Raw genomic sequence first — 126,683 nt, 5'->3', positions numbered from 1 at the left:
CAGGTTTATTCTAATAAAATTTATTATTTAAACCTATTTGATTTACCATTTCAAAGATGCACACGGTATGTGTTTTCCTTACTGTATTAGGCTTCTATGAGTATCATCCCCCCCAACACAAAGTCTGTTCATTATAGCCAGGGGGATACACATTCTGATGGCTGAGGCCCACCTGTCAGATACTGTTTCCCCTGTGTTTAAGGCAGGGGTGTCCAAAGTCGGTTCTCGGGGGCCGCTGTCCTGCAGGTTTTCAATGTTTCCTGCTTCAACATACCTGATTCAAATGAAATAGATCCAACAGCCTATTAGGTTTTGCACAATGACTCATTAATTTGAGTAAAGTGGTTTTGGAGCAGGGACACATCAAAAACCTGCAGGATTGTGGCCCTCGAGGACCGGAGCTGGACACCCCTGGTTTAAGGGGTAAAGAAGTTTCCACATCTATCAGAGTGTTTCTACTAACTTGTTTTCAGTCCAGCAATAGCTACTTTGGGTTTAATCCCTCTAACACAAAATATGTTTATTATAGGAGGGGGACATGCATTCTGACGGCTGAGGCTCACCTGTCAGATACCGTTCCCCCTGTGTTTAAAGGGTGAAGATGTTCCCACATCCATCCTGACTTGTTTTCAATCCACTGGTAGCTTCTCTGAGTTTCACCCCTCCAACACAAGTGTATGTGTGTTAAGTTATTCATAAACGCAAGGTCAAGTCACGCTTAATTGCCTCGTTAACTGTCAACTCACTCTGCTACACTGAAGCTGAGGAAGACAACGGATCATGTTGCTGCAGTTCACATCTCAACCACAAGGTGTCCTGACAGGCTTCCAGACACTTGTCATTGTTTGTTAATATTTTCTGTGCAAGTTAATTGTTTTCAGGCTTCTGTAATGTGAATCCTATGCTATGTTTTTGTATGTTTCAAGAATCACAATAAAACAAAAATCTCAGACTCACCCTTTTGAGCACACATTCGCTAAAAAGTTGAGCAAGCAAGTGAGAGAGGAGACAGAATTTTGTCAGTTTTGGGCCTCATACACAGGCTATTAGGACACATATGACGGTTAGAAAACCTTTAGAAAGTGAATTTTGTATAATATGGGACCTTTAAATGTTTTGTTTACTCAATGTGTTTTTCAAAAGGGTAATTAAGTAGCATAGACTGACAGAATCAAACATCTTTTGAATAAATGTAACATTTTGTCTGGGTGACATGCAGGAATGTTGATGAAAAAAATGTCTACATATTAAAATAGAGTAGAATATTAAGTTTTATCTTAAAATATTGTTGAGCATGGCTACAGTGTGTTGGAAAATGTCTACAAGTACATTTGGTATAGATTTGGTATACACTTGTTTAACTTCTGATACTAATATTACAACGGTACATCCCTAGTATAGATAGTCATATTTAACACTGTTGTAGCACACCTTTATTATGATAAACCAAATGGCCTCTTTATTAGGTAAACCTGTTCAAATTAATGTTAACACAAGTAGCTAATCAGCCAATCACATGACTGTACCTCAATGACTTTAAAAATTTTGACATGGTCAAAAAGACTTGCTGAAGTTTAACCTGTTAAGGCCCGACCCATGAAAAAATGGTAAGAAAGGTCCATAAAAAAAAAAAAAAAGAGGTCTTTATTTGGCCCTTTAACAAAATGTAACAAAAAAATTAACATTTTTGGGGGGGGTATCTACCATATTTGGGGTATCACATTGTGTTCAACAGGATTTTGAGCAAAGTTTATACTATAAATTGAAGCATAACGTCTCAGAAAATGTATGTAACAAATATGTCATGTCGGGCTCTTATGTGTTAAATTGAGCATCTGAATGGGTAAGAAAGAAGATTTGGGTGATGCTGATCGTGGGCATGGTTGTTGGTACCAAATGAGCAGATCTGAGTATTTTACAAATTGGTGACCTAGTGGTATTTTCATGCCAGTGATTTCCAAGATTTACAGAAAATGATCCAGAAAAGAGAATATCCAGTGAGCAGCAGTTTTGAATAGAAAAAGGTCAGAGAAGAAGGCAACAGAATACAGTGTGTGATGCTATCATGTCACCATGGAGCAAAATCTCTGAGGATAGTTTCCAACACCTTCTAGAGTCCATGCCAAAAAGTTCTGAAGATGATAGGGAGTCCAACCTAATACTAGTAAGGGGTACCCTAACAAAGTGGCAGGTGAGTGTATGTATGTATGTGTGATAGTGCCTCCTAGTGGTTCACAAGATTTTACACTTGATTCTTGTTGAACAAATATTACCAGCAGAGGGAAACAGATAGTTGTTTCATGTTGTGATTCACACTTCAGTCCTAAACAGTTCATGATGAAGCAGTGAAAAAACAATCAGCATCTCTCTCTGTGGTCTGACTTGTGAATGATTTACTTAATTTATCTAGTGGTAAAACTGTCAAATGAATAATATCACCCTCTCAAAACTAAATCCAGTAGCTATGCATCAACATTATCTTTGGTTTGTCTCACAGCAACAATGAATACACTTCTAAAAAGTGAACAGTAGAGTTTTATCACTGAACTTAAACTATGAGTCACTAAAAATATTAGCTAGTATAAACATATTATTTTATTTTTAAAAATAAATAATCAATTTCAAATCAATAGTAACATATTTTAATTAGTCTCTGTTGATTTGAATGTCCTTCCTATTGGGTAAAAAAAAAGTTTGATGTTTTAAATATCTCTTGCTATTTTTTCTTTTAACACTTCTGTCATGTGTTTATGCAAATGAACCCTGCTTATTCAAAAGCCATCGCATCACTGTCATGATGCTGTTGTTTCATTATGACCTGCTTCTCTTGTGCACTTGCAGGCATGATGATGCTCAATAGCGTCAGGGATCCAGATAAACACATGCAAATGCTCAACACTCACAAATCCCAGTAAATTCATGGGCTGTCTGCATCAGCTGATTCATTTGCATGTGTCCTTATTTCTGCATGAGGAGATAACTTCATGGGAATCAGTCAGTACCCCCCCCCCCCCCCCCCCCCCCCCCCCTCTCTCTCTGCCCTCCCCTGTCTGTCTACTGAGTTCCACAGCAGAGGCGTCACTATTAACATAATGATGCAGTAGATGTTTTTCCCCAGACTTCCAGTGAATGTGGACCATATGGTGATGATGTGAGGAGGTGAAAGTGGCTCATGTGAGTTCAGCCGTGTAAATAGTTCTGTTGTTTAATGATTAGCAGAGCGAGCATCTGTTCTTTTGGTTTGAAATGTGCAACAGATATTTTCCTCAATTACAGATTTGACTTGTTTTTGTTGTAGCCATGTAGCTCTTCACATATGCTGCACTGTTTACCTAAACAGCTTCAGACCGCAAATTGTCTTGTCTTGCACTGGGGCTTTCCCAAGTCTTTCTCCCTGCATTGCAGACACTACAGGAGGGTGGGAGGGCTTCTTCAGGATGTTCTCTGAATAACAAGCTCTCTCATGAGCAGACACCCCAGGGAGTAGGACAGCCCAGCACGCACATTCATGCTCCTATAGAGTGTTTGTTTTAGGGCAGAGGTCTGATTCCTCAAAAAGTCTGAACAACGACAATAAACCCAAGTTGAATGTAAAAGGCTGTGATGGATATGTGGTATTAGTGATGTCTAATTGTCCAGCTGGTGCTTATCAGCTGATCTCAGGGCCTTCTTGTTACTCAGATTTCTAATACACACTTTCTTTTAGTAAGCTAACAAAAACAGCAGTTTTCACCCTTTAATCTTCAAATGTAAACTATCTCCAGGTGATGCTGACCTCCAGTTTTGTTCCATCTCTGTTAAACACTCTCAACACTTCATCGTTGAACAGCGCTGCCATCCATCCATGTCTGTCTTCTGAGAGACACAAAGTCTTTTGAACTGTCTCATTTCACATTCCTCCAGCTTGCCAATATGTTTACCCAGTGTCATGGAGCATACTTGTGGTCGTACTTACTTGTGTATCCAGTGGCACGGATGTTAACTCAGAGGGTCAAGTCAGTGTGGGTAATGGCCGCTATCAAAACAGAGGCCTTCTGGTGGCCCAGCAGGTGGTTTTGGACATGAGGGAGGCTACATATGGTTCCTCGGGCTGGACCCTCGTTCTGGGTTGTTTGGAGGACAACAGCAGCATCCAAACAGTTTTTCCAGCAAAAACAGCAGCCGTAGATCAGAGCTGATGGACTGAACAGATGGAGGCTGTGTTATATGGAGCCTAGGCTGTAAATGATAAAGCCCTTAACCCTGTGCTCTGCTCTGTAAACAGGAAAACAGACCGTATGAAGCAAGGCCTTGACTCAAAGGTGTATAGTGAGGCTGAAAGTGTTGTGTCTGTTTATTTGTTTTATTATTTGCTGCACGTCTGTATTTATGACACTAAGAAAAGTGTAATTTAGTATGGATAAACTCTTATTTTTGTATTAAACCACTAGATTATTTAGCATTTTGCAGCTCTAATAGGTTGAGATCAGCTAATTAATTTGGTCACTGCAGAATATTTGACTAGACTGGCTTTAAAGAAAAACCCCTGGCTTTATTTCACAGCTTGTTAATTTGCATCTCTGTCAACTTGGTTGCTTTTGGTTGAATCTGTATCTGTTAGGCTTCATCTTCATTGTCAATAAACATTACAGTGCAATAATTATTCTGTAAGCCCATAGTCATGTAAACAAAACTAAATATGCTTTAGGTTAACTTTTTGAATAACAAGACATAAAATAATAATACACAATGTAATACTTGTCCTCTGTCCCCTAATAGATGCCCAGAAGCAGAAGACCATATTATAATATTTTTAATATATCACATGTAATAAATGGTAGATATCCCTCTAAAAAAATGTTAATTTTTTTGTTACATTTTGTTAAAGGGCCAAATAAAGACCTCATATTTAAAAATTGGACTTTTCTAACCATTTTTTCATGGGTTGGGCCTTAATGGGTTAAAAACTTTCTATAGTCTTTCATTCCCAGAGGTGAGTAAATCTAATTCTTTACTGTGTGACCTCCATATTTCAGTCTCATTTACCTTATGAAGAGTAAATGTACCCTGCTGTTACCCACACTAACATCTCACTGTTTGTTTTCTTACTGCAATATAATATGTAACCATTAAACTATCCACTATCCATCAGCTAACTGTTGGCGTGCACATCAGGGACACTGGGCTCCATCAAGGGGTCAATTGAGAGTCACCCTCCACATCTGGACATGTCATCAGCCCTCAGTATCTACACAAAGACCGGCCATGTTATTGACCTGAAGACAGACAAATGTGGAACATCATCTTATTGAAAATCTTATAAATAGATGAAAATAGTGGCATGATATCCGATTACAAACAAATGATCTCTTATATTTATAAAATACTGTTTGGGATGGTCGGCTGTGAGTTAAAGTCAGTGAAAGTAGATATTGCGAGTAATAAGCATGTCAAGATCTATTACTATAAGGTTAGAGGTTCTGGTCACAGCTATCAGTGGCTGATATCTGCAACAGTACCGTGAGCTTCTTAACTGATTTTAAGTGTTTGAACAGATGTGGTTGCTGCTACACACTTATATGCATCTATCTGTCCAAACTAATCTACTAGTTGTAGTACACCCTGCTTTTAATTTATGCAGTGTTTCTCATTAATATCACATATATCCATTACAAAACCTTGACTCATTGTTGCTCACCCTGCTGGTTGGAAAACTGAGAGCCATGACTCCTACATTTGCAAGCTACTAATTCAATATGCACGTGTTTCGCTGCGTTCATGCCTGTCTGTCAGCTAGACTGCATGTCTGGCATGTGTGAGTGTGGTGGCCATCTCCAGTTTTACACCATATTTTCAGATCAAAGCAGAGACTGGTGCTTCCAGATCACAAGACGGGGTGTTGTGTGCCGCAGTGCTCTTGGGTCATGTGTGAACCATCCAGTACGGCTGTCATCAGAGCATCCGTGGGGTGTGTGTCTGTTGAGTGATGGACTCACACTGGAGCCCTGAATCCTGGAGTTCAGAAAACTAGCAAAATCTGGTCTGCAAATCTCGCTTTAGATGCTACAAGTACTAAAAATTTGTGGGCTTTTTGGTACAAATGATTACTGCATATTCAACAGAGCGAGATATATAACCATGGTATTGTTTACAGATGTAAAATAAAAAAAAAATCCCACAATTGCTGCATGTTCCAGTCCTTTGTTTCTTGCATTCTTTGAACTTGTGTTGGAAACTGTAACAAAAGAACTGTAGGGCATAACACTTCTTTCTATAAAAAGGTAACAGGAGAAACTCATAGCAACGCCCCACAGCAACAGTTTGTGCTGCTATTGAGCGGTTTCTCTGCACCAAGAGGAATTCAACCTGGCAGATGGTGGGGCCGAGGCCCCAGAGGCCTCAGGCAATGCTACACCCTGGGACCAGGACACCTAATCATGCCCCGTTGAGCCTCTCACCTGCTGCTCCAATGCTCACAATGTTATCTCATCTTCCTGACCTATTGTGGCTCCCATCGGTGATAATGACAGTTAAGAGACCCACGCAGTGGCGGAGCAGGGGCTCACACTCCCCAGAGAGAAGCAGAATCATGGGAAACCTCAGAGTAATCGATCTCTCCATCCTGCCTCCTCTGGTGGATCTAATTTCTTATCTCCACCATCACTGAGCTACTGATCTGTTTGTCTTTACAGCACAGATTGCTTTGATTTTCAGGATGCTTGCTCTTAGATGCCATAAGCTGTGATTTCTTTTTTATACACATTTTATTGTGTGGCTACAGAGACTATGGGAAAATTTTTCTCACACAGCGCAATGTCAAATCTGCAATGACACTTAATTAGCTTTTTGATCCATTTTTGGTTTCACAGTCTAAAGTGCAATATCACAATAAAAAAAATCACCCCATGTCTCCATACAAGTTTCTAAACTGTCTAAAGACCATAAATATGATGCTTTAAGTAACCACAGTTAGTTCTGTTTTAAAGACAGTTAATGCAACCTACTTAACCAAACCACAGCGTTATTGTTTTTCTCTCTACTGTTTTCATTTTCTCTTAGTCATTTTCTATGAGAACTCACCAGCCACTCTGTGTGCGACCTCGGTTCCCACCATAGTTAGATATTGTGACAGTGGCCCAGTTTTCATTGAGCTCTGCTCAGCTTAATTAAACTTTCATTGCTTCATCTTAAATGTGTGCCTCTTCAGTATAACAGATCACACTGCGGATGGGAAAGTGACCTGGGTCAAGACCAACAAGAAAAAGATATTAGGATGATTCACCAGCTTTTGTTTGTCATGAGATTCTTCCTCTTTGTTCACATTACTGTAGATCTAGAAATGATTCACAATAAAATAACATCAAGGAGACAAATCTTTCCTTCTGCAAATAAATACACTTTCTAGTATCAATAATCCCATGCTTTGTTAACTTTGTACCCTATTTGCAGATCCCATGTTTCCTCCTGAAGAAGTACATTTTTAAAAGAGTTGTAAATACATAATTCTACTTTTAGCAAATGCTCCTGAAACAGCTAAGTACTGCAGTTTCAATGCATTTCTCAAGGTCTATGTTCACCCTATGCACCAATAAATATTTATGGCAGGTGGATAAAAAATAAAAAGTACAGGCCATGCTAATAATTAGAAGAAAATGACATTCAATGTAACAGGGTCATTAAAATATTTTAGACAAAAACTAGAGTCTGTGTCATAAAAGAATACACAGAGCAGACTTGGCAAGTTCATTGTTTCCTTGTAAATAGTTTTTCTTTTGTACTTATGTGCTGCAAACTCAAAGGGAAAGAAGTGACGGGTGATTTACACTTATCTGCTTCAGTACCAGTTTCTATATGAACAGTAAAACAAAAAAGCTTGTTATGGTAAAGTGATGTTTGAATGGGAACAACAGAGATCAAACGGAAAGAGCACACCCAATTTCTGTCACACTATCTTTTTTTTATTTCTTTATACAAAATAGAGAATACAAAGACAGTTCATAAACAGTATTTTTTCATGGGATCTCCTATAAATCTCGGCTATTACGCATTAAAACCTTTAATACTGATTTTCCATTTTAGTATACATTATCAACTCTATCTTTTTCTACCCTCACCTATGGTCACGAGCAGTGGGTATAGTGACCGAAAAGACAAGATCGCGAATACAAACAGCCAAAATGAGTTTGTTCCGCATTAGGTGAGAGCTCAGTCATTTGGGTTAGGGGTTCAGAGCAGCGTCACTTCTCCTCCACATCAAGAAGAGCCAGATGAAGTGGCTTGGGCATCTGGTAAAGATGCCTCCTGGACGCCTCCCTGGTATTTCAGTCTTGTCCCAATAGGAGGGGACCCTGTGCATGACCCAGGACATGCTGGAGGGACTACATCTCTCGGCTGGCCTAGGAACACCCCAGTTGAGCTGGTAAATGTGGCAGAGGAGAGGGAAGTCTGGGCTTCTCTGCTGACAGCTTCCCCTGTGACCCAACCCCGGATAAACCATAAAAAAATGGATGGATAGATGGACAGATAAGGACAACATGAGCTTTAATGCACTAAAATATTTTATTTATTTATTTATTTTATACAGACAAATTTGATTTACTTTTACGTGATAGCAGACTTTGATTCATAGTGTTCAGGAAATCCTGAAGATGTTTGCTGCTAACTTGGCAAAAAAACTTACTTTAAATAAAAATTTCTTTAAAGATGGGTAATGTAATCTCTAATAACCATTCAAATATTAAGAATGAGAAATTGCAGGGGTGACAAAATTTGCTAAACAAAGACAGTTTTAATGTTTTTAATAACTAAAAAAAAGGGAAATGACACACAGTACTTCTAAGACTGACATGTATGGTAGGATTTTCTTCCTCTTAAAAGAAACTTAATAATCAAAGAAAATGTCTCCATGATGACTTCTTTGTTAAGTTTTGTAGATAAACGAGAAAGCTGCTTGTTTAGGTTTACTCTAAAAGTGAACTTTAAATACAATAACTTGATAAAACACTTCTAAACACTGTTTTTGTGTGAACATTTCTATTCAAAACAATACAAGCATGACCTCAGTGCCTTCAACAGTATTTCTGACCCTGGCTGACATATAGGGACCTCCTCCCTGAGATACGGAGGGGGAGTTTCACTGCATGCAGTGACACAGCTGATAACCCTGTGCCATTGTGTGCCTGGCTACCACAGCATCTCTGTTTCACTGCAGTGTGTAAAACATGATAGAGATAACATCCAATCCCAAACAATCCGTCACAAGAAAAAACAAATCCTACATTTTTCCCCCCTCTAAAGCAAACAGCAAACCTTCTTATCTTAAGACAGATTGCGTCTCTAAGACCACCAAAATTCAAAGAAAGGAAGCTGATGTTTTGTTATGCCTTAGGGGACACGCTGGCATTTCATGGCTTGTATAAAAATATTCTTAAAAGAGTTAGCGGACTCTTGTATGTTTACAGATTTAATGGAGACCAAAACTTACATTAGCTCTAATAGTCCAAATTCCTGTTCCCTGTGTGTTTAATGTTTCATACTGGCTCATTTTGACATGTGAAACTTGTCACATGGGGTCTAATAATGCATCTGATAGCTGTATTCATTATAAGTCTGAGCTGTATCTTTGTTGATAATATAAAATGTAAATAGTTTAAATTATAATATAATAGAGTAATAGTTGAAAATATTATGTGTGTTCTCATTCAGCTGGTTTGGTAAAAACAGATCAAACACAACACCACGACCAAATAATAACACAAATGATAGTTAGCTAGCTAGCTAGCTTAGAAATATTCTTCAGCCATTTTAAGGAATAAGAACTTACAAAACAAAACAAAACAAAAAAACAAACAACAACAAAAAAACAAAAAACAAAAAACAAAAAAAAACAGCGAAAGCAAAGAAGAAACTAACAAAAAAAACCAGAAAATGTAAAAATAGGTCAACAGCAGAGCTCTTTGCTACATCTCCATTAGACACAAGCTCACATATTACTTATGAAAATCATGACAAAGTTTCCTCTAATTCATACTAGTGTGCTAACAACATAAAGACAAAGAAATGCAGACTTTCACAATAATCTATTTCAATGCCATTTTTGACCGGATGGTGTCTCTTTAGTAAAAAATGACCAAATAGTAAACCTAACAATCGAAGTACACATGATCCACAACTATCTCAATTCATCCAAATTTCTATCACCTGCTGGGTGATTTCATAGAACACTACAAGCTGTTATTTGTATTTTTATTGCTAATTTGCTGTTAAGGATGCAACATAAATTTACAGAGCATACTGGATTTAAACTATAGTTAAGCTCAACAGCTGTCCAGAAAATTAGTGTATCATTGCACCAGCCCCAACATAAACAGGGATCTGTTAAGCAACAGAGTAAACTTCCTCTGCTTGCACTGATGCACACACTTCCTGGGGGGATTGAGCGATGCAACAGTCTGAACCCCATTTTCCATACAAACTGGAAATGCTTGCGCCAGCCAGGAAAATTGAATCCACATGCAGGATAGTTTTCAGTGAAATTCGTGACTTATAATACACAATAAATGCATTGAATAAAACATCCATATGCACTGAATGCATATGGATGTTTTATTTTTGTTTTAAAGAAATATCTTTACATGTACTATTGGACTGAAACTTGTGGTTTCCAGACAATTATCTGTCATAACATCTCTTGAAAATCCTAAATACTAACAGGAAATCAAGGAAATCACATCTTAAAGCAAACTGTATCACTACTGTCTCCATCTTTTAATCTTTCATATCATGCTATTTTCTTAAATTAAAAACAGACACATTTCCCACATTGTCTTGTGTTAAAATCACTTTCCTCTCCTGAGATGATCTCCGATGTTTTCTGAGAAACAAGTCTGTTGCTTCAGTGTTATGGAGAAGTGTATTAACTAGCTGTTTCCACTAATTCAGCATGTCCCATGGTTTATTTTTGATTTCCTGCTCTGTGGCTGAAGATTAATATCTAAGGTGGCAGCAGCCCAACTCCAACAAAGCCCTGACTAAGTGGGTCCCTAACCTCAGCACCCTGAGAAACACTAAAGCCTGCGTGAGAAGTCATAGCACTGTACAACTGGAGACACGATAGTGGAATAGTGGGTATGTGTGAGTTTTAGCGGCCTGGGGGGAGTCTCACCCAGAGAGACTGGAGAGGAAGCTGTGCAGGTGGAGGTCAGACTTGGGTGGTTCAAATCTCACTCAGTATTTGTCTTGTTATTCCAATCTTCATCAACACATAGACAAGATCCTGATCAGGGATACTGTCTGGATCGTCTTATGAAGGCTTTATTTCTACACATGGAGAATTTTACATAGAACCAACCCATGAGGCATAAAAGCATGACAGTGGAGGCCACAGGATTTTAAGAAGTGCTGTAAAATGCAGTTAGTGGAGCAAACTTACCATAAAGTCTTGTAAAAGTCATATAAAATGATATAATTAGAAAGACTGTTTTGTTCTAAGTTGTCATGTCATTTACAAAGGACCCCAGGCGAAGCATTATAGCATTACTTTTGTGAGTGCAATGCTATTAAAAGCTTTAATGACCCTCCAACTCATGTTTGCTTCTTCCATATATCATAGCCCTCTGTGATTTTTTGCCTGGATTGTATCATGTTATTTCCAGGCTGTTGCTCAGTTTGGCATCCAAAGACTAAAAGCTTGCTGATATCAAGTTTTTCATGGCTGAGATAGATAGACCATCCTCAGATGATAAATATGTCTGTGAAGTGAGACGATCTCTTTAACAGTATGTGGGATAAGACATGATATCTGCTAATTGCTAACCATCAAATGACCCCTTGATTTGTCACCAGATCCATGAAGTATTTTGGCAAGATTAACAGGAAAAAATATCCAGGATAGTATTCATAGCACACAGACTACAAAGGCAAAATCACAATGTGGACTTTTCCTGAATATGTGACTATGCTCACGACTTCTCCACTGAGGTCATGGTACGTCAGGTCAGGCAAACTTTAGCTAAGACCATGGAAGCAGTGGTGGTGACCTGGGAAACCAGGATCTTTTCCGTCTATACTGCAGAGACAAAGAGATGTCAGAGGATGATGACCCTTTCCTGCTAATCAGAGGAGGATTTACAAAGAGGAAAACACTCCTCCCTCCACCTCTGCTCAGGCAGTGATGGGGTTTCCATGTTTGTGTTGGCTTGTGGAGGCCTGACGGTACCTGTATCCTTTTTGGCATAAAACAGTGATATACAGACTTATCTTCTGGCTTTGCATGGCGTAAAGGAAGTCCAGATTTCATCTGTCATGTATGTTAAAGTAAACAATGTTAATTTTTGACTAAATTTTGTGTAAGTTTCTTATTAGTTGGTGCTGCATAGTGCTCAAGGTGTTGTGGTGTAAAGATGGTCATTTGTTGCCTGTCAGATTTCTGATGTGTTTAAAAATGTGTGCAATTCTGAACAAATTTTATTTTTAATTCATATAATCTGTAGACTACATTATTGTTGGCAACAACTTTACATTAACAGCCATCCAAGCTCATTTCCTCACCTCCCTTCTTGTAATTTCAGTTTTAGTCACCCCAGCAGAAGGCTCTGGGGATCAGTCCACCAGTTTGGTCAGGATTGAACATGACAGCAATGCTGTTTCTTGTTTTCTTTTGAGCTTTCAGCAGTCAGACACCCTCGGTCAGGTGAACCAGCAATGTGTCAATGGCAGAGAATGTTCTGGCAGAACTGATCCATCAGAGTGGTATAAAAGCATGCTGGTTTTTTATATTTCAGTCTATTTCAATCTATTTCAATATTTGATGGTGCTAAGTTCAAGATGTTTCTGCTATGAAGGGGCGGACAAACATGCACCAGGATGACTGTTAGCAAGTGTTATAAACATATTCTGTCCTTATGAGAAGTCACAAGAAAAACTAAATAGATCTGCCTTATTCCATTTTCGAATCTTTTTCAAAATTAAGCATTTTCAGCGCTTAGTTAACATAATAATGAAAATCTTTAGATTGTGCAAATTAAGGAGAGTGAAGAAAACAAAAATAGCTGACTTCAAATTATACGTTGAGGTGAGAGCCACTCTGTTTCTAGCTCTCCTCTTCTGTAACACTAAAATACTTCTGGCATCCTGTTGGCAAACATGATGGCCCTTTGTCTATTGGTCATTATGTGTTTTCAGCATGCATAAACCCTGTAGTGGACTGGGTTTGGTCTGTTCCACCGTGATTGAAAACCCAGACGCTGAACTCAGCAGACAGGAGGCAAGCACAAGAGAGAAGGTGCTGCCAATGCAGGAAATCCAAAAAACTAAACCCAAAATAAAAAACATGCTATGCAGAGGTAGAAACACAAGAATGACTTTCATGTGGGAACTGCAACGAGGATTGAACAATGAGCAAAGGACATCAGGGAGCATCTAAATAGATAGAACAAGAAAAAAATCAAAGACAGGTGTAATAATCAGCTAATAAAAGCCAGGTGTGCAAGGAGAGCAGAAAATAAGATTTAAGACTCATTTATGCTCTATGCTAAATAACACACACATACAGATGGAACCTTCTACCTCTCTTCTGCATATTTTGGTCCATTTTCAGAAACTATGTCAGAAAACATGGATGCCATGTAAATCAGCACAGTTAAGTAACACAAACACGGAACCAAAAACATCACAGTATTGTCACTTAAGTTCGGAAAATCTCATTCTGACATCTGTCTATCATCTGTGTTATCATGGAGTCCTTTTAATCCAGTCCAACTTCCAGTCAGAATAAAATGTGTCATGTACCCCTCCAATTGGTCTTGATTAGAAAGAATTTTTATTCTGATCTAGAGGGGTGGTTCATATGAGGTATAAGGGCCAAATAAAAAAAAAACTTTTTTCACAAGCTTTGAGAATAAAGTTGTAATATCATGAGAATAAAGTAATAATTTTACACCGTGCTCATTTTAACAAAGTTCCTCTTCTGATTGTTGCTGTGCATGCTTGAACCACGTGGTGGTGAGGTGATGTAATGAGTATCAGGGAAGACTTGAGAAATGGTGGCAGTAAAACAGAATTGGACAAAGGTGGTTGCATTTTGTTGGAAACTGAAAAAGTTAAAAGTTATGGAGCATCTCAATTGTCAAAAGGCAAAAATAAATAAATAAATAAATAAATAAATATTGATCATGCTTTGTATGGTGTAGTAAAACAGCATTTATTTAAAATGTTATCTTAATAATTAGATAAATGAGTTTAGTTTTCTCTAAATAGATTTCTGCTGCATGAATATACTTGAGTTGTTTGAAGCCCACCATGTATTTTCGTGTTGTGTTTTGTTGTATGTTTTCATGTGCTCCATTAATAAACATGCAACACCATGCATACATTACAGATTAATATGTTTCAGGTTTGGTCAGATTTCCAATTGTTTCACAATTTTTAGTATTTATGGAAACTGCTAGAGTCAGTATATAAGAAAATTAAAAGAACTATGGCTAACATGTTGCCTTTTCACAATAGAATTATCATAACCCTTTATCCAAACATGTTGCAATGCAGCAATCGTACCATAACGAATAGTTAGTAAAATTCTTTAAAACTGTAGCAGGATTTCTTTGAGCACTTTAATGAAAAGTAAAATCTTTTGATTATTCTTTTTTTTTTTCTTTAAAACATACTCTTTGTGTTTTGAATTCTTTGATGGAAACACTGATATATGAAACTCTTGCTGTTCCCAAGGGCTGTTCCTTCAGTTTCTTAAACAATTGCACTTTAAATGAAGATCGAGGATCATGAGAGGTTCTTTTCAAATACTGTGGTCAAGCATTGGCTGAAGATGCATATCTAAGCATACTCTGACCTCTGCTTTCTTCATGCCGACTGAAGTTCAAGATTTGTCCGGAGCTTTGGCCCACTCTCTTTCATCCACTTGACTGTGGGCTGTGACCCCGGTAATGTTATACAAATGTCATGCGTCACAGAACTGACAGCTCCTGTATTACAGAGATGCATTTGGCCTATAAGGATTTTAGCAGAAAAGGCCCTTTGTAGCAAGACGGAGACTCTCAGTACAATGCTGTTTCACTGCCCAGGTCATGCAGGAGAAAAAAAGACTTTAAGGCAACGTTTTATTGACAAATTTATCTTGAAAGTGCATCTGCAAATGTTTTATAATATGTTGTTCCCTTAAATTATTTATCACTTGAGTTGACTTCTTTTCCATGCAATCCATGAACAAAGTTCTTTGTTCTGGCACCAAGTGCGGCTTGTTCATTTCAACACTGGAGGACTTTCACATGCATTTTATAGCCAGCGATGCTGGAAACTTTGATGTTCAAGATCAGCTGTTAAAGAGTTGTGTTATGTTTATTTATTTTTTTGTTAATCTTTGTGATAAATTTAACCAATTTAGAGATTTATTTTTTCCAAGATGGATTTGGAGGTAACACCAGAATCAGTGAGCATCCTTCCAGATAGTTTGAGTGAACGGTTTAATTGCCTGTTTAGAACCAACTGATAACCTGATGAAGCCAAGGTTTGATCATCAGCGGAAAGTCACATTCCTTTCCTGCTGTCACCCCAAAGGAAATGACTCACAGTAAACAGTCACTTTTAAAAAAAAAAAAAAATCTCTGTCTTATTTCAGCTGCACCCCACTGCTTTGAAGCTCAGCGGTTGAAGCCAAACAATAAAGTTTCTTATTGTAGTGACTTATTGCTCAGGATTTGTAATTGTGTTTGTCTGGTCTGCAGAAAGAAAAACAGTGAGCAGCACAAATATTACATGTAACACAGATTGTCATATAATAAATATCAGATTACAGCTTATTATACTGTATATCTATACACTTCTTGTCCTGTCTTGCTTATTCTTTTGATTTTTTTTGATCAACACTCAGAAGAAATCTGATTCTGCCTGAGATACCATAATAAATCTGCTACCAAAAGCAAGATAAACCCAGTTTTGTCCCTGAGAACAGACATTTGAATGATGCAGCAAGCTGCCATGGCAACCACAGTTGTGTTGTATGTGCCAGCGGTCCGCCCTTTTGCCCTGACCCTTTTTCTCAGTGCTGGCACACTTTCCCCCAGGGGATTTCTCCTTATACAACATCTGCCTTGTCACCCCCTCCCTCACTGACCCTCCCAGTCCAAAAGCCAGAGAGCCTCTGGATTGGCTTTTCTCCATAAAGGCCATCCGTACCCACCTGCTGTGAGGGTTAGAGGTCATCACCCACACACTAGGGTCACTATGGTGTCCTGTAGAGCTCCAGCTTGCATCCTCTCACACAACATAGCAAAGGAGAAAATCCTGATTCCTGAACGTATAAGGAAAGAGAATCCCTACTTATACTCTGCTTCAAGCTATTACTAAAATGGACCCAAAACAAAGACTTTATTGTACTGAAATGACTTCTAAGAACCAAAAGACAAGATTTTTATAACACATATGAGCTTCATAACAAAACTTTCTTCATTTTCCCCAGGTTGTAATATCTGACTACTGCATCATGTGACCACTGATTATAGAGACAGAAGGAGAGGGAGTTCCCTATGGTGTCTATTCAGGCTTGCTGCTTTGCCTGTTGCCCTGCTGGGGCCTAAAGGAAGCACCCGGCCCTCATCAATCTGCTTCTACATTCCACAATATCTGACAAAGAGACTCCATTCTCTCTGTGGCAGATGGCTTCGCCTCAGGCTGTCCACGCCAAGCTCCCATTGTTCAAAATCTGGGGTTTTGATGGAGGGACCTTTGCTCCTCCTCCTTCAGTATCACAAAGGGATTCTGGGGTGTAGACATTTGATTAAACCTCTCTGGATGCAGTGGCATTAGGAAAATATCTTACATATGTTTATGTTTAGATAAAACTGGCAATTTTACTTTGAGAAAGTTTTAGCTGATAAGAAATTTGGTCAGTAAATAAACTGAGACAGTGATGTTGTGATTAAAAAGCTGTGATCTCCCATGATTGTCTTGATTCCCACAGGAATACATGAGGCAAGCATAGCCCAGCAGGGGGACAAAAGCAAACTTTCACAGCTTGCTATCTATCATGGCTTGCTATTATACTGTTATCTCCAACCATGAAGCTCTGAGTCTAAATAAGGCAGTAATGCAAAGGCAAAAGTTTTTTTTTTTAGTCATACTAGATGCAAATTTCAACTGGGAAAATGTTCCAGGTATTTAACTCTATTAACTGTATTAAACGTTCTTTTTTTTTGGCAAGTTTGACTTGTTAACATAACTTTCTCAGCATTTATCCTTGTTCCTAAGTATTCTCTTAAACACAATAGCTAACTTCAGCTTAGAAATAGACTTTGCTAAAACTAACAAATAATGGCCTCCCCACCATGTGACCTCTGAGAAAAACTCTATTTAAGTGCATAAATAACAGCTGAAAACATTGTATCTAGTTGCTATGTCCCAATTCAGGGTCTACACACTTTGGCGCACAGGAGCTGCTTACTGTTCGTGAAATGAGACAGCCTACCTAGACAACGAGAATTTCCCTTCGCAGCAACGTAGGATGTTGACAGAAAACCAAATGCTAATGCTAATCATGTTATTATTAACAATGTTAAATTCATTTTTAACTTAACTAATAATAATAAATAATGATATAATAATAAATTTATAAAATGAAATGATTATTATATAATTAATTTATAATTTGAGTATTAAATTAACATGATAAATTATTGCTAAACAACATCTTAATCACCTAAACCTCTGAAATTCCTGTATTTTGCATATCATAGAACACTTCCTGAACGTTAACAACAACCTAGTTGGTTTCATCTTAACCCACATCTTTAAACTGAATAATGTTAAAAAAATTCTCTCTGTCAGCTGTCGTTTTCCAGCTGATGGGCTCTTTCATTAACCCCTTAATATCCACAAATATCAAATATGACAAAATTTTAATGTCACCGTTAAGATAAACGAAAAACGCTTTGTTGCCCATTCGCTGTCATCTTGTGCAAAACGAGTTCTGGGAGAAGGCAGTGAAGGATCCACCACCAGTAGCCTTCGCTACAGGTCAAATGGAGTGCGGGTTTGTAGGGTGGATTCTGAGGGCAAGTGGGACAGTGCTTGTTGCGCCACTTTGACGTATTTAGCCGACAACCCTGCATTTCGAAGGGTGTAGACCCTGAATTGGGACACAGTTTATGAGTATGATGCAGGTCAGTTGGGGAATTTAGTTTTTTGTATTTCATATCACTGTTCTGAATGTCTTTAAGCTTTAGCTCACCTGTTGGGAAAGCATCTGATCCTTCAAACCCTGACCGCTTTCTACTGCAGGTCAGATACTGACTACTCATAATGCAACACCACTTCTACAATACTGAAATATCCCTTTAATTTATAAAATGGAAATAGTTTTGCTTTTTTAGACAAGACATGAAGTAAAACCAAATACCCATTAAAATACTTCTTACTGATGTTTCATAACATGAAAAGGATTTAGTCAGTTTGCCTTTTTAAACTGAACACTTGTTTAGAGCCCTTCTGGTTAATACTGAAGGCTATGTCCATCTTTTTCATATAGTGAACCAGAGTCTTTATTAAATATTCTATCCACACCTGTGTACTATTTCCACTTTTGTGCCATTCAATAATAAATTAATACCATTTTAATCCAGCTTCCCTTTGATTACATCGAAATCCTGCTTAATGCATAAACTCTCGAAATGAATTTTAAAATAATCTGTGAGAAATTCCAAGGACTGTTTAATTTATAAATATTTTAGGACAACTAAATTACATTCTACTAATGCAAACATCTATTATAACCTTAATTACAGAAAATGTAATTCTAATTTAGTTTGTTGCACAAAAGAACCCTGACAACCAACTTTGATTTTAAGTCAGATTTGTCCAAATCTTTGAAAACAAAGTCGTGCTGTCGTTTTACGTCCATATAAAGTTACATGGTGGGTTTTTGTAGCTCTAACGGTGCAGTTTGTTAGACCCTAAAACAAATTTATAGCCTTGTCTTTGTTGCTCCTTCTTCCTGAAAGTGGAGGGAAATGAGGACCTCTTTATGATGTGGGATTCCTTCAACATGCTCCGTGAAATCTCCCAGCAGCTTGATTGATCCCATTCAGCTATTAACAACAAGCTGCCTCTCCGTTAGTGAGCATGTAGCCCCAGCACCCGGTGCTTTTTTTTTTTTTTTTTTTTTTGTGAGGGAGCTGCCTGTGTTTAACACATCTGTTGTTTCCCATGTCTGAGCAACCCACACACAGTTCTGTCCACACTGATCCTTTTATTTGGCTATGAAAAGACCTCTAGGGGCTCCTGATAGATGGCCTTCGTTCCAGTGAAAATGGAAAGCAGCATAATGGGAAGAATGGAGAGCCACCACTCCAGCACACCCCTGGCCCCGAGACCCTAGAAAGGACTCCTCTTAACCAGTCTGTTGCTGAGCCTAATCATATTAGCAGTTAGAGCATGTCTGGGCAAGTTTCATTTACTGCCTCCAAAGCAGGTGCTTATTCCTTTTAGCATGTCATCTGTTTTTAAGACAGAACTCAACAAAGTAAACAAACAAAGGAAAACTGGTCCTGAATAACTATGTTAATCAGAGTAGTAATCTTGATACTATTTATATGCAAAAGAAAAGCATTTATCCAAATTTAATAACAATTTAAACAATTACCAGGTCAGTTTTAAAGATAATACATCTTCTTGTTATTGCAGTGCTTTAATACTAAACTATTCCTTGAAGAATATATGATCTGATATTACATTTTTTTCTGCTACCATGTTTCTAATTCCCACTGAGTGATTTCCACGAATTTATCCTTGATTTGTGGTTGAGTGTCTATTGATGTCTGGTCTGAAGATCCTGTCTTTCTCGTTCAACCATCTGAAATGCAACTAAACTTTCAGTATCTCACATTACACAAATTACCTTTATGATTTTGACATTTTTTGTTGATTAAAAGTTAAAAAAGAGTCGATAAGAGATGTGTAGAGTTATTTCTCCACTTTCATATTGCAATAAGAAAAACTGAAGACATTGTATGCATTGATCTAGGATGAAAAATTATACTTAGACGTAACTTACATAGATTTCTAACTTGCAGATAACTGCTGCAAAGACAGTGAAATATCTTCCAATAACATTATAAGCTTTTGTGTAAATTACAAATGTTCCTTTTGATGAACAGTATGGATTATTAACATAGTTTCTTATTAAAAAAATCAGCACAATTACATGCACAGTGGAGTTATACCATCATCTTTGTCCCAGTACACATGTATAAGAGAGTAATAGAGAGATATTCACTAAATGGTATCAGATGATACAATGAAGAAGAATATGTGGAAAAAAAGTTCAAAATATTCTGCTATTTCTAAGGTGCTATAACCTACAAATGCAAGTATAACCAAATTTTCAAAAACAAACTTGAAAAGATGGAATTTTGGGGAATTTAGGGTACATCTCGACTCATTTGAGTCAAGTTGAGCGTTTACATAAGAGTTATTTGACCTCAAAGTGCTTTATCTGGGTATGTTAATCTGTGTTTAGAGGTTTGACTTTGATTTCAGTCAGACGAAGTCCAATTATTCACTTCAAATTGATAGTAAATGTTTTCAGTATTTCGAATGTCCCCTGTAGTTCTTTATCTTTTCAACATTAAATTTGGCATTAAATTTTGTTCACTGATGTTTAAAGAATTTGTAATATAGTTGCTAAATATTGTACTTACTGAGCTTGAAATAACTTTTTATAGAGACTTCATATTTATAGGGATACTTCTTCTTGTATATGACCATGGTTTTTCTTCTGAGACATGAAAGGTTGTAGCTCTGAACTGTTTGTTTTAAAGTCTCTACAAAATATTAAAACTGCTATATGTACTTCAATGTTTTATTGCTATTTAGCACTTGTAATGTTTCAGCATCAATTTTAATACTCATATTAAAATATGCAAATCTTTAAAGCTCAGTTTGTAGTTTTCACTGTGTCTTAAAGAGTATATTTAATATTTTGTTGACTAACTTTTACACTGTATTCACCAGGAAATCCTCCAGCTGTCTGTCTGCTGCTTGAAACTGAGCAGCTATGATGTACAGAGTGTTGTCAAAGCTCTATTACTAAAATAACTGCCTGCTTTTCTTTTTTTATTTCTTTTTTTATTAACATTTTTGACATGACAGAGTAACAAAACATTCTGTTAAACATCTTTTAACATTGGAGAGGTTGACATAAATTGACCTTGACATATGAGGGGCTATCGCGTATAAAGTAAAACACAAATATATAAAACATAAGTGAACATAAATAAATAAATAAACACGGGGTGTGACAGTAGCTACCAGATACAAAAACACGAGACAGTCATCAGTAAGGGAGCCTTCAGGAGTCATCCTGTTGGGTGGCTGTTATGGTAATGTAAGACCAAAATGGTCCCCAGACTGGTGCCATAGTGTTGTCCCTGCTATCTAATTTGTAGCGCATACACTCATATGAGGCCATTTTAACCATCAGGTTGACCCATTTCTTAACTTGTGGGGATTTTGGAGTTTTCCAGTGCTTAAGAATAACCCTGGCTGCTACAGAGATCCCAACTATAATAACGGAAAACTTCCCTTTTGATACATGAGACATCTGCCCTCTATCACCAAGCAAACAGAGTCTTGGACAGAGTGGCACTGTTTCACCCAACCAATCACTCAGGATTCGTGCAATAATCAACCACAGGGGTCTTATAACTGGACATTCCTACAGACAATGTATCAGTGTACCTACATCATTTTGACATTTCCAGCACATAGAGTCACTTTTAAGACCCTTTCTATTCAGTCTCACTGGTGTCCAGTAATGTCTTTGCATAGTTTTGTACTGTGTAAATTTACCTTTACGTACAGATATTACACCGTTGGTTACAACTGACACCCTAGGGCTGTTATATAGTATTTTAACCCATGTAATAAAGTGGTTATTAAACCCAAAATTTGACAGTGCCGCAAACAGAAAATCCCACTGAACATGGTCAAAAGCCTTCTCCGCGTCAAGGGAGAGAGCAACCACTGGACCATTTTTTCCCCTGTTAATGCTAATTAGGTGTAACAGTCTCCTCATGTTTAACTGCCTGCTTTTCTACAATAATCATTATCTAAAAATGTATTCACTTTACATTTTGTACAACAAGATGCAATACTGGCTACTGAATACATACAAAAAAAATGCATTTCCATTTTCTATTAAATTTTCAGTTTAATCAGGTAATAAATAATGGCAGCTTTTTTCATTTATATTCTTGAGACATTGTTACTGAGGATTAAAAGCATGGGGTTTATCAGTGGGAGTTAGGGGTTTGCAGGATGAGGTCAGAGGATGTTTACTGCAGTGCTTCAGCATCACTGACCAGGACACCAAGATGGAAAGACAACAGACAAAACAATGTTCTATTTAAAGATGGGTCACTGCTATTTATAAACCAGTGAAGATGCCAGAAGAGGTGGGGGGGAGTTGTAGATGACGTCTTGCTTCTTACGTTCAAATTTCATTCTCCCATTCTCACACAGTCTTTAAATGAAAGTTACACTAAGTAATAAAAGTCAATATGATTTCATGATTTTTATCAGGTCTGCATGATTATCTTCAGAGTTTCTCTCACTGATGATTCACAGTAAGCTCCTATTTTGGTATCAGTAAGAGGCCCACCACATCCTGTTGCACCAGTAACAGATAAGTTTAGCCTGTCAAAACAGTAGTGGAGAATATTTCTCTAAAGCTGATAATATCTTCTGTACAGTTGTTGGTTAATGTTGAATTAAAAGTTGCAGTGCTTTCAGCTGCATGATCACGCTGACAGGACTTGTTAATTTTCTGGTGGCGTGCTGTTCTGAACGTATCCCGAGTGTTGTTCCCGTTAGTCCTTCGTCATTGTCTATCTTCTTGTGAGACCCTTTATAAATCAGAATAGACACTTGTGGCCCGACACAATAGGCTGCATTGTTTCCCTGTGAAAGGAGAGCATGTGCTTTGCTAATGCCGCACTTGCAGCAGCCAACCTCCGGGACAACTTCTGCATTCAGCCTTTGATTAAGGAGCACAGTTCTGCATGGATGACTTCCTCCAAGGTGCCTGGAGGTTGTGGGAAAGAGCCAGTGAGTAAGTTTGTCCTCAAAGTGGGGCTGGCCCAGACTCAGTGAATGGGCTACACAAGCTTCAGTGATATTGGGTCCGGCTCAGTCCAGCTGAGCTGGGGGTGGCTCACTGTGGATTGCATGACCAGCGCTGACAGAAACCTGGAGAGACAGATGTAAGATTTAACTGCCAAACCCACCACTCCTCCCCCAAATAAAACACATCCAAACACATAAAGAAACCCAGTTGTATTGCTGAGTGTTTTACTCAGCTCTAATGCAGTTACAGGTAAACCAGTATTATACTGACACATTTAATCAATGATAACACGCTAAGTGGAAGACCTCAGTGTGTTTCTTTCTACATTTAAATCCCATAAAAACACATTTTAGAATAGCATTTTGGTTTAAATGTTGTTTAACCTTGTCTGATTTACAACCTTGATGCCAAAACAATTACAACACAAATGTGAAAGATTTACAAATCAGTTAAACCTAATATTAATTTTGTTCAAACCAAAGAGACAACATATCAAATGCTACCACTCATTTTGAATGTGTGTATATATTCATAAAACTCTCATAATGCCTCTAATGTTTTCCACTGGTGGCATGTCTGAACTGCCGGGAAGCTGGTTTAGTGCACAAAATGTCTCACTTCCTAATTAACTTGTGACGTCTGCAGACAGCACTTCCCTCAAAAAGACTTCATCTGGGTGACATATGCTGCTCCAAAGCCTTTATATAAAGTTCAGCATTGATAAGACCTTCACATGTGTGCAAGTTACCCTTATTGTGTGGACTAATACACCCCCATACATCACAGATGCTCATTTTTTAGCATAATGTGGCAGATGGTCTCCATTAGGTAACAGGATGTGGCACTGACATGAAGAATATAAAAATATTTTAGTCTATAGGCAATGAAATCTGCTGTTTTTCTTTTTATCTGTTTTATGGGTAACTTTACAAAATGGATTCCTAAAATGTTTTGCCCACAGAGTCTTTCACTGACTAATGACCCCTCATGTTTTCTTTTGAAATGTTTAGCCTCCCTAAGATGCGTCACATAAAACCAGTGATTATACTAACCTGTTGTCTAATGAGATACAAGGTGTTTTCCACTGAGTGTTTTCTGGAAACAAAGTTGTATTTATTGACTTTTTAATTATGTACCACATACGAAAAAAAGGCTGCTGTTCCCAACCCCAGTATAGTTGGTGTATTGGAAATTTTATATCCAGCAGCCTTTGCAAATTGTTGTTTATTGTACACAAACATCCAAAAAGTGTACAACGATTGGCTTGTTTGAAAGACAAATGCTGACCTGAAAAAGGACAAAGATGACAACTGTGCCCAATTCAGCAAAAAAAATAAATAAATAAAAATTAAAAATTAAATAAATAAATAAAAATAAATAAATAAATAAAAAAGTTAGAAAAACCCCCCAAAAACAAAACACATTTCTTAGAGAATAGATTTAATTAATGGGAGGGAAAATAAATTGCAACACTCATGCTTCCTGCTTGTTGTCAAATGAGAACAATTTACCAATTAAAGGAACATCATCATCATCTTTATGAAGGTCAGTGCCAAGTCCGCTGGGCAGAAACAAAATAGTTTAACAGGGAATCTGAGCTGATCTAGGGTCAGGGCTGTTTATGCCCACCCTGATTCCAGCACATCTGTAGTGGAGGGGGAGCTCAGCCACAGGCAGCCTCTTGTTTAACTGTGTGATTAGCTTGGCGCCTTTATGGAAGCTTGTGAGGGTGAATAGTTAGCTGCCTTCTGAAGGCGGTTGATGTGATGTTGATGTGAGAATGCAGGAAGGGAAGAACCCCCTCCATACGTCTGACTGACTAAGTGGGAGATCTGCCTTTAAAGTACCATTGTACAGAGGTTTAAATCACTTTTAATCACTTGATAAATTCTTACAGTGCAAAAAGAAAGAGCTGGTATTAATGTTCAGGGAGAACCACAGACCCCCTCATGTTATTTGTCCTGATATCCATACTGTCCCAGCCATGCCATGCAGGATTTAGGCCTTAAACTAACCTGCTGCTGTCATGGAAGTCTCCCATGGGAAATCAAAAGCCTTCTAATTATTTAATTAATCCCAGCATTACAGTTTCCCATGGTGGCCAAGCCTGATACTGCAGGAGGTGAAGAACCTTCATCTCACACTTATATGCAGTCAAAGAAAAATATTCATAGCTGATTTCCGAACTGGAAGATCCATAAATATTTATGATTACAACATGATTTGAGTTTACTATTATAAATTATGTTAAATCCCTACTCTTTTCATGAGCTCTTGACAGTAGACAGTAGGCCTTTGCTAATCCATTTAATAAGAGAGGATCAACCCAGTAGGACAACGATGAGAGATAAACCGCTGGCCTGTGAGCGGGAAGATGCTCTTGTTCCCTGGCTGGAGCTGAACCACAACTGGTGCCAGGAATTAATCCCACAGAGCAGATTCCCTCGACTGACCAGGGTGGAGAGCCTGGGGGTGTTCATGTATGTGTTTGTGGAGTCACTGACGAGCCAGGATTTCCTGACAGGTGGCATGTTCAATATATGCCATGTGGGAACCCCTCAGCCTTATTAAGCTTCATCCCCTGCCACTGAATCCCCCTTCTGTCATTTTACATCAAATCCATGATATTAATAGCAATTATCAGATCATGGAACTGTAAAAAGAGCTTACAGAGCTTGGGAAATCATGGGACAATTACAACTGTAGGATTTACCATAAAGACAAGATAGGTTAAAGGAGGAGATAAACATTTTGTTCTCGTTATGAAACTAATAAATAAAAAACTAATAAATTTGTAAATTTGTTCTTTTTAAGTGGGATTTGAAGTCAGATCCTCTTTGTGAAAAAGAAGCTGTTGGTATATAGATTTTTAGTTTCTGAACGCAGAAAGATATAAAAGACAAAACAAGTTATCCCTTTATCTCTTAAAGGTTAGGACACGTGGTTCCCAAACGGGGGGCGGGCCCCTTAGGGAGCTTGCAGAGATATGACAGCGGGGTCACAGCAAGGCTAAAAAAACTTATCATTTTTGCACTGCTAGCAAAACATGGACACAATGTGAAAGTACCAATGGGCAAATGTTCTGATGCTTTTTTGAGTCTTAAGAACAGCGTCTTCAATTTAGCGCCGTATCAGGAGTTGCATCCAGAGTTTCAACAAATTGCTAGTGTGTTCAACAATTAGTCATCATTCCTTGTGTGTGTCTCTTACTCTTTCTACATGGCAGTAAAGAAATTTAGCTACCCCACAGTTACATCTGCTTTTCATTGTCATGGTTCCTTAATTTGCGAGGCCTCTTTTGTTGCTGTATATCACCCAGCTCCCTGCGGAGTTCACAGTAAGCCCTGACTGAACTTTGCCGCTCCGCATTACAAAACATGAGCTGGGACCCACATGACTCATAAAAACAACAAGCAAAACATTGAACTCTTGTAGAGTGGGAGATTGAAAGAGAGGTAATTAGTTGCTAATAGACTTCTGGATGCAAAGCAAACATTCATTCAAATCCTAAACAGCAACAGATGTAGAATATTGTAGAGATGATTGATTAGCTGTCCGTCCTTGCCTCTGTGTGGGGTATCGCAGTATCAAAAGTGACAAATCTCAAGGGAATCCAAGCATCTCAGAGATTTGATAGCTTCCCCTTGTAGGGAGTGTAAGTGGTAAATACCACAAATCTCTGAGGCCCATAAAGAAAAGAAAAAGAGGTCCAGTTATCAGAACAGGAAAAAAATGCTAAGCAGTGTAAAAAGAAATAGAAAAAAGACTTTACTTGGTCACGTGGCCACCAGTAATATGGAGTAATTAATTTTCAAATGACCTTAACAGTCTCTCACATTGCTGTGGAGGAATGTTGGTCAACATAATCTCTATAGATTCCTGCCACAGCTTTTCACTCAGTTTGAGGTCTGAACTTTGACTGGGCCACTACAACTCCTTGATTCTTATGCTGCTAGATGACCCAATGTGGATCAAGATTTAGCTGTGTGATGGCTAAGTTGTCAAGACCTCACATTTTACTCTAGAATACTCAGTGACTTAGAGGTGTCCAGGTTCTGTATGCAAAACAAACCCAAATCATCAGCCCCCCATCACGGTAATTGACATGTGCTGTGTAGGGTTTTCACCAACTGTGATGTTGTGCACTATGACCAAATATCTGCTTTGATTGTCTGATCAAACCAGTGACCCTCTTGCTGTGAGGCAGCGATGCTAACCACCACACCACCATGCAGCCCGCAATATAAAACTAAACATCTAAAATGTAAAAACAAAGCAATGTTTACATTAATATCCATATACTGTATAAAAGATGACAAAATCGACAATCAACATGACATTTCTTTAAACTTTCCACATTAGGACACGTTGTTGGCTAAATGAGAAATATTATTTCATAACTTAGCCCCCCTGTATCTCATTGAAAATTGACTATGTCTGTTTGGACAGACAAAGATTTGCTGATTGTCGAGTTATATAAGAATAATATTCAAATAAATGTCATAATAGGGCGAATATGGCCCTGCGATAGACTGATGACCTGTTCAGGGTGAACCCTGCCTCATGCCTGTTAACTGAACTTTTGCAATTTTCTCTGTGATGCGCTCTCTATCATCAGCTAATTTGACATCCATCTTGCATCCTACCGCTAATGTCTTGTTGTGTTTCTTTGCTGAATTAGCCACAGTGAAAAACTGAGCTGAACATGGTGTCCTAGATGACAAAGTTGTATAGTGTGGTTTCTCAGCCTCGGGATGCTCCTGAGCAGTGACAGCTCCAGAAATTATCATAATACATGTCACTGTGCAAAGAAACAACGCACAGTTTTAAGTCGGAAAGTTACATAATGCATCTTAAACACTAACATAGCATCTTGTTGCTGAATAATCTGTGTACAAGTGTAAACATTAAATCAAATTAGGTTTAGAAGAAATTGCTCAGATGATGAGGGGGGAATCTGGAATTGAACCAGAGACCTTTTGAGCTGCAGTCAAATGCTCTATGACTAATCTATACCCCCACTTCTGCTTGATTTCTGATTATTTTACTAAGGTATCACAGCTCGCCATCACAGAATCCACAACTCTGCAGCCATTCAGACCTACTACTGGGAAAAGAGAGATGACACACTATGAGCAACACCCACATCACACTCTCGGAGTGAAACCTCATCAGTTTCCCACCAAAGTCTCCCTCCGCTCTGCCTGTCGTCTCGTGAGAGTCTGACATATTTAGGCTGCTTTGCCATTTTGACAGTATCAGATCCCACAGATCTATTCATCCACCAAAATGCACACACAGGTCATGTCCCTGAACCTCTACATGTTCCACAACATAATCCCCCCCTATAACACTGGTGAGACAACAAAAATGAAACCATGCCAAGTCTCCCTCATCATTCCTGATTCAGGCTGTTCCGCTAAATGTATTTTGGTGAGGGTGAGGACCAGACAAGGCTGGGCTCCCAATTTGTTGATGATTTGATGTTCCTAGAACAAGAGCCAGCACAAAGACAAAGTGCTGGGAAGCATTAGGCTGACAGAGTGGAAGTAGGGCAGGAGCAGGGGGTGATGAGCAGGTCTGAGCTGTTATGCAAATGGCTTGTCTTCGCCTGGTTATGAAGACGGGAGCGGACATCAGCCACCAGCCGTGAGTTTCCTGTTTTCTTTGGATCTGCATAGTCTCTTTTCTGCAACAAAAATCTCCCTAAGCTGAGCACTCAGCTTGTTTATTCATCCAAGAAATATGCTTCTGATGCATGTTCCCAAAAAAATCAAAAGTTTTACTTGTACATGGTGGCAAACAAATTTTTTGATTGAATCTCCTATGAATACAAAGTGTGTTGGACCTCCCCTTGCACACGTTTATAAAAACTTAATACATCCTGCCTTTTAAATCTGATTCGGAAATAACTTAGTCGTCAACAGCTTTTAGAGGTCCCTTGAGTTTCGTAGGCTCTGAATGGAAATATAAACCTGAAGAGTCTCCAGTGAATATCTTGTTTCCACGAACAAATAGTGGTTTTGTACAGTGTAAAAAGGTCTATGCTGTTATGAAACAAAGATCTTTTTTTTATGTTAAAATGTAATCTCAAATTTCATGATGTGAAAATTAACCCATTTTTCACGTATGTCACAAAGGATTGTTCACCTACAAACCAAATACAAAATATCATCATTTTTCCTTAAAAACCATCCTTTACTTCAATTAAGGAAAAAGAAAAATCCACATATTTGATAAGAAACATATTTAAATAAGAAAATCTACAATAACAGAAAATGATCATGTTTCTTTTAACTCATATTTCTAATTAAAACTCTTTAAAAGATTTCCATTAAATGCTGATGCTGCAGGTTTATTCTATTGTTTAGTGTAAATAATTTCTTAAGAAACAGATCTCCTTCATCCATTGTGTTTGGATGAAGGAGCTTCTTTCAGACTGATGGGAAATCTGCTGATCAATAAAAGCAGACTGTGTTTATTCGACTCAAGAGCCCCGGCTGAAGCGTTCTCAGCCGTGGCCCCTCCGAGACGTCCCTCTAATGTTGCAGGAGGAGGGAAACTGAAGCCGAGTTCTGAGAAGGACGCCCGGTCCCCTGGCTCTCACGTCTGGTGCGACCTGTAATCCCAGCAGAGATAATGTGTCCATGGTGGGAAAATAAACACAAGCGAAGACTGATCCCACCGTTCAGCTCTCATCATTGGTCCTCAGAGGCTTGTCACTGAGTCCCACTCTAGTTGAACGCAGCCTTTGTTGAGGTGCTCAAGATTAATCTTCATTGTGGTTAACATTAATTAGTATTAATAATGAGTTCATATCCTTAAGTTTTACTTTGAGGCCATCTATTCAACATTTATTTAACATTTATTAACAGTAATTAACACTTTGGTGACCCACAGCTCTTATGAATGCTAAACAGTTGAACTTTTAGTAAAGTGTGTGGTATAAATTCCAGTTCACTTACAGGGGGAAACTCAAAAACATTATGAAGACATGATGCGAAAAAATGTTCTTTCAAAACATGTTTTCTCAGTTTAGTGTCCAGGAGATCAAAGAATATAAAGTTAAAGGAAAGCATTGTGGTTCGTAATGTGAAAGATCGTTAAATTATTTGCTCATAAAGAGAAAAGCTTGAATTATAGAGACATTCAGGAATGTTAAACACACTGGAATGTAGGAGAAATGGTATCTGTATGAAGCAGAAAGAAAGATGTGGATTTGGGGTCTTTAATGCTTCCTTTTGTCAAGATGTTGGATCTTTACAGAGAATATTACATCATAACTGATGGAGCTTTGTGTCTTGAGGTTTCGTAGAAATCAGTAAAGAAAAAGAGTGCTGTAAAGATGTGTTCTGAATAGTTTGTGGCTCTCTGGTCCCGGTTTTTACCAGCAGTCTTACCTGCTCTATATGAATCAGATGAAGTCATCTTTGTTAAAACAGGAACTCTGAACAGCAGCCCTTTAATTTTACCATCCGACTTCAGATCCCCCAAGATGCTGAGATCATCAGGGAGAAAATCAAGCACATTGTGGTGCTTATTTGTGGGTTTGTGGGCACGTTGGTGAGGAAGTGGGCTTGTCTGAAGGGACTGGGTTTAATCTCAGTGGTATTTGGCAGTAGGGTCAAAGAGGAGGTTGCAATCTGAGGTGAAGTTAAAAGGGAGAAGAAAGCAGAGAAAGCTGAACAGAGGGGGAGGCTGAAGGTAATGCAACTCTCTTACCTTCCATCTTAACAAACTGATATAGTCAACCCAAATCCAACAGGCCACAAATGGCTTCCGTACCGGGACGAAAGCCTTGCAAGCTCAGTAAAAAGAGACGGCTGGACTGAAGAGGACTGAAGGTCGCAGAGACCACCCCTTCTTCCATGCTTTTAGATGCATTTCTATGCTCACTTTTCAAAAGGCAGACAAAAGGCCTTGTCAGGAGCAACAGAGCAGAGCGCTAACTTATGTTCTGCATGTCCAAGAACAGAGAAGAATGAAACACCTGCACTGGAAAATAAGTTTCTTTAGTGAGACACATTTTAAAGCTGATTCAGCTGTAGATTTTACATGATGGCAACTTAATTCTGTTTATGCTTCTCTAAGAACAATACTAATTTGGGTCTTGTTTGCAGTTATAATAATTTTGCCAAGCTGAATGCATCCTCAAAGATCTGAGATTGATGAGAGTGTTTATAGAGTCTGCTGGTTGCTGGGAGTCGGGGTTACTCAGGCTTCACCAGCTGCATGTTGCTCTGAATGGAGCTCATGTCGTTTGGTTGCCGTTCCAGCGCCAGACGGCACTCAGTGGTGAGAGCCAGAATTTGAATTACAAGTGTTCAAGAATGGCCAACTGTTAAAGAGTCCTCACAAGGTCAGTGAAGAACAATGAGGCTTGTTCGTCTGGTGATCACTCAGCTCACACTTGGGCAAGTTCAAACAGTTTTAGAAAAAGAGAGAAAAAACACATGAAAGGGAAAGGTGGGATTTGCTGTTTTACTTGATGAGTCAGAATTGTGCAAATGAGATGCAGGTCTCCTCCAGGTGACGCGCTTTTTTTTGGGGGGGGGGGGGGGTCAAATCTGTCAAAGCCAAACTGAGGCGCACACTCACAGAGACAACCACGCCCCGTGCTTCATTCACGGACCTCCCATCAGGCGTGGCCAGCGTGGAAGCTTATATATGGTCCCACTTTACAACTGAATCATTTCGTTGCCATACTTTCTTAAGGATTATATGTTTATCACTTTGTTTTATACTAAGAAACATCACCATATGGACTTTGCATCAGGAGCTCGTTGCGCCACTTAATAGTTTTTAGTTGTTTTTTTTAGGTTTAATCATGCTGACAAATAATGGAAAGAAGACAGCCATCTCTGTAACCTGCACAGCGTGTCTCTGCCTGCTGCTGCTCGGGGTTTTTGTGCAGCATCTCCAGATTCAGGTGACGGATCAGAGCACAGGGGAGGACACTGGTGCGAACTCTCTCCTCCAAGACGCAGCGTCGCTCGGGAGCGCTCGTGATAAGAAAGGATTCTCTGCGTATTTCACCAAACTGACCCGAGGACGTAGGGAGGTGGAGAGACCCGCAGGCTCATCTGCCACCTCCGCTGAGCCTCCTCCCGCTGAGGACATCAGCGCGGATGACATCTTCATCGCTGTGAAGACCACCAAGAAGTTCCACCAGTCCAGGCTGAACCTGCTTATGGAGACTTGGATCTCCAGAAACGTGCAACAGGTAAAATAAGTGCAGAATGAATACTGCATATGATTTATTTATGCATTTAAAATACTTAAAGTTATTATTATTATTTTATTTTATTTTTTTTATTTTTAATCTAACACTAAAAGCTAAAGTTAAGGTTTTCGGAGATGATTTGTTAGTTTGAGGGCTGGTGCTGGCTGTGCTTTGTGCTCATGCAGGTGATGGCTATTTACAGTGTTGCATTGTTCCCCTTGTCAACACATGACACACAGAAACAGGCACACAACCCCTGTAAACCTCTGCTTTGTCACTTTTTACTCCCCTCTGAGTGATGCCCCTGAGAACGGAGGGAGCAGTTTCAGGACTCCTTCATCTCCCTCTTTCAACCCCCCTCCCCTGTCTCCCCACTCCCTATTATCCCTCCTTTTGGGTGTCCCTGTGAATGCCCCTGGTGCAATGGATGCTTCACAGCACCGACTCCAACGCTGTCCCCCTTCCAGGACTAACAAAGCGTCTTTCTGAAGGGGGAAGAAAAGCTTTCCCAGCCCCTTGTCTCCCCTCTCTCCATGGGAACGTGGGAGCTGAGTCTGGGTCAGACATACTGGAGAGATGGGAAAACGGGGGCTTCGTTAAGGGGATGCCAGGGACAAAAGGGTGCATCTGTAGGCAAGTTTATGCTGAGGAAATGCATGCTGGGTATAAAATTGTGTCCTTGAGAATTAAGCTCTTTTAGAAGGTGCACAAAGACAAGGCTGCAGTGTGGAGAAACGTAGTCAAAGTGATTTTATCCTGTAACCAGAGACGTCACATCTGATTTTGCAGAAGTCTTTGTAACTGCCTCACTGCTGTCACACACTGGTTTCCACTCTTTCAAACCTTAACTTTGACAGGATGTTTCTTCACTTGAGACATGTTTATTGTCAGGGATTGTGGTGATAATGGGTTCCAGAACCAATGATTAGTGAAAATTGCCTGCACAGCTCACACTAATGACCAAACCATTCCTTAGAACCCCACCTCTTGTGTGCTAATTGGCTTGCAGCTAATGTAGTGGATGATGTTAGTCAACCTATCGCACAGTGGTAACAGCAGGGCTGATAGACAGACAGCTGGCAAGTGGCTGTGAGGACAAAAAGGACAGACTGAGGACCACAATGCAAGAGGGAGTTTCAGGAGGAAGGGTGCCAGGTGGTCAGAAGAGATGGAACAAAGGACAGCTTTTAATGCTGGCCATATGATGATCAGAATTCCCACCATGTACATATGGCCATCCTCTGAGCTCAGTTTTTGATTCTCACGCTCAGCTGATGAACATCTGTGGAGTTTGGTTTATTTTTGAAGCTGTTTAAGGAAGAAACAAAAGTGTTAGTTCTGTAAAAGTGTGTAGGCATGAGAAAACTTTCATTTCTCTGTGCTTTTTCCACCTAAAGTGAGATTTCTTTAGCTCAATGCAAATGCAGTTGCTGTTTGGCAGAGTAGATTATCTCTATGACAGACCTTCTTAGTGTCTGAGCCCATTCAAATCATGAAAAGCTCTTTTTTTTTCTAGCGTCTTTATGTAAATAGCTGTCCTCTTTAGCTAATAAATGCCAGATCCCTTGGCTTTAAGATCACGATTTTAAATATTAAATCTGAAATACACTGTCTTGTTTCATTAAATGCATAAATGTATTTCGGGTGCCTGAACTGCTCGCACTAACATCCCCATGATAGTGTGCCATGCATTCCTCTCTTAAGAGTATGATAATTAGCCAGCACTTCAACAATAAGTGCTTTTAGCCTTAATGAAAAGAAGAAGAAAAAAAAACACTTAGCGGTGTAGTAGAGTTAATGAAACTGCTTTAGTATGAAGCAATAAAGTACAAGTAGTTGGCTTACAAGCTTCATCTGTTGCTGCTCTGGCGATTCTCTGAGCTGTTTTTGGAATCATTTGTCCTGACAAAAAGTGCTGAAATGTGTTGAATGTCTGGGACAGAAGGGGGAAGGAGTCAGGGTGGAGGTGGCTGATGGAAAGAAGGGAGCCCGGTGCCCTTCCTTCCTGTGGAGCTGGAGACAGCCAGCCAGGCACCACGTTCAGCTCAGACAGGGCCGTGCCAGTCCTTCCTGTGGTCAGGAGTGCAGCATCCCACCCCCCCACCCAATTGTCTCTTTGCTCTCCTCTTCCTCTTCTCCTCACCTCATGCCCTCTTCCTTCTGCTTCACACACCATTATCTTTTTTCCTCCCCTCTTTTCTTTCCAGGGTTCACATTAGTATTCCATAACAGTAACTGTTCCTTTAAGTTTCAGTTTAGCAACAATGGCAGCTGAAAAAGTTTCCCCGGGAGCTTTTTCTTTAGTTAACTCCTGCAGCTGTATGCAAATGCCTGCAAACATGCTCAGGATTTACCCAGTGGAGGCTTTACCCAGCATGAAAACTCACAGCATTGTTCTATTCAAGAGCCTCTGGCAGTGTATGTGGCTCAGAAGGGGGGGAAGAAAAGGAGGAGGAGGGAGGCAGGACAGGGGGCGAAAAGGGGGTGAATGACCACACACGGTTTTCGATTTACTAATCAGCAGTGAGATTCCTCCCCCCCAATCCCACCCTCTTTTCTGTCAGTACCCTGGCAGCTCTGGCAGCTGCCTCGGTGATTAGGTCGTCTATTCAGCAAGCTTTAAAGCAAACAGCACCAGCCTCTGATCCCTTCACCAGCGAAACCGCCACCCTTCCTTAAACAAATACAGGCTCATGGAGAAACATCTGCTCGAAATTTGCTCCACAAACTGCCAGAGCAGCCTCGCTTTGTGCTGAAAAAGTAAACCGGAGGAATGAGATGTGTCTTGTAATTCCAAAAAAAATCATTCTCATATTTGAGGCAGATCTCAAACTTGTAGTTGGCAGAAAGTGCTCTGTCATATGGCACCATGACCCGGCATGCAGAGACACGTGGTGCAGATAAAGAGGCGTGATGTTCGGCAGGTGCTGCCTCACCTGAGGTGGAGAGTAAACAGACCCCTGGCAGTTACAAAGCCTGCGGCCTGCTGCCTTTTCATCATCACTATTGAGAATCTTGCACCTGCTCAGTGTGAGTAATCATAAAGAGAGTCGTAATCCCTTCCCTCTTCTTTAAAGTGTGTTCCTGCAAGATGCCCTTTGTTGTTCACTTCTTTTATGACTAATTGCTGCATTCAACAAGCGTCTGCAGTCTGGTGGTTTAACTCCTATGATTTTATGAATCTGTCAGTCATGCAGCAGTGGGGACAAAGGAAGGTTGAGAGGGTGGTTCATCACGACTGTGTTGACTATAACATTTTTATGCCACTGTTTTAGTAGAGTAAACACGTCAAGGCCCGGCAGCAGGTCCCTGCAGGGCGAGGGGCTCAGCCAGGGGACGTGATACATGAATGAAGTGTGTGTGGGAGGCGGACAGTCTGCCTCCTCCTTTGTTATTTGTCTGGGATGCTTTGGGGCGGCTGCATAGTTGCCATGGAGAGAGTAAAATGCAGGACAAAAGGGCTTTATTAGAGCAGGGGGGCTGTTTAACTCAGTGTGTTTTCCACTGCATAAAAGACACTTTGATTGATGCTAATCACAGCGGCTGGATGCAAGGAAGAGCGACTTTGTGTTGAGCTTGAGCGTGTGACCACTTCACATGATCAGGCAGACTTGTTTTGTTTTAGTGGGTTGGCAGACTAGCGCTCTTATCTGTGATCTCCTTTTTTTCCACAGACATACATCTTCACAGATGGAGAAGATGAGGAGCTAAAAAAGAAAATTGGTAAGTTTTATGAGGAAACTTTCATGCTCAGTACAGAGATGCGCTTTGTTTGATTAGAAAGGAGCCAGTCATTCAAAATGAAATTGTATTTTAAGTGTTAAAAAAAAAACCTTTGGGCTCTTCGCCACTGAAAGATAGTATTTAAATACACAGCGCTTTCTTTGATGATGCCTCTCATGCTGTAACTTTCTTTCGTTGCGGCCACAGGGAGTCATGCAATCAACACCAACTGCTCCGCAGCTCATAGCCGGCAAGCTCTGTCATGTAAGATGGCGGTGGAATATGACAAGTTCATCGAGTCTGGAAAAAAGTACGCTTTTCTTTTTAAATGCAAATTGATTCATTATTCACCAGATTGTGAGTGCATCTTATCATTCTTTTTTTCCTGCTTCATAGGTGGTTCTGTCATGTAGATGATGACAACTATGTGAATGTTCGGACTCTGGTGAAGCACCTGTCTCAGTACCTCCACACCCAGGACATGTACATCGGTAAACCCAGTCTGGACCGACCCATAGAGGCCACAGAGAGGCTGGGCGACAACAAGATGGTAATTTGAAGCACCTTATGTCCCTAACTGTAATAAAGTGTCTAATAATGCTGATTATAAACCCTATTTTGTACCTTTTTCTTTTAGAAACCAGTCAACTTCTGGTTTGCCACTGGAGGAGCAGGCTTCTGTGTGAGTCGGGGTCTGGCGCTGAAGATGAGCCCATGGGCCAGGTAAGAGTTGCAGTCATCTGCATGATTGTGTTCTTCTTTTTTTTCTTTTTGGCTTTTCACCCTCATGTTAAAGCACCACTAACCACTAACCACGTATGTGTATTTTCATCCTCTCAGTGGCGGTCACTTCATGAACACAGCAGAGAAGATCCGTCTGCCTGACGACTGCACCATCGGCTATATCATTGAGTCGGTTCTGGGGGTCCCTCTTACCCGCAGCAACCTGTTCCACTCTCACCTGGAAAACCTGCAACAGGTATCAAGATCTGAGATTCACAAACAGGTGAGAGCCTTACATTGCATCTTTTTTGTTTCATTCATGCACTGAAGTCACCTCTCAGCACGAAAGAGATGTTCTGTGTTAAATATTTTGCATTTTTTTTGCTGATATGTCTTCTAGATCACCCTCAGTTATGGGATGTTTGAAAACAAGAGCAACACCATCAGTTTGAAAGGGGCTTTTCCAGTGGAGGAGGATCCATCAAGGTGAGAGATTCTTCTGCTTCAGCACTGGCTGCAGATTTAGAAACTTCCAGTCACTCTAACTTTTTTTTTTTTTTATCTCTCTCCTCCAGGTTCAAGTCTGTGCATTGTCTCCTGTATCCAGACACTCCATGGTGTGTCCCCCAGGTTGCCTTCTGAGGCGACCGCTCCTTTCTCATCCTCGTCCCTGTCGCGCCTCGGTATCTGAAAGGCTCGCAGGGACCAGTGTTTGGTATCAGACCGTATAGCTGCTGTGTTCTCACTGCAGCGGTTCACGGTCTTTAATGGTTTTACTGGGCTGCTGTGCGGCCCGCCTCGGGACTTTTCCTTCCTGTCCGGAGCCAGAACCTCATCCTGTAATGCTCGGGGGAAGGACCTAGGCTCTTGGAAGGAAATGGCTTTCACCGTAAAGCTTTGCAGGCAATCAGTTGAGCTTTGTGATGTATATGTTGCTTGTAAATGTATCTGCAATTCTCATAGAATGTATCGTCATATATTCAAGCCTTTTGCCAGCTTTACATTAACTTTTCTTTTTTGCTTTTAAATATACAAAGCCACTCGTGTTTATGTTTGGCTTTGAGCCTTGTATTCCATATAATTTCCTTTGCCAGGCATTTGTTTAGTTGTTTTAACTCAGATGACTCCGGATAAATGCGCTAATATGAAGATGTTATTGTACTTTTAACTGAACAGTGTTAAGTATATCTTCTACAAAATGAACTGGCAGTAGGCAGATATCCAAGTGCATCCTATCTTGGGGCCTAATCTGAAGTATATCAGGACAAAGCACTTTTCCCTTTCTAATATTTTACAGTGAACAGACCCAGTTTACGTCCTTTAATGACATACTTCAGATTTATGTCTCAAAAAAAAAAAAAAGAAGAAATAACCCCTCAAAATCTTATTTTCTATTCATTTTTATGTATTTAATAAGACTCCTTGCATTAGTTACAATCAGGGAAAAGTGATGAGTAGAAGAGATTTTGTTTTGGGGGTTACAATCAGCTTTGAATTGCTTTGAAAAGTCTTGTTTTTTGTTGTTTGAAAGTTGCACAGCTGTGTTACAAATGAGCAGATGCCGCCCTCTCACCTCTCAAGACACAACAGTGGAAAATAACTGGCTTTTCACTTAAATGCCATTTTAAGAAGTGAGTCCAAAACAGCAAGAAGAAGAAAAAAGTCTACAATAGTTTGCACAAAAGACTGGGGAGCTTCTGTTATCATCAACATGATTGTTCCGTATTTACTCACATTACCTGCTGGTTACTGTTGAGCTTGTGAGATGAGAGCAGCATCTGTGTTTCCACATGGAGGTGTTTGTTCCCTCTGTGTCGTCTCTCACCCATGTTGGGTTACGCTACACATCCTGATTGCAGTATTGTATACTGCATCTTTGTTTAATACGTAGTGATTGTATATGCTTAGAATGTCATTTTCCTGTTGTGGCTGACACTTTTAATGACCTGGCCGTGGTCGTTTTGTATTGCTTTGAACTGTACTTAATGACTGTGCTGTATATTCTCCAGTATCTGGAGGGTTTGAACAGTTCAGTCCCAATACTGGCTTCTCAGGGATTATGAGCTGATCCTGGTATTAACTACCATGGGACCCACGGTGGGACCTAAAACTTTGAATAAAAGTGCATAACCACTGAGAAACTTTACACCCTTGGTCATGTTTTTATTGTGATGTTAAAAATTATCATGCATTTGATGATTTTAGACACACAAGCTTCAGTCAAATACCAAATCTGGTTGCACAAAAGCACATTAGCAGACAATGACACAGAGAAATAAATAAGATATTTACTGCAGCGCAAGTAGAAAACTCTTCTTTATTTAACTTAAAGTTGTAGTTTCTATCTACTTTACATTTACATTCATTCATTTTTTTAGAAGAAAATCTCACAGTAATCCTAAAAACATTACTGAAATAATCTTCAACTTTATGCTTTTAGGAGGTGAGGTAATCTTCTGTTTGGTATTCGCACTAACAGACATTTTGACTCTTCAGTGCCCAAACTTTTGCACACCGCTATGTGGCCATTTTGGACTACATTTGTAATATATTGCAATATCCTAAGGATCTGAGTACCTCAACCCCTTCAACAGAGTGCCTCAAATGTAAAGAGAGAAAAAAAAAATATCAAATATCAAATGACTGAATACCTTGTAAAGAAGAAAAATGAAATAAAATATGAACAGAGAATAAGGAGGGAGAAGGTGTTTTCACCAAAAGAAGCCCAAGTTGGCTAAACTGTAGCAGACGCAGAGCTGAACATCCATCATCAAAGCCTCGCATGGGAGACAAATTACTCGCAGCAAACATCCTCACCACAAACCATAATCACAGCTTTGTCCTCCAGAGATGTATAGTGGGAAAAGCTGCAGTCTTTCATGTGTCTGAAGCTCATGTTCAAACACAGTATCAGTCTTTTTCACCTTGTACTTTCCTTCTCTCAGTTGACTAAAAATGTTTCCTATTAATCTGAACAGAAGCTTCAAAAAATACATTTTATCAGACTAAACAAACAGGGCAGTTTGACTGACTGGTAGTTTTTAAGCAATTTTTCAGAAGTCCAATCAGTTTTTCCAGACAGGAAAGAGAGAAAGATCTGTTCCCTGTCACTGCACCCATGGGAAAAGAGGGCATGTGGCTTAAGCATGAAACTCTTGTATTATAAATCTGTCTCGCTGTGAAATTGCAAACAGTAATCAGATCAGTAGCAGTTTGATCTTTTCCTGGCAAAGAGAAAAGTTTTCATATAAACAACAAATCATTAGTGTCTTTGTCTAATCAGTCTCTAATCTTCATAAACTCAGACTTTAAAAGCTTCAAGTGGGTGTCACACCATTTTTTAAAATCAATGTTAAACCATTAAAACTCAATAATTCAGACACAGAACTGCATGTGCAGTTCTGCAAAAACAGAAGGAGTAAAATCTGATATTTGAATGAACCTCAAACCATTTTGTCAAGCTTATTTGTAATCCCTCTGCATCAGTAAATCATCACACACAAACATCTGTGAGCAACTTTAAATAACAGCAGCAGTTTATATTATTATGGTCCTTTGGTGGTTTTCCACAGTTTATCTTACCCTTCATGTTTGCTATTGCAATTGAGCTTGTTCCCATACCAGCAGCTGCACAATAATACAGTCCGACTAAGCTTATAAGCGTACTTTATTAGCATTTTAATTTACACAAAGCTGAGCCCAAGTTTCCCCCCTCATGCAGGGAGACAGCTTGGACAGAGCGCAGGGATTTCTCCCAAAGAAGAAGCAATTTGGACAAAATGTGCAGCCACGACTTGTTAACTCGGCTTGAAAAATGAGCTGAAATTTTGTGCTTTTTACAAGTGTTTGTTAACAATCGCATAAGTTGCTACCAGTTACTTTATAGTCAAACACATAAAAGAGGGGCTTCTTCTTATTTCCAAGAAAGCAAACTGTCACATTTTCCAACATGTGACAACATGAAAAGGGTATCATTCAGTTGATCTTCCACTTAAACTGGTAAATATGTTAATGGAAAGCACAAAATGACAAACAGAATGATCTCAGTTTTGCAGATAGCTGTTTTGCATGTGCTTGTGCATGATAAGCTGACAGGTGAGAGATTTCGGAACACAAACGTCTAACTGCACGCGTCCTTTCTGGGAGACTACCTGCCTGTCAGTGAACTGAGGGGGAACATGACCAGGGGCTGTTACTGTGGCTGATTTCCACTCTCTTTTTCCAGTATTTCCAGTATCCAAATTATCTATGAATTCTGTTTACAAAACACACAGAGCCCGCATGACTTGTGTCTGTCTCAGTTTGAGTCGTACTTTGAAAAATATGCATCTTTCTGAAAACCTCTCTGTTACTCGTCATAAACTGACAGTATGTGCAGAGAGTGTCTAAAATCTTTTTTTTTTTTTTGCATGCTGGGAAACTTTCCAGGAATCATTCTTTTTTGTTATCTGACTGTTCCCCGAAAGATTGTTTAGGCTGTTGTTTTTTTTTTTTTTTACTGGGAAAGGTTTTCTGAAGTAAATATAATTTTTCCTTTTAGTTTTTGTTCCACTGATGATCTCCTAATGCCTTTATAGCCTTTGAACAACTTGTTTGCTAAATATTTCCATTTGGTTGTATTAACATTTCTCTAGCTTTTACACTTCAACCAGCTTTTGGGACAATTTTCATGTTGTCATCACAGTCTTTACAAAAAGACAGTTTTTAGGCAAAGCAAGGCAGTTTATTTGTATAGCACATTTCATGTACAGGACAATTCAAAGTGCTTTACATAAAACAAAGACATTACAGATATTTAGAACAGTAAAAAGCATCAACACATAATCACAATAAAATAATAAATTATATTAAAATTATTAAAAGCAAGATAAGTTAAAAAAAAGTTACAGTGCAGATTTCATGCATGAGAAAAGAAATGTTTTTAACCTGGATTTAAAAGTGTCTACATTTGGGGAAGGTTTAATCTCCACTGGCAGTTTGTTCCACTTGTTTGCAGCATAACAGCTAAATGCTGCTTCTCCATGTTTAGTCTGGACTCTGGTCTGGACTAGTTGACCAGAGTCTTTGGATCTAAGAGCTCTGCTAGGTTTATATTCTCTGAACATTTCACAGATGTATTCTGGGCCTAAACCATTCTGGGATTTGTAAACAAGCAGAAGGGTTTTAAAATCTATTCTGTGACTGACTGGAAGCCAGTGTAAAGATTTCAAAACTGGTGTGATGTGTTCAGATCTCTTAGTCCTGGTTAAAACTGGCAGCAGTGTTTTGGATGAGCTGCAGATGTTTAATGCTCTTTTTAGGAAGTCCTGTTAAAAGACCATTACAGTAATCCAGCCTACTGGAGATGAATGCATGGATGAATTTCTCTTGGTCTTTCTGGGAGACTAGACTTTTAATTCTGTTGATTTTAATACAATTTTACTGAGAAACATAGCAGAAACTTTGTATTATGGTTGTAGATGACCCCTACTCTACTTTTAGAAGCTAATCAGATCAGAGGATGATCTGAAAACCCAAAGACATCATTTATGAAAAAAAATGAATGAAACAAAAAGCAGATGAAGAGCAGTTGTCTACCAATTGTAAGTTTCCACATATGAATGTGTATAGAAGTGCTTACACAGAATTGCCATGTAGTGTTAAAGTGCTTTGTCAGATAAATCTGATAAGAGCAGAAAAGTGCTACACAGATACAGTCCATTTACTGAGACGCTCAGTTAGCTGGGTGAAGCCTAACAGCAGACTTGGCAACTCAACTGCTAATGGTGTGTGAATGAAAAACATTGCAAAGCACTTTGTTTACACCTAAGACAGAGTCAGTAGTTGATAAGAAGTTGGATTGTTTGCACCACGATTCTACCACAGGTCTACCAGGAATAGAGCCATGGCCCTTGTGTGAGATGAAATCTAAACAGCAGCCGGGAAAATCAAACCAACAACCACAAAGAATGAAGAGGTAAAAACCATCCACAAAGAGATACAATACAAAGCCAAAGTAAAGCCAGATGTCAACATGGAAATACAAAACAAAATGTAAAACAAAAATATGATATTTTGTTCTTTTATTTGGGACAACTTGGAACTGTTGCTGGCTAACTGCTGTAAAATTCAAGAGGAATCTCTCAGTGTGTTACACAAAACAGAAATGATTAAAATATCATTAAGTGCCATAAGATGCACACACACACAAAAAAAAAACCAAAACCAACTAAAGTTTAAAAAAATGACCACAGAGACATGAAAGGCAATGAGATGAGACGTGACGGTGATGCAAAATGGTTACGAGAAAGTCTAAAAAAGATGCAGAAGAGGAACAGCACATTATTTCCAGCCTGTTTTACGTTGCAATGACAGGAAGTGCTCTTTAGTAAGTTGTTAACACCTTGCAGAGCAGTCTGTTTAAAACACAAACATCTCCGTGTGCATTTTTGCACCTCCTGCCAGTGCTCTGAGTGGAAAATGTGAAATTTCACAACTCTTTAAAGTCGCACACCTTGTGTTTGTTTGACTCACAGCAAAACAGCAGCTCTAACTGTCAGTATAATGGAAACCCCCATGTGGGAGGAGGTGATGGAATAGATTTAGTAAAGTATGGATGGATGCCACAGAGGGACATTCCTCAGGGTGCAGGGGATTACAGAGACGCTGGCCATTCACACATTGTCTTCATGACTTTCCTTTGCTATATCAGACCGTCTCCAATTAACAGCCTGCATTGTCTGCAGGATTAGAGGTGGCGGGACAAGCCTGGCTGGCCAGATCTCACAACAACTGGCACAGGCCTTAATCCCACTCAGAATGTGCTACAAAGGCCAACCAAGTGGGAGTTTACCATAATCCAGGTATCATATATCCACTCAGTGGAGAGACTTGAACTCTGTAAGCAGCACTTGAATGGAAAACAAGAGGAATGTGGAGGAGGATCAGCTAGACTGAAAGAATTTTTATTTTTTTTACTCAGCTGAAATATGTATTGGAGAAGTGTTTTTTCCCCTCTCTCTCTTTTATTTATGTTTTTTTTTAAACTGCAGAGTTCAGCACAGCACATCCTTTTTTCTTTTTTCAACCACACATTTGACCACTTGTCCGTGAAAAAACTACATTGTCAGACAAATCCCCCAAGTTCTTCATTTTTTACTTTTAAATTAAGTGTAAAAATGTTCAAAACACAATGATTTGCAATCAATGTGGTTTTAATCTTTTAGGATAGAATCATATTAACACATGTGTATTATCAATACTAAATTGATGTCATTCTTAATATCACAATACCCATGCGGTAAACAGTTTTATATAATCAAACACATTAAATACTAAAACACTGAACATATTTTTTCATTCTTCTATCATGTACTGACTTTATTCAATCAGAGCTCTGAAGGGGAACTGTGGAGCATGCACAGAGCATGTTTGACTACATATTTAGATTTTTCTCTCACTTCATGACACACGCATGAATACATTTACATATTTTTGAAGTGAACAAAACCCCCCATGAACCATTAAGTTCACAAATTAAGTATTTGAGATACATAATGGGATCGTTTTTGCTAAATAAATAAATAAATTATATATATATAAAAATTAGTTAATTAATTAATAAATTGGTTATGAGTAGAGTTGTGTTTCTCAGTCCAGGTCCTCAGGACCCACTGCCCTGCATGTTTTAGAGGTTGCCCTACTTTTACACACCTGAATGAAAATGAATGTTTCATTAACATGCTTGCAAAGAACTTGATGAGGAAGTTCATGAATCTGAATCAGGAGTGTTGGAGTAGGAACACATCTTACATGCAGGGCAGGATTGAGGAACACTGATGATTCACCACTTTGTAAAAGTCTACATGGACAAATAGTTCAGCAACTTATAATTGATGATAACATACATTTTTTACATGAATTTGGGGTTTTCAAACACATTTGAGAACATACTATAATGTGAACAAGTGGACTGACTGGGCTTTGGGACGCCACTGTTAGTGCACACAACATCATAAATGGAAAAAGCTTCTAAAAAGATACATCGACCAGATCCAGAGACTCAGCAGCCTTTTCTGAGGCTCACTTTGTTTAAGATGGACTCAGGTGAGGATTAAAACTATCCTGGACTGAGAAATTTAATTTTAAAATTCAAATTTCATCTTGAATGTTATGTACTGAATGACAGAGACCGATCAGCTTAAAGCAACACTATATACAGTTACTGCATTCATTGTGCACATTCCTGATGCCGTCATTGCCCTGCAGGATCCAGAGGCTGAGAAACCGCACTACTTTGTGTTCCAGCCTGGAACATCCCATGACTGCTGTGTGTTGCTTCTAATCACTGCATCACACGCCAGCAACTAGATTTCAACACACTGGCTGATTTGGACCAGAAAGAGAGAAAGTGACAGCAAGAGATAAGACAAAAGTCAACATCAGACTGGCTTTTACTCTCTGAACAGAGCTCAGAGAAGAGACAGGATGCAGTTTAGTAGTGCTGCTTTAAAGCTAGCATCCAACTGAGGGTGCATTAGCACACATGATATTTCTCCGCTATTGCTGAATGATAAATACCGGTTTGGAGCAATATTTTGCCATCAAGTTGATTACTTTTCCAGGGAAGGGCTTCACCATATTATGGGGCTATTATTGTAGCAATATTATCTACAAATCCGTGTTGAAAGTCACAAATGCATACAGAGAGTCGTGTATCCGTATCTTAATTTGTGTGTGCACAGTTGGATTCGCAAATGTGTAAATAAATCCACAAATGTGTGATGAGATTTCTGTGTCTGTACAAGAATCTGCAAATGTGTAAAACAACTTGTGTGTAACCCGGTTTGCAAATGTGTAAAAAAATTCCACAAATCTGTATTTAAAGTTGCAAATGTGTAGACCAATCTGTAAATGCGTGCTAAGATCTGCACATGTGCAGACCGATCTGTATCCACAGAGAGACATGAATGCCTGGAGTATTTCAGCTACAAGACCCAGAAATACAGACAAATCGCTGGTTACGAGTCAAGCAGCTTCTGGATTGGCTCTCTCTACACACGTGGATTTTGCTACACTTGTTCCGTGAGAAATCCACAAATGCGTGTCAGGATTCGTATCCGTAACGCTTGGGTTTGCGTGCCCTGACCGCTGGCTCACAGGCTGCCTCACTCCGGCTGCCGTTGGTTCGCTTGCTCTGCTGCTGGCGGTAATATAATTGTACGTGATACTGCTGAACTTGGCTTCCGATTCGCGCAGCCTCCGATTCGCTAGTTAAGGGAAATTTTAAGGGACCCTTAAGTCAGAACGCAAGTGACTGTATTTCTCTATTAACCCTGCGTTTTACTGATACTCAATGCCGTCAAACCTGTCTTAGATTATTCTACAGAACCTACTGAATCTGAAAAACATAGTTTCTGATTTGTGAAACCTTTCTCTGATTTGTGAAAACGCAATAAAGGCAGATTTCACTCATTTTTCTGCCGTTTTTACCCATAATAGCTGGTCCAGATGTTATAATATTACACTGAGTCAGGTCAAACCTGTCTTACATTATTCTACAGAGTCTACTGAATCTGAAAAATATAGTTTCTGATTTGTGAAACCTTTCTCTGATTTGTGAAAACGCAATAAAGGCAGATTTCACTCCTTTTTCTGCCGTTTTTACCCATAATAGCTGGTCCAGATGTTATAATATTACACTGAGTCAGGCCAAACCTGTCTTACATTATTCTACAGAGTCTACAGAATCTGAAAAATATAATTTGTGATTTGTGAAACCTTTCTCTGATTTGTGAAAATGCAATAAAGGCAGATTTCACTCATTTATTTGCTGTTTTTACACACTATACCTGGTCCAGATGTTATAATATCACACTGAGTCAGGTCAAACCTGTCTTACATTATTCTACAGAGTCTACTGAATCTGAAAAATATAGTTTCTGATTTGTGAAACCTTTCTCTGATTTGTGAAAACGCAATAAAGGCAGATTTCACTCATTTTTCTGCCGTTTTTACCCATAATAGCTGGTCCAGATGTTATAATATTACACTGAGTCAGGTCAAACCTGTCTTACATTATTCTACAGAGTCTACAGAATCTGAAAAATATAATTTGTGATTTGTGAAACCTTTCTCTGATTTGTGAAAACGCAATAAAGGCAGATTTCACTCATTTTTCTGCCGTTTTTACCCATAATAGCTGGTCCAGATGTTATAATATTACACTGAGTCAGGCCAAACCTGTCTTACATTATTCTACAGAGCCTACAGAATCTGAAAAATATAATTTGTGATTTGTGAAACCTTTCTCTGATTTGTGAAAATGCAATAAAGGCAGATTTCACTCATTTATTTGCTGTTTTTACACACTATACCTGGTCCAGATGTTATAATATCACACTGAGTCAGGTCAAACCTGTCTTACATTATCCTACAGAGTCTACAGAATCTGAAAAATATAGTTTCTGATTTGTGAAACCTTTTTCTGATTTGTGAAAATGCAATAAAGGGAGATTTCACTCATTTATTTGCTGTTTTTACACACTATACCTGGTCCAGATGTTATAATATCACACTGAGTCAGGTCAAACCTGTCCTAGATTATTCTACAGAGTCTACAGAATCTGAAAAACACAGGTGAATCTGATTCAAGAAACCTTTATTGGATCGTTTTTACACAAGCCCACGCCTCTCCATGTCATTCCTTATTGCCATCTCCATGGCCTCCATTTCACTAGAAAAAGAAATCATATTTTTTGACAGAGATTTTGGGCTATTTTTTAAAGGACATTTAAATGTTTCACTAACCTCTCATCCAGTGGTCCATGATCAACCTCTGCCACTGCGTCTTTTGTTGTCATGTTCCTTATTTCTTCCAAGGCCTTTACTGTCACCTTTGTTACAGGTATCATATCCCAATTATGCATCCATATTATTGTCAATGTTAGTATGCTCATGCCTCTACATTTAAAAAGACACATATTGACTTACCTCTGGCAACATCACAACAAGGATGTATTTAAGCTTGTCATAGGACAGCATGGTGGAGACTTCATCTGAGATTTTTTCACAGTTATGAAGGAAGCCTGTCAGGTACTTAACTATCCTGTCCAACTGTTGGTCATCAAACAATACTGGAACCCACTTTTGTGTAAATTCAAAGTGGGGCTGCTTCTCTCCAGACACGACGGCCTGAAAAATAAATGTACTCAAACTTAACCGTACTGTTTGCTTGCTGGAGGTGGCATGGTCATAGTGATCACATAATGATTAAGCGTTATGTGATGAACAAAAAGAAAAAGGCGTACCTGCAGTGTATCTTCTGCACCCTTTTGTTCCACAATGAACTTGACAAGCGCTTCATTTTTTTCTGAACGTTCAGCAGCAGCCTCCGCTGCCTTGTCCTACAACAAAAGATCAGTAAAATTATTTGTATAGAGCAATATATGAGAATATTGATATTATTATTATGCAAACACACTTGCTGATATATTCTCCATCTGCAACAACCTACATTTCAGAATTTTAGACCGGAGATTAAGTGTTGATGCTTACCCTGACCAAAAAGTCACACCATAACTATGTGCCCAACATGGGACGTTGGACGCAACTTTTTGGGGATATTTTTCTCAGTGATTATTGTGTCTCCACTCCCTGGGTGCTGGCATTCTTGTTGATGCTTACCCTGACCATAGTTATGGTCTACGGATTTGTAGATAATATTGCTACAATAATAGCCCCATACTTCTTATTATATTACTTCACAAAGGCAAACAGGAAGGCTCTATGATGACATAATCAGGCTGCCAAATTGACCCATAACACACATTAAAAACATTTGGAGCATTATTATAAAAAAATCAATAAATAACAGAGGAGACCCTGAAATGTTGAGCAGTTAAAGTAATATTTTCTTCTAAATCTAGAGAAATTAGTCTCCCAATTTCCCTGAGAGGTTGCGCAACATGTTTGTGTCTCAATGAAAAAATCTCAACTCTCTTGTTATTAAAAGTGTTTTTGAACATTTGTTGCACCCTTGTTGTATTCCCTGTTAGATGAGACAATGTGGTCAAACCTCTTCTGTGGTTCATTTTGGTGTCATGTTGAACCAGTGACTCATGACTAAGTCTTCACACAGAAGATGACTTTAAAAGAACAGGAAGGATAGGAGAGAGGTGCTTTGAGAAATTCACGAAGCATCTCAGTGAGCAGAAGTGAAAAGATGAAAACAAGCAGACAGCTCCATAAATCCTTCAGTGGGTACGTGTTCCCTCTGTTCAGTGTGAGTGAAGTGCACAAAGGAGGAGCTGAGGTGTGATTAACGGGAGCTCTGACTCCCAGGATGCAGCTGCCTCCCTCTGAGCTCTACATAAGAGACAAACCAGGCCTTGACTCCCTATGAAGCAGAAAAAAGGAGGTGCTCATGTACTCTGTTTGCAGCCTCCTGCCTAATCTATACTGTGTTGACAATAAACTGAGAAATGAGAGGAAAATGTTATGACCAGAAATTTGTCTCAGTTTTGACACAAATGGAAACAACATGCAATCTGAGAGACAAGGAGTCTAAATATTTATGGAGAATTCAGTTTTAGGAAACACAATCAGATATTTTTGATTAAAAGTCTTGCAAAACCACAAGTTTAAATGGTTTAAACTGATACAACATTTCCAATCTTTTGTTTAACTTCACAAATACATTTATATGAATGAACCTGAAACCAGAAATGTCACTGTTTGGGGTGATGGAGGATGTAAGCTGATAAAACTGCATTTCTAAACAAGACTGTTGCACTGACTTGTGGGATTTTATCTCTCTCGTGTGTCTTCCTTGCCGTCCTGCAGCTGCTTGGCACAGAGAAGGCTGAGAAGAAGGAGAGCCTTGGTCTGACCGCTTGGCAATAAGCCCAATCAGAGTCAGGAAGTGTCAGTTTTGGAGGGGAGGGTTAGAGGGTTCAGGCTCTCCATCCCCCCTCCCCTATCCTCCCCCTCTCCATTCAGCTCCTCACCTCAAAGCATTAGTAATGCATTCCTCCAGTCCAGCAACAAGCAGGGTAATTCAATTTCCTCGACAGTGAGACTGTGTGAATTACATTAGCATCTTTAGCTCTCAGTGTTGTGCAGGCAGTAAAACCCTCCCGGCTCCGTCATGCTTTGTGTGTTTCCTGCTTTGTTTAATTCAGCCATTCCACAAGAAAACACAGCAGGAGCTCATGAAATGACGTAACTGCAACAGTAAGGTTATGATCTTTTTATACATCTAAAAATATGACTCATAAAAAGCATTTAGGCACAAAAAATGGGTCTATTTGAAAATTCTATTTACTTCTTTGTTCAATGTTTAAAGGACAGTGAAAGCGGATGCACAGCTGGTTTTAAATTTGAAGATGAAGCTAAAAATAGGGCTGCTGCTTTGCAGAAGTTAACCTCTGTCTCTGTTCTCTCATAATTAGTTTGTACCCCCCAGACTTCCACATGAGAAGTTTCTGTTTTGGGGCGACAGCAGCTGGCTGGCGGCACAAAGGAAGCTGAGAAAACCAGACTGGTGGCCTGGCTTTGACACTGACCTCCCGCCTGCTGTCGACTCAGTGAGGTCACACACACAAGGCTGGCTTTTTCATCAGTATCAACTCCATCATTTATCCCTGCAGAAAAAGAATACGAACATACACCATTCTGTATGTACAAGGAGGTGTTTATATATATTGCTATCTTGATAACCTTGTGAGTAAATTTATAAAAATACTGTTTAATTTTTCTTAAAATAACTGAGCCAGGGCAAAGATGCATTTTTCCTGAAATGTTTTGGACATCTGGTCCACTGCAAAATCATATTTTCACCTAAAAAATAATTATTGTTTTATGGCCACTCACACTTTTTTAGAGTTATAAAGCTCTTTTTCATTCGATGAAACAGCTGCTTATGCATCCTGTAATTACAGAGCAGCATGATGAGTCATTCAGAGACAATTTTGTGTCCACCAGATGAACTTCAGTCCAGTTTTCACTATTTTTAAACTGCATCTGCTCTGAAAACAGCTGCCTTTAGTGGCTGAAAATGACTTTTCAAAGCAGATAAACAATATTCTAAATTTGGAAATTAGGCTTAAAGAGAAGCTACATTCTGCAATGGACTGCTGACCTGTCCAGAGTGGGATAGACTCCAGTCCCCCCTTGACCCTGCATTGGAGTAAGTGGGTATAAAAAATGAGTGGATGGATAATTATGTTTGGAAAATCTTAAATGTAGTTTTGTCTATGTTTTGAAAGCCATTTAGTTTTTAGTTTTGCTATAAACATAAGTTTTTTTTAGAATGTTATGAAGCATGATCAAAATATAGCTCATATAAAATCACTCATCTTCTCATCAAGTAGTTTGAGTGGGACAGTATAAGATGCCATCTATGTCAATCTTTTATTTCTAAGAGGAAGACCACAGACAGCACTTCTCCTGCATCTACAACAGCATCCTTTCAGATATCCCAAGGAAATTGACACCTATTCACACATGCTTGTTACATACTTCACAAGAAGCGAGAACTTTGTTGTAACAAACTTAGCCTCAAGTGAATCTGTGAACAAAGTGGTTTCACAGGCTATTCAAGGGAAATCTTCCAGTCCGTCCATCAGAACTGAAGCAGATCTTCTGGATGATGGCGATACATCTTCAAGAGACTAAACCCTTGACTCAACCTATGTTGGATACCATGACCGGGATGAATGGAAAATGCTGCATAAATAGAACAATGAGCATCACCTCTGTGGTAAAAGAGGAAAACAACAGTGAAGCTTTGCTGCTACCTAGTGTCTGTTGCTAGGATATGTTGAAATACATTAAATAAAGCCAAATACTTGCTGCACCTAGGTTAAGGATTCTTTTTATTTCAAAACAGCATTCAACTCAATATCACCACAGCTTTTACATGTACACATTACAAAATGATGTATAAAAAAAGATCACATCTACAATGATTTCTTTCAGAAAAAAAAAAAACAGGGAAACTTTGAAATCTATTTAAATTTCACATTAATTTAGCAACAACTTGTGTTTGCCAATTCTACACTTACGAAAAGAGAAAAAAATCTATAAGCAAAACAAATAGAAGCGTAAAATTGTATAAGCTTTTTAAGAAATTAAAAATGTCAATTTCTGAACATTTTAACTGCATTTAATTGTAATTATGATCTGTACATCGTCATCGCATTACAAAGAGAAAATGACTTCTACCCAAAAAACAAAGAGACTGCATCAGTGTAGTAATATTGAAGAAAGCATAAATGGAAAAAGTCACAGCCGCTTGGGAGCTGTCCACTCAAGTAAAGACATTTAAAAAGATACAGAGATAGTAAAAGAGTTGTGCTTAACTTTGTTGGCACAGTCTCCACATCGCCTCTTGTACAGAGCACATCAAAGAGAAGCAAGCTGAGGCTGCAGAGGTACAAACGTCTCACTCCACGTATGAAGGTTCGTCATGCTTGGACAGGAAAATTTAAGAGAAAATCTTCTTTTTTTTTACAAAGAGCAGAGTTGTTAACAGTCCCTTCACAGCACACACTCACCTGCTATCTATATATAAATGCTAAAACACATTTGGGAGACACTGCATTGCCAATGCATAACATTTCTTTTGGAAGTTCTCTAAGAGATGTTAATTTAATTGTAAATCTGGATTAAAACTCCTGTTGGGATAATCGCTGCCTGGCAGAGTAAAATGGTGAGTTTGTTCTCAGCTCTGTTAAATGATGTGAAGCTTTACAGGAAAAGGGAAAGCATTATGAGCAGTTAGGTGAAGACAGGGTCCTGCAAATTATTGTAAAAGTGTGCAGTGATCACACAATCCTGTCTCACCATCATCTGTAATTAAAAAAAAAAAGTTCCAGTTATATAAAAGGCTATCTTATATATCAAACTCACCACAGGTTCATTAAATCGCTCATCTCTGTCTAAATCAAACCATACGCCAGGTTCACAGCTTCACGATTTACAGTCACTGCTGTGGAAGTGGGGCTCGTTACACCATTAAAAAAATAAAGCCACAGGAAAAAATAGTGTCCCAAGAAAATTAGAGAAAGAAACTTCCATCGAATGTGCAAAACTATAATGAAACTGGTCCCAGACATCAGATTCAAAACAAAATGCACCAGGAGTGTGGTGTATGCGCCATATACAGTAATCAACATAAATCTGCTTTTCAAGCTCAACAAATGGGAAGGAGTCCTGAAGAGCCACAGTTTTCACTGTACATTAATCTATACTAAAACACAGCTGGATCCATGCTGGGTCTCAGGTGAGAAGAAAACGGAGTACTCCTCTGTTAAGTGTCAGGTATTTATCCCACTGTAAAGACAGAGTATGGTACAGTACTTTACAAAACAGCCAGTGTTATTCTTTAAGCACTTCCTTAACATGGCAACGCCTTGTCGGATGTGTGACACAGTACTGCTCATGATGCACTCATGTAAGGACAAAAAAAGTCCAGGCTCCTTCACATCAGTTCAGCCTCAGCACCAGTGACATTTATGCTGTAGTAAACAAAAGAGTAGTAGCATCTGCACTCCTGAATCACGAGATACTCAATGTTTCTGCTTTAACCAACCACCAAAAAGCACATTTGGTTTAAATAAAGTGAGACAGTAAATGGAAGCAAGACACAGAAGACTGAATGAAAGGACTGATGGACTGGAGGAGAGTTCAGAGACATCAGTGCTGCGGACTGGATGAGTTGGGCTGCGTCTGGTGGGTGGGAGGGGTGTTGGGATTTGCTCGGCTGTTGGCCAGGTACTTCGCTCTCATGCTGGAGGTGTACTGTAAAGAGAACCAAAGGAGGCAAATCATTATTATGCTCCTCATAGCTCTGAAAAATCAACTGCAAGTAGAACACACACACATACATACACAAAAAAATCACTAGACTCGTAGAAAATGCTTAACAATAAATCTCATGTAGGATTTTCTCATTTTCTGACCAAACTGAAAGGTGCAAGTTAAAAAAAAGAGAAAGATCAAGAGCAGATCTGCAGTGCTTTGTTGGATGAAGAATAAATCCGTTCTGCTAAATTAAACATCAAAAGCAACAGAGAACCGTAAAAGTTGGGCATGGACAACAAAGCACTACAGAGCACAATTTTTTCTAAGAGATCAGAGAAAATCCAACACAGATTACATTTCAGACGAGTTACTCCAGAGTGCTGGAATCTACAGGGATATTAAATGATTCAAACATAAAAACATCACAGAAACGCCTAAAGGAGACAAAGACATCAGAGTACAGGGAGCGGTATGAATGCAAAACTGCTGCAGCTTCAATGATGTCACTTCCTTGTGCACATCAGCAGGGCCAGACATTCATTTGAATTGAGGTTGCATCCATGCATTTTGGGAATACAAGTGACACAAGCACAACAGGGCTGCATTTCACTCCGCTGGAAACACCCAAATCTCTTGGCTGCAGTATATTTTAGGCTGTAATCATCCCTCAGTCTTTTTGACAGGCTGTGTGGACTCATAACACCATCACCTACCATGTTAGACAAAAATAAGCATCATTTATAAAGTGAATGGTTGCATAAAAGCTTGTGAATAGATCTGTCTATACCACCAAATCTGAGACAGAAGTACCAGAAAACAAAAGTTAGGCAGCTAGAAATAGACCTTACATAAATGTAACTGCAATATTTTACTTGCAACTCCCATGAGGTCATCCTCAAACCCAAGAATCAGGACAAAGCAGATCCACATAATCAGCTTCATAATTTGATGCTGAAGTGTCACAATGAGTCTTAGCTCAGCGTCAGAGCTGCACATGCTCCTCCCAATACATCCGGGGTGTAAAGGATGGGGGGGAGGGGGAGGCAAACATGCAGCCCAGGGCCACAGGAAACAAACATCAGGTGAGACACTAGGTGGGACATTAAGCAGGATCCAGGACAGAGTGGGGGGAGGTTGGGTGGGTGGGTGGGGGATGTTCTGTCAGCCCCAGTAGGAACTAAATAAAGGATCACTAGAGCCAGGAGTTTGGAATGTGGTACACAGGAGGATCAGGCCAGCAGGTAGAAGAGGCGGGCATGTTTTGTACCTGTTAGCATAGCAGATGAGGTTACCAAAACGATCTCGAACTCTCCGAGGGCTTTAACTGCCAGCAGTGACCGCTGTTACTGTCCGCGGCAGTCAAATACAACTGTATGGATTTGCAGAAAAAAAAAAAAAAAAAAAAGAACGACAAGAAGAGAGTATAGAGAAGATGCACAAAGCAGTGTCAAGATCCAAGCAGACACGCAGACACCAAGGAGAGCAGGATCTCTAGTGGAGGCTTAGGCTGGATGGATCAGGATAGGATAACTGAGGATGGCTCTTGATACAAACACCGATATTGTTGCAACATCATCTTTTAAAAACTGTTTACTTGGAAAGAAATGGAACAATCCTACACACTAAGTGGATGCTTCAGTCCTCACATGTCCATCTGATCATGTTCATACAGATAAAGTGCACCACATGCTTGTTTTCTGCCTAAGGTAATTCAGAGGACCAATAAAAAGATAAGTGACTGTGGCTCAGAAGAGGGGGAGGGTTTCACGCTGTCAATCACAGCCATTCATGCTCTCATTCAAACCAGTGCAATTTTTGATCGTCCCCATTTGTAAAAACTAAAAAAAAAAAAAACTGCTAGAGATTAAATGTGTCACTTCAACCATGACTAGGGCTGGGTATCGCCACTAATTTCTTGAACTGAAATTGATTTTCATAAAACACTGAGGCTGTGTACATGATAATCAAAATCAGATATCTGGGAGTAATCAGACAGTTGTAATAGTCTGATATGATGCGTCTACATGCACTTCTGAAATATGATATTTAAAAGATTGTTGTCCACATTCATCAGTCCATTATCAGATTTATTTTGGAGTACCTACGTGTGTTATGTAGTCACTTCCTGTTAACATTCGGTGTTTGCTGAACATAGAGTCTTGGCATTAGCTGCTAATGTGAGCGGTAATAACTAATTAAATAGTTTACAGGTGAATGTACTCTAATAGTGAGGGGAAAAAAAAAAGTAATTTGGCTTTATCACGCCAAGAAAAGCTTATGTTGGGTATAAAAGTGCCTTGTCACAGCTGTGAATATAATCCACCAAAACAACATTTATCCTCCTTATTCATGAAGATTTTGATGGTTTTCCAACCCATTTACATTTTAAGTTATTACAAGCGCATCCTTTCAGTTGTGTTTAAATGCTAAGATCTCTGTGAGCATCAGTAAGTAGGCTAGCAACGGGTCACTGTTGTCACCAGAAAAGAAAATAGAAAAAAATAAAGAGATCTGAGTTTTATGAATCGATATTGGAATAATTTAAATATGCATAGATTCAATTCGATTGATTCTGTTTTTTTTAACCTAGCTCTAACTATGACTAACACAGTGGAAGGTCAATTTTTCATTCCTGAGAGTCACAAGTTGATAGCCCACTTTTAACAGAGTTCTTTGTTTTTAAGGGACTTTCATACAAGGAACTCTTTCAGCGCAGAAAGAACTGGTCAAACATAAACTGCAGATGTTTCAACTTAACCACCAGTTTTTTTTGCAAGACAAAGTTTTAGCTGCCACAAGGATCTAATCAATACTAGAGTTGGAAAACGTAGATTAATTTATTTTTAAAAAGTTAAACTTTGCAAAGAGGAAACAATTTGTGACGGATATGAATCTTTGTATGGAGACACACCTGTCATGCTCTTACATACTGTGGAGACAGGTGCACTTCAGTTTTCTGCCTATTTTCATGTCTTCCAAATCAGACACAACTTAAAAGGTTGTATATCAGTAAACAAGGAGATAAAATAAAGACGCTCCTATTGTTTTGCCATTTCACTCTGTAACAGGAAATAGTGGCTTTAGAAAAGGCTGAAAGTCAAAAAAGCTTCCAAATGAAGAACAAAAGTTTCTACATGTTTAATTTTAACTGGGAATGCTACACTTACCGAGGGAGGAGGAGACTCTCGTCCAATCAGAGGTGTGTTTTCACACCGAGAGTTCTGGAAGTTGGAATTCTGAGCCCTGTTGAGTAAAAACACACAGACAGATGAAACACTAACACATTCTCACATTTACAGAGTCAGCTTTGCAGACATGAAATAATAGACAGCATGCATGAAACTCTCCAAATACCAAGCTCCCCTTCCCCCCAGCTTCCCTGCATTGAACTCCAGGGAGTTTTAGGTTTCACAGGCATCACAGCTGGAGAGCAACAGCTGCATCTGCTGCACACAACATGACTTTCTTATGGAGAACTAAGCTTCTCTCTGGGGGCAGATAAACTTACTCCTGAAAACACAGGAAATCCAATATCCACCTCATTTTGCAGAAGCTCTTGTGACAATAAATATCTACAACCTCTGCTTTTCACTTAAGTGTTAAATTAAAAAGTTGTATGAGTGGTGTCTTACATGTACTCTGTGACAGGTGCATTGCTGACGGTGTGGGCTGTAGCCGGGATGGAGGTCTCGCTGCCGTAGCTGCTGCCACAGCTGTACAGGCTGGGCATGTGGACCCGGTACAGGTTGTCATGGTTTTGCCTTCCACCGTGGCTCAGAGACTCTATTTCACTCTCGTCATCGCTCCTGCAAATACCACATAACACTGTAAAACCGCCACCAGAGGGAACCCCTATCCTATCTCACTGATAACAAAGGAGCAGAAAAATGCCACATGGTCACGTTTTTTCTACTTATTCTGTCACGTTTTTATTCAGTTTCATCACTACCTCAGAGACAGGGAACCATACGAGCTCTCAGCTGTTTGGAGAAAATGACATCTGCTAGAGCGGGAGATGTTATGTTGCTGTGTTATTTTCTTAAGTTTACACAAAATGCTCTAATTGTGTATCAGCATAAGAAACATTTTTACTATCAAAGACTTCTTTTGCAGACATAATGTGACGGCTTCTTTTCAAACAATGAAGCCTAGCAGTGGATGCTAGCTAACAACAATTCATCCAGCAGGGTCTGCCAAAACAGTCATGACACTGACATCATGGAGTCTGTCTCCCTCTAGTGTATGTGGTGCCTACAGGCTGATTTCCACTATGCCAAGTCCAAAAGACCAAAGAATCTTATTTTGTGCATGTTACAAATTTATGTACTCCATAGTTATAGTATATAGTAATATACTATTGCTATAGCAATATAGTAAAGTAATGCTAAACTTTTATACGAAGCATAAAGGTGTAAATTATAAATTCTAGAGAAAAAATGCATGCATCATTACGCGAGTAATGCGGAACAAGCTTAGCAGGGTCCACTGGAAGCACGGAAGCTCTCATGATGAGAATCTCAAGCTCAGATTAAACTAATGAACAAGCTGCCCCCCAGTGACAAACAAGAATTGGTTAATTATGTGAAGTTGCTCAGCTGACAGCTGTTCCTACAAAAATCCCTTTCCTACTAACCATCCTGCAGACCTTGTCTGCTTTTAAAAACACAAAGAAATCAGATTGATTTCACTCTTCTGCAGTACAACACACCTTCTCAGGCACAACATGGGACAATTAGGAGCGAAAACAAAGCGTAATCTGCTTGAGGGAACAGTTGGGACCTTCTGGACCTGTCCCGAGTGGTAAACACATGCAGGTTTTAATATTTACTTTATTCCTGTGCTAAATAAAAATCATAAAAGCTTAAAACTATATTGTAAAAGCATTAACAATTAATGGTCCCTCTCGTGAATTATTTCTCACTGTATATACGGTCCCGAGTATAAATCTGGCTTGAAAGCTTTTGGACTGACCTCATCTGTAGGGTGTGTACTGCATGAGGGTGATGAATATCTTACCGCTTTATTCGCCATGTGTGTGGCACACTACAAATAATAGAGCTGAACATGAGAGCAGTCACGAAGGAGAAAAGAACGAGGTAGATGAGGCCTTCCAGCCCGTCATAACACAATCCCGTCATGGCCTGGACATAGTCCTGCAAAAGAGAGATGCAAGAGGTACAAACAGGTCAGTCTACAAGCAAACATCCGAAGCAACAGATGAAAGAAAACAAAGTAGCGGCTGCTAGAATTTCTTTCTTTTTTTTTTAAAAATCCAGGTAAAAATGCAAAGTCTCCCCATTATTTTGAATCAGAATAATGAGAAGCACGTCATCATTATGACTGAGACTCTGCATTCTGCAGGGACTGCTTTAAAATATTTTCTACTCCTTTGAAGATGCCAATGTAGAGGAGGAAAATGTGCTGTAATAATGAAGTAGATGTTTGAAAAGGAAGCAACAGAAAAGCGCAACTCTTAGACATGTGCACATGGAATTTGGACTCCACTGGGTAACAACCCTGGCAAAGCCAAGCTACTGCAGGGTAGAAGTACTTCTCATTCTGCAAGCTTCCCAAGCACCAGAATCAGCTGGATGGACACGTGCACACACAAAGGAAGGAAAATGTTATCTATAGTGACAGGTGTGCAAGTTCTACAAGCATAAAAGATGGGCCGTTTTATACAACTTAGCTGCACTTAAAAGATGTCACATCAAATCAGTCTGCAGGTCCTTTTATTTAAAAGTCACACAATGAGCAACGGTGCAGTAGAAATGTCTCAGTTTGTAGGTTTTCTTATTCTTGCTCACCATGTGCAGGCTGCGGCAGTCCACCAGCGCAGTGAGCTGATGAAGGCTGATCTCTGTGGTGTTCAGAATACCCTGGATCTCTTCCAAACTTCCCTGGAAATAAATAAAGGAAAGGAAATCTTGGAAATCCCTCTTTGCTTGTTTTGTGTGCTTGGATTTTATGAACACACACACAGACAATTAAATAAAATGAGTAGAAATTAAACTATGGTAGGCGACATTTTTCTGCTCCCGACTTCCTCATGTTCAAACACAGGAATGAATAATGAGAACAGCTACATAAATGAACCAACAAAAAAGTGAAAGTCTTAGTAATTTCTTCATTCATTATCCATTCCAGGCACATTTATTAGGGATGAGTCTTCTATACACATGCAAACACACAGAGATGGAAAAAAACAAAACAAAAAAAAAAAACAAACGAGATTTGAATGTATGATTACTGTAATGGGCTGTCTCCATTTTTCACATAGTCAGCATTTCAGCTCAGGCTAAATATACATCTGATTCACTGATAAAATGAAGTTTATAAACCTCAGCAAATTCTCTGTGTGGGTATGTGAAAAGAAATATGCCCCTCTGTGTTCCCAGTGTCAGCTCTCATTTATGCCCCTGTCAACACAGTGTAAGGACCAGCACCGGACAATACGGCAGCGTTGTATGGGTGAGGGCCAGAGAAAGCCTAATGCGGCTAAATGGACATAATGGCGGTCCCAGGTGGGCTGTCAGCAGATCTGTATGTGCACAGGTGCAGGTCTCATTCAGTGGGATGTTCTGTTGCTACAAACAGTTACAGCTACAAAGTAATGTGACTTTTCTACCGAAAGGATGGACACATACCCTGGTTTGTTCATATTCTCTGGTGGCAGAGCGCAGCAACTCGGACACATCATCTTGCATCTCCACCAACGCTTTGTGGCTCCCAGAAAGCCTCTGAAAAAAGCATTAATACTGTAGCAAACCAGTACATTCCAAGTATCTCCATTCTTTAAATCCTTTCCAGAAGCCTACAATGGCTGCTTTTGTTTTAGTCGTATGAATGCTTTGTGAAATCATGCAGATAGTTTATAGATATAGTGAGTGGAGAGGTTTTTGTATTGTGTGTATATATAGCTTCCATTTCTTTACATTTTAACCATCAATAGATGCCTCGACTTCAGCAGCACTCAAAAGTTTTAATTTATTGATGTGGCTTGAAAGACAGTAGTCCATTAGACAAAAAACCAGCCTCATGGTTATAGTGGCATTTACTTTTACAGATCTCATGTCTAACACATGAGAGCAGTAGCCTCATGCTATCAGACAGACAGGAAAAGCCGCTCTGCATCAGTTTTCCTGTTTAGAATGGAAAGTATTGTACTATTTCATAGGAAAAAAATCTTTCAGGCAGTGGGAGTTACTCATAGTACCCAATTACATTCTTTTCAATTACAAGGTCATATACATCAAGATGAGAATATGTCTGTAATTGGTGCTGCTCAGATCGAGTTTTACAAGCAGAAAACTTGTTTGTATTTTGCAACAAACCTGTTGAAACGGGTTGGTTTGCTCCAAACTGCAACTAAGGTAGTACTGCAGGATATCTGAGGGTTGAGAGGAATTGAAAGAAATTGGTTAAGAAAGCTTAAGTTTGCGTTTCTTTAAAAATAAATATTATGACTCACTGTGCATGCAATGTAGTTCCTGAAAGCCAAAGTGCTTGTTTTATCATAACCTCAAGAGAGGGTAAAATTAATTATTCACTTGGAAAATAATTACTTAAAGTCATTGACAGGAAAAACAAGTTTAAAAAAGTAGAACACCAAAATCCACACTCAGAAAAAGCTATTTATTTATGTTAAGAAAAATTTGATGCCCACAAAAGACCTGAACCGGCCTGACTGCTGTATAGAGCAGAGTCAGAGATTGGTCAGATTACTACGTTAATGAACCAAAATAATAACTTGCATTTTCACAAAGTAACTGCAAAGTTCAGGGAAATTTAAGAAAAATTTTTATCTGTCTGAAAACACCCTAAAAACACCATGTGAGTAGAGAACTATAACTGAGGCTGAAAGCTCAAGGAAGAGAAGAAAGCCAGCATAAATTTATGTAAAGCAGAATGACATTCATGTGATATATATATATATAAGGAATTGCTCTTTTCACCTTTGACATATCATTAGAAAACAGTTTTTGTTACTGAGGTAAAATGTTGTAAAAGTTACTAAAAATGCATCTGAAGTAATCCTGAGCTCTGGTGTGACAACAGTACAAAGCACACACATCCGGCAACAGCATGAATGAATTATCTTAATGCATCTTTGAACCTGAACATCAACACACGTTACACTCAATGAGAGGTTAAGCCTTAACCCTTCTTACTTCACACAGTCTTCTGAAAAACAACACAAAGCTCAGTTACATCACCTCTGTGGTTATTGTTACAAGACTAAACTTGCATGGGGCTCACAGTACACCATTAGTCTAAGAAGATTGTAGTTCAGGCTTTGGACTTTCACTGTTACCACCCACTTTAGTTTGCTCGAACTCACAGCAGTGAGGAGGACTCAAGGAAAAATCCTTTATGCATGATTGCATGACTCAAAAATACAGCAATGTGCAAAAATACAAGCTGTGAGAACACCACCGCCAACCCGACACATGCTGCTAGTGACGTCCAAACCCACTGCTGAGTCAGGAGCTTTTTATTACCCTCACACAGATGAGCATGAGAAGAGAGTTTCCGGCTCAGAAGAGAACATATCATGCAAGCTGCCTTCAGTCTAGTTCCCACAAATACGCCCACAAACATTATTATCAGGAAAAGAAGATTTCCTGACGTCTGTTGACGGAGCTACTGATGCTTCGTCAAAGGGCCAGGACACAATGTTTGTGTCACTTGTACTGACACAGTACTAGAAAACTACTGCCCACTGCAGAAAAAAAAGATACTTTCATAGCTTAAATGGTTAAATAAAAAACATATGCTTGCCACATTCCATGTGGCAGAAAAAGTAAAACTGCTCTAGATCACAATTTAGATAAGAAACCTGAGATTAAAGAACAAGAGAAAGTTTGCTTCGATAAATGATCAGACAAATGACCAGTGAAAAGATCATCTCACCAGGTTGGATACTGTTGAGCTCCGGTCATATTTCTTTGGGAGAACATTTTTTTTTCCCTCCCCCCAATTTATAGACATTCCAGACACTGTAGCAAACAGATGCTAACTGAATGAGGCAAGCAAATGATCACAAGGGAGACTAATTTTTTCCAAAACCCTCTTACAACCAGATGCTTTAAGAATATTGGTTTTAAGTCTTATATGTGGTGATATTCTACAGTTCATCTTGGTCAGAATAGCAATCACTTGTATTGAAACTGATTTATTAGGGTGAAAAAAAACTATTCTGGCTGAAATAACACAAATTGCCCAGATAATAAGCTGCATATCTGGCAGAACTGTGCAATAAGAGTTGTTAAAATGATAGACAACAGCAATCCGAGAGCAGAAGGAATAAAACCAGTGTTGTAATAACACACTTGTGCTGTCTAAAGGTTTGTCTGGTGCCATTTCAGGAAGACAAAATTTAGAGAAGTGAAAATAAACACAGAGTTTTAAATGCTAACGGAAGTAAAAGTGGTAAAACAAAAGTCTTGTAGTCAGTTACAAGCTGCAAAAAAAAAAACAAAAACACACAAACCTTTTTTTTTTTCTTAAGAGTTCATATGTTTCAAGCAGACATGAAAATCACTCACACTGCATGAGCTGCATCAGCCTCAGGGGTGGAAAAAAAAAGCATTGAAGCTGAATCATAATACACATGAGTGCATACATTAAGTCAGAACTCATTGTTCAGAATAACCGGAAAGCTCAGCATTTACAGACGTCCTAATTTTTGCTCTCTTGTGTACAGATATTACCATATTTTAGAGAAGAAGAGATAAAAAGGATTGTTTGTTTATCTGATACTAAAAAGACATCATATAGGCAAAGTCTAGAGTACTGTTTTTAATTCCAAGCAACATTTTCTCTCCAAGGACTGAAGATGGATGCAGAAAATATACTCTGATCCTCTGCTCTTCTCTCCCTCATACACTTCACACAGACACAAACCCAAGGCACTTTTTTTTCCCTTTCCCCATCTTACATACATACCATCGTCAAAGAGAATGGGCAATTACTAAAATTAGATGCTTTAGAGGCTTCTGCATTGCTTAAAAAGGCAGCCCATTGCCCCCTGACCTTGCTGTAGATGTGGCATTAATTTTACAGGCTTTTTATGGGCCATGCACAAAAACAAGACCAACCCTTCAGCACTGCTGCACAACAATCAGAGCATTGAAACCATGAGTGGGAGCCAAGTCAGAGAAATTCATGTCCAGCTCAATTTGAAATGGTTTATATTTATATTCTGAATGAGTAGGCTGGTTTTTTGCTGTATGTGAATGAATTAAACTCATTGGGAGGGATCATACCTTCATTGATGACACCATACTGATTCACCACTTTGGTAACATATGTGTCAGGAGCAACACAAAGGTCACTGGAGCTCTAAAAAACAAAACAAGAAAATTAAGATTTTCTTAGAAAGAACCCACCTGGAGTGACATTTCTACTTTATTTTCAACCCATACACCTTCACAAGCACAACAGGAAATGCACAGTGTGAGCTGTTAAGTGACTGCAGTCACAAAAAAAAGTGAAATTCTGTCTCAATCTCTGCTGAGAGCAATTACTCATACGTACAAAAAAAAAAGGAAAAAGAGAAAAGTCACATTTAAGTGATCAGTCTGATTCATCTGCAGGGGAGGAAAGCAGCCACACAGATCTTTAATTTGCATAAATGGAGATTAGCATTTGTCAACATTTTTCATCCTTCTGGAAAACCTACTTAATGTTTGTTCAAATTAAATAATCCGATAAATATGGGAAAAAATGGATTCATTATGCTGTGTTCTGGATTTTAGTAGTTTTTGTTCTCCATGAAGCAACAAAATCGTGCCTTCCCCTTCTCTGCAATAGTGTGTCTGCAATCATAGTTATTATGCTTGACTTCATGTGCTTTAATTACAGCCATTTGTCTTGAGGACTTCTGGTAAAAAGGCAGTGATAAGGAAAATCAAACGGTGCTCTAGAATGCAAAATAACCCATAATAAACCTGTATGAGATATGACCACTGGGTTTTATCATAAGCAATTGTAGTTTCAAATCACAAACAGGTATTTTTTATCTTAAGATCACCTATATATCACTTCAGTTTATCTTGAATTTTGTATTTTCTTCTGTGCATGAAAAAAAAAAAACGGCATTATCTAAATTCCATGCAATGAACAGAGAAGCTCCACCTGGAAAACAGGCTCATGTTCTGATGCGAACGCTTACCACAGAGACAGCCAACTCCATCCCCAGGGAGACCCAGCTGATTATAAGAGCCACTACACCAAACAAGCACACCCTGTGAAGAGGAAGAGGGGGTCAGAAGTACCCTTAAACAGCAGTAACATTAATGTTTGAAACCATACTATAATACAACGACTACAAAAGATGCTCGAGAAAACCAAGGTGATGACGGTAGCTGATGATACTGGACGGCATTCTGGTTGCTCTAAGTTAGAGGTGCAATCAAGCAACAGAAGACTATTCTGCAAATAATCTGAAATGCAAAATGGCTTTAAAAAAAGAAAAAAAAAATCAAGCTACACAAAGAAAAAAAAAGACAGTAAATGACAAACATGTCTAATTAAACATGACACAATGTGCATTAGTAATCATCAAAATATTGACCTGATCATGATCTTAATGTGTGACTGGGCTAAAAATTTTATGGAGCGTGAATTTATACTGAAAAAGCTGCAATGATGACGCAGTCCTGATCAGGTGGGGCCTTGTGGTACATTAACTGCCATTTCTGTTTAATGATTTCTGAGCAGAGTGATTTTTCCCTCTGGTTTTGCCATCAACTCGTGATGAGACTCACCCTATAAGTGTTCCCTTGGAGTTGCGAATGAGGCCAAACAGCACCAGAAGGCAGATGAGGACATCGAACAGTAGCAGGACTATGTAGCCCAGCCACCTGTGAAGACAGATGACATTCACAACAAATCCCCAAGAGCAGTGCAGCAAATCATCTGTCAATTAAAAGCAGCAGTCAGTGATTTTAATTCTTACGAAGATACCTACCATAAGTATTTCACATTATTAACTCAAGTTGTTGACTTTTCTTGTTTTAAGAAAAAAAAAATCTATCTACATGACAGTGGATGGTCTGATTTGCATAATGATTTACACAACGTGGCCTAGAGGGGCGGCCATGAGAAAATTCATTCTGATAAAGTGGGAAATTCAATACACGTTTAAAATTATAAACAAGCTCTAATAATATGCTGATCTCTTTTGTGTGCTCATTCATTTCCTTCTCTCATCTCTCGTCATTCTTGTCCCTCCATAAATGTGTTCAACTCAGCCGACTCAGTCAAAAAAAACAAAAAAAAAAACTAAATGCAAGAACTATATAAAGTCCTGCTAAGTGGCAAAATAACAGAGACTAAAGGGGGCCTAGTGGTTAAGTGCAATATTATGCAAGTCAAAAAAAAAAGTTAAGCACAAGTTCTGCTGTTAAACATATTTACTGTGTTACTGTCTTTTACTTTTTTTTATTGTAAATGAAAACAATGACAAAACAACAGCAACACATTAAACATAAAAACAAATAAAGAAAAGAAATGCAATGAAGGGAGGTGTGGGAGTGTATTTACAATTACTAAATGTGTTGACGTGCGGGTCGGGTCACGGGTTATACATCCCCGGATCGGGTCAGGTCAAGATTGGACTGGTAGTAGGGCTGCACAATATATTGAAAATTTTACCTTCATCGCAATATTAGCCTTTGTGATATACATACAGCAACAACTGCCTAAAATGTGAAAAATAGTCATCCCTGTTTGCGTATTTTAAGAAAGTGATGTGAAGCAGTCCCAAACGCTGCTGAGCATTAATTTGTGCACATCAATGGGGAATCAAAGGGACTCTTACTGTCCTGGATGCCTGTTCTATGTAGATGCTAACAGCTGCAGCACTAGAGCGCATGGAATGAGTGTTTTGATGGTGGAGGGTAACAACAGGAGTGAGGAAATTATGGATGCAGAGGAACTTGTGGCTAAACAGAACAGCATGACAGCTATTTTGAACTATGCTGGTTACAAGAGAGATGACACTTTAAACACAGGTACTCTGCAAGACATGTCGAATACTTGTGCCAAACACCAGGGGACATGTTTAATCTCCACTGCCACCTACAGTACAACCACAAGGAGCTATAGACGAAGCTCCCCAATGTTTTATGTGTCGTGCCTCCGCCTTTATTGCGAGTCCTCATTACCTCATATCTGCCGAGAAGGCACACTGTGGATTTCTGGACTCATGAAGTTAGACAGTGGTCCATTGTAACTGATGAAGGCATCTTATTTGGCGTTATCAAAGTTATTCTATTTTTCATATCAGTCATCGATCCATTAACGTCTAAAATTCTGCTTCATCTGACAAACTGCTTTTGAAAATCCACACTGGAATATAAAACAAATCACCATATAATTTATCAAAATGCGGTAAAGAAATGTCTTTAAACTTTTGCAAAGGTGGTACATTTTCCATTTTATCTCTAGTCTTTAGGCTGAAGGACACCATAGCACATGATCTGTTTGTGTTTCTGACCAAATTATTTTTTAAGTTACTGAAATCTAGCGTTAGATAAAACACGCTACTAGCGTTACTATAGCACAAGCTATAAAGTTCAGCAAACGTCTGTGCAGGAGAGTTTTGCCAGTGGAGCTCTGTATGAGGAAACACAATAGCAGCAACTTTATTTATTTTATTTATAGCAGATCATATCATCATAGCAACTTTCAACAGTGTTACTGCATATCGCATGTTTTCCTGATATCATGCAACCCTAACTGAGAGATATCTGTGGATAAAGGGTTAGGCTTGGTAATCATCCTAACGGGTTTGGGTGGGTGTGGGTTGGGAAAATTGGACCTGTGCAGGATTCTGGTTAGCCCAGCTCATATACTTTTTAACACTGCTGCTTTGTGCATCATTGCCTTGACCAATGTTTACGATCTTACCTGTACCAGTCAAACAACTCAATCTTGATGGCCAAATCTTCTAGGGACATGTTGGTGTTGTCCCAGAAGGGAATCTCCACCATCTGTCTGACCAGCTCATCCAGCTGGCCCTGCAGCTTCTGGATGATAGACAGGTAGTCTTCATGTGCTGCATACTGGGCCTCAAGCTGTTGCAGATTGTCATCAACTGTCTGGTTCAGTGAAGACGTGCTGTCATTTACCTTGAGCCAAAACAGGAACAGACAAGGTCATAATGGAGCTGAGAGAAGAAAAATGGAGATCTACTACAGAGCTCTAATGAAAGCAGGGAGGCTCATGGCAGAAGGACGATGAATTATTGAACATTTTGGTATAATTTGCCCTCTTGGTCTTACCAGTTTCTGCACTCCAGTGATTGTGCGGTTAGCATGGCGGAGGGAATACGTCAGTCGATTCACTCCATCACAAGTCTCACCGTTTCCATAGAAACCGACAGCAATGCCAGCACTGAGGGAGAGACAAAAGGAAGGGAGGGGAGACAGGCTGGTGAGGAGGAGGGATTAGCTAAAAAAGACAGAGAAGAGACCAAGCGAGGGGGACAACTAGGCCGGGAGAGAGGTGTGTGAACTCCGTTTTAACCCTGTCGGCTCAGACCCCAGTCAACAGGCTTCTTTCAGCTTTAGCAGAAAGACCCCATACAGAACCATGGAAACACAGAGGAATGGACCAGCTATGCCCCCAAACCCCACACTACGGCTGACAAAGGCTGTACTGAGGCAGGAGATCAGCCTTCATTTGCTCTGACAGGCCTCTAGTTGCAGATAAACAGCTCAGGCAACTGCATGGGCACCACTTTTTAAAAAGGTACATATTATTTATTTGCAATTCATAGCAACTTAGTTTACAATAATGAGTACAATTTATTCTCTCCAAAATAACATTACTTTCTGCCTACTGTGTATATCAGTGACAAAAAACATAAACTGCCTTCCTGTCAGGAGCACTGATCCTCTCCTTCTGTGCTTTGCTCTTGGCATTTCTGGTAACCTCCATCCTATGCCACTCGTTCTACGAGTAGATTTCATCAAGTGGAAAGATGTTAAGCGAAACACTTTGAACTAGTTTCTCCAGAAAATCCTTAGTAGATAAGTGAGTTTTCCCTCGTCCTGGAGAGCAGCTAATATTTTCCTCTCACTCTGCAGTGAGAAAAAAGGGTGAACAGAGGCAGTGTAACAGCAGAAACAAAGGAAAATCCCTGTTGTGATATGAACCCATGTAAACTATTCACTGCTTCCTAACATCTGCATAATAACTAAGAAGACAATAAAAAATATTTAGATAATCTCATCAACCAGTGCTTTGTGCAGTGAGGTTAAGCACCTCACTACACAAAGAATAAAAGCAAAACAAACAAAAAACACAGCAAAGTCTGACCCCTCAAACTTATTTTTTCCTGTTGCTGCTAAAACATTTGTGTGTGGGTACAAGCACACAGATGCAGTGATTGTGATGCAGTTCTTGTACTCAACGGGTCCCTGAGCTCTTTGTGCAACTCTGAATCGACTGCGATGGCTCTCCAGCGGCCCATCAGTGAGAGGAGGAAAACAGGAAACAAATGCCGTGTTCAAGGACAGAAAACATGACCAGATGGTAAATTCTCACACCATCAACTTTAAGAAGTAAAGAAGCCTCTCTGCATTATGGCATGTAGACATACAAATATGATTTCTGTAAAATCTTTTACACAAGTATGCAATGGGACACTTGTAAGTACTTTACTTTTACTTTATAACAATTAGAAAACAACTGGATAAACATGTGTCTGCTGTAATAACAGGCAACAACCAGTCAGTGAACTGATGCCAGCCTTGCCAATAGGCTTAATGCCTTAAACATACTTGTAACTGATTTTGTAGGATGCTTATTGATCCAGTCGTTTGTGTTTTGGTTGTAAACAGACAGCTCAGAGCCTTGCAAGATAGATTCTATATTAATTATCAGCTTTTGAATAATGTGAGAATCAAGCTGCCTCAAAAAAATGAGAAAACCTGCAAAACCCCAAAACTAGGAAGATGTTTTTATTACATGCCTATGACATTTATTGTATCTGTGTTTGTGCATGTAAGACCATAAATGATGTTATTCACAGCAAATACAGAGAATGTTTATATCTTCCATCTCATCTCTAAGATAAAGCTGTCTTCACTTTGATTAATGATTCTGAAAAGTAAAAAAAAAACAACTAAAATAAATAAAACAAGTATGATGGCCACATATATAAACAAAAAAAACAAACAAACCAAAACAGAACCACAGCTAACTATGCTTGATGATGTGAAATCATGGCCTGAATCACAGGTTTGAGACTCACCTGCACACAAGCGTTGCGATGATGACACACCAGGCGGTGCAGCAGCAGTCGGCATTGGGTTGCTCCTCTTCTTTGTTTCGTCGGCAGCACAGCCAAATGGAATAGAAGAGCAGGAACAGGAGGTCAAGAGCCAGACAGGCAAGCGCCACACCACCTAGCAACAGGATGGACTGATGGAGAGAGGAAGAAAGTTATGGAAACTTAATAGCTGCTAATTGATTTCTGTTCAATAACAACAGTACAGGGCTTTTAAAAAAGTCCAACAGAGATAAACTGCGGAGAAAACTTCAAGTATTAAACTCCAAGAGTAGTAGTACCAATGTGGCCCATCTTTCCCTTGACAATAGAAATAATATATGAATATGCTTAATAGATATTGATTACATTTTTTGATGAAGCAGAGTGCAGCTTGTCTATTTAATCACACATGTCTAATGTGGAATTGATACCTTAAAACAAACAAACTAAAGTGACTTTTTCCAAATACAGAGTGAAAAATAGATAAAAACTCTAATTTGTTCTACATAAAACACCCATTTGTCCATAGCAACTGCTGTCATTATACTACACTAACATTATTTCAAAGATCTCAGTAGAGCGATGCACAGTGATTAGTTAAACCGCTCAGCCAAGAGCAATACTTCATACAGTATGTAGGTCAGACAGAGGGCCTCTGTGCTCACTGTATGCTCCTGAGGATTCATGGCTCAGGCAGATTCCCATCCATTTTTGTTTAGTAAAAATTCAGTGCTCCATTTGTTCAGGTTTTTTCACTGTAAATGGCACTCTGATGACCTGTTCATTTCAGCCTGTGAGCTCAATGTGAATGCCTAAATAAGAGTCTTCAAACAGCAGTGATGGTATTTCTGTCTACTGTGACACAGTACTGACAGACTGGCTGATCAAACACAGTTGGGTGACTTGGCTCTTGCGTGCATATTTCAGCCAGGAGCAAAAAACATGATTCTCCTAATGCATTATAACTCTGATGCATCACTGACATACTATAACATGCCAGTCATTGGAAGTTGCATCATTAAGATGTAGCTGCACAGTAAGCACCACTAACAGCTCAACCATCTGGACTAGTCTAGACCTCAACTTAATCCTGCAGGGAGTGCTATATTAATAATTAGTAGCCTGTAGCCATAATAGTTTAATGATTATGGTTTAACAGATGCCCCAGTGATGACCCCTTTTGTGCACCTTATGATAAACCTATGACAAGAGACAGTTAACATGCTCTAAAGTTAGTTAGTCATTATCTAGCTGGATTAAATGTGTGTTTGAAAATAATGCATAATACTCAATTTATACACATTGAAAGTGAAAGAAATACAACTTCAGCTGATATTCAGCCAGTAAAAATCTTTTATCTTACTAGAAGAGCTGGATAACAACCATGAGCTGGTACAATGATTAACTTTTCAGCATTAAACTTAGAACAGCCACTTTCTATCAAATGCTCATTTAAATGATAATTTTGTTCATCACTTATTCACGAATTAAGTACACCCACGTATCTGGATCCAAGTAATACATTCTCACACATTAAAATGACTATTTCCAAATTTGCACACTCAGACAAGAACCAGCATGTTCCTAGAAACCACCGATGCATGTTTGGGGCTTCCTGTTTCTCAGGAACCATGGCTCACTTCTCCATTTTTTTTTTCTAAAACCCTCATCCAAATACAAAGGATCTTTTTTTTTTTAATCTTGTGACCAAGACGTCAAAAAAAAAAAAAGAAAAAAAAAGAAGTGCCAATGTCTTGTCTAAGCAGTTTGTCCCTTTTCCTTCATACTACACATATGCAGAGCCTATTAGGTAGTGAAAGAACAAACCAAAACCAGAGGATTTGTTAGTAATGCTGATGACAAAATAAACATAAGCATCCCTCCTTACTAGGAAATTAGTTTAGATAACAGCACTTGAACTGGATGTTTCCACAGAATTTCTGTAGTAATTGCCAATATCTGACCTGGCTTTCACAGATGCTACAAGATTTCTTTGTTGCACATAAAACCAAAAAAGAAAGAAGATAATGAAAACCTATCTGACCCAGGCAATGAACTTTTCAGGTTGTTTTGACACATTAGATGACTGTAATGCATCTTAAAAACAAACAAACAAACAAACAAACAAACAAAAAAAAACCCCAACACTTTACTGAAATAATAACCTGCACACCAGTCTAAATAAATGAAGCCATAGCAGGTCACCCAAACATTCCAAAACATCCCATTCAACAAGAAAATGGTACATCAGTTGACCTGAACTTGTAAGATGCTATTTAATAGTGACCATGTGAACAAATGCCATGCTGATCTCCCCTCCCCCAAGTCTTAGCTGCTTAACAGGCTGTGCAGACTCCCAGTTTGACCTTTGCCACTAGTTGAAAAGCCTTAATCTGAGGAGATATTTCAGTAAAACCGTTTTTGCAAATGCACTTCAGAGTCCTGATTCTCCTCACGTGGTGTAACAAATACTTGATAGGACTACATTTTAAGGAAAATAATATTAAGGGAAATGGATGCTTGGGTTAGTTTGAGGTAGCATGGGTTATTCGCCATGCAGTGCCAGCTGTCTAAGTGTCTGGAAAAAGGTCAAAACGTGGACAGAACAGCTTTACACAGATGGTGACATGGATCAAAAGGTGAAGAGAAGAGACAGGTGCAGACGGATCATCTGTTACCATTAAAAGCAATGATCTTTAATTCCAACTTGCAAATGTATACCAGAATAACCTACTCATGATGTTGCTCATGCAGGTAACAACCATTAGATGCCATCATTAATTTAGGCTGGCATAGCTGGAAAATCTTAATGTCTGAGGTTCAAGATTACCTGTTGATACGTCCATTCTTCTGGTTGAAAATCACTGCTTGTTTGCTCGAACTTGAAGTTGAAGTGAGGCAGTCTGTGTAGCAGGTTCACCCACCATGGTGGAGAGTAGTTTACCACTGCTGCCATGGTGAGTAGAAGCCAGAGAGATCTACTCAAACAAGGGTGCTTTCAACTGTAAACAGGCAGGGAAATCCACTTCATACAGCCAGTCTGTGTCTGACATGTAAAGACAAACACAACAAAACAGTGCAGATATAGCATAAGCAGCTAAACAGCTTTAGACAAACTCGTACCTACTTAAGTTTAAGAGCTAGATTCGATTTCGTAATACAAAGAAAAGACTGAAAACAAAACTGGTGAGCAACATGATTTAAAAGCTGATGAAACTATAGTAAAAAATTGTAATAGTGAGCAAAAACAAAAGCGAAACGACAGCTTGCTAATCTGACAAACATCGATTTTTGCTAGTATATCGTTATCCTTAGTTAAAGGTGCTAGTTACCTTATTAACCAGGCGAGTTAACTGATGCTAACTCAGTGTTGTTAGCGGAGATCCTGCTTAAATGTAAGCTGTAGACTCCAGACCGCAGTGGTCCATTTAAATTTAGTTTAAAAACAGTCCGCACTTCAAAGCTAGTTTCCCCCACAATGTAGGTTAGCTAGCGTTAGCCGGTTTAGCTGCTGGTTAATTATGTCCGTTGAGTCGGGCACGAAGGCGTGTACCGAGAAGTCTCTTTTGTTCCACTTGACATTCTGGTCTGCGCTTCGTTACATCCTGGTTTGTTGATATGGTAGTTTCTCACTTCCTCTCTTCCGGTCTTCTTCTACAGCAGGAGCTCAAACCAACCACCCCAACTGAGTTCTCCATCCAGTTAGGGTTGGACAGGAGAAGACTGGAGCCCACACTGCGACTGTTCACGACAGTCACCCAGCTGGCAGTTTACGAAGCCCTGGCCCACAAACGCCGTCAGAGTATTAGCATAAAAATAACCCAATAGCGCCACTTAGTGGTGAAATTATATAGTTAATGTGCTGTTTCAGTTGTGTTTGTCGACTGCAGGCACGAGCGAGTGAAAAGTTTAAGAAAATGAGCATTTCTGCTATTTGACATGAAATAAAAGTAAGTGGCACACCACAAGATAACACAAATTAAATTGCCCTAATTCTGTAGCCATATTTTCTCAAATGGGACAACAATAAAGCAAAACATTAAATATTTGCGTTGACACACCGGACAAGCATTAGTTAAGGCACTCAAATAGCAAAAGCTGAAATGTACATAGAGCACTTGGAGGCAGCATAAATGAGGGTTTAAATATGAAGAATGAGGAACAGAAAATGAACTCTACAAACTTGCACAAGTGAAACCAGGAAATAAACATCCACAAGTAAGTTAATATTTCCCAGAATATTTCTTAAAATGTAGTGTCGTGATATAAAAAAAAATGCTGCCAAGTACCCGCCAGCGTTTATTCACGCCATCAAAACATTTACGTCTTGATGGCTGCAGTTACCGTGGAAAACTCTTCAGCTACACGTGCATGTAGGTGACAACTACGTTTTCTTCCCGGGGTTTGGACTTCAACCAGCGCTCTCTACAACTTTAAGAAGTAAATTACTTGTTTTTTCTTCTCTGCAGGAAATCACATGGAGGTGCTCTCGTGCTCACATGACAGTCCGAGCCATGGCAGGAGAGATCAATGAAGGTACAGAGCGTCAACTTCTTTAAATCATTTTAAGACACCGTGGCCAAATGAATTCCTTTTTACTTAATCGCTTTTGTCTAAAGTTGGATTATTTTGGGGGGAAAACTGCGTGGACGCGATCGCGCTGTGAACTAACCATTCAGAACTTTTGGGAACATGATGATCTGAGTGAGGTTGCTCCTTCTTAAAAAGCCATCACGATGGTTTCATTTGATTTTTATCTTTTGTTTCTACAGTAACAAGACTTAGTGTTTTAAAGATCAGTTTGCTTAAAGTCATGTGGTGTTATTTTCTTTCCACGTGAAATCCTGTCAGTTGTGCTGATATCTTATACTGATATCTAACATTTCTTATCTTCTTCTTTTCTTTCACACTTATAGTCATTTCTGATAAGACAGTCCATTAACTAAACTTTTCATATGTTTTGAATATGTAACATTGTGAATAATTTAAAAGATTCAGAGCAAGTCAGGGATGATATAAAGTCCCATTATATGACATAAAGGGATTAGTCCTTTAAAAACATGGTAAGGCTACCATAAACTCAGTTCTGAGAACATGCAATGTCAATCAAGCCCTTAATAGGCATCCTGCTGATATTTTGGTATATTTAGGCATATGTGATGCTATAGGTGTTGTTCCTCTTTTAGGTTCAGTTCCTGCCTATTACAGGGAAGTGTACGAGGCTATCAGTTGTAGAACAGATGAGAGAGTGCAGGTTGAAGTTTTTCAGCGGCTGCTCCAAAGATCTGGTCTCTCCAAGGCGACTCTTAACCAGGTGAGGGGTTCATATTTAGGTGAATCATCAAAAGCTGCAACACAGCTGTAGTTAGCATGAAACAATTTTCTGTGATGCAAATGAGGTGAATACTCTTATTGACCCACAAACTTGCATATGTACACTATTGTAAAATTGTTTTAGGAATTTAATCTGAGGCATTAATTAATTACGGTAAATACTTGAACACAATATTTCTTAAACATTAGTTTTACTCTAATAAGATGTTTTTTGTGTAGTAAATGTAGAAACAATATATCCAAGCATGATGGCTTATCAGCAGGAAGGAACAGCTTTTTCCCCCAGTTTACGGAGAGATGTGTGTATGAAATAATTGTGACGTCATAATGTCCACAATTCATTTCAGAGCCCGCTTATGTTGCACCAGAATTTCCCTTTTCCTGACCTTTTAGTATATCATCTCCTTTGTGTCTACCAAGTCCCTTTTTTGCAGAGGAATGTAAACCACAGTTGAGGTTGGATCTCAGACTGAAAAATGGTGACCTTTGGGTCATATTGTCTTTGTCCCTCAGATTGCTGAGCATGTTGACTCCACGGATGGATTCCTGAGCAAGCTGTCCCTCTATAAAGCACTTGCCTTAATTGCTCTTGCCCAGCAAGGAAAGCAACCAAGTCCCAAACTCTTGGAGAACTGCATACAGGGTAGGTGACAATGTTGCAGTGACAGCAGTAAAGTCTTTGCTTAATGAGTAGCTTGGTAAATCTCGTGTCCAATGGCAACCTCAGCTATTTCTCTATTCCTGTTGAGAAATTTCAGGGCAAATGTCACTTTTTTATTGGCACACTTGCGAGTTCTCTAGTACAGTTTACTGCTAGAATAAACCCACCTTTAGTACTGTTTTACTGCAGTTTGCAACAGATGGACATAAGCTATGTTTAAGCATAGCTTTGTTTTCCATGTGTCTAACTTTGAGAAGATGATAGGGTGAAGTTTAATGGTTTTCATAGAGGTAACCATTATGCTGGTTTGAGTTAGCTCCATCCACCTTCTGGGATCATTTAAAGTCTCTTTGTTATTTCAGGTGTGGCCAGTATGGCAGCTTGCAGCATGCCACTTCCTGGTCTGCACCCGAAAGAGTTTTCTGCATTTGTCACAGTACTTTATATTCAGTTCACCACCATCTTGGAATGTCCTGGAAGGAATAACACTGACAGATCACATGAATGCTGTTCTAGTTAAAGACAAATAGAATGAAACAGAGATGTGGTTTTAAAGTCAGCATTCTTCAGAGTTGCAAAATTCACGCCAACTCTTGGTGCATTGATTTAATCACGAAAAACAAATGTTAGTTCTGGATGTGTGCTCAACAGAGTTACCCAAACCTCAGCTGGGGGAGCCGAGGGAGCTGAGTGCTCTGAGGATGCAGCCGGCTCAGGAGAACGCGCTGACAATGTCGCAGACGCTGGATAAACTTTTGGATAGAGACACTGTGCAGGTGGAGCTCATACCTGAGAAGAAGGGCCTGTTCCTCAAACATGTGGAATACCAGGTCACCAGCCAGGCAAGGATCCCAAAGCTGAATAATTTTAATCTGATTTATATCATTAGCGTGCATGTTAAACCACATTAGAGGACAGTAACTGAAATACATATTCCAATTAAAGTATAATCTGAAAATTTTCTGACTTTGTTTTTTTGCTTTTTAGCGTTATAAAATATCAGTTTACCGACGTTACAGTGATTTTGACGTCTTCCACGAGGTTTTGCTCCAGAGGTTTGCCTACAGAGTGGTTCCAGCATTGCCACCAAAAAGGATGTTAAAGGGAGGTAAGTTCCTCTGCATTTCTTCGCTTCCCTGTTTTTTTATTCAAGTTGACATTGTGTATCATTATTTCTTTAGTTCTGTGTACCGAATAAAAGCTTGTAAAACATTGAAATTTGTGGGAGCTTCTGTAGCCAAGTGTTTCTGGTTTCTAAAGAATGAGCATTGATGAGTAAATGCTCAGCTGTTCTTCCTGTGTGTTCTGTTGCTTCAAACAGAGTCTGCAGTTCATCAGAGCTGCTGCCTGACGGAGACACAGAAGCTAGTGATGCATTTAATTGAGCCCGTTTCAGTTCACAAAGACTCATTTGTAGCTTTGGAGGGATAATTATGTCAGATCACTCAGCCTGATGAATCCTCACAAAAAAGCGCTTGATTTGACGAAGCTTAGTTAAGTTTTTAACCAAGTGTGGAATTTGTCAAAAGTTACCATGGCATATTAAAATCTGCTATCCTGCTATCTGTTTTAATCCTCTGTTAAGTCTTAGAGTAATCTTTTTAGCCTGTACTTTCTTATATGCTTACAAGCATTCATGTAGGCATTTTTATGCATTATTTGCATACATTATTATTAACATCACACTTCCTCCTCCGTGCTTTGCTTCTAGGACTGTAAGTTTACATTGGTGCTGCAGGATATGTTAAATCTCAGACATGTTGGATCCGATCAGAGTGAAACAAGTTTGTCTTGATTTCATTTAAGTAAAAGAAATGAATAAGTTGCACACCTGTTTCCTGTATTTTGCAACACACAAAGACTTTTTGTAAAGCTTAAGAATAATGCAGTTATTGGAAGGAAGGTGATGCAACTTTGAATCATTTGAACTTTAATCATGGCCCCACTTTATTAACATTAATACTCCTATTAAAGGTGAATCAAAGTAAAATAGACCCACATGTATTTGTTTTCTCTTGTATGTGTCCACAGTCCTGACTTCAGTCTCTGAGCGGGAGTTCATTGAAGGAAGGAGACGAGCTCTTGGCAGATTTATTAACTTGGTGGCTCGCCATCCTTTCTTTTCTGAGGATGAGCTGGTCAAGACCTTCCTCACCTTCAGTGGCTCAGTATGTTGTTTCTTTTAACGTGTTCCCTGGGCTTGTGGTGCTGCTGATAATGCACAATAAGCATTGCTGCCATGATGAGTGACAGTGAAACGCATCCTGTTTTAGCTGCTTTGTGTCCTTTTCCACTCACCCACTCCTCACCCCGCTTCCCAAACAGGATGTTCAGACCAAGCTGCGTGACACTTACAAGAAAACAGGTGATGAGTTCATGACCAACAGAACTGCAACCCAGGCTAAGGTTGGTGACATAAGACAGCTCCAGGTGTTGCTTCTCTAAAGGAATTCCCTTCGCTTGAAATCCAAATAACAAAAGAGCTTTGTTGGACCTGTTTTGCAGGAATATCTCCCTGCAGATATTCAGGGTCAGTTCTCAACAAGCAGAGACCTAATTAGGAATATCCACAACAGCTTCCAGAGGCTGCGGGACAGAGCTGAGAAAATGGCAGAACGCTCGAAAGAGAATGCAACAGATCTGCTCTTGTTTGGCAAAGAGCTCAGGTATATTATTAATATTATTATTATTAAAGGTATCAAGTTAAGTCTGTCTTTCGTGTCCAGAGGTTTTGTTAATATAATTCAAATCCTCGGCAGGCATTACAGTATTACATTCTCTCTCTGCAATGTTGTTTATGGCAGTACTCTGGGCTCAGATACTACACCTCTTCCTGCCATGGCTTCCCCACAATGCACCTGGGGGACCTTGCGTCAGTCTCTGAAGAGCCTGTCCGTGGAGTTTGCTGTATTATCTGACAAAGCGGCTCAGCAGGTATGGCCCTCAGTCTTTCACTGCTGTTTTTGCTGAAAACTGGCACTAGGTGGTAAATGTTGTTTTGTTTATGTACTCAGGGCAGACGAGAGGAGGATGATGTTGTGGAAAAACTCAACCTCTTCCTTGATCTGCTGCAGTCGTACAGAGTGAGCGAATTTCACTTTTGGTTGTGGCTGTGCTTGTTTTTTAACTGAATCCGCCTCAGAAGACTCCGGCCTAAAATGACCTGGGTAGTTTTGTTGTGCTTCCTGTTTTCTAATATGGACACAATGTGGGTCTGTATCTTTACAGTACAGCAAAGAACTTAAACTAAATTTAGGATACTGAGGTGTGATACAACCCTAATTTCAAAAAAGTTGGGATGCTTTGTAAAGTGTGAATATAAACAGAATGAAATGATTTTCAAATCCCATTAACCCCTACTTTATTCCCAACAGAACATAAACAACATAAGACATGTTGAAACAGACATTTTATGGAAAATATGAGCTCATTTTGAATTTGATAGCAGCAAGACATAAAAAAAAAGTAGGCATAGAAGGCTGGGAAAGTAATTGGCACAATTCAGAATGCATTTAACTGGTAATGTGATACTTTTTGTAGAATGCATTGCTTTGTCATTTTTAGTCAGATAACAAGCATTTTCATTCTTTTTGTTTTTTTTCTGCAGGATCTTTGTGAGCGGCATGAGAAGGGTGTGCTTCATGAGCACCAGAGAGCTTTGCACAAGTACGGCATGATGAAGAGGCAGATGATGAGTGCCACTGTGCAGTCAAAAGAGCAGGCATCTGTGGAGCAGCTGGAATCACGAATAGTTCAGGTAATTATTGCTTTTCACTTTCTCTCTTGTTCTTGCTCTCTGTTTTTCTCTCTTACTGTTTTCAAACTATTTTAACTCACTTATCACCTGATAGATAAAACTGTGCTTTGGCCTGAGAGGACCTGTCACTTAAACACACCATCTAGTCATATTTTGTGTGGGATTGTACAGCAAAAGCACCATCACAGTAATAAGTGACCTTGCGTTACCACAAAAAAAAACTCATATTTAGACATAATATGCTGACACAGGCATGCAAATGGCAATGACATGACTTGATTTAGATATTCCATAACATGCCCATGCTCATAACCGTAGCTAAATCTGGTGTGATTTCCTGAGCTTCAGTCTCTGAGTTGTTATAAATAGTTTGAACCATTATTTAACGGGTACAATTACAAACAAAATCAAGTGTTTTCAGTGTCTTTTTCATTATTGTTAGAAACAACTTTAAAATGTGATGTCAGGAGTAAAATCAGAAAACAGAGGCAAGTTTATCATCGTGTTAGATCAGGGGTGCCCAAGTCCACTCCTTGAGATCTACTATCCTGGAACTTTTAGATGCAACCTTTTTCCTATACACCTGAATCAAATGGCTTAATTTCCTCATCCACATGTCATTCAGCTCTGCAGACGCCTGGTAACGAGACATTCATTTGATTCACGTCTGTTGGGGAAGGGTTGCATATAAAAGTTGCAGGATAGTAGATCTCGAGAACTGGACTTGGGCACCCCTGTGTTAAATCGTCCTTCCTTTTAATTATATATATCATTTAGAAGTGAGGATACTAGTTGTTGTAGTTTTGCAGAAGATTCTGTGTCTATTCTTGCTGACAGTGGCTCTTCATGATATATCACACAACAGGAGACAGATCTGAACCGTAGGCAGGCTAGTCAAGCCTGCACGCACACAGTGTCTATGAAGCCACACAGTTAGATGTCATGCAGACTGAGCCTGGATTGTCTTTCTTATCTTTGGCACATTGAACCTCATGTCCATTTTTCCCAAAACAGCAGCTGGACTTATCTGAGCACAGAACACTTATCCACTGGCTTTTTGTCTGTTTGAAATGATCTCATGCACATAGAACTTGAATGTGTATGTGCACAGTTTTTTTTATTTATTTGCAATTTCATGTTATATTTCTGTAGTGCTGGACTGTATTAAATGAAAATGGTTTTATAAGCTCATATGGCTATATACAGCATATTATGGTGTTATGATGGGTTCTCATGCAGTTTCCCCCTAAGGGCTTAAAGGGAAACATTTCCACAAACTCCCTGAATATTTTCATGATATTCCTGAGGTGTTAAGGCAAACGTTTATTCAAATTTTGTTTTAAGGAACTTTATTATTTATTTTTTTCATTGTTTGAAGCTTCTCTGACAGAGTGTGGCACACATTTGTGAGCCATGACCCATCCTTGCTTGGAGAGATTAAGTGTTTAATGGATGCTTCTTTTATATCCAATTGTGACACCCTCACCAGTAATCTGCCAAAATCTCGCACAAATTTAATGATTATGTTACTAGCATCAAATTCAGGATTAGTAAAAATTTTGAGGTTGATCAGCGAAGAAACTGAAAAAAAATATTTTGCATTTGTGAAATTAAGTTAAAATGAACAAATTATGGATCAAGTTTTAGTTTCTGTTACATTTACAAACTTTCTGGAAATGGGTGTTTGTGTGTACATATATTATTTTTCTTATTCTGTACACTGCTGCAGCACCCACTGTCCTAATTGCATTGAATTTGCTTTGTCTTTGTGTCTGTACTCTTATCGTGTCTTTTACTGTTGACTTTCAATTTTAAAACGTTGTATTTTTTTGTCATGAATAACATGCACTTTTTATTCCCTTTTAAAACATTCAGTTTTATGACATAAATAAGAAAGCCTTTATGAAGGAACTAAAGCAATCACAGGTACAAAGAGTCACATTAAAAAAGTAATTATTTTGCTGTATGCCCTTGTAACCATGGTGGTTTTCATCTGTAGTTTGCAGTTCCTCCTTGTCAGTGGGGTTTGTCTGTGTTTGCAGTGTGGTCACATTCAGTGTAATTTTCTCTCAAAATAAAACATTTAGTACTTTCCTGGCTGGGCTGAAAAATTCCCGAATGAAAGCAGCAGTGAAGTGAAGCAACAGAGAAGGGGAAACAGGATTAAACAATGACTTTATTTTAATTGTAGTGAGAATTATCATTAGAATAGCTAAATAAACATTTATGTGAAACTGACTTGCATTAAAATGCATTTGCCAAATGCCAGTATTTGTAATGAGTTGTAACTGTACTAATACTTCTTGGCTGGGATGCTTTTGCAAAAGAAATGGTTAAATAAAGTAACAACAGTTCATCACTTCATTATTGTCCAAACCAAGATACATTTATTTCCATGTATTTATTGCTTAATGTTGTCTTTTATTTTAAATCTGTTAATAGCAAGAAAGTGCCATTCAGACCATGGAGCTCCGCAACTACTTCTCCCTGTTCTGCCTTCATCAGGAGACGCAGCTCATCTTCGCCTACCTTCCGATCACGTCCCACATTCTCGGGTCTTTTGTTAACTCACAGGTCCAAGGACACAGAGAGGTAAAATAGTCTGTCTGGAAATCATTTTGCCACAAATCTGCCTCAGCATGGGTGCAGCACGGCGTAGGAGGGTCACATCGGTTTTAAATTAGCTTTAAATGTCCAACAAAGAGGATTCATTTTGATGGGTGATGTGGCTGAACAGATGATCCTTTCACCAAGGATTTGAGTCTGCTTACATTTGACACATGCATGTATCTCATAGTTCTATGTTGAAATCAAGTTAAGTGAATGGTTCAGGGTGTATTTTTAGATCCACTAACTTTCCCACATTTAAAGGGTTTTCCAGATTAAATTAAGAATATATTTGTGTGAAGAGCCGCAGTGTTTTAGCATTTAGTAAAATGAGAAGTGACAAGATAGTTTCTCTTTTTTTTTTCCAGATGGGAGAGGTGTGGAATGAACTCCAGCCAAAGCTTGGGTGTCTGTTTGGTGGCAAAAATGGAATGAAAGCACCCATTTAAAAGCTAAACGCGTGACGAAGAAGACGAACACTGCCACCGATGAGGATTGCAAACTGGAAATGAAAAAGCTCCACAAGCTAACGCAAATAAGTACTATGCTAAACTGTTCCCATCCATTTTATCAGTAAGAGAATTTACAAAGTCTTGCTTCTTAAGTTTCATCAACTATTTTTTCCACAAAAGACATTGGGCATTTTATGCTGTACTTGATGGGGATGTAACACCCATTTCTGAATAATTTACAGCTGTCAACAGGGCAGGAAAGTCCTTCAAACTGTTATTTTAACAAGGGATAAAGGGTGACATTGTGTTCATACTTTCCAACACATTTGCTGATGCACCAGTTTATACCTGGTAAGAAGTTTAACACACTAAGATAGTGGGGACAAATTAAGAGGGGCACAAAGTCTGAGTTTATTTCCTGACAAAGTTTCAACTTGCTGAATAACTTTAGACCTTTTGGTTTATAAGAACATGTAGCTGAATACTTTATATTGTTGACAGTTTTGTGCTTTTTCTTACTGTTTATTTTGATATGAAGTCTGGCTTGAAAGTTTGACTCTTGTGGAATTTCTGCTTAAATATGACCTACAATATTATTAGATTTTTACAAAAGTCCTAAAAGTCTATTGGGAAAACCCAATTTAGCAAATTTAATAAAACAATTTGAACTCCACCAGTTGAAAAGCATCAGAAAACTCCCCAGAAGCGGTTGAAAACAAGGTGTGTATTAGTCCACACATCCACACACCGTAATTCATTTTAAGAGGCTTAAAAAATGACTGAAGTCAGCCATTGCTCTGTAATCACATGAAGTCTGAGGATCACATGAACAAACAGCTGTTGCAGGGAAATAAATGTTTTTTGAACTAATGAGACAAAAAAACCCCCCAGAACTCTTTGATATAAATGATGTGTGTTGTATTTCGACAAAGGAATAAACAAAACCTCTCAACCTCTGTAAAACACGGTGGTGGTAGCTTCATGGTTTGGACCTGTTTTGCTGCATCTGGGCATAAACAGCGTTTACCATTACTGATGGAAAAATGAATCCTGCATTGAAACAGGAAGACAGCCCAAAACATATGATTAATTCTAAGAGATTTGTTGGAGTAATAGTTTTTTTTTTCTTTTTGTAATAGTCAAGTTAGTTTTTGTGAAAAGACCTGAAATGAACAGCTCCTGTGTGCAAACCCACCAACATCCCAGAGATTAAGCTGTTCTATCACATCAAATAAAAACAATCTGTTGTACTTTTTTAGTCATTAAAATAATGTTAGGCCATTTTCCTGAATAAGCAAATATTAACTGGGTATTATTTGTTTACTTTTAAGACTTATGTGAAAACCTCATGATTGAGATTCAAACTTTCAAGCTCTAAGTGCAACTTCTTCGCTCTTTTACTATATAAGCTATGTCAAAAGCCTGACCTCAAACTGTTTGATGCTACGAATGTGAGACATGAGGTTTATTAATTAAATGATTACCTCTGGCAGTAGTAACAACATATGCCAACAATAACACTATAAGATGTTAATATATTACCAAAGATAAACCATAGAAATTTGCTAAAAAATGCTGTGAACCATAACAGGATTTCTATACAGCTCCATTTAAAGGAATAAACAAATCTTTACATGAATTTCTTTAAACAGATTTCAGGTCTCATCGGCTTGCAGAAGGATCACTCTGTGTTGTTTATCAGAAAAAATAAACGTCTGGATATCGTTGAGCTTCTTTTCCTTCTAGCTTTTTTAATTTTTTTTTATATTTATGCACATTGTGTCCGTGCACACACATTTTATATATTTGATAAAAACTAATTGAAGGGAAAATTTGTTTAAAGCTATCTCACCAACTTATAAAGGTGCCATCTGAACAGACAGGATATATGCACAAAGTTAAATTTGTATTTTATGAACAAATCTTATGTACAGTATTAATCATTTGACTAATCGATATGAACCCCACTGATATAACTGTAGATATTGTGAATATTCCACTGAAGATGTCTTTTCTGGATTGTTTTAAATCAGTTAATCTAAAATAAAATGACCAAATTGATTTTTCTTTTAATGTGTTGCTGCCTTTATTCACCTGCTTTGCAAAGAAAAGAGACTTCAGACTTACAAAAAAACAGGTTTAATTCTGATAATGTTACAGTCATATAACATGTGGACACACCAAGAGGTAACATAGTCCCATTAAGGCTACAGGACCCTCTCCTTTGCACTCACAAAATGAACCTGGATGAGAACTTTAACTGTGTTTATCTCCTGGAACTACTGTCAACATTTTAAAGGCTGATGGGTACTTTTGCTTTTATACATTTATTTATTTTGGTCCCATGAGCAACAGCAGTAATTTCACATCAGAGCTTCTCCACCTCCTCCAGGGTGTGGCTGAGAATCACGTCATGACCCTGAAACTTGAAGTAACCGGTAAATTTCTTTTTCTGGAACATCAGAGGGAACCAGAGGACGTCATCAGGCCACATCTGACTGAAGGGAATTTTGTCGATTTCAAACCACTGAGGTCTCATTTCTAAAAACAAAAAACAAAAGAAAACAGTAATTGGAAGTCATGCAAAACACTTAACTGCACAACCATAAACTCATGAAGCCCCTCATTAGGTTTGATTATTTCCAGCAATTTAGATCTTGTCTCCTAGAAGAGGTGTTAAATCTACATCATTTTCTTATAATGAACCACATTAGTGTTCAGCTTTCTCCTTCACTAATCCCAGCTCATCTTCTACGTCTTTTACTCCCCACATTTTTTTCTTTCCATGGTTTACATCAAACAGCTTTTGAAGGTTTACTTCTCAGTGTCTTTGTGTGTTTCCAGCCCTCACACTTCTGACCTTGGCTTAATTCTCAGGAAACACACATTACTTCCAGCCTGTGAAACAGCCCTGCTGAAGGTCTTGGCTTCTTTTAAGTTTATTTCTGGGTTGTTTTTCTTTTTTAAGCATAAAGCCTCCCCTCTTTCATTAAAACTTTTTTTTGCTTACAGATGTCTGTCTGGAACAAAATGTGCTGTCATGTTAAATGTTTTAGAATATTTGTCAAAACCAGAAAAAATGAACATGAGGCTGAATGCTTTTTACTTAATTAGTATAAGTAAAATTTGATTTATACACAAAGTGCTTCACAAGAGCCATCAATGCATAAAAACAAGAGAAATGAATGAAAAGCTAATTTATAAAGAGATGCTTTTATCTGGCTTTCAAAAGCAACTAGAGTCAACCGATCTCAAGTCCAAAGAAAGAGCGTTCCAGAGTATGAGGGCCACTGAACAGAAAGCTGTCTCCATTTGTTTTTAGCTTACTATGGGGCACCAGGCCCTGGTCACAGGACCTCAGGGACCTGCCAGGGACATATGGGTGCAGAAGCCCTCTGGTACAATCTGGGCCCTATCAGTGAAGAGCTCTCCAAGTCAGTAAACAACTGTACAACTGTGTTGGTGAGTATTTCTAGCTTTGTGTCAACGCTGTATACATCAGAGGTTAAGTTGTCTCTGTGCAGCTTCACTGAAATGTCAAATGATTCAAAACTATCAGTTCTGAGTCACTGTGCTGTTTTCTAAATTGTCAAGTGGTGAATTTCCTTTAATGAACAATATAAAATATTGTATTCAAAGACTTCATTTAAAACACAGGCAATGAAGAGAATGCACCTGGAATCAACGCCAAAACATGTTCTATTTAGCAAGAACACGTGATTTCAACTGAGTTTGGCTGCATGAACATGGTAAAAAAAAAAAAAAAATCAGAACTCTCGGTTTTGGATCTGTGTGTCTTTTAGCATAATAAGCATCAGCTGAACTGAAGGATTTTGAGTCTGGACAAGCTATATAGAAGAAGCAGAGAGCCAAGTTCATATTTAATTACAGGGATAATCAGTGGAAATCAGAGTCTCTGTGGCGACTCAGACAGAACAATAATGTCATCCTTTTAGGGATGATGTGTTGTCTCTGTGACACAAATCTGAAATTTAAACATATTTAATTGGGAACAGAGTGTTTGGTCAGAGATCAAGATAAAAAAATTTTGGTGTAAATTTCCCACAGCCACATCTGCCACAGTGGATGTACAGCCCTAATAGTGAAGCACAGAGGAGGAAGTGTGATTATACGGGACTGCAGGAGTGTTGATGGCAATGCAGTCTGAAAATAACCCAGAGTTGAAATGAAAAATATTAAGGTAATTTTGTTGCATATTGTAAGTAAAGGCTTTGAATACATGCACTTCTCCTAGTGGAAAATGTTTGATTATTATTTTATCTCAAACATGCATACAGCAGCATGTGGACACACCATGAATCAAAACACTTTTGTTGTCTCAGACGGCCTCAGTATTTAAATTTTAGAGAGATAATCTTTGTCATTCTGTCTGAGAGTATAAAAGGAACTGAAATTTAAAAAGGAAATAAAAGCAAAACGGGGATTTTTGTATCATTGTTTTTTTTTTTTTTTCTAATAGGTCAATTATTTAGAATTCTTCTTCCTTTTTTAAAATTTTGGAAACAAGTACAATTTCTCCTTTTCAAAGACACTTCTTTGAATCTAGTCATATGGTGGTTTTTCTAGTCCTAGTCTAGCCTTTTTATTTCAACTTTTTAGAACAAAGAAGCTTAAGAAAACACACTCCCACGCTTCCTCTCTGCTCTTGCTCTCCTGATATTATTCCACCAGTTTTGATTTTAGAACTAAAACGCAGCTTCTGTTTCTTCACCCTTCAGTGGAAATCATACCGTCTGATTCTGTTGGTTCCCCGTTGTACGCATCAGCTCTGAAGATATGGACATCAAGCAGCTGCGTTTCCCCCACAAATTCAAATTTGATATTTCCGATCTTCTCCAGCGCATCCACGGTGAGGCTGCTTTCTTCTTGAAGTTCCCTTAAAGGAGATACAAGAAATGAATTTTTGATGATGTGTATTTCAGAAACAAGTCCCCCTCTATGCTTCATACAGATAAAAAAAAGCTTCTACAAGAGGTAACACAATGATATCTATGCTTCCAGGGCCTAGAGACTGTTTTGGATGGCAAAACTGAAATAACTGAACATAAAAACAAGTTTGTGATAAGCTGAAGAAGACTGTGTGATCCAAGTGAAAAGCTTGATAAAAGCCAACAGGCTGAACAAGCAACTCTGAATTGAAGAGTGTCTGAAATTGGACTTCTCACAGATAAAAGCTCTTGTTTATCTCTTAAGAGTCTTAGATATCACTAATTTATTTAGTATTTCTGCATCGTAAACATAAAGCTGGTCTCTTGGTATGTTTGGAAGTGAGCCTAATTGCGTTCAGGGCTTCCTTCCTTCAGCTTTGTAACAACCTTCCTGCTGGGGACTAATCACACACTGACCACAATACATTACTTTCTTTAAAAATGCTAACAAAAACACCAACGAATCAGCCAGTTGCACCAAGTTCTCTATTAGTTATTTAACTCCTAGACACTACTTATTTTGGTGCTACTTTAAAATTTCAGTTTATAAAGTTGGAGATTTTGGGATCAAATAAAGTTGTTTTAATAAAAGATGCTTTCATTTCTGATCATTATTGATTTTCCTCGGGTTCAAAAAGAATGTTGGAACACCAAACTGTGAATCTGCATCAAATTGCAACTGTGGTGAATGTGAAGCTGACATCATGTTCTGGCTTGTTTACTGTAGTCCTGCTTAATCTGAGACAGTCTTTTGTTTACACATACCCTTAAAGTAGCACTGTGTAACTTTCTGGCCCTAAAAATATATGTTTAAGTCATTTTGGTGGCACAGTGACATTTATTATGTACAATTCTGGAGCTGCTGGACCTGTGTCCTGATACTGACACACTGTGGCTGTGTCCACACGGTACCAAAGCAGATTCAGGTGTGAAAATGGTGGCGAAAACTAGGAGAAAGGCTTCAACATCCCCACGGCACCGCTGTAGTACATACTACAGGCTGTGGGGGGTGCTAAAGAGTAACACTCCAAAGCTAGAGCAAAACAATGCATGTGCAGATAAAGGCTCACTGCGTGTTGCAGGAACATTGGAGGCTGAAAATTCATTCATTGCGAGGCAAAAGAGAAACATTTCTTTGGACCAATGAAGAAGTTGAGCTGCTTCTTCAAAAAATGCTTGACTACAAAGCATAAAATCTTGAGGAAGGGTGGATTGGGATCGGCGTGTGTTTGTCACATTAGCGTCATATTCTCTAGTGGCGCGGTTACGCTGTCCGCACAGTACCGCAGACCATAGAGGACTCAAATCTATCCACTTTGGTACCTGGCTTCAGACACGGTCGGTTTCATGGAGGCTAATCCCTGGTTTCGTGGGGATGAAAAGGTGGTTTGCTAAAATACTTTTGCGCTTTTACTGCAATCCGGTGTCGTGGGGATGGCCCCTGTGTCACACGGCAACAGCTGGATATCAACATGCTGGCCGAATGTGCACCATGGGGAATGGAAGAGGAATGCAAGAAATGCAAGAGTGCATAACTGAAAGAAGCAAGGAAAATAAAATGAGAAAAAACCTGAGGAAGTGTCATCGTCAATGGGCTGGAAAGAGATCAGAGTAAAAGTAGGATGCAAGATGGACGCCAAATTAGCCATCATTAGGGGGCACCTCAGCTTTAATTTTAACTTCTGGATAAAGTTTTTACACTCAAACTGCAGGATCAAGCTCTGAAATCACATCTCAGTCTCTTTCTCATCCGATTAATTACATGTGAAACATATCTGTCTACTGCACTTAAAAAGACACATTTTTTTTTTATGTGTTTTAATATTTAAACATCTTTATTACCAAAGTGACACAGAAAATACACTACACACAATTCCTGACATATAACTGATTAACCTAAACCTAAACAAATTAATAAAAAAAAGGTCAGATTTAGCAGAGGATCAGATTTCATCACATCACTGGCTTGTTAATAAATGTTACGTTCAGCTATGTGATTTAGTTACTGGGGGTGAGGTCGCTCTTCTACTTTTTCATCTTTCTCCGTCTTTTCATTCCTCCACTACTTTCGGCCGTTTTTAGAATAATGATTGTAAAAAAAGGCAACGTGGGTGCATTCGATCCTGTCTTGTAGCTTCTCAAAACTCTCAAAAGAGTCTTAAGATAAAAAGCAGGTGAACTGACCTTCTAGCAGCGTCCTCAATTCTTTCTCCAGGCTGAACTTTGCCCCCGAACCCGTTCCACCTGCCAGCCCCGAATCCCCTCTTCTTCATGCCCAGCAGCACCCTGCCCGGCTGGACCACCAGCACCAGAGTCAGCAGCTTGGAGCTCAACATTTCACCTTACAGAAGAAGGAAGGAAGTAAAGTCATCGTTATCGTAAACACAAAGTAAAAACTGTACAAATTAAGTAACATTAGCTGCAACTGTTCTGACGGTGGTGTATGTGCAAACATGCTCAGTTAAACACGTGTCTCGTCGACATGCAAAACTAAAAAGCAGCTTAATGTCAGATAAAAGAAGCACCTTTTGAAGGAAATCAACACACTTTGGGATTAAGATGAGACTCCCGCGTGGAGCGTACAGTCGTGGTCACATGATACGTTGATTTGTAAATGTATGGATGGGTATGGTTAACGCCACAGTTGATAAAAGAGCTCCATCACTTAGTTAAAAATCTACAGTGTTGCACGTGTTACCTCAATATAGGTTCGACTAGAAACTGCAGTTGGGTACTCTTGGACAAGCACGATACTTTTAAACGCAGTTAATTACCAAATAAAAATTATATCTTTGTAACTGGGGGAAAATAGGACTTTTTTTTTACAATGATGCAACCATAATATTTTTTTTGTAAACGTTTCAACAACATTTGAAATGGAAATAATACACTTTAATTATTCAACCATTTGTGGTTTGTAAAATGATTTTAATTAATTTAATCAAATGTTAATCTCCTGAGATTTTCCAGCAGTGCAAGTTATCAGATCATCCCTAATGCTGTAACTATATTCTAATGCATCTGTAATGCAAATTATAGCTTAATAATTGTATACAAAATATAAATGAGCTTAAATTATTATTTTCCTTTGATGCCCACAATAATGAGCTTTTTCCTCTTCTGCTGCTACTATTACTACTACTACTACTACTACTACTACTACTACTACTACTACTACGACTAATAATAATAATAATAATAATAATAATAATAAGAAGAAGAAGAAGATTAAAAATAAGATTAGGAGAAAGAGGAAAATGTAAAATGAGAAAAATATTTTGATTCTTGATAGGAACTTTTAGCGTGTCAATGTTTCAGACCAAGGGGACTTAAATTGGTATCGCACACAGGGTAAATATATAATATGTACGCATGTGCATTTTGCCGCGCATGACTCCAAACACTTACCAATGTGGTGTCTCAATATAAAGAGATGTTTTCATTCCTCGTTAAGTTTGATGAAGAAGCTGAAGGGGAAAACTCCAGCGGAGCAGCGCTGGATGATACGGCAGCTAAAAGATCCGTATGTCAAAGCCTCTCAAGCACAACACTTTCGATGTAGAAGCGCATTCAAGTTGCTGGAGATGGATGACAAGTTCAGGCTCTTACAGCCTGGGTGCAGTGTGGTGGACTGCGGAGCTGCTCCTGGAGCCTGGAGCCAGGTGGCCGTCCAGAGGGTCAACTCTGCAGGGACAGGTGGGAGGAAAGACGCTCCAGTTCAGTATCACCGATTCGCATTATAAATTGTTGGAAAGCCTGATTAGTTACCGTTAGTTACAGTGAGGTTGTAACTTCTAATATAGCATTTCGAGGAATGAACGACACCCAAATCAGTGCGTAGTGCCACTTCAGAGTGTGCCAAATTCCCTCGCTTATAATCCTGAACTAATGTTCTGAGATGAGATGCTGAAGTGCTGCCAGGTGTGTCGGTCACAGATCTATGGCTAGTCATCATCATCTTTATTTGTCAGACTCAAGGTCCATAAAAAGAAACATCAAACAAACACAAGTACCTGACTGGCACCTAATTTATAGACAGATATATTGGAGTGATATTCTGGAGCCAGTGGCAAACCGTCTTCATCCTCCAAGAGGACAACACTTCTCCACAGAGCAGAATCATCACAGAGTACCTCCAGTATTTGGGTGTGGAGAGGAAGGAATGAGTCCAAACCTCAACCCAATTATGGGACCAGCTTGGCTGCCTTGTACCTCCTAAAGTGACCAACACAACCAAACTTTTTGACCTTCAAGAACTTCAGGTTGAATATTGGGATACCACCCCATAGCAAAATGGGAACACTGGAAGGTCTAAGGTCTATTGTGTCCTTGTGTGAATCGTCCACACTCAAGCATGGCCCCTGACTGTACAATGAATGAAGTGTAAACATAGTCAATATATTTATTTTCTTACCTTTTTACTGTGGGAAAGTGCAATCATCCAATAAACCAAGCAACTCAAAACAAGAGTGAATACTAACAGGAGAATATTGCAGAGGATTTTGGCACATTTTCAGTTGCACTTTACGTTTAGCTGTGTTGCTCATTCCATAGAAACATGACCCTTATGACCTTGTAATGGTGACTAATCAGGCTTTCCAGCGATGTTTAATACAACACCAGTTGGTATTATTAAAGGGAAAAATAATCAACAAAACACAGATTTCCTTACTTTTTGTATTGAATACAGTGTGGTATTGTTTAAATAACTCAGATGTTACATAAAACATTGCATGTCTATATATGTATATGTATATATATATATAGGTATTATGTGCTGTAGTTTGTTTCATCACTTGCTTTCTTATTCTTTCAGAATGTGGATTTTTCTTTTGTTAATGATGCACCAGATATTTTCAGTAGGTAACAGACCAGGTTATCACTCCTAAATAATGGAGTCATACTGTTTTGAAACAAGCAGAATTTAGTTTACATGGCAGTGTGTGTTGCTTCAAAACATTTATTAGGCTAACACAACATATCAAAACTTTATTGCAAAATCAGTATTGCATGACGTTCTTGTTGTTGTGTCTATTTTAAGGTTGCAGTGTTTAGTTTTTAACTCAGAATGGTATGGTTTCCACGCTGTGCAGCCTGAGGGCCTAAAGATGAAGGCCGCTCAGTATCGGTTTTTGCTCTGCATGGATTTTCTGTATCTTTAGATCTTTTCTACTGTAGATGATGAAACCCTCAAATTCTTTGCAATTTTATTGATCTAAATTTGATCTCTGCAGGGAACAACTCAGAGAGCCACACAATTAATCTAATGTAGCAGTTTCTACTTCATGCCATTTAATGTTTGCATTTTCATGTTATGCTGTTTTAGGCTGTTTTTACAACTGAGCTATAGGAGGGAAATTATTCGATTTTCAGAGATTTTTTTTATTGTTCTGTGGCCTGTTTCCTGTCGTCTTAGACCCAGAGCTACCACGTGGCACAGTTATTGGCATCGATCTGCTGAACATAGTACCTCTGGATGGTGCTCTCTTCCTCCCCAGTCATGATGTCACCCACCCCACCACGCATGCCAAGCTGCAGGAGCTGCTCCCCTGCGGCCAGGCTCATGTCATCCTGAGTGACATGGCGCCCAATGCCAGTGGCTTCAGGGACATGGACCATGAGCGACTCATAACAATGTGTTTGTCTTTGATAGAACTGGCTGAGAAGATTTTACACCCTCAGGGTTCTCTTGTTTGTAAATACTGGGATGGGATTCTCGCACACCAACTCCAGAAGAAACTCTCTAGTATGTTCAGTAATGTTCGGACCGTAAAGCCAGATTCCAGCAGAAAGGATTCGGCTGAGAGATATTTCCTCGCCAGAATGTACAGGAAGCCAGAGAAGTGATGTTTTTTTTTTGTCTTTTATTTATCTGACGTTTACTGAAGGGTTCACTGTGTTTATGATCAGTGACTTGTCTGAACTTAAAGAAGCTCATAGCTGTTATCAAAAGGTGGCACTGTTGAGGCGTCAGTGAGGTTCACTGCTGCAGGCACAGATGCAGACACATTTAAGGCTGTGGTGCTGTTGCTTTTCTCTGCAAACAGCAGCAGCATTGAATCAGTAAAACGTAAACCTTTGCAAGAACCAGTGAGATATTCCTCAAGAACCCAGTGCTCACTAAAGTTGTTTGCCCCAAGTGTTTGTTTCACACACTTGGTTTGATATTTGCTTTGTTACAGAAAGTCATTTACTTGTGCCAATGCTAATAATTTACACTTCCAGTCATGCATACGCAGTCATTCTCTGAGGGAAAAGAAGAACTTAGACATGCAAGTGTTGCACATGAATTTTGATTAATGGAAATTGGAATGATGCTAAACCTTGTGTGTTGGAGGTGTCTAATACTGGAGAATATTGAATCACATACCTTTTTAATCGTATTTTTCATGTTGTATTAGAACAACTAATAATAAAAAGATATTTTATTAACATATTTTGTTTGGCAGAAATCTGAATATCTATAAGACTCACAGTTAAGACATGCATGAACAATTCCTACCTTGTCATGTTTGTTTTTATACTTGGTCCTATAAAACCTCCTCATTTATTCTTTGTAGTTCATCGCGTCTCATACATGCACACATCACTGTTATTTGACCAACATTTTTAGCATATAAACAGTATTTACCAAAACCCTTAAGGCATATTTTGTTTCTTTATATTTTGCTTCCAAGCACTCAGACTTTCTTCTAATATTTTGAAGTTGTCTTAAGCAGTAGTTCTCCAGGCTTCCTGAAGGTATTTCAAAGTTTATATATATTGACTGCTTGTCTTGTACCTGATTATTTTTAGAAAAGTGTTTTTTCCTTCTATGTTAAGCAACTTAACACTGACCTACTGTAAGAATCATTCAAGAATAAAAAGGCACCTAACATAAGGATTAACCAGTGTGCTAACAGACAACTCAGCAAAGAACCAGTTTTAAATAGTATCAATATGCACTTTGTTACTAGCAGCTTGTTGCAAAGACAGTAAAATAACAAACCTAAAACCAGAAGATAAACAGCATCTGAAGAGATGTTCAGGAGAAAATCAAGTAAAGACCAGACACAGGACCCGAGAGCCCGATTGGTGTGGGACATGGTCACTTTAAATGCTTCAATAGATGAACTGGACTGTTCAAGAACCAACGAAAGAAGTTCAGTTATCTTCAGTTTAAACACTTGTGATTTTTAGTGATGTAATTTCCTTGCTCCACCACATCTGATTAAAATCAGTGGACCTTCTTGATAGGTTGTCAGTACTTTGCAAGCCTGATAACTAGCATTTACTTTTAACCAGGTGTTGAAGCAGGGAAAAATCTAAAACATGCAGGGAAATGAGTCCAGAGGACCACAACTGGAAAACACTGAAATAGTGAAACAAAGAGAAAGATGTAGGGTTCGATCTGCAGAGTTATTAAGTGAAATGATCATCACAGCTGCTCTAAAATGAGTATAGGTAATGGTATCATTAGAGCCTTCATTTCTACATCACTTTGAGGCTATAGTAATGGACAAATCAGTGAGTCTTGCAAGCTACAAACACCCTTAGTTCTGAAAGAAAATCCCATTTATTTATTTATTTGTTAAAAAATTCTGGCTAGAGACAAAACCAAACGTGGAGCGCTGCAGCAGCACAGCAGGCTCTTTAACGTTTGGGAACCAATGCAAAGTTGACCACGTAGCGGCTAGAAGAGCTTTCCACTAAAAGAAGGAAAATAATTTGCATTCAGTGGAGGAAAATGTTAAATTCTACCTTCTCCTGACTGCACAGGAGAGTTTCACATGTACTAATATGCATAGCCTAGCTGGTACAACATAAAACAGAAAACTATGAGTAATATTCAAGGAGGGTGATCTCTGATGCTAGTACATTATATATTAGTTGTTTCCTGCTGTATTAATGTTTAAACTATTTTGTATTTAACCTTTAATAAGTTTATTGTCAACTGCAACATTTAAATATAGTTTTTTAGTATATTTAGCATTTATATTTAGTATTTAAACTAAGATATTCAGAACTTTTCAGTGAAAAGCTCCAAATACTCCAAAGATTGATCTAAATACCAAGAACTGTGTGTAAAACAAAACAGTTTGCCCACTGATGATAATTTCTTAATAAAATGACAACCAGATACATAATTTCAGAAGATGGCTTGTTAAGTCTTTCGTGTTGCTTGGAAATAACTTTTTTTAGGAGTGGCTATACAACTATGCAACATCAAGAAGTGTTAAATTCTACTGTTTGTACCTGCATGCAGTGCAGCCATGTCGGTTGTTTTGTGCATTTTCCAGCTGAATGCATGTCTCTTAGAGCATATCAGACAATTTTTAATTCTTTAGGAAAACAGACTCTAAATTATTGATGAATGATCATTGTGAGTGAAACCAAATTATTTGTAAATTGATTTTTTAAAGTCGGATATTTCTACAAATTGAAAATTAAAGGCCTGATTAAGCTCTAATGTGCATTTATGCAGCAAAGGAAAACATGAATAGATTAATAAAGCTGCTATTTGGCCTTTCTGTCTCAGGAGTGATAAGTAATACAGTGTGCACTGAAACATACATGTGCTTCTTGGTAAAAGTGATCTGCATAGAGGGGAAACTGACCTCTAAAGATAATTGTTTGGAATGAAGGGAAGCAGCCATGCCTGTTGATGATGCTGATAGTGAAAGATGTGAACAGATGACCAATTTTATTTCTCATTACTTGTTGATTATTCAGTCCTCTGCTGTTTAGATTTAGATTATTCCTGAATTACTCGCGATCTATGTAAATTCCATTCGAACTGGGCTACTCGCTCTCAGGATGAATGATGATTCATTCACAGGTTAATTCATTTTTCTCTGGCCAGCTGGAGGTACAGATGTAAATATTACTAAATGAAGAGAGGAAACAGTTGGAGAGGCTGAAATATCACATTTAGATGTGATCCTGTTATTGTTATGATAACATAAAAAACTGTTTTTGAAAGGCACACATATAGTATTATACTCAAATACTATATGTTTCTAGGATTAATATCCTGAATAGCAGTGAGATCAATCCTAGACACATATAATATTTGAGTGTAAGATGCCCCCTCAAAATAAGTAAACATCGGTTTGGTATGTATAAATTACGAGGAAAAAAATTGCTACAATAAGTGCCATTCCCTATCATGTATCACCTGGAATTTTCTGTCCATTAACAATCTGAAATATATTGAGTTTCTCTTCTTGCAGGTTAAATACATTTGTGCTCAAGAGAGTCTCCAATGGAGACATCTGGCTCTTCCTGCTGTCATAGTAATGTCAAAGGCCTGCTGAAAATAGAAATTTGGAAAAGCCATAGACTAGTTAAAAATCTGAACTGATAATTCTCACCATCTGCGGATTTGTTTATGCGAACAGCGTGTCTGCTGGACACTACAGTGATTTTGGAGATGCCACTGTGTTCAGATTGAAACTCGATGCAGCAAGAGATGAGGTGTGTTTGCCAAAGAAGGAATCTTGCTCAGTCTCACTAATAAAAAACAAACATCGTCTCGAATATTAACAGAGTGGAAGCCTCAAATTGACAGGAAATTAAAGAAACGGTAATATCATTTCTAACCATTCATTCCCTTGGCTGACCTGAGTTGCCAAAATGAATTACTCGCCTGGCAACATGCATCATTCCTGGAGCCTGCCTCCAAATGTTAGCACATTGAGCCAAACAGGCATTCACTTATTGAAAAGAAATGACTGTGATGATCATTTCGCATCATTTCCACAGAAACATTGATATTAAATCTCAAAAGTGTATTAATGCTGCAACTGTTTTTATTGGCAGCATAATCATACTACGATGTGTGAATGCTACATGGTAAGTTTAAATACTCATGTGTGTCCATGCAATACAGCCACAGTGAGAGCATCTCACACTGTGTTAAAGCCTGATATTCAAAAAGCAAAAACCAAAGAAAACTAAGAACATCCCCAGGTTATTACACTTCTACCTTTCTGGTAATATCACTCAAAAGACATCAGTGAATAATAACGCTATCGCCTCTCGATCTTTGTTGTTCTGAGGTTGCAACAGCCCTGCAAAAAATAATGTCAAGAACATTTTTGTAGACTAACGTAGACTAACGTTTGTAGACTAATGTGAAGCTGTTCTAGAAAGCAGGTTATGTTAAAACTGTCAGTATGTTAACCTTGTGTTGATGGAAATGCAAGGTTTTTTGTTGCAGAAAGTAAGGTCAATCTAACCCTGAATCTGTTACCATGGTAACTGAGCCATGAAGTGAAGCTACTCGCAGATGATGTGTATATTACATGTGTATATAATGTATATACTAATCAGGATATTGGGTGAGAGGACATATACTGTATGTGTTACAACATACTTTATTGGAGATTGAAATGACTAAATGTAGAAATAGTCACTTAATATTTAGTTTGTATATCAACCAGTGTGAAATGGAAATAAAAGATGAACAATCGTGGTCTAGTACAATATCTTACCGTTCTTAAAGATGTTTTTAGTCTTCATATTCAGTTGCTTACACGTGTGTTTTACGTCAGTGGGATTACCACCAATGTTTTACCCCACATGCTAAAGTTTTATACCTCTTCACATTCCTCTTACGTTTGAATAAGAACCTCTTGCTCTATTTTTATTATTTTAGTTACCAGCCCTGGGACTTAAACCCAGGTTCTCCAGGCCCAAGCCCACCTCTGATGATGATGATGGCTTTTTATTGTGGTTCCTAACTCTGGATAAAGATACTCAGACTTGTTTAAACCAACTTAAAGCAGCTGTTCACTCCACTTTGAACCTTAATGCTTAATAAGGCTTCTTTATTACAATCAGCCAGGGTTGAACGTGGGCTTTTGGGGGAGCCTTAAGTTTTGGCATGCACCATGATTTCCCAAGTCACTTGTACATAAGTGCACAGCAGCGTGGTCATAAACAGGGTTACTGCTGAAAACATTCGGCTTCTACTGTTTGGAGCCGTTACAATCAGAAGCATCTCATATAGGGATGATAACAATATCATAAAACTATGCATGTTGTCTAACATTTGACTTAACATACACATGCCTTGAAGAACAATAAAATGTTTGAATAAAATAGCTGAACAATAATTAACTAACTTAAACTAACCACATGGTCAAATGAAGCAGCTGTCTGGGGGTTGCAGCCTTCTTTGTTTTTCACTGTCCTTCTGTTAAATGTCATTATCACAAAGGCCTGGGCTGTTCAACTGTTTTTATTACAGTTATCCACAGCAACAAACTTGCTACTGACACATTCAATAACACACCACAAATGAGCGGCATGGGTGACCATGTAAATCCAATAATTAGAGGACAGTGGCATCACACATGCATGGCTACAGAAAGAGTTCATGCACCATTGTCTCACATAGTAGACTTTTAAAGTTCACACACTTCTGTAGTGTTGTTTTAAAGCATCTACAATGGTTTCATTTTAATTTCACAAGTGTTATTTATTTATTTATGAGTCAGCAAATGAGCATCCATATTTTCCCCATGTTAAGACTTTCTTTATATATATAATCACAACTTCATAGTTAGTCAATAAAAACAAAGGTAATGACGGTTCTAGATAGGGTCACCTCCACAACCAGCCAGCAGGTAATAAAGTTTAAATCATTAAATTAGAGCAACCTATGCTTTAGGCCTTAGACAATGGTGGTAGAACCAATGAGAAGACATATTTTCTAATTGTCAAGTAGCTCAGATGAGGCATGAAATTCTAGATTAGACAATGAATCCTGAATTTACTGTATTTCACACAAATATAAGAGAACTGGCCAAAGATGTGCAAATCTGTAAGCTCAAACATTTCAAACTTTCTTATTCATGGAAGATAGAAGATGAAAATACCAACACTTTCCCCGAAAGGAATTCAACATCTATCATTCCCCTCTTTCTGCTGTTTCTCCCAAGCTTGTGAAGAAAAGCCTTTTTAAGTGGTAATTCTGTTGAGCTTAGACCCTGTTTAGCATCAAGATATCTATCAGTGATGACTCTCCACAGGTTTCCAACAGAAGATAAGCTTGACCATTTTGAGGTCAAGACAACTGGCTACAATATACAAACCCAGATCTCTGTCCCCTTCCTCCCACATACAAAGAGCCACAAAAGAATATATCTCCCTTTTGTAATTTACATCTGGGAAGTCAGAAAGTGTCACATCTGGCATGAAATATTGGTCAAAGTAATTTATAGTAAAAGTTCTAAAACCCTATTAAACCACACAATAAATATCATGAAATTGATATGATGACAAATCTGGTTTCTCTCAGACTTCAGAAGCCAATAAAGGCCCCAGAAAATTCCTTCAGAAACCAAGAATTTGCTGCTTAACGAAGCAACAGCGCCACCCACAGGAGAAGTTAGAACCCCTCTTAAAATAGTCCTGAAGAAAAATGAGATTTTTGTTGTTTGAATTGGCTCATCATCATTTGTCTGTATGTTAATGTCATGCCACTTTTGTCTTAATCACCTGAAGTTAGGTGAAATGAGTTCTTCTCCAAGGCCTAATATTCATCCACATTGTGATGCTATTATAAAGGTTTTTTTGTTCTAATCTGAAATGTAAAATGCTTTAACAGTTGTACATAAGAAGAAATGTATTGAAAATGATCTGGGGGTAAGTTCTTTATTTCACCTGGATAAATGAAATGCAGTGTTTGTGTAATGCTGACACCTCCCTCTCCCCCCCCCCTGCTTCACACAACTGAAGAAGCCTCTGATTGGCTGAGCTGGTCTCTTTGAAATCACTGTACTCTGAAGTGCTCTTGGGTCAGTTCTCGTCATATACTTATCTCTGTCCAGTTCCTTCTTGTCTTGTCCAAAGCCTTTGCCATTTTAATGTTGTCATCTCCTGTGAGTCTTAGCCGTTTCACATTTTTCTTTGTGTCAAGTTTGCGCCTAATTTTGTTCAAGTCAGACCACAAGCCACATCTTTCTTTTGAATAGGATAAATTAAGAACTCCAAAACATTAGATTTCATCTTCTTTTTCTTTCTTTGTTATTTTTTTTTTTTTTTAAGTTTCCTTAAATTTCACTTTCTGAATAGTGTGGTGTTTAACTACCATTGAAATATATTCCTAATAAGTTTCCAAACTACCTTCAGTGTATTTACCCTTCTTCTCTGTATTCAGTATTTTATCAATTTAATTCAAGTTATCAAACTATTTCCAAATTAGGCTACATAATTTCTGCTGATTTGATGCTTTATTATATATTTTCATAATGTAATTCATGATAATCTGCATATCTTCCCCACATATGTCAATAAACCCTGATTTTCTATAACGTGTATGTGATTCTTTTTTTTTTTTTTTTACAGCGTTCTCATAAAACAAGCACGGGCGCACGGCCTTTGGATAGACTGATAGCCCAAGCTTTAATAACTATTCACAAGATTAATAAGGCTGACATCCTTCATTGGGCCGAAGGTGGTGCTCTCGAGGTCTTAATCAATAAATTATTAGCATTTACACTATTATTACTATACTTATTAAGGGGCATTTTAAATATCCATCTTAAATATGATGGGCCTGTGGCCACAAAGGTCATTTATACCTGTATATCCTGTATGGGGAAATTAAATTAGTTGAAATATAAACATCTCTTCTTGCTGAGGCCAGTGGTTGAAGCTGTCTAGACAGACAGCTAAACCAAGATGTGCAGTTCAGCTGTTTTAATTTAAAGCAGCACTACTGAACTTTGGCATATTTTCTCACTTTCTTACCAAGCTAAGATATTAAAGTGAGTCAGAAACACAGAGTTTTAATGTCGGAAATATATGTCTTTTTGCTTCAACATGAGTTAATGATGCACATTTCTATAAGGTTGTGGGGGCTTTTACGTTTGTCTTGGAATGTAACCTCAGCGACACAATTGGAGATAAACATTTCTTTACTGTCTTGTTGTCACAGATGCTAAGGTTTTATAATTGCAATTAATGCAGCAATTCAGCTGCATTCACTTAAATTATGTTAATTTTTCTCCTCTGCACATTGTACTATAAGCTGTGTCCCCAGCTTCTTGACACAAGCATTAAAAGTCAGACTGTCCAGACACTTCACAAATATATATAATAAACTTAAGAAAAGGTTGATATCAGGCAAATTTATCTTTGTTATTGATTTTTTTGGGTCTCATTTGTTAAAAAATAAAAAAGGATTTTTTCCTGGGATTAACAAAGTATTTTTCATTTAATTAATTTTATTTTATTTATTAAATTATGATCATGTGTATTATAAACAACATATCGATATTTCTTTCTTTTAATATCTAGATCATTGTCAGTTTTGGAGTTTGTATGTTGTGCAAACAAAGAGTAAGAATTATTACAAATTAAACAAGCTATAGTGAAAATTAAACATGCAATGACTGAACCGACCCTGCGATGGACTGCTGACCTGTCCAGGGTGTACCCTGCCTCTCACCTGCTAGATGCTGGGATGGCCTCCAGCTTCCCACGACCCCTAATGGATAAAGCGGTATAGATAATGGATGGATGGATGGATGGATGACTGAGACAGAAAGGAAGAAATAAAGCTGGGAATACTTGTCATGTTCCATGGTCTTATTTCTTGTGTTTGGGTTTTGTCTATTTTGTTAGGCATATTTTGATCTTGGTTTATAGTCTGGTGTTGGTCATGTTTAGTTTCTGTTATAATTATGGGTTAGGTTTTAGGGTTTTTGTGGTGTTTTAGTTCTGTCATGATTTTGGTTATATTTCTGGCTTTCGTCATGTTTAGTTTCTGTTTAGATCATGGTTTGGGCTTTTGGTTTTGTCATGTTTAGTTCAGTTTTCCCTCATGTGCTGTCTTTTCTGTCCCTGGCTCATTGGCTCACCTGGTTTGATTTTGATTCACTTCATCTGTTCTCAATTTGTTCCCCTGTGTACACATAACCCATGGTTTCAGTTCTTCCCTGTCAGATCCTGTTGTGTGTGGTTCCTTGTCCTGTGTTTTGGAATTAAACCCTTTTAACTGCACCAGTTCTGATTCTGCCTGTATTTGGGTCCTCACCACCACTGCCACTCATGATGATACTGTAGGAGGGAGTTTCCTACTCCCACTTAATCAGGGCCATTTTATAGGGTCAAATTTCATTCTCTGTACCCTGTTTAGCTCTTGGAGGTGGTTGATGACAGCATTCCAGCACATCCTCCTTAAACTCCAAAAAGACCTTTTTAATGCATCAAAATGAATTTAGTTCTTAACAAAGGTGGAATTATAAATTGCTGCCTTACATTTTAACTTAGTTTATTTTGGCTGATCTGAGGCTGCTTTAAAATTCCAACTCGCCAAAAGATTTCTCTTGTAATGAGATGAAGATAAGTCATATTTTCTTTGCTTACCTGTTTGTTAGTTGCTGATTACAAAGCACATAAAGTTTCATGGGATTTGGTGGTGAAACATCTTTACGTGACCTGACAGGGCTGCAGTATGTTTATTTTTAGGGGTGCTTTTTCCCACCTGACTATGTCAGAAAGAAATTATTTTTGTGGCTGTTCACAGTCAACAAAGTACAGGGAATTTTACAGGTGACTCGTTATTCCAGAAGAGACAGCAGTGCAGTGAAGTATTCTGTGCAAACAGAATATAATCTAAGTTTGAATTTTGTTTTCCATGTAATTGCTTGCCATGGGACAAGTGGGGAGCTGTCTTCAGGGGATCATGGGGCCAATCTGCTTGTTGGTGGATAGGCAAATGAGAAAATTCAACCGGGATTGAAGACAGGGCAGAAAACAGATGGTGCGAATTGTATGACATCTTATTTTATGTAATTATTCTAACTTAGGAAATGTGGAATGAATAAAGAAGACAAAAGAATAATGAAGCCCATTTGTAAGGAAATAAGCCTAATTTTTTTTTTTTTTATAATAAATGCACATTTTCTCACATTTGTTTAGTTTTTTTTCCATTTAAGATTGAAGAAGTATTTGAATTGTGTTACAGCTTATGTAAGTCTGCTGAGCTGTACTTACATAAATGAAGAATGTTTATCAAATCCAAGACTTTGAAGAAAAATTCACCCACTTAGTATCCCAGGTAATGACTGAAAGCCCACTGGAATACTTAAAAAATGAGAAATGAAACAGGGAAGTCTTTTGGAGTGGGCTTGCTCATTAATCTTTCTAAAGATGCTTAAGGCAGGACTTGACACGGTTGTACAATGGATGCCCTCTGGGTTCGTATAAGCACAGAATCTGAAAGCTGGTTGCACGACCGGAGGCGCTGTGTTTGTCTTTGTTTTTCTCCACCAGAATAAAAAAACCAGACCATCTGAAGTGTCTGTGGGCTCCCACTGAGCTCTACTGGTTGTTGTGGCTGTCTTGTCTCATTCCTGGAAGGTGCAAAATTTCACCTATGGGGGGAGTTGTCATTCTACCAGCAGGAGAGGAAGACAACACTTTTGGCAAGGCATCTAACATTCTCTCAGAGTTGAGAGCTGCAGGAAGCTGATGAATGTAGAGGGAAAAACATGTCCTCATACCTATGCGAGAAAACTGAATTATAGTTGTAGGTGCAGCAGTTTGCTGATTATATATTAATATTAATATGAAAAAACGTTAATACAATCAGGAAGATCTTGTTTTAAATGGGTATTCAGTTTCAGGATGGTGTGGATAACTGGTGTCAGTATTCAATAATCTGTCAAAACAAACATTCATATTCCTACAAATAATAATAAAAAAAGCTACAATCTAGCTTATTATTTTAGTTTTATTCACTTTTCAGAGTTTATCCTAATCCAGAGCCAAGCAAAAAAAACACGGATGCAATGTTGGTCTTAAGGGAAATAGTCAAATGGGATTTAAGTCGATATTCTGTATGTGTGCAGTGGTTGCTCTGGGATGTTTCTTGTTTTGCCTTTTTCGCCACAGGAACATCCCAAAAGCCTTTGAAGTGATCCAAGAATCTTCCTTTGGGACACTCATTGCTATCACTTTCTGTAGCAGTGGTTAAAAAAAGCAGTGGGAAGATGTTGAACATTATTGTATTTCTGCAGCTTAAACATAAACTTAAGATGAGATATTCAAATGTATCTACACAAGATGTATGAAAGGAAGAAGACAGATGTATGTGGCAACTAGGGCAGAGTCAGATTGTTGGTCAGGTGGTGCAGAGAGGTGAAGGGTGGTCTGATGAGACGGCAAGCAGCAGCTGAGTCCCATTAACTCCATATCTGTCTGCGCAGTAACACTGTATTCCCTCTGCCTCGCCATGTGCTGGCTTCATCTTTTGCTGTATGGGATTCATTTTATGAAAATAATCTTTTCCTGCCGTCTTCTTTTTATTTCTGTCAGGTACATGAGAGCCTCAGCGGGGAACGTTTGGTAAACTTCACCATTGTGCTTGGCCTCGTCTAACTCTGCAGGATGAGCAGTCCTTTTGTTTCCCCGTTTTATTGTTCTGATTTTGTTTCAGAATTGCTCTCTCATTCATTTTCCTTGGCCTGCTGGTAAATTAATGAATGTCTCTTGCTATGGTTCTTTGGTTTTGGGGAATAAAAGGGGAAAGAAAGAGCAAAAGTGCAAAATAAAGAAAACGTAATCCCTGAGACAACAACTTTCTTTTCTCGCGGGCCTTACTAGGGTCTTACTGAGCTTGGATAAGGTCACTGAGATGTTAGCTGGGAAGAAGAGGCAACCAAGCATGAAGTTTCGCCTGAGATGAGTCATTTTTCAAAGTGAATTTTTATGTGACCAAAAGGTTTCTAGTAACTAGAAATGAAGATGATGAATTTTAATATCCTTTGTTTTCTTTACAATTAAATTAAAAATTCTTAATAAAAAATGTTTCATGCCAATACTCAGTAATTTAATGCTATGAAACTATTCTTATAATATAACTGGTATCGAGCTTCTAGTATGACTTCATGGGTTTTTGGATCAACAATCTCTAAGACTTTAATGTTGGAAGTCTTACCATCACACTGGTCTGAAGTCCCTTGATCTGATTCTGGTTGGTATGCATGTCTGGACTCTCACTGGGACTCCATGTTGGTTTTACTGTCTATCAACCATTCCTTTACCACTTTGGTTGTATTATTTTTATCACTGTCTTAGTTTCCTAAAATCTGTCTGTTGTTTCCCTCTGCTCTTTTCCAAAGATCCCTATCAAGACTGCTCTGATAAATCTCAAAACACCTCAAACCAAATAGTCCAGAAAACCATGTAAAAGGCTGGTCTCTATGGATACAAACCAGGGTAGATTCACTGATAAGAAAATTCAATTTAATTTATGTAGATTCATTTCAGAACAAAATGTAATCTTATGGGACTTCACATAATGGATAAACCTAACAACTCCCTCGGAGCAAGCACTTGTTGAAAATGGAGTAACACTTGTCAGGGTGTACCAGAGGCGAGACATCATACAGAAAGTATCCTGCAGCAATCAAAATGTTTTCTGTGCAGCACATCAGGGGTAAACCCATCCAGGGGATGTGGAGAAAGTTTAGAGCTGATTTCCATTTGAGCAAATGTCTTCCAAGACTTGGGGCTGCATGTGTAAACTATAGAGAAGCTCAAAGAGGCTATGTATGTTAGTTTTCACACACACTTTGAGATGTATAAAAAGGGTTGTTGAATGATAATGTGTGGGCAGGGCTGCAAAGTCTAGAGCTCTCGAGTAAAAATGTGCAGACCTTCTTGCTAAAGAGGTGAATGCACACTGAAAAAGTCAACTATCTTGCATAATTGACCCCACAGATGATGTGTAATTACGTTGATAAGCTGCGGTCTATAAAAAGATGCATAATACAATGGTGCCTATTTAACAAAGGATGGATTTTCTTGCTTTCATAGAAGATATTGCACAGGCAATGTGTTTAGAGATCACACTGATTAAGAAGTCCAAGAGCATGACTGGCTTCTGCGGCTGTTTTGTCAATCAGCTTCTCTCTTGGAACTTTTTTTGCAGAACTGGGCTCAGTTTTTGGTAATTTCCTCTCTTGGTGTGCCATCAGCTCCAGCTTTCCTGCTCTCCCACCTGAGGCAACCACACTCACTCTATACTTTTCTTTTACTCTATACTCTTCTCTTTTCTTTTCTTTTTTAAAATTACCTTAGGGCCAGGGTAACACTTGCTTCTCCATTTACAGTTTGTTACTGATCCAAAGGATCTTTCACCTCTCTTATCAGTACCTCAATTTTATTCTGTGAATTTCTTCTTTGCAAGAAGCTATACTATTGTCAATTAGACAGAAGGTGTCAGGAAGGGTGTATTATAGTTCTTTGGGTAACTTGCATTCACATAGATTTATAAAGCAAAGGCTTTTATGATTTGGTACATCTGGAAGTTTTTTTTTAAACTCTTTTATCTTTTCTTTTTCTTTTTAGTGCACACTTTCTTAGAATAAAAGTTGTGCAGTCTGCATGAGGCCCCCTGGAAATCATCATGGAAGACAAGTTGTCCAAATCCCCAATGGTGACATGCCAGATGCTTGTTAGTCATTTCAAGAATGGTTTCACTCCTGTGTTTGTGATTGATTACAGAGGAAAGGATAAATAATTTTGCACATGCTGGAACAGAAGATAAAATCTATTTTCAGTATCTGCTCAAGTATTCAAATTAATGTTATAATGGATGTCATTTTTGCTTGTGTACCTCGTAAGAAATTATATCAACATACTGTATTAAACTATTTATGTGTAATGTGAGTCAAACTACAACATTTGAAAGAAAATGAGAATCAAGATCAAAATGTTCGCTCTAAAATGAAGTACCTCTGTCTTGGTTTCTCCACCCACAGTGTATTTTATATTTTCCTCAGCTGTGAGCAGCACCTCCATTTCCTTTGTGTGGGAGATGAGAATCCATCAGCTGCACTCTAAAAAATCTACTGTACTCAGTAGGCATATAGCTTTAAGTATTCTCTATCACTTTTTGTGATGGGAACTTTGTTCAAAAAGCATTATGTAGTGAAGATTTAGGATAAAACTGTGCTATAGCCTATGCATTCTTGATAATAGTGCACAACTGGAATCTAGTGTATGTTGTTCTGCAGGAAGTCTCGTGTTCCCAAATATGTAAAGGAAAAAAGTTTGGATGTTATCATTACAATGGCTATAGTATTGTGGGTGTTTATGTGCTGACATGATTTATTGGTGCACAACTGGGTAAAGTGACTTCCTGGTGATTTATCATTAGTGATGTTGCTAAGCAACCAGTGGAGGAGCTGCACTAATTGCAAGAAATAATGACAAACTATATAAACAAATTATTGCTTAACCGTTCTCCTTTCAGCACATGATGAAATGTTAAATACTTGGTTTGATAGATGGTGTATGAAGTTTTGAGAGCCTCATCCTCTCATTTTATGTGCACTGATTACACAATAATGACTTCTAAACATGATGCAGTCAATACTCAGGTATTGATTTTTATAAAACAGATATCCATGTAAAGAAAATATCCCACATCAGCATATGAGCATCATGTAATTAAACCAAGAAGGCAACACAAGTTGATGCAGTGTTTTTAACTTTCATTTGCTCAACTCTCTAATCATACGCTGTCCTGAGCTGTTTGATGATATGAGTGGTCACAGGTCATTAACATATTTTCAATCACATAGTGTGAATGCAATATAAGCCAGGCTAAATGGCTTTCCACATATACGACTGATTCCTTTGCCATTGCTCCTACTGGCTTTGCTCAGTCTCTTTCTGCAGAAAAGTTACTTGTCTTAAAGTAAAACCACCTTCTTACATGCATATCCATTCCAATTAAGTTGTAGATTTGATACAAATGGAGCAGAACAATTTAATCTAAAACAAACACATTTTTCTGAGACTAGTTTGGTTTTAAATTGACATTAAGGCTTCAGAATGTTTCTGTTCTCAAGTATATTGTGACTGTTTGCTATAGCACCAAGACTATTCCTTTATCTATCTATTTTGTTCTTCCACAGCTTGAAATCTGTAACAACCTGTGCTAGGTCAGCTGTGCTAATACGTAACCCCCATTTCTCACATGCTGTAATGGAAAATATGCTGGATAATTTTCTTGATAAAGTCTTAACTAAAACTAATGGAACCTAATGGTGAAAAATCGCCATTGTCAAGACAGCCAAAATTATATGATCTCTCATCATCACAACACAAAAATGTGCAGGTCACTCTGCCCTTGTCCTTTTGCCTTCTGAACAAACTGAGACTCTCACTCACAGCTATAAAACATGCAGCACCTGCAAAAACTAGTGAGTTATCATTACATAGTTTGAGATTGTTTTCTAACAATTTTTTATGTATTGATTTTTCAAAAGTAATTTTGATGTGTAAAATACATAAATGTAAGTGATACGTTTCAAAATGTGAGTTTTCTAAGCAAACATTTACTGCACTCTGGCACTTATGCCTTCATCCTCTTTGTTGCTGCATTGATTCCTTCGCTTTAAGCAAAGTAATTGTCTGCAATTTTATCGCTTGGAAAAATAGGTTTCCATGTCATAAATGACCATGAATAGAAAATAAAAAAGTATCCATAGAAACAGCAGAGGTTGCCATCTTTGGCAGCTTTCATAGTTTGATACCAAATAAACTAAATCCTCACAATTCTTCATTCTATAATCAGATCACTCTTTACAATCAATGCTTCCAATTTGTTGTGTGACCAAAAGTAATTCTTGCCAATTTGGCTTTAATATGGTGAGAGCTAGCTGATCCAAGTGTCTTATCTCCTGGAGAAAATGTTCCCAGTTGGAGCTGAGACATGAACAACTCTGTGATATAATTTCCTGTTCTTTTATTCAGTTGGTACATGCAAGAGCCTATCTGTCAGTCTGTTCTCAAGGTTCGGTGTTGACACTCCTCTGATTATCTGTACATGTGTGAAGCATTACAATACCTGAATTATATTCATGATTGATACTTGTTTCTTACTTTGCTGTAAAGATACAATACAATGAATATAAAACACACATTAACCTAGACATAGCAATGTTTTGACAGAATTAATTCTTTTCTATTTATTTCTCTAGAAAGACACACTTCTGCACATAGCAATTATCAGGCAATAAAATATACACTTTGGTTCTTATTCAAAAGTTGCAACAGCCATCTGTGAAACACATTTATTGTGGAATGCAATGTTTTCATTTAATGTCTTTTGAGGCTCATAATTGTGTTCCAAAATTTTATTTCACTCAAAGGCAAAGAACCAACAAACTCTATACTCTAGAATATAATTTTTTCTCTCTCTCTCTCTCTTTTTTTTTTTGCTATAAACTAGTTTGCTGTTGAGTGTTTATAACACTTATTAGGCTTGAACAAGAACATTTCCTGATTTTGGCTAGAATTATAATAAAATCACACTATGTCATACCATCTTTATTTATAAAGCACTTTAAACACAGCAGTGTGGCAGAACAAAGTGCTGTGCAATGAAATAGAAATAAAACAAGATAAAATAAAAAAGGACAATAAAAACATTAAAACCGTAGACCAAAATTAAATCAAATGAATAATAGGAAAACCGTGATAAAATAATGTAAAATAATTTAATTTAAAATCATTAAAAGCAAGATAAGTTAAAAAGGTACTGCAAGAAGTCTGCAACTGTCTACATTAGGTGACAGTTTATTCTTCATTTGCAGTTTGTTCCACTTGTTTGCAGCATAACAGCTAAATGCTGCTTCTCCATGTTTAGTCTGTACTCTGGTCTGGACTAGTTGACCAGGGTCTTTGGATCTAAGAGCTTTGCTAGGTTTATATTCTGTTAACATTTTACATTTGTATTCTTGGCTTAAACTGTTCTGGGATTTGTAGACAATCAGTAGAGTTTTAAAATCTGCAACTGCAGCTGTTCAATGCTCTTTTTTTGGGAAGTCATGTTAAAAGACCATCACAGTAATCCAGTCTATTGGAGATGAATACATGAATGAGTTTCTCCTGGTCTTTTTGGGAGACTAAACTTTTAATTCTGTTGAATATGAGATCTGAGGCTATTAAGATTATAAACCTGGTCAGTGATTTTTAAGAGCCTGAGTCTCAAAGTGTTTGCCAATTCTGGCCCTTTTCTCTTTTCTACCAAACAGAATGATCTCAGTTTTGTTCGCATTTAATTGTAGGAAATTCTCCCTTATCCAGATGTTTATTAGCTCCAGACACTGACACAATAAGTCTCTTGGGCTGTAGTCATGTGGTGACAAGAGAAAAATAAAGTTGTTTGTCATCTGCATAACTGCGATAATTGACGTTAAAGTTCTGTAATACTTGACCCAACAGATGGATATACAAGTTGAACAAAAGAGCCCTTGGGGTATTCCACAAGTCATGGCCATGTTTTCAGTCATAGCTGCCAATTGTAGTAAATAATTCCTGCCTTCTACCTGAACCAATGAAGGACTGCTCCAGAAAGTTATTAAACTTGTGTTATTTCATTATAAAGCAGAGTTTATTTTACAAGCAACAACAGATTGTAAAATAATTTAGCTTGAAATACCTTAATTGAAGAGCAAATAAGATGAACTAGATTTCACATATTACTTGATCAAATTGTGTATTTGTCTAAAAATGTTCTGTCACATAACACATCACATTTAGAACTAGTTAAGTCTGGAGTTGTGTTAAAAGTCCACATTTGTATACAGAGTGGTATTGTATCATGGTTAAAGTGGTATGAAAATACTAAACTCTTCGCAATTTTTTTCACTTACAATTGTTAATTTAGTGGACACTATAAGTGTTATGTCCTTTCTAGATATCCACACAGTTTTTTTTAAAACTGATTGGATATTAAAAATAAATAACTTCCTTGAAATGAGTTCAGGGTGTACTTTTAGTGGAATTCCACCAATAGGAATTCTCCATTTGCAATCAACAGCACTCCTCCCACAGGAAACAGAAAGAAATGCAAAGAACTACAAAAATGGACACATAAATATACCAGAAGATGGCATTTAAAACGACAGCATACCCACAACTAACCCACAACATGCCCATACTAGCTGTCAACAGCAAAAAATAAAAAGTAAAATTACATCACAACTTAAGAAAAAGCAGCAATTGAAACAACATAACTGTTCTCTGAGTCTTTTTGATATTTAACTGTATCCTTTTTCTCTACCATTTTCTTTAATTCATGTTAAAGAAAATGTTTTTGAAATTTAATTTAATTCACATATTTTTTTAATTTACATGTTGTTATTTTGACATGCCCTAAATGTCAAATGTCTTATCTTTGGATACTAATTTTTATCCATTATCTTCTTTATTTATTAGATTCCTCTACTGGTGCAACTATAGAAATTTCCCCACCTTTGGGATTAACAGAGAATTATCCTATTGTATTTTATTTAAGTGCTGTATTTAATGTCAAACCATTTTTTCCCCCATATTGTCACCAGCCACTAATTTCTTTTCAATTTCCTAACCGTGACTAAGAAGCTTTAGTGTACAGGTTTTCAGAGAAGACAGGCATTATCAACAGTGACTTAACAGAGAGTGAAACAGAAATGGAAACTTACATACATTTATCTTGACATCCAACCATGTTTGAGTATCTCGCATGAGTTTTCTATTCATGTCTTCTTTTATGTATTTGTGGGTCATAAGGAAATCCTAGCTGGCATAGGCAAGAAGGCAGGCTGCAACATAAACAGGCTGTTAGTCTTAAACAGAGATAGCACAAGAAAAAGAAAATTATTACCACACATGCTGATTGTTAAAAAATAACAGAAGAACAAAATTTTTTTCAATATGGTTTCACTAAAAGCTTTCATTTAATGTGCTTGGGGTTAGGGGTTTTCAGTGTTTGATTTCAAATGCAGAATCTCTCACTCATTGCTGCATTCTCTATCGTTTAGTTGGCTGGACATCACTGACCATTCTTAGACAACAGTTCTTGTATATGCTTATCTATAAACTCCCAGAATACCTCAGCACCCTTCTTTCAGTCAGTACTAGTAGGTACCATCTGTGGGCCTCCAAGTGTTCTTGAATGTTCTCCAGGTTTGGACAGCGTTGTCCTACCACACACCATTCTCATGGAATAATCTCCAAAAAGCTCTTAAAATCAGAACACTCATATCCATCAATAGGTGCATTTCCATTACACCTAAAATTTCACAAAACCTAAATATTACAATAAAAACAGTAATGGAAACACCTACATTTAAAAAAAAACTCTTAAATATCGCTAAAAAGTCTTTGCGCTTTCATGAGGTGGTTTTTCAGATGTGTCGAAATATATCGCAAATGTATTGAGATACTTTTGGACAGGATGTATTGGGTCACGTGACCAGTTCATTTTAAGTAAAGATGGCGTGGTATGAGTAGACGCAGGAGGACACAGATATGTTTTAACAAATAATTAAAGAAAAAATATAACTGCCATCCTTGATAGCAAACAACAGCGCCTCCTCAAAGTGTAGTCTCGAGGGACGAGATTTTACTAGAATGAGTACAACGCCATTCAGTGGAAACACCTGCAAATCGTAATTGCACTTTGTCAAAATTTGGTAAATATCGCTTTTATTTAGCAAAACCTTGTAAAGGAAACACAGCAAATGATTTTAAGGGGACCATAAATAATGGAGGGAAGGAAAAGTGATGTAGCTTCTCTTGAGAGGCCACTGTGCATGATTAGCTGTCTTTCTGCTTTATTAATCATTTAGTTTATCATATACATTATGGATGCTACCTTGACCAGGTCTCCCTTGTAAAAGAGATTTCTGTAATTTCAGTAGGACTTCTTGGTTAAATCCAGGCAGAATAAAATAAAAAAAAGAAACATGAAAACCTTCATCAGAAAAAGGCCCCAGCTGTCCAGCCAGATATTCAAACCTTACTGATCTTAGGTCCAGTTTTGCAGTTGTTTTTCTTATTTTTTCTTTTAAAAGTAACATTACCATAAATTATGAAAAACTACAGTACAGTAGGTACACAAAAATGAGCTCTGCATTTTCAGTTTTTGCTTTCACCCATTAGATGGGAATCACACACTTCACAATGTTTTATTACAACAGACTTTAGATGGTTGCAGCAGCTGGTATGAATACGGCACAGACATCCTTATGAGGCTGTTGAATCTTCTGTGACATATACTAAAAAGGATTGCCCCACTTTTGTGTGATTTACTTCATTTATGATTTACAAATAATAAATTTAATTTTTATTCCATGAGGTTTCCATCTGTGCTCCAGAGTGAATCTTGACAGATTTTTGATGGACTGGCATTAGAATTGATGAATACATTAATTATTTCCTTTCAGGATTCAATTTACCAAACAAATATAAGCAATTATGTTAAATGTAAACTTTTATACGTTTGTTTTTGTTTAAAATAGAGGACATATGGAATTATTCGGCTGCCAATAAAAGGCCATTAAAGTCACTTTTAGGATTTTTCATGTGACATTGGCAATAACTTTGGCTACTTTGGCGATTCTTTAAAATCTTCAGAGGCTTTTTTCAGCGGAAACCAGTGCTTTACATCAGTTGTCTTTCTTTTAAAATGTGCTGAATTAAATTGACTGTGTCAGTATTTGCTACATTTTTTGCTGTTCATGGGGAGAAATGGATTTTTTTTTCTCTGTTACTCCACAGGAGACACAATTTTGAGTGTGAATTAATGAAAGTGAAGCATGGCTAATGAAGCAAAAACGTTGACCTACGTGGCAAAAGGCCCTGTGTTTGTTCGGTTGGATAAATGGACATTACAGGTTTATCAATTTGCTCCAAAAGCTGATGATTCTCTGCTGGAGAGAATAACATTACATGTTGAGTAAAACAACTGAAAACATAAACCTATTTCTACAGTTGGTAAGTACATTTTTTCATCATTTGTGCACTAATACATCTTTAGATTTGGACACATTTATAATAAGACCAGATTTGTCAGTAAAAAGCATGATGAGTTTAATGGGAGAAAATAATAATTTTAAACCATAATCCCTCTTAAAGACTGCATACATCTTTCATATTAACTGTTTCTGACAATCACTGTCAATGCAGCGGCTCAACAGTACTTTAGAGAGTTGAGAGCCTATAAGAGAGCAAAGCGGTCGTGCAGAAGAACTGGATGATTATGAAGTGAGGTCAGTCTAAAAGTCAAGGGAATAAAATGTCTCAATTCTGAATGGGGTTGGACTTTCGTTTTAATGAAGAGAGCTTGTCAACGTAATTGTTCTGCTTTATTTCTTCTCTTTTCAATGACATGCAATTAGTGAGTCGACTACTGGGGCTAAAAACCCGACTTTCAATTTAAATGGTATACTTAGAAGTACAGTTTTTGAATTAAATTAAATTGTACTCATACACAAAATGTAAACTGTAAGGGCCAAAAAGAAAAAAACAAAAAACAAAAACACATTATAATGAATGCCAACGCTGTATGGCTGACTCTGCTGTTTTTACATTTTATAGCGGACATGAGGAATTTACCACATAATCTAGAATCAGCATGGCAATGCAACTGATGAATAGGCAGCTGCTAAAAATATAACTCAGGTTCATGTGACTGTTTAACAAACAGAAAGGGTATCGATTGAAGTTGCTGAAACAAGCCCTTGAGAATAGATGCGGATGAAGTAAGTTAATCAAAGGAGCAAGATGGAGACAGAACATCCATAGTATTGATGTTCCATAAATAAGAAGCATATATTTTAGCTTTTGACAGGTCTCTTAGTTAGTGAGCTTTTTCATTTTAGATCATCATCATCATCAGACCAAATATAATATTCACACTATACTTGAAATTGTATGTACGTTTAGTGATTTCTTTTACCAACTTTATTGTCATCTTGCATTTGTTTTGTTCTTTATGTACTCTAGAAGTTATATTGACTGCTCACAATATAAGAAGAGGTCTCATGGCTCTTAAGGCCCCTAGGGCTGAATCTGTTGGGTCTAGCATGAACCCTTTGAGCACTGTGCATATCTTTAGGACTTTGCAATAAAACTGTATTAAAGGGACATTTGTTAAGATGTATAAATATTAATAAAGAGGTCATTTGGAACTTTAAGGAAAGCAGATTCTGTGCTATGATTTGCCCTAAAACAGATTTTTCCCCCCATTATGTTATTTATATCTAAATAGGATAGGAATTGTGAGTAGACTATTTTGTCAAGCACTCAAAAGAAGTTTGGAGATAGGATGATAGTTGGCCAGTTTAGAGCTATCTGATATAGTATGAATATTCCTTTGGAATATAGCTGTAGCTCTAAATTTCTTAAAATCATAATACGATATGTGAACAGTATCTTTGCTAAAGCTACTCTTATAAAGTGAAGCAAAACAGAATCAGAGAGGTTTTAGTACAAACAGTTCAGGCTAGGTCTCAAAAACAGCCATTTTGACACAGATAGTCACCATCTGTTGTCAACATCCCCCTATTGGAGGACCTCAGGTTAATTCTCTCATGTCCACATTTCCTACTCTTTTTATATGCATAGTACGCATAGTACAGAATAGTACACATAGTACAAAATACCAGTATATGCAATTGGTACATTTGTAAGGTCTGTATTTTTGCAGGTCTTTACTTTCTGGTTGATTAAATCCAAAAACTGCTGCTACTCCTGTGATGTGGACTTCATCTTGATTTTCTGATGCTGGAGAGGTTTCAGCTCTTCTGTACATCACATGTGACAAACTGAGGCAGGAATAAGGAAGCCAGAATACCCCAGAGCCCGCAACCTCAATTTATTTGACATTGTTTAGAACTCTGCTAAAGCCACATACAATCCCTCATCCGGCATACAAAGAAATTGTTTCCGAACAGTGGATGCTCGTTCTTGGAAAGTGGTGAGATTTAGCTTCCTCTGTTTTGATGAAACACTGCTGCCTGGGCCAGTGATAACAGGCAAAACAGCATTATTTGTTTGATTAATTTGAAGCTTTATTACTCAAGAGTGAAAGTTTGTATAGCTTGCAGTCATGGTGATAACACATTTGTTTCACTGCTGTGTGCTGAAATAGGACTTTTTAGTCAATAATGTCACATTTTCTTAATTTAAATTCAGGAAAACACAACTAATAGAGTCAGAAAGAATTGAAGACAATTAAAAGTAAGAGGCAACAGTGAGAGAGAAAATAAATGCAATGTGATCCTAAAGTTAAACAACGTCAGCAGTGCAGAGAAAGTTTATTCTTACTCATATGGAGGGGATCCCTGCTCTTATTGAACCAGGCACACAAGTACTCATGCACACCTGCAGCAGGCCTATTCTTACAGGCTAGCTGCCAGCCTGAGTCATGGCTTAGTAGGACAAAATAACAAACAACTGCAGCCTGTTTTCACTTTGATGTTTTTTTTTTTAAAGCTATCAGAGTATCTCAAAGAGTTTCATGAGACCACTTCAGATGCTGCGAGATGTATGTCTGCTCAATAATAAATGAGAAAAAATAAACCTGTTAATGATTTGAAAAAACAAACATTGACTTTATGAACAAAGAATTTTGAGGTTAATGGAGCTTGAGAAAGTTTATTTCAATGGTTAAATGTTAAATGAAAATGTGCTGATAATTCCATGAAAAGCACAAGGCTCATTGTTGTGTGACGCAGACACACAGGTAGACACGAAAAAGAGAGACAGATTTAAGAAATAAAAAGCCTATAAAAGCTGAATCCTACTGCATGTTGAAGATTTGATGAAAAGAATGAACAAAACTAAGCATGTATTCAGATGGAAAACAGCTTTATGTGTGGTTGGGATGAAAAGCAGGTAAAAACTCCAGTTTGTAAAACAGATTAACACATCATAGGGCTTATGAAGCACCTTACAGCTACACAACAGCGAATAATATTCATGGAAAGGAATATTTTTCCTCTTTTATCCCTCATTGGTTTCAGCTTTGTCTTCCTCAAGTTTATTTTCAGTCTCATTTCCCCTTTTCCTAATCTTTCTTAAATGGTAAGATTTGGACTTTTCTCTGTTTCCCTTTTCTAGTTTCACCTTGTTGGATTTCTTTGTTTTTGTTGCATGAAAATAAATAAATAAATATAAAAAAAGACATAACAATTTTTTTTTCTCATGTGACCCCATGTAGTTTTGCAGAAACACATTTGAGACAAATTTTGCACATGGGAAATGTGCAAAATGGGTTTAAATTCCCTTGTGAAACCCATATATTCTCGTGTGCAACATATAAATTCCCATGTGAAGCCTGCATAAGTATATGTGAAACCAATGGAATTATGTGTGGAACCCATTTGATTTTCTGTGGTTCCGTTTTACATGTTGCCAGACATGTTACCTCTGTTTCACATGTGAAATTACACGGGTTTCACATGTGATTATTATAAAATGTTCCAAAATCATGATTCCTGTGTGCAAAATATGGGTTCCACACTTGTTCCTCAGTGCACAACACTAGGCTCAAGCACCGATTAAGGGGAAATAAGGGGTCCACAGAGTTCTAACACATCCTTCTTTCCCCACTGTCTCACTTTCTGTTGTGTTACTGTTTTATTTTTCTTCTCTCTCTCTTTTTTTTAAAGAATGGAAAAGGAAGGTGAGAGTGAAAGGCACGATTACAATTCCATCTCAGACTTCAGCACCATGGACAGCACCATTGACTCATTACAGTTTGGGTTCTGATATTTCAGAGTCATGGCCATGGATTTGAACCTCAGTCAGACAAAGGATCAATGAGTCAGACAGACTAGACTGACATACTAAACAACTCCTCTGCCCCTGTACTCCCTTTGCTAACAGAAGATGGAGAAAAGTGATGTCAATTTTATTTGGGGAAGTAATTTTGGGGATATTCTTAAGTTGAAGGCTTTTTTTTTCCAAATCCTCACTCAAAATGTTTGTTTATGGTGAAAAATAAAAAAAAAATAAAAAGGTATTTTAATTCTATTGCTCTCTTCTTGATCCTAAATGCTTTAATTGCTTATATGACCCCTGACCATAATCTCCTTGCATTAACATCAAACACCGTAACAGTTTAATTTAGTTTAACAAAAGTTATCTCAAGACATCTTACAAAAACTGAGTAAGTTCAACTTTTAATTGAGTTAAATACAGTTCAGTTCAATCAGTCATAATCAAGTTTAGTCCAACTCAGTGCAGTTTGAATTATAACCCAATTTAATTCAGAATAATATTATTCATAAAATGCGAATATTGGTCTCATTGAGCAGAGACCTGAAGCATGCACTGGGGTGGTTTTCAGAGAGTGAAGGTGTTGAGGTGAAAATTAGCACCTCCTATTTTGAGACCATGGTCCTCAGTCAGAAAAGGATGGATTGCCACTTCTGGGCTGGGAGTGAGTTGTTGCCTAGAGTGGGGAAGTTATAGTATCTCAGGTCTGTTTCAGCCCTCACCTCCTGTTTCAAGCTGTGGGTTGTAATGGAAGAATGAAATCACCATTACCGGTGACAGAAATGAGCTTCCTCTGTAATATGTCTGGCTTCAACCTTTAGAGATACAGTGGGCTTAGTCATTTGAGAAGGAGTTCTGAGTAGCCACTGCTCCCCTGCATTAAAAGCAGCCAGTTAAGATGGTTCAGGCATATAGTCAGGATGCCTTGTAGATGGCTCTCAGGGGAGGGGTTTTAGGCTTCACTCATTGGGAAGAAACCTCAATGTAGACTCAGGCTCTGCAGCCACCCAGAGATGACCTCACTTGTCTTCCTTGGGAACACTTCAGAGTCCCCCTGGAAGAGCTGGAGAAGGTGGCTGGAGAGGGGGAGGTCTGACAAACTGCAGCAGATGTATAATCTACTTAACACAGTCATCAAGTCAAATCTTCATTTCTGGTGTAATTCACTGTCCTGAGCATGTGCAGGTTGGTGGGCTCGGTAAATTGTGCAATTTTGAATAATCCAAGACTACCCTGGTTTTGAGTTTCAGTTTGGAGTTTGGTTTCTTCTTCTGTTTATATGTGTTTGTGTGTGTTTCTTGTGTTTGTCCTACCAGAGCCTTTGTATTTGTCCCCACCTGTTCATCATTACCCCACCAACCCCAGCATGTATATATAATCTTGTCTCTAATGCTTTCCTTTGTCAGATTGTCTGTTTTTCTCTGCTAATTTTTCAGCTTGTTTGTTTCCTTTCAACATTTTTTGGTTGCTTTTGTTTGGATCTGTTTGAACATTGCTGGACTATCTGACTTGTTTTATCTGCTGAGTCTTTCGTTAGTCTCTGAAATGTAATCATAATTAATTTCTTTTTGCCTCACCTGTCACCATATCTGAAACTGATCTGAAAACAGTCATTGAAGCTCAGCTGGATTTTTGTGCATTAGCCTGTGACAAATCCCCATCATGAACAAGTCTTCAGTGAGATCTTCACTGTCTCATTGGCACATTGCAGAAATGAAGTCAGATCCACCACAGGGCTGAACTAGAAAATGGCTACATCTTCCCAACAGGAAAACACATAGATATGATTGATTTGCCATCAGAAACAGCAAAATTGAAATACCAAAATGACTCCTTTTCCTGCAAGATACCAACATGTTTCTGAGTCATTCAATCTGATTTCAACAGAAATAGCAGAACAGACTCATTGATCATTCTGGTGTGTTTACATGCTACAGGAAATCTGTCTCTTTGCCAGTAGCAAAATTGTTGTTCAACGGCATCTAGAGTTCGCGTGTTTATCCAAATAGATTAGTCATGCTGCAAGTTGTCTGTCATCACAGTGTCTTCAACAGACCACCCAGGAGGTTATACACACACACACACATACACACACAATGCTGCTGTCCATCTTGTTTTGTGTTCTGCTGTTTATTGTTTACATTGCTGCACAAAAAATTTGCAAGTTATGAAAACAATGAATGAAATGTCACTATTAATCAATGTAATTGTGGGGCATCGATGGAGGTAGAGGATGGAGATATAACTGATGATCTGGTGCCAAATGCAGGTCTGCTGGTGCCAAGTTTGAGTCAGCATACAGCTACGCGCCATATGACTTTGCATTTACGGTCTCAGTATGTGTTTGTTTTTAATACCCTGTCAGGGATGATTTATGTGGATACTTTGAAGGGTGTTTTGTTGAGACTCAACAGCATAAAATCAGGTGGCATTACCCATGACAAAACTGAAATGAGCTTATTTCTTCAGCATCACACTGGATGCGCAATCACACTAACAATGGATGAGTAACCTATCATCAGTAGGAGGGTCTTAAACTGAGGGAGACAAAAACAAATAGACTCTGGTTGAGCAGTTTTGTGTATTATTTTAATTGCATTCCTCAGCCGTTCTGTTAGGCTGGAGTCTGCCCTGAAGACATCTCTGCTCATCATTTATTGAATAAAGTTAATATTATTTAAACTGGGAAAATAATTTTTTATGTGAATGAACAAGCATTCACTGATGGCTATAATTATGTAATATATAATTTAAAATTACATTTTTGTATTATTAATATAATATATGCATTAACCCACATTTTCCAATTTCTTGATATCAGGTTATATCAGATTTTTGACAGCTCCTCAGGGGAGTTAATGTGAGCAGCTACAGCGTGCTGTAGTGCTAATAGGACAGACTGATATGTAGAGTAACTTCTGTTATTTAGTCCATTTTCATTAGTTATGAATCCTGTAAAACTTTTGCCTTAAAGAAAAAACAAATAATAATAATAATAATAATAATAATAAACCTTTAGTAGGTCTTTAGTGGCTCTTAAAGTGGCTTGGGTATGATTCTAGATATTTTTTTGTCACTAATTGAGTAGGGATCTGTGAATTTGTTCTTCCAACTTTGCTATTTTTGTAAAGGCCAGTTGCAGTACTGGGACAAATCAGCTGTACACATTTGAACTTTGAGAGAGTTGTTTTACAAAAAGAGGAAGCTAAATAACAAACAATGTTAGAAAATCCATTTGAAATAGCTCAGAAATTTAATCAATATTTTGTAAATTCTGGTTTAGAACTGGTAAAAAATATGTCAGCTTCTACTGAAGATCCATTAGAATACATCAAATCATGTTGTCCTCCAATTTTATTCTTTCAGTCACCAAGTACAAATGAAATAAGTGAAATAATTGATGAATTAAAGCCATCTTCAGCTGGGCACGATAACATTTCTGTAATTCTAATCAAAATAATTAAACAGTCTATACTGAAACCATTAGCTTACATTTTTCCTTTTCTTTAAACACAGGTGTAGTACCAGAAGACCTAAAGATAGCCAAGGTCATTCCTTTGTTTAAAGCAGATGACCGACAGTGTTTTAATAACTATAGACCCATATCAATCCTGCCATGCTTTTCAAAAGTATTAGAAAAAATTGTCTATAAAAGAATTTTTTGTCATTTAAACACACATTCCTTTTTTTATAGACATCAATATGGCTTCCAAAAAAATCATAGCACCTATATGGCTTTAATTCATTTATTAGATAATATTACCTCTGCATTAGACAATAATAAATTCATTTGTAGTATCTTTCTTGATTTATCAAAGGCATCTGATTCTGTTTCACATGACATTTTACTTGCAAAATTACATAAATATGGTTTTCATAAAACTGCATTTAAATGGTTACAAAGTTATATTTGCAATAGATCTCAGTCTGTTTGTTTCAATGGTTGCAATTCTGACAGGGCAGATATTCAGTGTGGAGTTCCACAGGGATCCACATTAGGTCCGTTATTATTTTTAATTTATATAAATGATTTATCTAATGTTTCTAATAAACTTACTCCAATAATGTTTGCTGACGATACAACATTACTTATATCTAATTCAAACTGTAATTTACTTATGAACCAAGCAAATGCCGGATTGTCTGCTTATGACAAATGGTTTAAACTGAACAAATTATGTCTGAATTTAAAAAAATCTAATTACATTATTTTTAGTGGTAAAAAAAATATATCATATTTTAACAAATAAACTTAAAATTGCTTCTGCTGAGCTAACTCAGGTCTCTGCCACAAGATTCTTAGGCGTAATTGTTGATGAGAACCTGAGTTGGAGGGAACATATTGATTGGGTTACTAGTAAACTCAATAAATCATTAGGAATCATATGGAAAGTTAGTCATTTGGTTGATACAAAATGCTTACTTACTCTACATTACAGTTTGATTTATCCTTATTTATCATATTGCAATATTCTTTGGGCAAGCACTTATCCATCTGCTTTGAATAAAATCTTGATCCTTCAAAAGCGTTTTGGCAGAATTGCAACTCATTCTAAGCCTTTCACTCCATCCCATGGTTTATTTTACAAACTTAATATTGTTAATATTTATGATCTCAGTATTATGCAAATTTGTTTCTTCATGTATAAAATGCAATTCCATCCAAGTACTATTCCTGAACATTTTATACCTTATTTTAAAACTAATGCAGAGGTTCACAGGTACAATACTCGTCAATTACAACACTTTCATGTACCTAAATATGTCACAACCAGAGCTCAGTTTTCTTTAAGATACAGAGACTGCATATTATGGAAACAATTTTCACATCTGGCGGAAAGTAATAGATTATTTAAATCTTATAAGAAATGTTTGAAAAAAGTTCTAATTAAATGCCATTGATCTGTGGAACTGTAACTTATATTGTATAAATTGTAAATTAACAAAAATGTAATTCTTCTGTAAAGTAACTTTGAGGTGGAGGCTTTAAAATAAGCCCGTTTTTTGCCTCTCCCTGCACTTGTACTGTTTTTTTATATAAATAATCTTTGTATTATGTCTTTTAACATGTGCTAAATAAATAAATAAAAATTTGACAAAATAGGATATAAATGGAAACATCAAAATGGACATCAGGACATCAGGACAGCCCTGTTCATTGGTTGGAACAGAGGCAAACTTTGTTATTATTTTAGTTACCAAACCCAGCTGTTTTTACATGTTCAACGCAGCTACTTGTGTCCTCTTTGACATTTAGAGACACTGCAGAAGTTAACTTCTTTGGGTTTTCTCTTCCTACTTTGTTGAAACTCCTCAAGCTTCTCCTCATATAGGTTCTTCACAGCACCTACAAATGAGCTGTAAAGTCCCACCCAGTCAGAATTCAGGCTGCTTTCACAGACACTCTCATGGGGTTAAATAAGTTATATCCAAAGTATGAGTGGTAGAGTCTTTCTTTATAGTGCAAACTGTCCTTGGGCACAGCCACAGGCATGAAACATCCATTTCAGGTCAGCTATCAGGCCCTGGTTTCATGAATGTTTTTACTCAAACTTAAACCTCAGGAAAATCATTATTTGGTAAAAACATTTATATGTAAGTTACATCAGCAGGTAACATTTACTGCCATCTGATGCAGTGAGCTGCAGGCTGCCTCCTCAGCCTAAAACCCTGACATGCAAACAATCAGTGCACTATACTGACTGTTTGTTTAACAAATTAAACTGCCAATAAATGTTAACTTCCTCTTATGTTGTCAAATTATCAAAATAAATTGTAAAAATATTTTAATTGTAATGGGGACGACTAGGTACGAGCCTCCTATCGGATAATAATTGCTGCACGGGCAATTTTTCTTTCAGTTGACAAGTAATTTAATCCCAACTGATGCAATGAGTGGCTTCTCATTTCTTAAACAGCCATGTGGAAAGACACATCCCCGTGGTCATGGAAAAGATGTTAGTGTGTTTGAAAAGGGTCACATCATTGGTATACATCAAGTAGCAATGCAGAGAAAAAAAATGTGGTCGGAAAAAATCCTGAATGATCGTGATCAGAGATCACTTAAACGTTTGGTGAAAAAAAATCATATTCAAGAAAAACAAGCAAGCAGTAGAACTCAGGTCTTTGTTTTATGGTTAAAGTAAGAGCATTTCCACATGCACAGAGTGAAAGGAATTCAACGGATGGGGACTGAACCGCTGTGTAGCCATAAAAAAACCACTAATAAGTGAGACTAACTGGAGAAAAAGGTTTCCATTTGCTTGGGAGCATAAAGATTAACCTATGGAACAATGGAAGAAAGTCATGTGATCTGATGAGTCCAGATTTACCCTGTTTCAAAGTGATGGGAGCATCAGGGCAAGAAGAGAGGCAAATGAAGTGATGCAGCCATCATGCCTAGTACCTACTGTACAAGCCTGTGGGGGCAGTGCTTTGACCTGGGGTTGCTGCAGTTAGTCAGGTCTCGGTTCAGCAACATTATGTGTCCAAAGAATTAAGTCAGCTGATACCTGAATATAGTGAATGAGCAGGTTTTTTTCTTCCCTTATGACACGGCCATATTCCAAGATGACAACAGCGGGATTCATCAAGTTCAAATTGTAATTGTGTGTTAACAGGTAATGTGTGATACTTTTCAACACAATCCATTTGTAAATTCTTTTTTTTTTTTTAAATTTAAAAAAAAGAAGAAATTTAAATCCCTGTTGTATCCTACTCACGGTTATAAGCAGTTAGATCCTATCCCAGCTGCCTTCGGAGGAGAGGTTGATTACACTCTGGACAGGTTGCTAGTCCATCTGAATCATGTTTTGGTTAAACTTTAAAGAAGGCGCTGTGCTGCGATGGCATCATGCTATTACTTAGCTAAGGCATATCACTATCCAGCTGACACTCCGCCTCTCAGTAAGGTTACGACTGGCTGTGGGAACACAACAAGATAACAGTTTACAGACCATATCCATACCCTAATCTTCCTGTCCCAACTCGCACCCATTGGAGGAATGAGGCGTTAGAATCAATTCAGAATCACTAATTAATCTAAACTACATGGTTTTAAACTGTGGGAAGAAGCAGGAGTACCTGGACAGAATACAAACATTTATGGAGAAACGATACATGCAAACTCCACAAAGAAGGGCCCAGCTTAGAACTGGAACAGGTGACAGTATTATTATAATTAGCATCAATGTTATTATTATTAGATATTCATTATTATTCTTTCTTCATGCTGCACCCTTGAACGGGACCAGAACTAGAAAATAAATAGACAAGTAAATGGAAATATCATGCATGCATTGACATTATACAAAAACATCTTTTAAGCAGAAGGATAGCAGTGGAAGGGCAACTAGGGCAACCATCAGAGGAGGCTGAATCGTCCAGCACAGTAAGTTTAGGTCAACAGTTTTCTCAGTGACATTTTTTGTCTGAGCAGCAACAAGTTTCCTCAAACATCTACACCTAACTTCATTATCAGTCTTTTCTAGAGTGCAGCTTCAATGCATGTTCAGTTATGAAGTTATGAAACCTGTAAGTCATCTGCTGAGAGGTAGCCTCATTATGTTAGAGTTAACAAAGTAGTAATTTTCTTCCTTCTTGATTTGATTTCTGCTGAGGTTTATGCCTGGAGGAGGTGCTTATTCTCATATTACAGATATAGATTTGGATAACTGCCATGTACAGCCATTACAGAGAAGGTAATGGCCCTATTATCTCTCATAACAACAGCAGGAGGAGTCTGCTTTTTGAGTTCTTGCCATGTCAAGCAGGCCACCATTCTTTTAGTGGTGTCAGATAATGACTTTCATGTTTTACACCAAATCCAATAATGTTAGAGATTTACTTTTGTAATGAAAAGTTCACAAAATGCTGCATTTTCACAAAACATCTGTGCCAACACTATAAAATGTTTGGTTGTTGGATAATTGGAGCTATAATCACAGCAGTATGAAATGAACCTCTAATCAATTCAATATGAAGTTGATAAAAGACAGCCTCACAAGTTCCTGAAGTTGACAGCGATGCCTCACAAATGTCATAAAATAAAACCAGTTTTAAATTTGTCTGGTCACTGTTACCATGAAAGCACACAATTAAAAGTTATTTTAAAGAGGTTAAACCATGCTTCCTGAGGTTGAGCTTAAACTTACACATAAATGTGAACTCACTGTAACGCTGACAGGGTGATGTGCTGTTCACTTCAACTAAAACCTCAGCTGGGTAGAGGCTTGTACATTATACAGATTTTTAAGGTTTGTGCTAAAAATATTGAGTCTTACAGCAAACCCCCACTGATTAACTCTAAAGCGGATTAAAGATATTTAAAGAGGTGCCATGTTCCTAAATACTCTAGAGGCCTTTTATACAGAAACTGGTCAGATTTTTTTTAATGTCTTCTTTTGTTAAAGATATAAGATTAAAGACACTGATTATTTTTCATTAAGAATAAAAAGGAAAATTATCTAAATCACATGATGAGTACAGATTAACACATCCCTTCATAGCCT

General features: G+C 38.2%; 5 protein-coding genes and 1 long non-coding RNA gene across 14 annotated transcripts; 3 read left to right on the top strand and 3 right to left on the bottom strand.

The window, feature by feature from the left end:
• Positions 1 to 31,820: 31,820 nt before the first annotated feature.
• On the top strand, positions 31,821 to 38,925 carry lfng (LFNG O-fucosylpeptide 3-beta-N-acetylglucosaminyltransferase). Its single transcript, XM_041974572.1, has 8 exons — positions 31,821 to 32,333; positions 36,008 to 36,056; positions 36,264 to 36,366; positions 36,453 to 36,606; positions 36,694 to 36,779; positions 36,897 to 37,062; positions 37,180 to 37,265; positions 37,355 to 38,925. The coding sequence occupies exons 1-8, from the start codon at positions 31,938 to 31,940 to the stop codon at positions 37,419 to 37,421; spliced, it is 1,107 nt and encodes a 368-aa protein (XP_041830506.1). The 5' UTR covers positions 31,821 to 31,937; the 3' UTR covers positions 37,422 to 38,925.
• An 8,429-nt stretch (positions 38,926 to 47,354) lies between these two features.
• Positions 47,355 to 48,237, bottom strand: LOC121648094. Of its 2 annotated transcripts, XR_006011917.1 has the most exons (4): positions 48,068 to 48,237; positions 47,751 to 47,951; positions 47,568 to 47,653; positions 47,355 to 47,493 (listed from the first exon to the last, which is right to left on the bottom strand). It is a non-coding gene; the product is annotated as an uncharacterized LOC121648094 (long non-coding RNA). The 2 variants fall into 2 exon arrangements; XR_006011916.1 differs by having other exon boundaries at positions 47,751 to 48,203.
• A 3,379-nt stretch (positions 48,238 to 51,616) lies between these two features.
• On the bottom strand, positions 51,617 to 73,579 carry ttyh3a (tweety family member 3a). 4 transcript variants are annotated; one of them, XM_041997960.1, is made up of 16 exons: positions 73,182 to 73,579; positions 72,680 to 72,895; positions 69,832 to 70,001; positions 67,856 to 67,967; positions 67,482 to 67,702; positions 65,336 to 65,431; positions 64,741 to 64,813; positions 63,833 to 63,908; positions 60,899 to 60,954; positions 60,212 to 60,304; positions 59,372 to 59,464; positions 58,581 to 58,717; positions 57,197 to 57,370; positions 56,732 to 56,807; positions 54,832 to 54,933; positions 53,449 to 53,561 (listed from the first exon to the last, which is right to left on the bottom strand). In XM_041997960.1, the coding sequence occupies exons 2-15, from the start codon at positions 72,803 to 72,805 to the stop codon at positions 54,853 to 54,855; spliced, it is 1,584 nt and encodes a 527-aa protein (XP_041853894.1). In that variant the 5' UTR covers positions 72,806 to 72,895; positions 73,182 to 73,579; the 3' UTR covers positions 53,449 to 53,561; positions 54,832 to 54,852. The 4 variants fall into 4 exon arrangements, with proteins under 4 accessions (XP_041853871.1, XP_041853879.1, XP_041853887.1 ...); XM_041997937.1 differs by lacking the exon at positions 54,832 to 54,933 and having other exon boundaries at positions 51,617 to 53,561; positions 73,182 to 73,575; XM_041997945.1 differs by lacking the exon at positions 54,832 to 54,933 and having other exon boundaries at positions 51,617 to 53,561; positions 72,680 to 72,889; positions 73,182 to 73,575.
• A 126-nt stretch (positions 73,580 to 73,705) lies between these two features.
• snx8a (sorting nexin 8a) lies at positions 73,706 to 84,390 on the top strand. 4 transcript variants are annotated; one of them, XM_041997991.1, is made up of 15 exons: positions 73,706 to 74,067; positions 74,190 to 74,222; positions 74,319 to 74,385; positions 75,036 to 75,163; positions 75,697 to 75,826; positions 76,496 to 76,686; positions 76,832 to 76,952; positions 77,876 to 78,012; positions 78,170 to 78,250; positions 78,350 to 78,510; positions 78,649 to 78,778; positions 78,859 to 78,927; positions 79,452 to 79,601; positions 82,044 to 82,193; positions 82,577 to 84,390. In XM_041997991.1, the coding sequence occupies exons 3-15, from the start codon at positions 74,349 to 74,351 to the stop codon at positions 82,655 to 82,657; spliced, it is 1,566 nt and encodes a 521-aa protein (XP_041853925.1). In that variant the 5' UTR covers positions 73,706 to 74,067; positions 74,190 to 74,222; positions 74,319 to 74,348; the 3' UTR covers positions 82,658 to 84,390. The 4 variants fall into 4 exon arrangements, with proteins under 4 accessions (XP_041853925.1, XP_041853917.1, XP_041853908.1 ...); XM_041997983.1 differs by lacking the exon at positions 74,190 to 74,222; XM_041997974.1 differs by lacking the exon at positions 73,706 to 74,067 and having other exon boundaries at positions 74,078 to 74,222.
• A 363-nt stretch (positions 84,391 to 84,753) lies between these two features.
• Positions 84,754 to 91,097, bottom strand: nudt1 (nudix (nucleoside diphosphate linked moiety X)-type motif 1). 2 transcript variants are annotated; one of them, XM_041998034.1, is made up of 4 exons: positions 91,018 to 91,097; positions 89,794 to 89,950; positions 87,412 to 87,557; positions 84,754 to 85,201 (listed from the first exon to the last, which is right to left on the bottom strand). In XM_041998034.1, exons 2-4 carry the CDS (start codon positions 89,943 to 89,945, stop codon positions 85,029 to 85,031), a joined length of 471 nt encoding a protein of 156 aa, XP_041853968.1. In that variant the 5' UTR covers positions 89,946 to 89,950; positions 91,018 to 91,097; the 3' UTR covers positions 84,754 to 85,028. The 2 variants fall into 2 exon arrangements, with proteins under 2 accessions (XP_041853968.1, XP_041853958.1); XM_041998024.1 differs by lacking the exon at positions 91,018 to 91,097 and adding an exon at positions 90,135 to 90,295 and having other exon boundaries at positions 84,755 to 85,201.
• On the top strand, positions 90,961 to 95,672 carry mrm2 (mitochondrial rRNA methyltransferase 2). The gene is made up of 2 exons (XM_041998012.1): positions 90,961 to 91,305; positions 93,026 to 95,672. The coding sequence occupies exons 1-2, from the start codon at positions 91,020 to 91,022 to the stop codon at positions 93,454 to 93,456; spliced, it is 717 nt and encodes a 238-aa protein (XP_041853946.1). The 5' UTR covers positions 90,961 to 91,019; the 3' UTR covers positions 93,457 to 95,672.
• Positions 95,673 to 126,683: the final 31,011 nt, after the last annotated feature.

The sequence above is a fragment of the Melanotaenia boesemani genome, chromosome 2, assembly GCF_017639745.1.
Source record: "Melanotaenia boesemani isolate fMelBoe1 chromosome 2, fMelBoe1.pri, whole genome shotgun sequence".
Classification (NCBI taxonomy): Eukaryota; Metazoa; Chordata; class Actinopteri; order Atheriniformes; family Melanotaeniidae; genus Melanotaenia; species Melanotaenia boesemani.
This window is presented reverse-complemented; position numbering and strand designations above follow the sequence as displayed.

Coding starts and splice junctions, on each gene's coding strand:
- snx8a (XM_041997983.1), top strand. CDS start 74,349: ATGACAGTCCGAGCCATGGCAGGAGAGATCAATGAAG. Junction 76,953..77,875: donor AAAAAGGATGTTAAAGGGAG/GTAAGTTCCTCT, acceptor ATGTGTCCACAG/TCCTGACTTCAGTCTCTGAG. Junction 78,251..78,349: donor GAACTGCAACCCAGGCTAAG/GTTGGTGACATA, acceptor CCTGTTTTGCAG/GAATATCTCCCTGCAGATAT.
- mrm2 (XM_041998012.1), top strand. CDS start 91,020: ATGTGGTGTCTCAATATAAAGAGATGTTTTCATTCCTCGTTAAGTTTG. Junction 91,306..93,025: donor GGTCAACTCTGCAGGGACAG/GTGGGAGGAAAG, acceptor CTGTCGTCTTAG/ACCCAGAGCTACCACGTGGC.
- lfng (XM_041974572.1), top strand. CDS start 31,938: ATGCTGACAAATAATGGAAAGAAGACAGCCATCTCTGTAACCTGCACA. Junction 36,367..36,452: donor TTCATCGAGTCTGGAAAAAA/GTACGCTTTTCT, acceptor CCTGCTTCATAG/GTGGTTCTGTCATGTAGATG. Junction 36,607..36,693: donor GGCTGGGCGACAACAAGATG/GTAATTTGAAGC, acceptor TTTTTCTTTTAG/AAACCAGTCAACTTCTGGTT.
- nudt1 (XM_041998034.1), bottom strand. CDS start 89,945: ATGTTGAGCTCCAAGCTGCTGACTCTGGTGCTGGTGGTCCAGCCGGGC. Junction 87,558..89,793: donor ATTGAGGACGCTGCTAGAAG/GTCAGTTCACCT, acceptor ATCTCCTTTAAG/GGAACTTCAAGAAGAAAGCA. Junction 85,202..87,411: donor GGAACCAACAGAATCAGACG/GTATGATTTCCA, acceptor TTTTGTTTTTAG/AAATGAGACCTCAGTGGTTT.
- ttyh3a (XM_041997937.1), bottom strand. CDS start 72,805: ATGGCAGCAGTGGTAAACTACTCTCCACCATGGTGGGTGAACCTGCTA. Junction 70,002..72,679: donor AAGAATGGACGTATCAACAG/GTAATCTTGAAC, acceptor TCTCTCCATCAG/TCCATCCTGTTGCTAGGTGG. Junction 67,968..69,831: donor ATCGCAACGCTTGTGTGCAG/GTGAGTCTCAAA, acceptor TCTCTCCCTCAG/TGCTGGCATTGCTGTCGGTT.